This window comes from Camelus dromedarius, chromosome 14, assembly GCF_036321535.1.
Source record: "Camelus dromedarius isolate mCamDro1 chromosome 14, mCamDro1.pat, whole genome shotgun sequence".
NCBI lineage: Eukaryota > Metazoa > Chordata > Mammalia > Artiodactyla > Camelidae > Camelus > Camelus dromedarius.
In genome coordinates this window covers 53,565,433-53,709,031 of record NC_087449.1, presented here as the reverse complement: position 1 = coordinate 53,709,031, position 143,599 = coordinate 53,565,433, and the positions used below count along the sequence as shown (strand labels likewise).

Below are 143,599 nucleotides of genomic sequence, written 5' to 3'. Positions count from 1 at the left end.
CACCTTCAAAGCCAGCAGGAGCAGGTTGAGTATCTCTCATGCTTTGAATTTCTCCTTTCTCTTCTTCTTTCATCTCATCTCTCTCTGACTCAGTCAGTAGTTTCTCCACTTTTAAGGGTTTATATTCCATAGTAATGAAAAAGAAGGAACACTCCCCAACTCACTTCATTATGCATAACCTTTATTCTAAAACCTATTAAGCGCAGCATGAGAAAGAAAAATCACATGCCAATCTCACTCATAAACATAGATGAAAAATCCTAAATAAAATACTAGTAGACCAAACCCAGCAATGGGTAATAAAAAGGGTAATAAATACATTAGAATCAAGTTGTACTTATTTCAGGAATCCAAGATTGGTATAACATTAGAAAATCACTTCATCTGCTTCACTACATTAACAGATTAAAGAAGAAAAATAATATGGTCATTTCAGAAATACAGAGAAATCATTCGATATAATTCAACATCCACTCATTATTTTTTTTTAAGTTAGCAAACTATAAGTAAAAGTGAAATGCCTTAACCTGTTAAAGAGTATCTGGGAGAGAAAGAGAAAGAGGAGAAATAAACCCATCTTACATCAAATATCATACTCAGTGGTGAAACACTGAAAACATTTGCTTTAAGATCATGAGCCAGATGAGGTCTCATTATCGCTCCTCTATTCATCACTGTACTGGAGCTCCTGGCCAATGCAGTTATTCAATAAATAGGACCAAAAGTATCCAAACTAGAAAGGGAAAAAAGAATGTCATTATCATATACAGAAACAAAAAATTATACACAAATTATTAGAATTAATAAAAGAGCATCAAGAACAATTGCTGAATACAGATTCAATCTATAGGATTCAATTGTATTTCTAAACACCTGCAACAGAATTTGAGAATGTAAGTTTAAAACTACAATACAATACAATCAGAATTTGCAATAGCATCAAAACATATAAAGTACCCAGGACTAAATTGAACAAAAATTTGTGTAAGGCCTTTGTATAAATAAGTGGAGAGAGATACTACCATGGAGAGAAAGACACAATTTTAAAATATATGTGTGTGTATATATGTGTATGTATATATATATATACACACATATATTATATATATATATATAAATTTTCCCTCAACTGATCAAACCCTCAGTAAAATTCTTTTTGTGGAACATAGAGCCTGATTCTAAAATATATGTGGAAGTACAAAACACAAAGACACTTCAGAAGAAGAACAAAGTGGGGGCTTGTCTTTTAAGCTATCGAAAATTATTTTAAAGCTATTTATTAAGATGATGAAGTACTGCCATGGGGATAGACAAAATGATCAATGGAAAGAATAGAGAGCCTATAAACAGACACGCACACATATTGACATTTGAGCTATGACCAACTTGGTTTTGTAGATGAGAAAAGGATGGATTCTTTAATAATTATTGCTAGGACACTTGGTTAAGTACATGGAAGGGCAAGAAATAAAATTGAATCCTTACCTCACACTAGTTACTGAAACCTGTCCCAGGTAAATTAAAGACCTGTAAACCTTTTAAATAGACAAAAGAGAATAACTTTTTATGATTTTGGGATATGAGGAGGACTTCTTAAACAAGACATAAAAGAAATTACCATAAATGAAGAGAATGGCAAATTTAATTACATTCAAGTAAAAACTTTTTTCATCAAAGCACATTATAAAGAGAGTGAAAAAACAAGCCACGAATGAGGAAAAGAACCATCCATCATCAGAACAACATAAAGAACTTCTGAAAACCAAGAAGTAAAAGACAAAACAAACTAATAGACAAAACATTTAAAGCAAGCACTTCACAGAAGAAGAAACCAAATGACTAATAAACACATAAAGACATCCAAACTCGTTGTTAATCAGGAAATGCAAATTAAAACTTTAATGCGTTATCATATGTGCAAAATCAAAATGTCTATTCATACGGAAACAACCAGAAAGTCAATCAATTGTAGAATGCATAAATTGTGGAATACTCATATAGCAGAGAAAATGAATGAATTAAGACTACACGCAGCTACACAGCTGTACCTCAGGAACAAAATTTTGAATACTAAAAGCAAGTCGCAGACGAATACAGGTTCCATTGTTATAAAGTTTAAAAATGTGAAAAGCAGACAATATTTATTCTTAAAAACACATTCATCATCTTGTTAAACTACCTCTGAGGAGTGTGTTGAGGGAATAAGATTGAGATGGTGGCACAACAAGGACTTCAAAAATAATGGTAAAGTAATTTTTCTTAAACTGGGTGGTAGGTGATGAAAAGGGAGAGAAGAAGTGGTGTTAGTTCATTGAAGCAGATTTGCAAGTCAGTCCTCACTTAAAGGAGGAAGAAGAGTCACATGTTCCCTTCCCTGAGTTTGTTGGGAGGCAGAGATGAGGAAAACTGGGAGAGATATGCAAAAGAAATAAGAGAGGAGAGTCTGGGGGAAATGGAAAGTATGAGAGGCACGTTGCAGGCTGGGGAATGGAAAGGTCACTATTAACCCCCTCCTTAGAGTCTTTAACATGTGTCAACTCAATCCTTAACAATCCCATGAGAAAGGTATTATACCCATTTTACAGATGTGGCAGCTGACACGCTCAGGCTACTTTGCTGACTCCTCTCCCAACTCTCAAATGCCCCAAGATTCATCTCTTAGACCCCTTCTCTACCTATTCCTGGTAGGTAGCTTTATTCATAATTGCCAAAACCTGCAAGCAATCAAGATGTCCTTCAGTAGGATAAATAAACTGCGGTACATCCAGACAATGAAATATTATTTGGCACTAAAAAGAAATGAATTGTCAAGTCATTAAAAGACAAGGAGGAATCTTGAATGCATATTACTAAGTGAAAAAAGTCAATCTGAGAAGGCTACATACTGTGTGATTCCAACTATATGACATCATGGAAAAGACAAAATAATGGAGACAGTAAAAAGATCAGTGGTTGCTGGGGAGGGGAGGTGATAAGAGGTAGATAAATAGGCAGAGCACAGAGGACTTTAAGGGCAGTGAAAATACTCTGATATTATAATAATGGATATATACCATTATACCTTTGTCCAAACCCATAGAATGTACAACACCAAGAGTGAGCCCTAAGTAAACTATGGACTATGAGTAATTATGATGCCAATTAGTTTTGTCCTTGGTTTTTAAAAAATGTGCCATTCTAGTGAGTGATGTTGATAATAGGGAGAGGCTACGCACATGTCGGGGCAGGATGTATACAGGAAATCTCTGTACCTTCCTCTCAATGTTATTGTAAATGTAAAACTGCTCTAAAAATTGAGTCTTAAAAAAAACCTCCTGGAACTAATAAGCAATTATAGGAAAAATGCAGGACACAAGGTTAATATACAAAAGTCAATCACTTTTGTATATATGAGAAATGAGCAAGAGAAATTTGAACTTAAAAGCAATATAGCATTTACATCAGCACCACCCTCCAAAAAGAAATAGATTAAATCTAACAAAATATATACAATATCCATATGAGGAAAACTCAAAACTTTGATGAAATAAATCAAAGAACTAAATAAGTGGAGAGGAATTGCATGCTCATTGGTATTGTCAAGATATCAGTTCTTACCAACTGATCTATAGATTCAATGTAATCCCAATTTTTATGGATATTGACAAAGTGATTCTAAAGTTTATATGGAGAAGCAAAATACCCAGGATAGCCAGCACAGTACTGAAGGAGAGCAGAGTTGGAGGACTGACACAAGCTGACTTTGAGACTTACTGTAAAGCTACAGTAATCAAGACACAGTGCTGTACTGGCAAATGAATAGACAAGAGAGATCAATGAAACAGAATGTAAAACCCAAATATAAACTCATATAAATGTAGTCAAGTGATCTTTCACAAAGGAGCAAAGGCAATATAATGAAGCAAAAACAGACTTTACAACAAATAGTGCTGGAACAACTGAACATCCACATGCAAAAAAATTAATCTAAGACACAGACCTTACGCCCTTCGCAAAAATTAACTCAAAATGCATCATAGGCTTAAATGCAAAATGCAAAACTATAAAACTTCTAGACAATCACATAGGAGAAAATCCAACTGACCTCGGGCAGGGCATGATCCATGAAAGGAATAATTGACAAGCAGGAGCTCATCACAATTAAAAACTTCTACTCTGGAAGAGACTGTCCAGAGAATGAGAAGACAAGCCACATGCTGGGAGAAAATGTTTGCAAAAGACATATCTGATAAAGAACTGTTCCCCAGAATATACAAAGAACTCCTGAAACCCAGTAATAAGAAAATAAATGATTTAATTAAAAGTGGACAAAAGACCTAAACAGACACCTCACCAAAGATTTATAGATGGCAAATAAGCACATAAAAAGATGCTCAACATCATATGTCATTAGGGAAATGTAAATTAAAACAGCAAGATACCACGATACACCTATTCAAATGGCCAAAATCCAAAACACTTACACCACTAAATATTGTCAAGGATGTGGAGTAACAGGAACTACCATTCATTGCTAGTGGGAATGCAAAATGGTACAGCCACTTTGGAAGACAGTTCGGCAGTTTCTTACGAAACTAAACATACTCTTACCATATGATCCAGCAATCATTCCTTAGTATTTACCCAAATGAATTGAAAACTTACGTTCACAAAAAAACCTGAACATAGATGTTTACAGCAGCTTTATCTATAATTGCTGAAGCTTGGAAGCAACTGAGATGTTCTTCAGTAAGTGAAATGGTCAATAACCTGTGGTATATTCAGACAGTGGACTATTACTCAGCACTTAAAAGAAATGAACTACGAAGCCATAAAAAGACATGGAGGAAACTTGAATGCACATAATTAAGTGAAAGAAGCCAATCTGAGAAGGCTATATATTGTATGATTCCAAATATATGATATTTTGGAAAAGGCAAAACTTTAGAGACAGTAAAATGATCAGTGGTTGCCAAGGCTTAGGAAGGAGGGAGAGATGAACAGGTTTAACACAGGAGATTTTAGGGCAGTGAAACTATTTTGTATTCTGTACGATACTACAATAGTGGATGCATGTCATTGTACATATGTGGAACCTATAAACTGCACAACACCAAGAGTGAACTTCAATGTAAACTATGGGCTTTGGGTGATAATGATGTCAGCGTAGTTTCATCAGTTGTAACAAATGTACCATTGATAGTGGGGGGAGGCTGTGTGTAGGTGGGGGCAAGGGGCATATGGGAATATCTCCCATTCAATTTACTGTGAACTTAAAAATGTTTATTAAAAAACAGTAACAGATTATGACCCATCAAATAAAATAGAAAATCATGATACAAACTAATAAGTGAACAAATTGAAAGTGTGATAAGGATTGGGATATTTATAGTTTCAAAGTACCTCCCCCTCCCCAAATACATATTAATTACAAGGAGAAAAAGAATAGCTTGACGGTGGAGAAGTAGCAGACACCACTTAAATCTAGGGCTCAGTATGAATTTCATTGGTAATGAGACAAATCTAAATCACACCACCGGATAGGATGCACTTAGAAGAGCCACAGCGTCACTTCTGTGACGTCCTTGCCAAAGATGCAAAACCTGAATCTAATCTTGAGGAAACACCAGACAAAGCCAACTGAAGAGACATGCTACAAAATGACTGACCTGCAATCTTCGAAAGTGTCAAGATCGTGAAACTTAAGGAAAGACTGAGGAAATATTCCAGCCTGAAGGAAAAAGACATGGTAACTAAATGAGTCTGAATTGAATCCTTTACTGTAAAAGATATTATTGGGACAACTGGGAAAACTTGAGTGGAGTCTGAAGATTAGACAGTAGTAACAGGTCAGTGTTAATTTCCTGATTTTGAAGGTTGTTATTATGGTTCTATAGAGCTATCTTGTTTGTAGGAAATACACACTATATTATCATGGGGGTAATGGGACACCATATTGGCAACCTACTCTCAAATGATAAGAAGATAAAAGGTTTTTATTACTATTCTTGCAACTTTGAGGTTTTTCAACTTTTTTTTAATTGAAGTTTCTTTTATATGATATCTGCATGCTGTAGAATGAAGTTGGACTCCTACCTCACACTATTCACAAAAATTAATTCAAACTGAATCAATGACTTAAATAAAAGAGCTAAAATCATAAAATCTTAGGAGAAAACAGGGGTAGATTTTCATGACCTTAGATTTGGCAATGGATTCTCAGACATGACACCAAAAGCACAAGCAGCAAAAATAAAAATAGATAAGTTGGACTTCATCAAATTAAAACCCTTTGTGCATCAAAGGACATTACCAAGAGAGTAAAAAGACAATCCACAGAATTGGATAAAATATTTGCAAACTAGATAGCTGGCAAGGGTCTAGATACAGAATATATAAGGAACTCTTATAACTCAGCAATAAAAAGACAGCCCAAATTTTAAATGGGCAAAGTACTTGAATAGAGATTTATTAAAAATATATACAACAGAAATTTTTCCAAAGAAGACATATGAATGGCCAACAGGCACATGAAAAAGTGATCAACATCACTAATCATCAGGGAAAGGCAAATCAAAACTACAGTAAGATATCACTTCACACCTGTTAGAGTGGCTGTCATCCAAAGGACAAGAGATAACAAGTGTTGGCAAGGATGTGGAGAAAAGGGAACCCTTGTACACTGTTGCTGGGAATGTAAATTAGTGCAGCCACCAGGGAAAACAGTACCGAGGTTCCTCAAAAAGTTAAAAATAGAACTACCATATGATCCAGTAATCCCACTTGTGGGTATGTAGCCAAAAGAAATGAAAGGAGGATATCAAAGATAAACACACACACATACAAAATGGAATATTATTCAGCCATGAGAAAAAGGAAATCTTGCCATTTGGGACAACATCGACAGCCCTTGAGGGCATGTATGCTGAGTGAAATAAGCCAGACAGAGAAAGACATACTACATGGTATCACTTATATGTGGAATCTTTTTTAAAATGTCAAACTCACAGAAACAGAGAATAAAAAATTAGCTGCCAGGGGCTGAGGGGGTGGGAGACACAAAGAAAGACTGGTAAAAGGCTACAAACTTTCAGCTATAAGATGAATAGGTTCTGAAGATCTAATGTAAATGCAGTGACTACAGTTGATAACACTGCATGTACAATTGAAATTTGCTAAGAGAGGAGAGCTTAAATGTTCTCACAATAAATAAATAAATAGTGGTAGATGTGTTAATTACCTAGATGGGGGAATCCTTTCGTAATGTATACATATATCTAATCACCATGATGTACACTTTAAATACCTTATAATTATATATGTCAGTCATACCTCCACAAAGCTGAAATAAATAGATGAATGAATAAATTACAGTTTGTTTTAAACTTCTCACATTTGTCTGAAAAAAAAGGATATACAAATGGCCAATAAGCACATGACAAGATGCTTGACATCATAAATTAGAGAAATTCAGATTAAAACCACATGAGATACCACTTCACATTCACTAGAATGGCTATATTTTTTTAAATGAAAAATAACAAGTGATGGCAAGGATGTGGAGAAACTGGAAACCTCGTGCATTGCTGGAGGGAATGTAAAATGGAACAACCATTTTGGAAAACATTCTGACAGTTCCTCAAAATGACCCAGCAATTCCACTCCTAGGTATAGACTCAAAAGAATTGCAAACAAATACATGTATGTGCATGTTGATAGCAGCATTATTCACAAGAGCCAAAGGATCATAGAAAAACAACCTGATGGCTAGCATGGATGAATGGATAAACAAAATGTGGTATATACAAACAATGGCATATTATTCATCCATAAAAGGGACTGAAGCACATTGTAGCCTGAGTGAATCACAAAAACATTAAACTAAGTTAAAAAAAAAAAAAAGAAGAAGACACAGAAGACCACCTATTATATGGTTCCATTTATATGAAATGTCCAGAATAGCAAATCCATAGAGACAGAAAACAGATTGGTGGTTGCCAGGGCCTGGAGGGAAGGGGAACGAACAGAGAGTGACTGTTTAATGGGCATGGGGTTTCCTTGGGGGATGATGAAAATGTTTTGGAACTAGGCAGAAGTGATGCTTGCATGACATTGTAAAGGAACTGAATGCTCCTGAATTGTTCGCCTTTAAATGATTAGTTTTATAGTATATGAATTTCGCCTTAATTTAAAAGAAAAAAAAACTACTAGCTTCCTTCCCTGAACCTCATCTTTCTCTCATTTTATAGGGATAAAAATTCCTATAAACTTTTGGATTATAATCCACAATATAAAATAAATATCCATGTGTCCATGCTGACGCAGATAAGTGATTGAATTAAAAATCACTTTTAATTGCTGAGATGAGTCTCCCAGGCAAAAGAATTCCAGAGGATTTATGTAAACCCTCCCCCACCTCGAAGAGAGAGGGCTCAACTCCCCTCTCCTTAAGTGTGGGCTGGCTGCACATCGAAACTTCATTCCAAAGAAGAGACTATGGAAAGGGGTCAGAGGGAACAACTTACTTACAGTGGAGACGCCTAGAAACATGACCTGAACCAAGTGGTCAAGAGAACAGCATGGTGAGAAGTCATGCTGATAGCGTGTGCCCCACCAACGTGATGTGATGAAAAGGATACTTCACCGCGGTGGTCTTCCTCCCCAAACCCACAAGCCCAGTGTAGGCCTGCAAAAACTGCCAGATAAACCCTGACTGAGGGACATTTACAAAATACCTGACCACTGAACGCTCCTCAAGGCCATCAAAGTCATCAGAAACAAGGAAAGTGTGAGAAACTGTCACAGACCAGAGGAGGCCAAGGAGACATGACAATTAAACGTACTGTGGGGTCCTGGATGGCAGAGTAGAACAGGAAATGGATATTAGGGCAAAACTAGTGAAATTAGAATAAAGCTATATGTGGAATCTAAATAAAAGACAAATGAACTTATTTACAAAACAGAAACAGCCTAACAGATGTAGAAAACAAACTTATGGTTACTGGGCAAGGGGAAAGGGGATGGGAAGGGATAAATTGGGAATTCGAGATTTGCAGATACTAACTAATGTATATAAAATAAACAACAAATTCATATTGTATAGCACAGGGAAGTATATTCAATACCTCGTAGTAACCTATGATGAAAAAGAATATGAAAATGAGTATATATATCTTCATGTATGACGGAAGCATTGTGCTGTACACCAGAAATTGACACAATGTTGTAAACTGACTGTACTTCAATTAAAAAAATATATATATACAAAAAAAGGAATAAACTGTGGATTTATTAATAGGAGTGTACCAGTGTACCAGTGCTGGTTCCTTAGTAAAGAAACATGGACCACACTAATGTAAGATGCTAACATTGGAGGAAACCGGATGGAGGGTATGAAGGAACTCTGTACTATCCTCGCAACTTTTCTGTAAATCTAAAACTATTTGAAAAGAAAAATCTTTGTTTAAAAAAAAAAAAAGCAAGAGACAGAACAGTAAATATTAGTGCTGTCATATACCCTTGTATATGCATCTGTAATACATACATGTTTGCACCTGCACAGAATATCTCAGAAAGCAGACTCTAGAAACCAATTAACACCAGAAGGACAGGGAAAGGAGGACCCTGCATACCTTTTCCTACTTTTTTTTTAATTGATGTATAGTTGATTTACAATACTGTGTTAGTTTCAGGTGTACAGCAAGGTGATTCAGTTTTATATATGTGTGTGTGTGTGTGTGTGTGTGTATCTTTTTTTATTCTTTTCCATTTTAGATGATTACAAGATATTGAACATAGTTCCCTGTGCTATACAGTACATCCTTGCTGTACCTTTTACTACCTTTTGAATTTTGAATACAAATGGTAAGAAAAAAATAACTGTTCCATGCTGGCTTCAGGACAGACTAAAATTAAAATGGTATACAGAAGATTACCTGGCCCAAGCACGGATGACATGCAAATTTGAGAAGTATTCCATATTCTTTAGTGTTTAGTGAGTATAGTGTTTCAATTTTTTAAGATGAAAAAGTTGTAAAGATCTACTGCTCAATAATGTAAATATACTTATATACTCAGTATATGTACTGAACCATATACTTAAAAATGGTTAAGATGGCAAATTTAGTGTTGTGTGTTCTTGATACAGGGAAATGGGGCACGAGAGCATGGCCACGTCCCAGGTCCCAAGTGAGTCCCTGGGATGTTCCCTGCCAAGTGAGGGTGCTTGGCCTCACACAGGAAAGAATTCAAGAGTGAGCCATGGTTGAGTAAAAGTAGATTTATTCAGAGAGATACACACTCCATAGACAGAAGGTAGGCCATCACAGAAGGCCAGAGAGGCCTCAAGGAGTCGGATAGGGTTGCGGGGGAGATGTTTGGTTTAAAGTAAAAGCAGACACACACTCCATAGACAGAGTGTGGCCATCTCAGAAGGCAAGAGAGAGCAAACTTAAGGTTCAGGGTTGTTAGTTTTTATGGGCTTGGTAATTTCATATTCAAACAAGTGGGAGGGTCATTCCAACTACTTTGGGAGAGGGGGCAGGGATTCCCAGGAATTGGGCCACAACCCATTTTTTGACCTTTTATGGTCAGCCTCGGAACTGTCATGGCACCTATGGGCGTGTCATTTACCAAGCTAATAATATTACAATGAGTGTACAATGAAGCTCAAGGGCTACTGGGAGTTGAGTCTTCTGCCAACTTGGGCCTCAAGGTCTACTGGGAGTCTAATCTTAAATTGCTGTGTCATTCTTTTAATGGTTGTGCCCTGCCCCCTTCCCTCCTGTCTCAGTTTTTACTACAATACAAAAGAGTGCTCTGGAACAAAAGTGACCAAAATGTTGATATATATTCAAAGATGGGTACCTGGTTTATCTGCTTGATTATGTTCTGTAATTTTCTGCGTATCTGAAAATTTTAAATCTCAGGCCAGGGTTCTGCATGTGCAAAGGCCCTGGGGCCAGATGACACACAGCCAATGTGGGCTGGAGAGCAGGGAGCAAAGGACAAGGCGACACAGGATGAGAGGAGTAGGTGTGGACTCGATCACACGGCCACAGAAGACAACGCCCTTCCCACACATTCCAGAGGCTCCCACCCCTGCGTCTAGAAGTCATTTCCGTTCTCAAGCACGAACCAGGCTCCTGAGTCTGCTTCCCAAATCACATAGTGCCAGCCCTGGCCCAGGCTCCTGCTTTGTCCTGAACATGACAAGCTCATTGTTCCCCTTCCCCTCCAGGCTGGTTTTTCCCACAAGAGGCAGTTCTGAGCAGACAGGTTTCTGTGGGCTGGTGCTGCAGGGCAGGGTTCACAAAGACACCACTGTCTCAGGCACTATCCTGGCCCCACAGAACAGCATCCCCACCTGATCCTTCAGCCTCCTCATCAAAGAGGAGAGATCAAAACTCCCGCCAGCCACCCATAGCACTCAGCCCAGCCCTCGTCCCCACTTGGAGATGAGGAGGTGGGTGGAGGCAGCAGCACCCAGGAGTGGCAGTCTGACAATGAAGACACAGGGTGAGGCCTCCCAACTGAACCACTTAGTATCCGGGGTCTTGGGCAGACAGACCTCCTGATCTTGACCTCCCTAGGGTGCCAAGTGCAACACCTGACATGTGGCAAATATTCAACAGCAGGTAGCTCTTCTTACCATGATGCCCTACAAACAACCCACTAGACACTTGCTGCTTAACCACCGACTCACCTACTCCAGAGAGTATCGCAGGTGCTGAAATAGGAAGAGGAGTAGGGGCAGCAGGGGGCAGAGCCCCCTCTGGATAGACCCCCTGTCCCACCCCCGGGCTCACCAGCTTCTCTGTGATTAAATGCAATCAGAGCCACAGAAAAGGTAGTGGGAGCTGGAGACCTGGGGGTCCGGTCCCCACACTCATCATTATGTGCTGTGTTACTCTGGACGGGTCACTTCCTCTCTGAGACTTGTGTTTCTTCATCAGTAAAATGAAGGGTCTGGACATCACAAAAGTCCCTTTAAAACTAAGGTCCTATGAATGTATTTTAATCCCAAATTCCTTCTAAAATGGATCTGTATATCTACAGATATATAGACACAGATGGATGGATGTGTGGATGGGGAAGTGAATAAATGATAGATAAAAACTGGTTATTATCTTCTTTTTAAGGCCAACTCAAAAAAGGAAGGAAGAGAGGAAGGTAGGAAAGAAGGAAGAACAAGAGAGAGAAAGAAAGAGAGAGAAAGGAGGGAAGGGAACTAGCTTCTGCTCACTGGGCACTCCCACATGCCATGTGTTGTTCAAAGCACTCACATGGGGGCTCTTCTGTGTATTCAAGGTGGCGGCAAGTGAAGAAGAATTTTCAGAAATGATGAGGAGAAAAGGTCCAAAATTATTGCCAGAAACCAGCTATATTAATCCAGGTTCTCCAGAGAAACAGAACGAATAGAATGGATGGACGGATGGATGGATGATGGATGGATGGATGGAAGGATGGACGGGAGGATGGATGGATGAATTTATCTTAAGGAATTTGCTCACAAAACTGTGAATACCAGCAAGTCCAAAATCTCTGAGCAATAGGCTGGGATCTTCCAGCAGCTGGAAACTCAGGCAGGAGTTGATCCAACAGCCTTGAGGCAGAATTTCTCCTCTTGGAAACCTCAGTTTTTGCTCTGAAGGCCTTCAATTGATTGGATGAGGCCCACCCACACCATCAAGGATAACCTCCTTTACTTAAAGGCAAATGATTGTAGGTGTCAACTATATCTACAAAATCCCTTTGGAGCACCACCTAGGTTAGTGTTTAATTAAATAACTGGGTACAGTAGCCTAGCCATGCTGACATATAGCACTGCCCATCGACCCAGCTGACCCAGTCTCAACTATGTTCCCTCCCCAGCCCAGCCAACCCCAATTCCCTGTCCTTTTCTGAGCTCAGAGTATTAACCTCCAGATAGTGGCATTTCCACGGTCAAGATCACTAGGGGCCTCACCTAGTAGGGTTCTGTATCGGGGTGGGAGCTGAATGGAACCAGACAAACATTTCTATTAGGAACCTGGAACACGAGACCCAGACTTAGCCAAATCAGCCACAAGAAACTGAAAAAGAACAAACCTGCTCCCCAGATCAGCTGGTCATTCTCTGGGTTCTCGTTTTTTTTTCTGCTCCATGGATTCCTTGGTGTTCGCTGTCTCTCATAAACATAGTTCTGTGATATATACTGTAAATCTGCTTCATTTGAAATTCACAGTTAATGACCTATTCCCTCGGATTCAGGAAACAGAGTAAGGTTCCGGCTTTTAAAGGCCAGGAGTTTACTAGCCAGAATATGACAAGTATTACAAAGTATAGGCCTGCTCTAAAAGCACTTAAGAAACAGTCTCCGTCAGAAATTTCAAGAATACCTTCAAATAACATCATTTATCTGCCAAAAGGCCAAAGAGGTGGGGAGTGATGGTGGGCGGGGAGTAAATGAGTATTTGATCAAATCCATACTATCACCTCCCCGGGGAGGGGGGATAAATGTTTACTAACCCTTCTTACTCTGGAAAGGTTTGTGTGCACACGTGTGTGGGCAGGGGGTCTACGAGCAAGCACCCCAGACCCTTCCATCCACCAACCCCCACAGCCGACACAGAACAAACTCCACCATAATCTGAACTCTGTGACAAAGAGCTAATTTAATAAAATGAGTATCCCCGTATTCGGGTTGGCCCACTTAACTGAAACCCAAAGCCAGCTCTGGAGTAAATTGGGCTGCGGCCGCATCGATCAGGCCCATCCGCACTTTCTCGTTTTCAATAGAGTCAGGGCTTAACCAGGTTAATTTTTGTTAAACACATTACCCAGGTACTCTCCTCTTACCAGCCCAATGATTTTGTGTCGGGCCTGAAGGATTGTAATTGCAATCCAGTAAGACGCCAACTGAACTGGGTGATTGACTGAGGGCCACAGAGCCCAGGCCAGCCTCCTACCTGCTGGCCACTGGACAGGAACTTTCTTCCTTGAATCTTGTCACGATTAACGGCCGAGGGTCCGGAACAAGACTCCACGTGAGAGGCGGTCCCTGGGAAGAAGGGGATGCTGCTGCTTTCGGATACAAACTCCGAGCCTAGGGGGTGGGGGAGGGGTGGGTAATGAAGGCCTCTTTGTTCCTTGGAACAGAAACTCACGAGGGGCTGGGCTGCCCGGAACTGGTCATGCCCATTCCCCCGGGGGAGTGTGACCCTCCTGCAGCACAGGGGACGTTCCCAGACTTACTTTCCAGTCTCCTTGGGACGATAGCCCCACACCCACCCGCCCTGGACTGGCCTCCCATCTCCGACCCCTACTTCTCCTCCCAGCTTCCCTCCCCTCTGCTCTCTCTGAGCCTGACTCCCACATACTCAGGTTTCCATCCTGCTTTGTGGTCATATCCCCTGTGACCTGAGCAATTCACCTCACCTGTCCACATCCCAGTCCCCACACTTGGGGTGTGACAAGGACACCTGCTCATAGGGTCACGGAGACAAAGCCTGGGGAGCAGCCCACCCAGTGCCTGGCACACACTGAGCCTTCAATCAATGTCAACTGTAGTCAGTTCCTTTAAGAAGAGAAGTTGGAGAGGACAGATGAGCACCGGCAGGCACTGGCGAGGATGGGGAGAAATCAGAGCCCTCATCTGTTGCTAATGGGAATGTAAAGTGGTGCAGACACTGTGGACACAGTTTGGCAGTTTCTTTAAAGTTAAATGTGCATTTACCATATGACCCAGCAAAGTCCACTCTTACACATTTACCCAAGAGAAATGAAAATGTGTCCACACAAAGACTTGTGCTCAGGTGATCCTAACACTTCACTCATAATATTGCAAAACTGAGGACAACCCAGTTGCTCATCAGCAGATGAATGGATAAATGGAGTGTGGTATATCCCTACGATGGAGTATTAGTCAGCCTTAAAAAAGAACAAAGACCTGGGGGGAGGGTATAGCTTAGTGGTAGAGTGTGTGCTTAGCGTACATGAGGTCCTGGATTCAATCCTCAGTACCTCCATTAAAAAATAAATAGAATAAATAAACGTAATTACCCTCTCCAAAAAAAAAAAAAAGAATGAAGGATTGATACCTGCTACGACATGGATAATCCACAAAATCATTATGCCAAATAAGAAAACATAGACACAGAAAACCACATAGTGTATGATTCCATGCATAGGAAATGTCCAGAAAATGTAAATCTATAGAGACAGTAATTAGATAAGTGGTTGCCTGGAGCTCAGAAGGGGAGCAAAGACTAACTATAAATAGGCACTAGTGATCTTACTGAGGTGGCAAAAGTGTCCAAAATTCATCATGGTGATGGCTGCATGACTCAGTAAATTTACTAGAAAGCATTGTACTATATACTTAAAGTGGGTAATTTTATGGAATGTAAATTATGACTCAATAAAGTTGTTTAAAAAAGAACAAGAGAGGCTGGAATTTGCCACTTGTCATGAAAGCTGCTACCTTAGTTGGGTTTGGGTTTGTTTGTTCTTGTTTATTTTGTCAAGGTAAGGTACCAAGCTTTTGGTGGGACTGAAAAAGCTTCTGTAGGTGTTGTAATGTGAGATGCTGGTACACTGTTCCTAGCGCAGGGCCCAGCGCAACGTCGGGAATGACAGCAGGCATCCTTTACCACCTATTAGTTCTCTGTAATGAAAAGGTCTCTAGAAGAGGAAAGATATAAGGGGGGTACAACTGACCTTTGATAGGCACTGCCTGCCCTTTGGATGTTCAGCACACGAAATGTCCATAAAAGGCCATTGTCAGTGGGGACCAATGAGAAATTCAACCACGCACGCACCACTTAGTGAGCATCTGCCACAAGTTACTGAATCTAGGCCTCGGTTTTTCCATCTGTAAAATGGGGCAATATTATCAGCAACCTCATGAGCTTGATATAAGGATTGTTTGAGTCAGTGCATGGAAAGTGCCTGGAACAGGGGTGGGCACACAGTGAGTGTCAGCTCTGAACGTTACTTTTTAAACCAGGACCTTCTCCCCAGCTTAGCTCCTAGAGCGGCCTGGCTAACAGGTGGGTGACTGTCTGGCTGTGGCTGCTGATGCCAGGCCATGCACCTTGCCCCTCGGATGAGCAGAGAACAAAGTGGGGCCTCTCTCACACGCCCCCCGCCTGTCCTTTGCAGCAGCACTTGCTGCCTCTGTGATGTCGCTGCCCTTGCATTTAGGCAGCAGCGCTTTCTCCCACTGACATGCGAGCTACCCCAGGGCAGGGGCCAGGCCAGTTTCTGCTTACCACTGTGCCCTCATCTGCCTGACACAGGGCCTAACAAGCTCACAATATAATTATTTACGGAAGGAACTTAAAAGGAAGACAAAGAGGGGGAGGGAGGGGAGGAGGAAGGAGCCATTAGCATTGGCCAGAACAGCCCTCCCAAGATAAATGTTATCATTACTAAACAAACTTTCAGTCCTAAGCCCAGAGCTTCCAGTCCAGTGCCTGGAAGCACTGGGGTGGGTGGGGGTACGGATAGGAATTTTAATTATAATGGGGGTATGACCCACAAATTGGTAACATATTGCTCTGTATGTCAGCTTTCTGGAGCTCAGTAGCATCAGTGGTGTTAAAAGCACAGAAAGTAGCGTCCCTGTGTCTGTTGCTCTGAATACCTCCGGGCCCACTCTCAGCACTTTACGTCTATTATTTAATCCTCACGACAACCCTCTGGGGCAGTTTCTACTACTATCCTATTTTATAAATGAGAGGGCTGAGGCTCAGAGGGTTTCAGTAATTTGCCTTAGGCCACCCAGCGAAGTGGCAAAGCCAGCTTTGGACTCAGGAAATTTGACTCTGGCAACTGTGACCTTAACTCCTACACATGCTTTCAGAAGAGGGGAGTTAATAAGCAGCGTTTCTTTTCTGACCCCATGGGCTGGGGACCCACCACAAGAAAAAGGGCCATCCCCAGTGACTGATGCTGGTGTGGTGAGGCTGGCCAACCCCTCGCAGACTCTGTCATTCATTCAGTGTTTGTTGAGCATCTTACCCTCTGTTTCCTCATCTGTAAAGTGGGCATAACAGTAACAGGACTTGCCTTGTAGGATAGGAACTTGGAACCCAGCCTGGCACACAGTAGGGGCTCAGTAAGTGTTCATTGTATGGTTGTCCATTTGAGGCAGGCCCTCACTGGGCTGTGGGAACATAAAGATGCAGAAGTTACAGGCTTCCCCAGGGGAACCCGTTGGCTGGTAGGGGAAACAGACAAATAAACCATCACAACCCAGTCATTCTATAGCAAATGAAAAAGTGCCTCCTTGGCCGATAAGATCTTGACATTATTTACAATATAAAATGTTACCGAAATTAGATGCAGAGACACAAGTGAGTGCATGTTATACCAGTGTCATTAGAATAAGGTCGATGGATAGTATTAATGTTAATTTTCAATGGATTGTGTCGATGTTAACTTCCTGCTTGTGATATTGTTATGCAAGATGTTACCCTTGGGGGAAACTGGGTGAGGGGTATATGGGATTTTTTCCTGTATTATTTCCTATAACTGCATGTGAATCTATAATTATCTCAAAATAAAAACTTATTTTTAAAAAGCTGTTGGCTCTTTCAAGAGACTCTGATCTGTCATGCAGTCCTATACAGGACTTCTAATTCCATTAATATAGGCACATAAATGCTGTGATGAGTATCTACTGTGAGATGATGGATGTTTACTAAATGTATCATGATCACCATTTCATAATATATGTAAGTCAAGTCATTATGTTGTACGCCTTCAACTTAAACAGCGCTGAATGCCAATTGCATCTCCATCAGACTGAAAGGGGAAAAGTGCTGTTATGAACATCTAGTTCGCCTGGAAAAAAACAGTAAGAATTGTACCATTATTAGGTGCCAGGCGTGCTTAGTATGCATCACCTCCAGTACTCACAAGAGAGCTGCAAGATGGTATTTTTCATCTCTAAATTCAGTTGAAAGCTGAAATTTGTTCAGAAGACGGGGGAAATTATGGCCTGGCTTTGCGTCTGCTGAGAAGTTGTTGTCCAGTGAACACTGCAGCTGTGAGCCTGGGGAGCCTGGGATGTGCCTCATCTTCCCATCCAGAGCCCACCCTTCAAAAAGCTTAAAGAAGGAGGGACGGCTGTGGTGGGCAAGGAAGATGAAGGGGCTGGCGGGGCTGGAGATGTCCAGGGAATAGTGATTCTCAGAAGGTCAGAAAAACCAAAAATCTCCAGTAGGGAGAAACAAAAGATTTTCACGAAGGTGATCAAACATCCAAGGAAAGCGGACTTCCATTTGGTTCCATGGTGCAATCTGCCAAAAAGCAGCAGTGTTCTGTGGCCTGAAATGTTGCTTGTCCCTTATGAGAACAAGGTGACTTGCCACTTCCTATATAAAAGTGACTTCCAGGGTAAATCATGGGTGTAATATAAGATCCAGCTGGGGGCATGTAGCCCTCTCTTTGCAAATCAGGATTGAAAACGGCACTTAAACATCAAGAAGAGAATCAGCCCTGTTCATCCTATGACATCCTTACTGAGCTAGAATATTTAGAAACATTAGAAGTAAATTTTAGAAATATTTAAAAACTATATTTTTCCAAATTCTATTTTAGAATAGAATACCAAATAATTTGGGGGCCTCACTTGGCCACAAAAATCATTGGAGAAAAGCCTTCATTATGTCGCTCAGGTCCTTCAGTAATTGTGCAGGAAAAAGGCAAGTGACAGATGTCTGATTCCTGCAGGGGCCAGGCGCTCCGGAATGCAGATCCACACTCGGTAGAGAAGCTAGCTTCATTCCTGGGGGGCGACTCACCTGCAGGGACATGAGTCCTCAATCGTTTGGAACCACATGGGGGCAGCTTCCTCACCGGTCTTGGGAAGTTATAGAACAGATTTGTTTTTCCCGGCCAGCAGCATGAAAGCAGCATCAAGATGAGCCATTTTTACGAACCACGGTGGAATGACTATGGAAGGAACATACCATGCAAGGAAAGGTCTGGATGGGACGTAAATATTTTTAAGCACAGGTGAGATCAACCCACCATCTGTTGCTGTGAAATACGGTTGTCTGCACACCCTTCCCTCTGCAAGCCGAGCTCACCGGCAGAAGGAGGCAGGACGCAGACCCTCACTGGGTTTCCAGAAGGCAATAGAATGTGCCACTTAATGAGAATGTGATGTGAGGAAGATATATGAACAGCTACATAAGCCAAAGAGCTGATTCCGGCTGACTGTCCATCACTCGCCTTCCTGAAAACTGCAAGAAGAGTCGTTTTCATCCTTCACCACTGACCAGGGAGGCTGAGAAGCATGGTCACCAAGCACAGCAGTCAGGAGGGCATGCTCTGGCCTCAGATGACCCTGGCCCGTTCCCTGTGCCTCAGATTCCTCGTGTGTGAAACACAGATGATAGCAATCACATCCCCCTTGCTGGGCTGTTGTGAGGACTTAATGCAATTACCCAGGTTTGGGGTTCTTGGTGGGGGTGCTTGGCACACACAGGGTCCACATGCAGGACTTACTTCTAGTGTATTCACTCGTTCCTGACACTATTTCATTACACTCTCATGACACCAAGTGAGGTAGGTGTTTTACTTTCCCATTTTACAAATGAGGAAACAGAAGCCCAGCAAGCAGAAGTGGCTCTGGCCACAGTCACACAGCCTCACAGCCTGGTAGGCCCCGAAGTGTCACAAAAGCATCACTACTGGCAGCAGCTCCCAGGCCAGGGTGGCCCCGAGGGGACTCTGTGTGCGCAGGGCTGCAGGGAGCGCAGGCCTCCTGCTCCGGCCCAGGCCAGGCTCTGCACCTCTGCCCGTGGATGGAGGCTCTGCTGAACCTCTTGTCTCCCATAGCCCAGCTACTAATTCCCTCCCCAGCAAACATGCGGCCGTCATTTTAGAACGAAGCAGCAAATAAAAAGCTTTTTGCTTTCAATCAGCCTCTTAGGGCCTCTCAGTCATGCTGGCGAGCTGCATTCCCTCACCTGTCAGGTTCACTTACAGATGAGACCCAGGCATAGAACCACTCCCCTCGGCCCACCACGCCATTGGAGATGTGTTTCATGGAGATTGGGAAGGCGGGGGAAAGTGCGTGCGTGTGTGTATGTGGTGAGTGGACATGAGAGTGTGTGACAGTGCATGTGAGGGTATGAGTGTGTGAGAGCATTGTGAGCATGTGTGAGTGTGTATGAATGAGTGTGAGTGAATTGTGTAAGTACACGGGAGTGTGCGTGTTTGTGTTTCCCAGGCTCCTCGTGCTGTGCCCAGAGGAGTTTGAGCTGAGGGATATGGTGGGGACAGGCAGGGGCTCCTGCCACCACTTACTGCTTCTGGAAGGGTCTGGACCCACCTGAGAGACCCCAAACCTGAAAGCCTCTGCTTTCCTGCCTGAGCAGGTAGAGGAGGGGGAGTGGACCATTGTCCTCATTTGGCAAATGGAGAAACAGGAGAGGCGTGTGAGCTGACACCCTGGCCTCTGTCCCCACACCCAGCTTTCCTGAAGACGCCATGTACCCCCAGCCCCCGGGCTGACTGCCCATCACAGCCATGTGGCAGCCTTGCTTTGTGCCCCAGAGCAGCCCCGAAGCCAAGCACTCAGCCTCTCTGTCCTTAGTCTTAGTGACAGCCAACAGCTGACTGGGCGCTGACTGGGCACCAGGCATATTATCCTCATGACAGTCCTCTGAGGGGGTGGGCCTGAGGGATGCACGTCCCCATTGTACAGATGAAGGAACTGAGGCCCGGAGAGATTAAGTAACTGAACTTATACATACATCTGTGATTATCTTCTTAAGATAAAATCATGGACGTGGAAGGGCTGAGCTGAAGGGCAGACAAAATGAAGGCTTCTAACGCATCTTACCAGCGGCCTTCCAGAAACATGGTACCAATGAGTCCTCCTACCAATTTCGCTCTTTGTTTGAAAATCTCATTTCCACCATTCTGTGGCCCTGACCTGCAATTCCAAAGTCAATCCCTTCACCAATTCTGCCAGAGGTCTCAGGGGCTCTGAGACACATCCTGGTGATCAGCCCAGGGGTACCAAGATCCCCAGGAAGCAGGTAGGTTACCCCTTCCCCATCCCCCCCCCACATCAGCCTGTGGACACAAGTAAAAGGATGTGACAAATGAGTTCTGTTGAGTCTGTTCAACAGGTTAGGGGTTCAGGATCCTCATGAAGCACTTCCAACCCAGTTAAGAAAGTTGAACTGAAACACTCAAAAGCAGGTCCTGACACAGACACCAAACATCCTTGGGATGAGGATGGGGCTGGGGAGCCTGCTGAGGGATGGGATGGGCAGGGTTTGGATCCGGCAAGAGGAGGTTCTCCAGGTAGGAGGGGGCTGAGAGTTCCATCCAGTTCTACTTTACAAAATAACTCACCAGACTGGAAAGCTAAGCAAGATGCTGCCTAGTTCCCAGAGAGCCTTGGAGCTGCAGCAGCTCTGCAAAAACATTCCCCAAACTCATTAACCCTGCAAAAGTCCAGCTCTGCTTGCAGAATTTCCCCCAGCCCTACCAACACCCTCTACAGTTGTTCTCCTTTTCATTCCACTCATCCCCCAGGATCTCCCCAACCTCTTCCCACATCACCTGGCAAAAGGAAATCTCAAGCATTTACAGCCTACAGCAAAGAACTTGAACTTGGGTTTGAACTTGGTGTGAGAGGTAACAAGCAGGGAACCACCTTGGGTCAGCAGATGTCCTTGCCCCTCACCCTCTACTGCCCCCAGCCTGATTGTCATTAGTCAGCTTCTATTTTCTCTTAGACCCCATACCTGGGACCATTTTCACGTCTGCAGCCAGGACATGCTCTGCCTGGCTCTGTACCCCACTTACATCCCAGCTCCCAGAGCAAACAAAAACACAGAGCCAACAGCAGCCCAAAGCAGCCGCATTGATTTACGGTCAAGCGTAAGCGCTGCAGATTCCATTTTATTTCCCCAGAAACACATGAAAAACTTGGCTCTTTCATTTGCTGACACAAATCTTTTTCTTTCTTTCTTCCTTTTTTTTTTTTTCCATTATTTCTCCCTCCCTAATGCCCTCCCTCCCTTCCCACCTCTGCCCCGGTCACCAGTGCATAAATGAAAAGCTGCAGTTGTAGCGACAGGGAGATTGGACAGATTGACTCATCCTGAAAATCATCTTCCCTCTGAATCTGCATCTCCTCAAGAACACACATCTGTTATCATGCATCAAGGGCAGGAGGAGGCATTCGCTGGCCCTGGCTTGTTTGCTAGGCACTTGGAGGGACCACACGCTGTAGGGTTCAGCAGAGTTGGAGAATCCGTGGCCCCTGCACCCGTCCCGAGGGGCTGGAGCCACGCAGTGGGATCTCCTTCAACCAGCCTTCCCATGGAATCCTCACCCATCTCCCCACTTCCTCCCTGACCCATTCTCCCAAAACCCCACTGTGTCCGAGTCAAATGCATTTGGTCACATCAAATAGGAAAGTCCCCCTGACTCCCCTCCCCTACACACACAGACTCACTGAGGACAGTCCCATCATCACTCATGGCAGAGAAATGTTGGCGCTACAAGGTCTCAGAGCAAAACCACAGGCCCACAGCATCCTTCCAAGGCCTCTAGCCAAGTTATTTGCATATTGCACTTTGTTGGGCTATTGAGGGGTGGGGAATGCGTTTGGTAATTTAATGTTGCTTTTTGAGTCTGCGGACAAGGGTAGCCACCTGAGCTGAAGAGAGTAGAATCCTGATTAGGACATTTCACACATCACAGGAGGAACCCATCACCTTGACCAGGGTCTTGTCAGCCAGTGGCTCACAGGTCTGAGATCTGCATTGGCATCAGCACTGTCCAGAGGCTGGGAGTAGGGCTGGGCAGAGCCACATCTGGTAGGAACTTAAAGTGCCCCCACCCCAACCCAGCATCCCCTTTAGGGCCACAAGGGCCATGAGCAATCTAGTTAAAGAATTCTGAGAGTTTGATGATGCTGGAAACAGTACTATCACGGCTCTCTCAGGCTCATTTGTCTTCCTGAGAGCCCTAAGCATTTTCACAAAGGTAATCATGTCTGTCCTAAACAGTTCTGTGAAGTTAAAGACTGACAGGAATTGCATCCTTGAATTATATAACAAAGTTGATGCCCAGAGAGGTTAAGTCTTTTGTCCAAGGTCACACAGCATGATAAAGAAACTGAAATTGTTTCTTAAAAGTTGAACAGGGGGGAGGGTATAACCCAGTGGTAGAGTGCATGCTTAGCATGCACAAGGTCCTGGGATCGAGCTCCAGTACCTCCGTTAAATAATAAATTTTAAAAATAAATAAGTAATAAATAAATTTTTTAAGTTGAACAGATATCTAACATGCAACCCAGCCACTCTACTCCTAGATATTCACCGAAGAAAAATGAAAGCGTGTGTTCACAGAAAGACTTGTACCCAAATATTTATAGCAGCTTTATTCATAATAGCCAAAAACTGGAAAGAGCTCAAATGTCCATCAACAGGTAAATGGATCAACAAATTGTGACACATCCCTACAAGGGAATATTACTCAGCAACAAACTACTGGTACATGAACAATGTGGATGAATCTCAAAAACATTATACGAAGTGAAAGAAGCCGGACTCAAAAAAGTAAAAAAGAGTACATACTGTAGATTCCATTTATACAAAATTCTAGAAAATGCAAACTAATCAACAGTAATAGAAAGCAAGTCAGTGGTGGCCTGGGAGTGGAAGGGATGGATTAATTATAAGGGCATGAGGGAACCTTCAGAGGTGATGGGTACATGTTCAGTATCTTGACTGTAGTGATGGTTTAACAGATGCATTCATATATTAAAACTCAAATTGTCCACTTTAAATATGTGTGGTTTACCGTATGTCAATTATACCTCAACAAAGCTGCAAAAAATTTTATTTTTTTTTTTGTAAAAGGAAAAAGGGAGACAAAGCAAAGAGGAAACACAAGTAGGAAAACTGAGGCGCTAGAAATGAAGTCAGTGTGCAGAGTGTACTCTGTACTGCTGCTAGAGATGCAACTCAGGTTTGTTTCTAAGTTTTCTAGCAGTGAAGGAAAGAGGGGGAAAAATGAGTTTAACACAATAAAATAGTGTCCAGGAAGCTAGAAATGAATCTGTTGTTTGGGAAAAGCCCAGCAGGTTTCCAATCCTGAGCACATGAGGCTGTTAGTCTCCTGACTTCTCTGAAGCCTAATCATGCACACCCACTGTCGTATGATTCCCAGTAGTTGGTACAGAAGCAGTGGCGAGTGTTTAACAGTCGGCTCCTGGGGAGGCACAGTCCTGACTGCAGTGTGTGCTGATTTCCGTGGTGTGAATTCTCTCACCACAGCCGACGTCAAACACTAAAGTGAAGTCACTGGGCACAGGCTTAGGAAGAGGAACGGTAGCATCGTACCGTGTTTCCTCCCTGTACATAATCTCAAGACCACAGATAATAGCAAATGTAGGGAAATAATTAGGAAGTGGTGAGTTTTGAATACTTATTGTCCTTGCTTTTTAATATAATTTAATTATAAGCTTATATAATACAATTTATAATGATGGTTGGCTCATATAATGCCTAATTTAAGAGTGGATCTCACAATCTGGTACTAGCCAGCTCCGGCACATCTCTGGGCAGAAGCTGCAGGGTGTCATTGAAGACAAAGTCCCCATGTGACCCAAAGCCCCATGGCTGGATGTGGGACCAGAGCTGGGTGTCAGGAGAGGGTGACTGAAGCCACCTGTCAGACACAGATGGAGGGAGCAAAGCAGGTGGTGCTAAGGCAGGGGTCCCTAACAAGGAGAGAGTCAGCTATGCCCTGGAGGCTTCTGGGAGCAACAAACCAGCACCTCTGAGTGTTAGGTGAGGAGGCTTCTGGCTGTGCACATATCTCAGAAACACCCTCATGCCCTGAATGGCTGGCCACAGACTCGCAAATCCAGGGCCGGAAACCCAGTGGGTCCCTAAATGCATGTACAACGTCTTTGGTAGCTCATTCCTTGGAAACATCCATCGTCGGGTAATGACTACCTCCTATTAGACATTCACTGGAGATTTACTGGGGACCCAGTCTGTGGGGGGGCCCCATGGAAGGTGCTGACCAGACAGCCCCGAATAGGACAGCAATGGCCCCGATAAGGTAAAACTTAAAGTCTGCTCCACCTACTCATTACAAATGACACCAGGGGCTTTGGAGTCAGACCAGTCCCAGCCGTCTCTCAGCTCTGCGTCGTTCTAGCCATGTGACCTTGGGAAATTGATCACCCTCTGAGGCTCAGACTCCTCACTCGTAAATGGGACTGATAGCCTCCTCAAGAGCATGTTTCAAATTGCCTGCTACAGGGCCTGGCTCACAGCACCTGTTCATGTGGGCTTTGCTCTGCCCTCCAGAGCCACACAGAGAACATCGGGATCCTTCTACACATGAGATTCCTCCCAAGAAGTGGAAAGAGGAGGAGGAGGAAGAAAGAAGAAGGAGAAGAAGGAGGAGGAGGAGGAAGGGAAAGAGGTAGAGGGAGAAGGAGAAGAAGAAGGAGAAGAACTAACACAGATTGAATTCCGTGCCTCAGGGACTATTCTGAGGCGCTCTGTGTGTTAATTCATTTAATCCTTTCAACAACCGTGGGAAATGGGTACTTTCATTATGCAAATGAATCAATGGAGGCCCGGAAAGGTTAAATTACTTCTCAAAGTCACACAGCTAGTGAGTCGCGGCACCAGAACTTGAGCAAGGGAAGCAGCCGCAAGCTGGACATCCGCCCCCGTGAGGTGGTTTCAGGTATCACAGCACCCTGGTTCCCCGCCACTTCCCACAGCCTCAGACCAGGACTCAGGGCTGCACACAAGGTCCCGCCACCCCAGGCGGAAGGAGCAGGGCTGATGGTCCCTCTCCATTGCCACACTCAACCCATCAGTGGTTTCCAACCCCTGGGTGCCAGAACACTGCCTCCCCCCACTCTCTGCCCTCTTGGACCCTCACTGGTCCAAGGTAAAAAATGTTCTAGTAAAGCTACTAACTGTTCTTTTTTGGAAAATACTGTTTTTTAGCCTGAGACAATGTCACTTCCCTTTTTTAAAATGTCCTTCCTTTAATGATACGATAGTGGTGGTCTATTTTGGGCCACAGTTTTAATATCCTCAATTGGCAAAATAAGAAGTTTGTCACCCGAAGCAGTCTCAAGGTTGAGACAGGTGGACTTGACCAATCCAGGAGGCCCAGAGGCCAGGGACTTAGCTGTCCCCACCAGTCAGACCCTCCCTGCAAGGCCCCCGTGTCCTGCTGCCCCACCGCTCTCCTGGCACCACCAGTGGGATGACCCCAGGGACCCTGTGTCTCCTTGGGGGTGGCCCCCTAGGAATTCCAGAGATAACCATCCCCACCACCCAGCCACTGCCCATCCCTCTTGCAAAAATGATCTGGTGGCTTTACCCACTCAATGTTGGGCTCTGAGGGCAGAGGTGAATGGCTGGCCTGGAGGAGCCCCTGCTGGTAGGGGCAGATGTACCACTTCACTTCCTAGAAGGGGACAGGAAGGGATGGTCCTGAGAGCTTAGCATGAAAACCTCTGTTCCCAGTGCTCAGCGCAGGGGGCAGGCGGGAGGAGAGGACAAAGGGAACGTGGCTGCCAGACCCCAGGGGCCCAGCAGTGGGGGCAAGGGGGCCGTTAGGGACCTGCAGAAATCACAGTAAAATCCAGAGAGGGCCTCCCATCTCTGGGGACTGAGGGCTCTGCCAAGTTCCTCTCCTCCCCCTCACAGCCTCGCAAGTACACGCTCACATGCTCACACACCTCACACTCAACAACACACACATTCTCACAATGGGAGTCATACCCTTTTACACAAACCAACATGCTCACTAACACACACTCATGGACACATACTCTCACATCCACACACATACACCCTCTCATACACACTCACACGCCCCCACACGCCCTCACACCCCCCCCACACTCACATCCTCTCACACACCCTCAGGCACTCACACACTGACACACACCCTCACACACCCACACTCACACCCCACACATACACTCACATCCTCTCACACATCCTCAGGCACTCATTCACACACACACACACACACTCTCACACTCTCTCACCCCCACAGCCCTCACACACACACTCACAGACCCCCTCGGCAGGTGGTCCCTGGGACCTATCCTTCAGGCCAGGTGCCCGAGCACCCCCAGGCCCTGCGTCCACCCCGCACAGCCACGCTGGGCCCCGCCACACCCCAATCTAATCTGGATTGGGGAACCTGTTCCTCAGACACAAAACCCAAGGAGGATTTGCTATCTGTCATCACTCACCGGTGTCTGGTCTGGCGGGGGAACAAAGGGACATTCATAGGGAGCAGAGCGGCTCCCTAGGGCCCCCCACCCCTCATCCTGCGTGGCCCGCTGGCGAGGGTGGCTCCTTCGGCATGTGACAGATGCGGGACCACAAAGGGCGGACACCAGGGCCTCCGTTTCTTGGAGTCATCATGCCATAGCCACTCAGAACACAGGCCGGCATCCTCTAGAGGGTTCAAACTCGGGACAAGTTAGGCCTTTTAAGAAACACTCCCGACCCAGCCTCCCTTATGCTGAAGGAGAAGCCCGTCTGCTGCCCAGGGCCGGGCGTTGGTCCCCTCACTGCTGCATCCCAGCACCTCACCCAGGAACCGAGTAAGGAGCTAAGTCGCCACAGAATTAGCGCAGTCATCCCTTTAGAGCCTGACTGCAGTGCCAAGAGTGCCCATTTTGCAGATGAGCAAACTGAGTCTGGGAGTTTGGATTACTTGTCCAGTGACTGACCAGCCTCTGAGTGGTAGGAGCTACTCTTGTAGAACCCAGGCAAGCCCCGGAGCCTGAGCTTCTAAACATCACACCTATGAATGAAATAGTAGACACTTGATGTCCAGGGGATGAATTTTTTTTAAAGTTCCCTGGGTGAGACTGATGAACAGCAGGTCTGGAAATATCCCTCCCAGATGCAAATACTCCCATCCAGACTCCCAGTTGACGCTGGACTTTACCACAAACTGTGGCCCCTTCCTGCTTCCTGATAAAGTAGCATCACGTGTGGAGAGCTTACTCTCTGCCAGGCACTGTTATATGAATGGGCTCACTGAATGCTCCCTTCTGGTCCTGTGATGTAGGAATTGTTATGCCCATTAAACAGATGAGGAAACTGAGGCGCAGAGCACTTAGGGAACATAGCCAGGAAGAGCAGGGATTTAGAGCCAGGAGGGGCAGCTCCACCTCCACCCTGGGCGGCGATCCTTAGCGCTGCCCCCTGGCACATGGCTGGGCTGTCAGTAGCTGGGGCAGCCACAGTGTCAAATGCTGTGATTTTTATCTTGACAAGTGGCCCTTTCACAATTGCTGTTTCCCCTCCACAGCCCAAAGCGGAAATGAGAAGGGGAGAAAAAGAAAGAGGGCGACAGCAGGGCCTGATGGATGTGGCTGGCTGGATCACACCTTGAAACCAAAAATCCATTCCCTTTGTCTACACCAACAATGTGTGTGAGAGGCGGCAGGAAGCACGGGTGGCCCACCCCACCCGGCAGGGGAGCTTGGCACACCTCTGGTTCGTGCGGGCACCCCCTGCCCGGGAGCCAGCGGGGGACAGAGGAGGGGCAGGTGCACACAGGGTCCAGATGGTGAAATCACGGAGGCGGGGAGTGGGCAGTGTGACAACCCTGGGGGACCGGCACCAAGGAGGCCTCCAGAGCACTCAGGCCAGGCTGGAGAGAAGCCTTTCAGATCACCAGGCCCTCCCTCGTGAAACAGCCCTGAGACAGTATCAGGACAAACCTTTCCTAGGTGGCCTCAAATTCACTGAAAAGCTGGATCAACATACCTCCCAGGATACAAGCAAGCGGGGACGCGGCCCCGCCTGGTCAGTCTGTGGTGGAATGTCATCTGTGGTTCCTCGGACATGGGGATGCCTGTCTAGGGGTACAGAGGCGGGAGCCGGTCTGCAAGGGGCTTCCAGGAATGAGAAACACACTCGAAGTGACACCAGGCAGGTGGTCTCACCACCGGGCCTGGCAGGTGTGTGTTTGATGCGTTGGTGTTGAGAACATCAAGGAAAGCCTAACACTTATCAGCCATCAACTGCAGGCCAGGCACACACATGGATTAGCTCTAGTAACCCTCCCAACAGCCCTGCGATGAAGGCACTCTGTAAAAACCCCTATTTTACAAATGAGAAACTGAGACCCAGAGTGGTTTTAAGTCATGTGCCCCGGTTCACACAGCTGATAAGGACAGAGCAAGGATTTGAACCCAGCAGCCTGGCTCCAGAAAGTGAATACAAGCAAAGGTGGGGATTCAGAGAACTGGAGATGGGGACCAGGCAGGGGGCTCTGGGGATGTTTGCACAAAGCAGGAGGCATCTGGATAGAGAGAAAGCAAGGCCTCTGGTCCCACCTGTCAGGAACCCCAACCATCCATCTCTCTGTTGATACAACCAGCCCCGGGTGGTTCTAAATGGGCAAAGCCAGCCCAGGGTGGAGTGGAGGCAGCCCAGTCGTGAAGCCGTGGGGATTCACCCGCCCTGCTGAGAAGAGGCAGGCCCGGGAGTCAGGCTGATATTGAGTCCTGGCTCAGTCCCTTGACCGGAAGTGCTGAGGGCAGGAAAACAGTACATAGAAAGTCCAGCACCTTCCTAAATGTCAGCTGCCACCAGGCCGATTCATGAATCATGCTGACAAAGCATCACTCTTTTGGAACCACCGGCATGGGCACCTTTTGCTGCCTTGGGTGAGTGAGTCAGCATCCTCCAATGCCTCCGCTGGTCACCTGTGGCTCCCAGTAACTCAGCCGTAAATCCTCACCCCGCACCAGGGAGATGTCAGCCGGCCCCTGGGAAACCCTGCAGAATTTATGAGCTCGCAAGTCCAGATTCACTGCAAGGGGAAAAAGGACCGTGTTGCCCTTGGGGGACCTGGTGCTCAGAAGCCATAAACCACACTGGTGACAGCGGCCTGACAGGTTGAGGACCCTCCCGGGTCATTTGCGCTTGCCTTAATGGCCACGATGATGAGGCAAGCACTGTTTGAGAACCCCTCGTGGGCCACTACTGAAGCTTTAAATCTGTCACAGGAGGTTAAGGGAGGAGTCACCTCTTTTCATCTTCTTTTTGGGGTGCCTGATCTCAGCCTTTTTCATTTTTCTCTCCTGTTCCTTCTTGTTTGCCCTACCTCGACCCACGAGATGGCCATGGCGTTCTGAACACACACGTCGAATTCTAACGAGGGGGCACCTGGGAGTGACAGCCACTGCATTTCCCAATCTTTTTTTATTGTCTTTGGAACAATAGTCTGCTGTGTTCCAAAGCACACAGGCTCATCTTGCATGGGACAGCATAAGGAATGAGGGCACGGGGGGCTGGCAGGGAGCCGGGTGGGGGGTCCAAGGCTGCAGCAGAGAGCAGGCTGTGGGGCCAGGCAAATCCAGAGACAACCACCAGGAAGCCGGGTCCACCATGTCTCCACCGGCCCAGCCAACCACAGTGTGGTCTGAGCCACCTCCCCTTGACGCCTGTCTCCCTGGACCCAAACTCAAGCCCATTAAATGGCTATTGAAAGGAGGAGCTGGTACTAGTAGTCTTGCCTTGTGCCGGAGCAAAAAGTATCCAGGTCTTAACCAAGGAGCAATCTCAAGTTACCAAAAGCCAGTGCTTTGATTTGATCTAAGACTCCGTGTGTGTGTGTGTGTGTGTGTGTGTGTGTGCACGCGTGCATGTGTAACAGAGACAGAGAGACAGAGGAAATTAAGGGCAAAAGAGGGTATTGTATGAACCATCCTTTGGCACAAGGAAAGATCTAGCATCTCTTGGCTGTCTGTGAACGCCCTTTAATTAAGTAATAAATTTAGAACCAGTGAAATGAGCATCACTTTAATTACCCATTCATCTGTTTGGCTCTGCCAGGGCACTTCTGTGCTGCTGTTGCCAAGACACGCCAGCACATGGGCACTCAGGACAGAGGCCCAAGCACACATTCCAATTTGGTTCCAGCTCATGCCGTGTTGAGAGAGCGAGAGAAAGGGGCCCAGGGCCTGAGAGAGACAGAGGCAGGGAGACGGCAATGGCACAGAGTAACAGCTGTAATTCCATCAAAGGGCTCTGGTGACACTGTAAACCACCAGACACAGCCAGAGTGGTTTGTCACCAGAGCCCCAGTGGAATTGAGTCAGAAGGCATTGTTGCTGATTTTTCCAACAGTAGGCAAAAAGAAAGAGGCTGTGCGTGTGCAAAATGCTGCTCTCCCTTGTCTCCAGCCCCACAAACCCGATGGTTTTGATCCTAAATTCAACTCCGAGCCATTGCTCATGGCCAAATGACACCCTGTTTACTCTGTCAGCATGGATTCTGAGCCTGGTGGGGAGCGAGGCAGGATCCTGGGGGCGGCTGGACACCCGGAATCAAAGCCTTCGGGCTTTTACTTCTATGTCCCTGGGGGATCTGGGGCTCTGGGTCTGATTCCAGAGCTCAGGCTCCTGGATCAGGTCCACGGAAGCCACCCACAGGACACTCCAAAGGCCAGGGGCCAAGAAGCCGGGAAGAGCTGGCTGGGAGGAAAGAGGCTGACCAGTGCGAAACCAGGACCAGCTGCTCACTGCCTGGTAGGCCTCTGGGAATCCGTGGTTTGGGTTCTGGAGCATTTTATGTCACCAGGGTGCCCCAGGGGTGACTGAAGAGGTACCTCCCACCCCATCAGGGATCCTAACCCATCACCTGTTTGCAGAACTTTCTGTCTATGCAGAGGAATATATAGGAATACGTATTTCTGGAGGAATATGGATTTCTCTCTGTGCAGGGGGATACGCTATGGGGTAGAGTAAATCTTTCCTGCTTTGGCCTCTTGATTCCTAAAATCTGCTCCCATAAACAGCTCTCGCTCACCAGAGAGCCTCGTGATGTGTCAAGATAAAACGAAGCTGAAACAGCAAGAGGAGATGGCCTTCAAAAGACTCTTGACTTTAAAAATTAAGGCAAAGAAAGCATTTGGCAAAGGACATTTCAGGTTTGGCCAAGTCCAGGGCTTTGAAAAAATACCTTGAGACGTTTCACCAAACCCAGAGCAAAGCCGGCAGGGCCCGGCTCTGGTCATTATGGGTTATTTGCAACTTGTTTCTTTCCAAAGCAATTTTCTTCTATCTGTGAGCTAAGCTCTTCTGACCCAGCCTGATTTCTACAGCTGTTATGCACAACTCCTGCCTTCACCAGCTGACAGGACTTTGGAGACGGCTCTGGCAGGCGGCAGGAATGTGAGGGCTCCAGCTATAGTCCGAGCCCCTGAAAGACCGTGGCCGGCTCTCTGCACACTCAGGAGGCGTCCAGACCAGTGCCAAGGGACACAGGCAGGTGGGACACAGCAAGTCAGAGCTCTCCCAGCCGGGGCCCAGCCAAGCAAGGTCATTTCCGTTAGAAGGTCAGTACCATGTTGGGCCCAAGGTCTGACAGGGAGGGACTCAGGGAGATGGCAAGAGTACAGGGAGAGGGAAAGGTGGAGCCTGGGCCTCTAAGGGGAGCCTCGCTTGACACACAGGCCATGTTGAGGAGACATGTGGCTTGGTGGTTGAGCCCTTAACCACACCACCCACTAGTGGGGCTTTGTCTGTGTGAAGTGAGCTCCTGTGTGGCGAGTTTCCTCTACCTGGAATAAATCTTTAGGCCCCTTCTTACATCCTCTCCATCTTTTTTAAGTTTTGTGATCTTCTACCCCAGGTTAGTCCATCTGTTAAAACTGTATCCATGTTTGCGGCTCTCCCACATCTCAGTCCATCCCCACAGGCCTGCCTATCCAGCTGACAACCACTGCAGCTCCCCAGTCCCTCAAGGTCATCAGCTTCCATTTCACCCTTCACCCACACAGGCTGGAAGTCACCTGTTGGGAACAAGTTCTCCAAAGCCTTCCAAGAGGTTGGTTCAATGGGTAAATAAATCCCCAGGGAACGTGCCCTTGAATCTGCCTCCCCTCCAGGTAATGTGACCCTGAAACCATGTCACCCACCTCTGTTCCCCAACAGTGGGGCCGGATTGGGAAGGAAGGGGGAGGATTTTAGGCCATGAAAGCATCCAATTACCAATACTTTATGCCATATAAGCAATTTCCCTACTCCACCTTCAGCATCTCCTGCAAAAAATGAGGGTGGAGGATATGGAGACCTTTGGGGGAAGCGTTTCTCTGAGGGCACCCACACGGATCATTTCTGATTTGTACACCTGCCAACACTTCCCGAGACAACAAACAAAACAGCAAGGAGTAAAAGAGCAACGTGGCGAGTCTATTTCCAGATGCCCTTGTACGATTCTCTGCTCGCCGAAGGGACCTTTGCCAGCCGCCTGAGTCAGCCTGAGGATGGGGATCAGGAGCCGATCCCAGGAGGGGGTAATCCGTTCTTCCACAGGCCAGGACCGAGTCAAGACCTAGAACAGGGTCTAACAAATTATCCTGCCCCCGGAGCTTGTTTTCGTCTGATCTCCTTCTCATTGCCCAACCGTGGCCGGTTGCAGGTGCATCTGCTCTGAACATCGGCCTCTTGCCTTTGCTGCCTCTGGCTCTGTTTATTCAGAGCCTCAGCTGAGACCACCACGCCTCAGACAAGGCTCCTCACGCTAAAGACCTCAATATAACTTAATGGACCAAACAGGGAACCATTTCTATATGATTAATTAATTAGGCTCTTACTAGGAAAGATAATAATATAATAACTTAAATAAGGCTGCAGGGCCTAGCTGCCAGGTTATAAAAGGAATACGCAGAACAGCACAATCAGAAAGACGTTTGAGATGGAGAGAAGACGGCAGAGCGGACCCAGCCCCAACGAACGCCAAGCTCAAGGTTTCAAGGTTGAGGTTTCAAATCCAGGGTCCGACTATTCGACCTAAGATTTACCTGCCTTCTCTGAGTGGTGTCCTCCCTCAATAGATGGAAGGATTGAGGTATATTTGTCAGCGCTGTTACGGAAACCCAATAGATGCCCTGTCTAAAACTCACCCAGGAAAAGGCCTAAAATACATGGAGATATTGCCAAAGAAATTCCAGCACAGTAGCTGATACTAAGGCTAGAAATATACGGAAAGAGGTCTGACGAACCTGGTCCACTCTGTTCTATCAGCAGACGGCTTATTGTTCGCTGCACTTTTAATCTAAGCACTCACCCCAAGTCCTTTGAAAGTAGGTAGATGAGAAGTCTCCACAAGACTCATCTTAGTTGATTATAGATGGATAAATAGTTGCTATTTACAGATGAGTAAAGGTGATTAGAGTTAGCAGATTTGCTGGTTAGTATTTGGATTTGGGGGCATTAGCATATTAGTGTCTCAGTGTCCCTCCAGGCCTCACTCAGGCCGCTCATTTCCCCCTGAATTGCTCCTTCTCCCTCCTCCCCACCCCACACTCTTGCCTGCATCACTACTCAAGGTCTCCCACTTTGGGCCCCTCGACTGTCCTGCGGCTGGTGACCCAATCCCTCAAGGCCCTGCTAAATAACTCTTTATCTAAACCTCAGCCTTTCTCTGGAAAGGACCAGATAATAAGTAGTTTGGGCTTTGCAGGCCACAGAATCTCCTCAACTCTGTCTTTGTAGCATGAAAGTGACCATAGATAAGATGCGAATGAGTGTGGCCTTGTTCCAATAAAACTTTATTTGCAAAAACAGGTGATGAGCCAGATTTGGCTCAAGAATCTAAATAGCTCTTCAGTGTTAGGGGTTTACCATGGTTAACTATATTTGATCTAGAGGCTCACTTCCTACTGGGGCTTTTTATACTTTAATCCTTAATCAGGATCAATGGGAGACATTTTAGACACTGGAAAACATGGGTGACTTTTAGTGTCTCTCAGTCACAACACTTGTGCCTAAAGCCCACCACACTTTGTCACCTGTAATGCTGACATTTTCAGATCACGGAAAGACTTCCAGCTTGGCTAGATCAGTGGCTCTCAAGTTTAAGAGTGCAACAGAATCACCCAGAGGGCTTGTTAAAACACAGATTGCTAGGTTCCACTCCCAGATTTTCTGATTCAGTAGGTCTGGGTTGGAACCAAAGGATTCCCATTTCTAACAAATTCCCAGGCTATGCCAAAGCTGCTGGCCGGGGCAACCACACTTTGAGAACCGCTGGGCTACACGTTAAAAACCTAAAGGTATACTGCCACCTAGTGGATAGTTCTTAGTAGTACCCTATGCCAACTATTACTTGATTTCAAAGTGTACTAAAAATTACACATCTTTTGTTATGGTAAAGAATCAAATTCGTAAAGCCAATTTGTCATTTGTATACTTGGTTACTCCAAGTATACATATTCCAAGTTTTAAAGAAATGAGGTGTCACATTATTTACAATAACATGGCAGCAATTTTAAATCATCTTAAACCAGAAACAGATTATTTTCCACCAGGGGAAAAACACTTTAAGTATCTAAATAGAATGAAACCACTGTTGGCTCTGTTCTCTGGCCACTCTCCCGTCGCCAGATGCACATACCTCTCCCAAAAGGCAAAATCCATACTCCAGCCCTCCAACCCACTAGTGATGAACCACTTGATCTGATGTAACTGATGAAATTTAGCAAGAGACTGGCCAGAACGAGCTGGTTTCAGGCCCTGGACTTTGTGATCTTTGCACACGCAGAACAGTAGCCATGGTAAATTAAAAAAAAATTTAAAAAAATACCTGTTAATGGGCAACTGTGTAAATGTTTGCATTTCAACATACTGAAAACGCATTTATCCACTCCCACCTATTCATCCCAGCAAAAGACCGGGGTCTCTGGCTCCACCTGGCACAACATGAAGGGGTGCTGCAGTTGCCAATAGTAGATGACTTGGGATTCCATGCTTGGTGAGCTGCTGGATCATTCTCAGCATGGAGAAACATATTAGGGCCGCGCAACAAAGGATGGCGTGGTACCAGGAGAACGGAAACGACAGGGACCGGAACGGTTTTTGATGCCAACAGTTTATATTTGATCTCCAGATGCAATGCAGCTGACAGCAAATTAGTTTGACTTAGATCCACACAGATTACCCCCCCACCCTTTTCTCCACACATGCTGTGGGCATGCTAGTGTGAAAATGTGTCTGCCTGGGGTTCTGCTTTGAGAATTCACTGGAATGAACACACTCAGAACCCCCGAGAAGTTTGGAGCCCCGGCACGTGGAACATCTGGGGAGACAGTCTTTTTCTCTCCTGCTTGGCCCCAGAGCAGATAATGCAGTGGCAGTCTTTATCCAAGTGGCTGAGTCCAGTCTAACAGAACTGCAGTGAAACAATCATGCAGCTTCATGTTTCTGTGTACGAGGCCACCATGAACTGCAAACCTCGGTGGTTGAGAGCTACTGGATGTGAATTCTGTGGCTACTAATGAAAAAGCAATTGTGGTGTATTAGCTGGTGAGCTGTTTGCGGGGGTTGAGAAAGACACGCCGAGCTACAGTTCCAGGGCCTGTGGCAGGAACGTCAAGACCCCTCCTCTTCACTGGCCCTGGGGGATCAGAGCTAACACTTATGCAGCCCTACTGTGCGCTGAGCATTTTTAGAAGCACTTGTAGTCATCACAACAGATGCTGTTATTAACTTTATTTTACAGATGAAGAATCTGAGACATGAAATCGATTGCCCCAGACCAAACAGCTAGTAGGTGGAGAAGCTGGGATTTGATCCCCGAAGTCCTTCTTCAAAGACCATGTTCTTAACCACTACACCATAAGGCTCCATGCACCGGGCTTGGTCTAAGCCATCCACTGCAATCCAAACCCCGTTGAGTGGTCTAGGGAAAGGCATATGTGGCCTTCACTCCCAGAAGTAGAATTACACCTCAACCCCTACCACGACCTCATAGTGGACTGAGTGGGTCTCCCTGCCCCTTGACTTTGGGCTTAGACATGTGACTTGCTTCAGCCAGTGGGTTGTTTCATCATGGGATTCAAGCAGGAGCTTGTGCCATCACTGTACTCCCTTGTCCTAATGGACCCCAGAAGAAGATTCATGAAGCCAACCCAGACTGGACTGGTCTATTCTAGTGAATGATACCCCAGAAAAGCTTTCCAGAATAAACAGAGCCCGCAGAGGAGAAACATTTTCTGAGCTTGCCCCCTCCTCCTCGGGCACTGGTAAGGGGACATTATGCCCTAGTGCTGGGCACCGTCTGCCGACCACAGGCAACAAGCACAGAGAAGAAGGTCAATATGCTGAGGATGCCCAAGCAGAAAGAAGGACTGATCCTGGGTCCCTGGTGATCTTATCAAGCCACCAAACAATCGCCCACCTCTACTTTCTGTGAGAAAAACAATTTCCTCTTTGTTTAAACCAGCATTCATTGGGAATTCTATTATTTGCAGCCAAAGCCATTCTTAACTGCTATTGACTTTCTTAAGAATGACCCAAAAAATGTTTTTACAAATGCTATATCTTCACGTCTCCCTCTTTTTTCTTTAAGTTGGCCAGGTCTCTCCAGAATAGCTGGAGGGAAGTCACAAATCCTTGCTAATACCAAGCAATCAACAAGTCCTGCTTCTCTTCCTGGAGTGATCAGTTCAGAGTTGCCCATTTGATAAGCAGCTTAACTGAAATCAGTTCATTTTGTTTGTTGATGCAGTCAAGCTTCTAGAATGCTTCCTAGCCTATAACAGGTACTCAGTATAGCCTGTTAAGTGAACATTTTAGTTGAGTTGTTGACATTTCTCTGGGTGGGCCATCACATGCATCTCTTGGGCATCTGTTTTGTCTGCTTTGTCTTCTCAAGGAGACCCCTGGAAATTACATCAGAGTGAATTTTGTGAAGCCTGCACATTAAACAGGCTTCCAAACTCAGTGAAAGTCTTCTCATGATATGATTATAAACAGAAACCATAATAGTTTTATTGACATGTTATTCTCATACCATTAAATTCACTTACTAAAGTGCACAGTTCAGGGGGTTTTAGACTATTCACAGGGTTGTGCAACCATCACCATAATATAATTTTAGAACACTTTCATCATCCTAAAAGGAAACCTCATAACCATCAACAGTCATTCCCCATCAGTCCCTCCCGCAGCCCACCCAGCCCCTGGCAAACCACTAACCTACTTTCTAGTTTTACAGATTTGCCTATTCTGGACATTACATATAAATGGAATCATACAATGTGTATGGTCTTTTGTGTCTGACTTGTGTCATTTAGCAAAATGTTTTCAACATTCATCCATGTTGTAACAGGTATCAGGACTTCATTCCTTTCTATTGCTGAATAATATTCCATTATATGGATGTACCACATTTTATTTATTCCTTCATCATTTGATTGCTTTTACTTTTTAGCTACTATGAAGAATACTTCTATGAACATTTGCTTACAAGTTTTTATGTGGCAATATGTCTTCCTTTCTCTTGGGCACATTCCCCAGCATGGAATTATTGTGTCAATATGGTATCTCTATGTTTAACCTTTTGAGGAACTACCAGACCATTTCCCAAAGCAGCTGTCCCATTTCATATTCCTGCCAGTGTGTGGAGGATCCAATTACTCCACATCCTCACCAGCACTTGTTATGTTATTTGACCCTTTGATTATGGCTAGTAGGTGTGAAATAGCGTCTCACTGTAGTTTTACTTTGCATTTCCCTGAGGGCTCCTGGTTTTGAGCATCTTTTTGTGTGTTTATTGTATAACTTCTTTAGAAAAATGTACAGATGTAGGTTTGACCTTATTTCTATTGGCTAATTTTGCTGAAAACTTTTGTGAGGCTGCATTATGAAACCAAAATTCTTTTTTCCCTAATAACAAACAAGGTATTATTGAAACCCTGATTAACTCACATGCCACTGATTTAGAATGCCTGTATCCACAAAGAAGGAAAAGATGATTGTATTTTCTATGCCACCAAAGTCCCATCACATTCTATGTCTGGCAGGAAAAAAAAAATCAGTCTAGTTGAGCAAAAGTGTAATCAGAGTTAGTGTAAGTTTAAACTCTAAATGGCTTTTAGAATTCCCTTTTCTTCTTTTGTTTGGTTTTTTTGTTGTTATTTCTGTTTTGGGGGGAGCGGTAATTATATTTATTTATTTATGTGGAGGTGCTGGGGATTGAACTCAGGACCTCGTGCATGCTAGGCACACACTCTACCACTGAGTTATACCCTCCCTGTTGCTTCTCTTCTTTTAACTACATGTAGTAACTGAGGCTAGTTTATTGTATACTTTAAAATTACAACTTTTCCCACTTTTTAATTTCTCTACTAGTAAGTTTGTTCTCTTAAGTTGCTATATGCCAAGTCTTATACTAGGTTTATTCCAACTGTTGGTTCATTTAAACTTTGCAAGAACCCTATGAAGTGTATAGCTTATGATAGCTATGCTGTGTAACAAATCATCCCAAAACTTAGTGGCTTAAAACAACAACCACAATTATCTCTCATAGTTTCTGTGGATAAGACACAGATGGGATGTCTTAACTCTGCTACACCACATCTGGTGCTTCAGCAGGAAGACTTGAAGGCTGGGGGCTGAATTATCAAATATCTCTCAAATGACTGGCAGTGGATGCTGGCTGTTGATTGAGACCTTCACATGGCCTAGGCATGTTCTTCTCAACATAGTGGCCAGATTCCAAGACCAAGCATCCTGAGAGAGAACCAGGTGGAAGCTGTATAACCTTTATGGTTGAGTCCCAAAAGTCACTCAGCATTTCCATCACATTCACAAAAGTCCACCCAAGTTCAAGGAGAGGAAATGCAGACCCTCCCGGTTATGGACTGCAGTGTGCACTGTGATGGTTAATTTTATGTGTCAACGTGACTGGGCCACCGGGTGCCCAGACTGAACATCATTTCTGGGTGTGTCTGGAGGGTATTTCTAGATGAGATTAGCATTTGAATCAGTGGGCTCAGTAAAGCAGAAGGCCCTCCCCAATGTGGGCAGGTATCGTGCAGTCTACTGAGGACATGAATAGAACAAAAAGTAGAGGAAGGGAGGAGTCATCCTCTTCCTACCTGCCTGTTAAGCTGGGACATCAGTCTTCTCCTGCCCTTGCACTAGGACTTATACCCCTGGTTCCCAGGCCTTCAGACTCAGACTGAAGTACACCACTGGCTCTCTTGGGTCTCCAGTTTGCAGACAGCAGATCATGGGACTTCTCAGCCTCCAAAATCATGTGAACCAGTTTCTCATAATAAATCTATTTATATAAAGAGATAGATTTATATAGAGATTGCACATATATACATATACTAAAACTTGTGCATGTCTGTGCATTGGTTCTGTATCTCTAGTACATGTATCCCAACACCATTCATATGCTGAACTCCTAGTCCTCATACCTCAGACTGTGACCTTATTTGGAAATACTCTTTACAGAGTTAATCAAGTTAAAATGAGGTCATTAAGTCAGGCCCTAATTTAATATAAGTGGTATCTTTATAAAATTGGGGAAATCTGAAGACAGCCCAAACCAAGAGAACACCATGTGAAGATGAAGGCAGAAATCAGAGTGATGCTTCTACATGCCAGGAAATGCCAAAGATTGCCAGAAAATCCACTCAAAGCTAGAGACAAGGCATGGAACAGATTCTCCTTCACAGACCTCAGAAGGAACCAACCCTGCCAACCCCTTGATCTCAGACATCCATCCTCCAGAACCGTGAGACAATAAAGGTCTGTTGTTAAAACCACCCAGTTTGTGGTACCCTCAGCCCTCTGTATCCTGGGATGTGGAACCCACCGATATGGAGGGCTTACCAAAGCATCTGAAGATTTCAATACCATGGAGGGCCCTAGAACCAGTCCCCTATGGATGCTAAGGGACGACTATAGTTTATCACAGCAACCCTAGGAAACTAATCCACCACCTCTTGATGAAGGGCCATCACACTGTAAGAAGAGCATGTGGAATGGGGTAGGTATGGTTGTGGCCATCTTTGGAAACTACAACCTGTCACAGTGCATCCTCTGGCCAACAAAAATCCACCTCCCTCCCACATGCAAAATATGCTCGTCCCTCACTGCAAAACCACCAAGTCTCATCCCATTACAGCACCAGCTTAAAAGTCCAGGACTTTGTCATCTAAATCAGATCCAGATGGAGTTGAGGCTTCTGGAGTGCAGTTAAGGAGCACAACTCCTCTGGAGCTGAAGAGTTGTCAATTAAAGAGTCCAGTTATCTATCTCCCCACTACGGGCTACATGCAATGGGAAGACAGGTCACTGATGTCTTCTCCTTTCCAAGTTCTCCTCGTTCTCCTAAAGAGAAACCATCAACTCTAAAACTACATCAAAGATCTCTCTCATATTGTATTCTTCCCTTATTTCCTCCCTCCTTATAGAATTAGATGATCTCAAAGTTGGAAAGGGATTTAAAGTTCAAACCAACCTTACACATAACCTGGAAAAATCTCACTCCAGACACGATGTTGGGCAAAGAAAGTCAGGCCCTGCAGACTCAACACTGCATCATTCCATGTGTGGGAAGCTCAAAAGCTGGCAAACTAAGCTGAGGTGATAGACGTCAGAATAATGGTTACCTTTGGGGGATGGTTTGACAGCAAGAGGTCACAAGGGATCCCTCTCACTTGACCTGGTTGGTGGTTGCACAGGTTTATAAATAATGTAAAAATTCATCTTAAGATTGTGCACTTTACGTAAGTTATACCTCAGTTTTTTTTAAAGGGGGTTTAAGTTAGTTCTATGGTTCCCATACTTAAGGACTTCATAAACCAATCAAATTCCATACTTCCCTCCCCATCTCCCAATGGGAAGAAGTCATTTTCTAGAAGGACTATGGATTAATGTTATAACTGGGAAAAAGCCCACCACCTCTCTTGCCTTCTGAGACAGCCCACACTCTGTCTATTGAGTGTATATCTCCCTGAATAAATCTACTTTCACTCTAAAAATTAAAATTATTAGGAAAAAGCAGAATGCTTGCTTCCTGGGTTTTAAAAGAAGACTGATATTGAAGCTATGCTCCAAAAATCCCACAAGGGAGCGCAAAAGAGTTGCTGTGATTCAAACTGCTGTTTCATGGTCCCTGCTTTCCTTCCTCACACCCTTTCTGCTTTCAGGCTCTGTCCTTGTGCACACCAACAGGCAAGGGCTAGACTTGTCCTTATTTGAAAGCTTCTATTATATTAGTAAGAATGAGAAATGCCAAAGCAGGATTTTGTAAAATTTGTGGTATATTTTAGATGTTTTTCTTTCACATCTGTGGTGAACAATAACCTATGTTAGACTCCATACACGGTAGAATATATTTCTGGGACTGTTTTGGTATTTTCTGCATCTTTCCCCAAGGGGCCATTTCCCGCCAAAGAAACACACACCTGCTTCTCTCAACACATACCGCACACACACACACACACACACCCCACACACACCCCACACATGCACGTACACATAAAGGTTTCAGCCAAGTGTGATGTTGTCAGTATCTCCCAGTTTCTTGTGGTCCCTCAAGCCTGCCAAGCTCCCAACAGCCTGCAGGTTTCCAAACAAAAATCCAGCAAACTCATCCACATGGAAAAGACTGGATCCAAAGCTAAACTATTCATCCAAAACGTGAACATTTTTATAGATAAGAGATGTTGGTATTTTTTTTTTTTAATGATAGGACCATAAGTACTGGTTCTACTGTAGCAAAAAGCCAGATGGGCCCTCTGGTCCTCAGATCCCTGGGTTCTGCAAGTAGCTGTCATTTGTCAGAAACTGGGCTTCGAGTCTAACTGCTCTGCACTGGAGAAGCAGCCCAGGAAAAGTGCCAAGTCAGCCCTGCATAAGCGGTGAGCTTCTGGGAAGAGCTTACTGGGTGAGCGAGGCCAGTGCTGCAGAGCACCGCTCAGTGCTGAAGGGGAAGGGGTCTGGGGAAAGCGGGCTTCAAAACTCCTGGGCTTTCTGTCTCTTCAAAACTTCAGATTGGCAGAAAGAGGAAGTCTCTACTGATCCCCCCACCCCAAAACAGCCAAGACTTCCCGAGACAGGGAGCAAGTCACATGGAAATCCTACCTCCCTTGGAGATTTCTGAACATTCATTTAGCATGTTCTTGATTTGGAGGTGGGGAAAGCATAGGAAATGTCCATGAGGATGATACTTATTTATCCTGTTATTACTAAAGTCATAAAGTGCCTGCTAGAAATCAGACTCTGGGCTAAGCGCATTACCCTCATTCAATCCTCCAAACAACCCTCAGAGGTAGGTATGATGAACACTTTTTAGAGCTGGGGAAACTGAAGTATAAAGTAGGTGACTTATGTTATGGACTGAACTGTGCCCATGCCAAATTCATATGCTGAAGCCCTAACCCCAAAATTGACTAGATTTGGAGATGGGGCCCCTCAGGATGACCCCAGGCTAAATGAGGCCATAAGGGTGGGACCCTAATCCAACAGGATTGGTGTCCTTGTAAAAAGAGGAGGAGATACCAGGAATACACATGCACAGAGAAAGGGCCATGTTAGGACAGGGAGAAGGTGGCCATCTGCAAGCCAATGACAGAGCCCTCACCAGAAACCAACCCCACGGGCACCTTGAGCTTGGACTTCCAGCCTCCAGAACGGTGAACAAATAAACTTCAGTTGTTTGAGTCATTCAGTCTGGAGTATTCTGTTGTGGCAGCCCTAGTGAGCCATACAGGTGACTCATCTGAGATCTGGTAAATAGAAGAACTGAGATTTGAACCCAGACCATTTGGCACTGAGTCAATGCTTTTAACAGCTGTTGTACAGGACCTCTTGCCCTGAGAAGAGAGAGAGTTCAAGAGTCCTGTTGGAGAACATGATGGCGATCCCAGGAACTGCCAATATGCACGGGCATTTACTCCACACCAGCCCCACTGCATTAAGTGCTTTGCATGGATTATCCACTTAATACCAACAACAATCCTGGGGGATTATTGCTATTATCTCCCCCTTTTCACAAAGGCTTGAAGAGGAATCCAATGCTCACACCAGTCAGAATAGCCAATATGGAGATTCCTTAAAAAACTAAAAATAGACTTACCATATGATCCAGCAATTCCACTCCTGGGCATGTATCTACAGGGAACTCTAATTCAAAAAGATACATGTACCCCAATGTTCACAGCAGCACTATTTACAATAGCCAGGTAGCCAGGCATGGAAACAACCTAAATGTCCATCAAAAGATGACTGAATAAAGAAGCTGTGGGGTGTGTACACACACACACACACACACACACACACACACACACACACAAATGGAATACTACTCAGCCATAAAAAAGAATAAAATAATGCCATTGGCAGCAACAGGGATGGACCTGGAGATTGTCACTCTAAGTGAAGTAACCCAGAAAGAACAAGAAAAATACCGTATGTTATCACTCATATGTGGAATCTAAGAAAAAAAAAGATACAAATGAACATGTTTACAAAATAGAAACAGTCTCAGAGACATAGAAAACAAACTTATGGTTACCAGAGGGGAAAGGAGGTGGGAAGGGATAAATTGGAAGTTCAAGATTTGCAGATACTAACTACTATATATAAAATACATAAACAACAAGTTTCTACTGTATAGCACAGGGAACTATATTCAATATCTTTTAGTAACCTATAATGAAAAAAATATGAAAAGGAATATATGGATGTACATGTATGACTAAAACATTATGCTGTACACCAGAAATTGATGCAACATTATAAAGTGACTATACTTCAATTTTTAAAAAAAAGGAATCCAAAGGGGGCAAACTCATTCCAGAGCCATTCTGGAACATCATGCTGTACTACAATTATTTATAACTATTAGAGATCATTTTGTTATGGTCAGCTCCACCACCTGGCCAAAATCTGTTCACCTGGGCCTCCCAAGTACAAGAACACAGTTGAGTCAAGTAAGAATTAAGTCCCGAATTCTCTGAGAAGGACTTTGAAATAAATGAGCCAATGAGGAAGGTGACCTCACTGGGGAAAAGGGCCCATGGGGAGGCAGCCTGGCCCTGATGGGCAAGGACAGAGGTGGAGCAGGGAAAAGCACTGTGAGAGGAGCATGCCCGGCCAGAACTGCTGCAGAGCAGGGGTAAACGGGACCCCTGCCCCTTTTCTCTTTTAATAAGCAGTGGCTAATGGGGACTCAGCAGCAGTCAGGTTGGGGTCAAACGAGAGTTGATAACATTGCCTCTGACTCCAGCCACATTCTTTTCATCCCCTCAAATAGGCCTCATTTCCTTTTTTAGACACTCAATTTCATCAGTCATGGGTGGATTAGGAAGGACATGTAAGTCACCTCCATTCTGCTGATACAGCATTTCCCAAAGGGCTCTGTGTTCCACAGATCGGCACACCTGAGACAGGAAGGCCCTTTCCAATTCTTTCTCAACCTCGTGACTACGTCAGCAAAAAAGACTCAGCTTGGTGTTAATATGCTTTCACAACGCCTCTCATATTTGAACAAAGAGAAAGAAGACTTCAGATCCAGAGCCTGCCACGGGCAGCAGTGTCTGCCCTCCCATCTCTTGGAAATGCCAAATTACACATACAGAGTCCCACAGCTCACTGATGCCCTGTTCACTTTTTAATTCTTTTTACTTTCTATGTTGCATTTTGGAGGGTTTCTGTTGCTATGACTTCAAGTTCACTACTTTCTTCCATGATGTCTAATCTTCGGTGAAGCTCATCCGGTGTATTTTTTCTCTCAGACATTTAGTTCTCATGTTGAGAAGTTCGATATAGGTCTTTTAAATATCTTCATGTCTCTCCTTAACTTCTTGATCACGTGGAGTACAATTATAGTAACTGTTTTGATTTCTTTTCTACTGTCTTGTCTCTTGATTCAAATGTGTCGGTTCTTGGTGAGTTTCGATTGATTTTTCTTCTCATTATGAGTCCTAGTCTCCCGCTCCTCTGAGCAGCTGCTGGGCATTGTGAATTTGATGTTGTTGGATATTGAATATTTGTGTTTTCTATAAAAATGATTCTTGATCTTTGTTCTAGAATGTATTTAAATTATTTGCAAGCCATTTGATTCTTTCAGGTCTTAACATTCAAGATTATTAGGCAAGATCCAAGCAGTGTTTGTCTAGGGCTAATTATTCTCCACGACTGAGGCAAAAACCTCAGTATCCTACCCCAGGAATTATGAAGTTTCCCATTTCAGCTGGTAGAAAACCACTCTTCCTGGCCGCACATGAGTGCCAGGTGCTATTCCCTCTAAACCTTCCAGGTGGGTCTCCCCTCAGCCTCACACATGTACTCTGCCTTATACTTGCAGAGACCCTCTGCAGGCTTCCAGAGTTGTGTATGCTCCCTCCTCTCCAGCAGTCTGTACCGTGAGCTCTTGCCACTGTGGTCTCCCCAGACTTTCAACTCTCTCCCCTCAACTAAGGGCGCCACTGGGCTCCACCCAGGTCCTCGTGCCATGTGCCACAGCCTGGAAGTTCTCTAAAGGCAGAAAGCTGGGGTGATCATAGGGCTAGCTTTGTTTCCTCTTTCACAGACCACTAGCCTTTCTTGCTTGATTCCTAGTATCTTGAAAATTGTTGCTCCCCTTCTTCTTTTTTGGTTGTTTCGGCAGCAAGGTAAATCCATTCCCTGTCACTCCATCTTGGCTGAAAGTAGAAGTCTCCCGTTTACTCTTTCAATTAGATTTTAGTTTTCTTCACATAGGTCCTATACCTTCTCATTAAATTTGTGTCTAAATATATTCCAGTTTTTGTATAACATTTGTCCTGAAATTGAACCATGCATTGGTCATAAATGTATTCATAGGTGAGTAACAGAAAGATGAGAGTTAGGCATCTAGGGTTGATGCACCTGCTCAGCAATGCCAACAGGGACCAAAGCACTGTTCCATCCTCAACACATTGATTGTTGTCCTCATGCTTCTTACTTCACGGCACAAGATGGCTGCTACAACACCAGGCTTCACGTATGTGATCCAAGCAGGAAGAAGGAAGGGGAAAGCAAGGAGCAGTAACTCCCTTATCAGGAAAGCGAAAGATTTCTCAGAATAAATTGTCTTATTAGCCAGAACTGTAACATTTGACTACTTGTAACAATAAGTCAGTCTGGAGAAGTAAATGTTTAGCCAGAAGTTTTACCACAAATTCACCCCAAAAGATGAGAGTTCTGGTTGGTTATGATGAAAATTGACACTAGACAAGCAACTATCAGCTCTCCAAGCTACTCCTGCATTCTTAAAATAAATCTTGCTGGCTCATAGTGAATTATTCTTTTAAATACATTGCCAGAATCTATTAGACAATGTTTTGACTTTTTTAAGGCTATCGTAATACTCAGGATTAAAGACTTGAACTGTGGGTAATGGAAATGGGAAAAGAAATATGTTCAATGTATTTTCAGAGGTAGCATCAAGACCCTGTGACCAGAGCTGATTAACTGCACATAAAAATGCTGGAAGAAACAAAATAAGCAGAAATATAAAGTACTACTTAAATTTAAAATGGGAATAATCACCAGTGGTATTAAATATTCATTAAACACTAAAGCTGAAATATTTGTGAAATTTTCTCTAGAGTTTCAGATTTTTCTTAATTTGGAATGTCCTAATTGGGTACTTAGCATTTTTATCAGCACACAGAAAAAATATACCATTCACTCTTGACTTTTATTAAAATAAAGCTATTGTTGTGACAGCAGTGTTGTGGTCTTTTTTTTTTTTAACAAATTTTTATCTTTCAGATATATACTGAAGTATTTATAGATGAAATTATACATTTAGTACTTGCTTCAAAATAACATGAGTTAGAGGGGAAAATGGGTAGAAATAAAGATGAAACAATTGGCGTAAGTTGAGATAACTGAAGATGGGTATTCGGTATATGGGACTTGAATTACTCTGTCCTCTTCTGAATATGTTTGGAATTTCTTATAATAGAAAAACTTTTAATGTTTGTGGAATGGAAGCAGATATGTGTATGTCTGTGTATATATGAATGTATAAATACAAATATTTGTTTTAAATGATACACTGTTCAGTGGGGATTCCATTCCACAGGACATTTACTTTTTAAAAAGGGAACTGTTACACAGTATTCATGGGAGGACAGTTGTACTATTTCCTGAACTTGGCCCTAAACAGCCATGGGGAGGGTCTGCACCAACCCTCTAGTAGCCACTACCACCTTTCTCCTCACTGTCCTTAGCTTTGGAGTCTAAACTCCAAATGGTTCCTGAGTCCAGCTCTAGATTTTATCAAATTCATAACAGCATTCAAAGTAACAATGACTGCATTTACATATGCTGCAAGCATTCTTAAACCCAAAATGCTTCAAAGATTAAAGTCATACACATTTAAAAATACATAGAAAAATAATATAATTAGAATTTATACAAAGTAGATTTTTACAAAACAAGTACAAGAGATACATCTTATATCCAAGCACAAAAATGTGGAAATATACATGGAAGTATATGCTTAAGAAAAAACATTTATTTTTAAATGCTGAATGGGAAGGCAGAGACCGAGTTCTGGTTTACTGGTATAACTCTGAAGAGAACTTATATTGGCTAGCAGAAATTTTCATTCCATTCTCAAGCTTCTAAAAGCAGTTCCTGAAAGGATTAGACAGCTGTTCCTCTTTCCAAATTCTGTTTAATTTCAGCTGTGTATTTCCCATAGAATCTTTCAGCCTTCTTGTTGAATTTGGCATTCCTTTCATTGATGTAGTCAATATCTGCATCATCATTATAGGGACGTCTCCGGCTATATTTGTCTCGTTTTTCAATTCTGAGAGAGGGAAATAATTTACAAAATACAAAATTGCCTTCTTTTTGAATCTTAATAAAACACAGCCAAATGGTTAGGAATAGAATTAACACTTAAACCAGCACTTTGTGGCGGGGTTAGAGGTGTAGGAGAGAAGCCCAGTTTTCATCAAGATCAAGCTGAAACTGTCAATTAACAGCACAACCCTGGGTATGAACCATGAAATTCAGTAAATACAAATTCATCTTAAAATGCTTCTAAAAGCAGCACTGTTAGGAACTGGACATATGAAGTATCACTTAAAATGATTACAATAGTAATTATATTAATAATAACCACAGCTCATATGAACAGAGTATACAGTATGTACTAAATACTATTCTTAATACTTAAGTATATTCACTCCTGTAATATAAATTCATTTTGCTCTGCCTAATCAGTATCAAGAAACACCCTTACCAGGGGGAGGGTATATAGCTCAGTGGTAGAGCACATGCTTAGCATGCATGAGGTCCTGGGTTCAATTCCCAGTACCTCCATTAAATAAATAAATTAATAAATCTAGTTACCAACCCCTCCAACCCCCAAAAAAGAAAGAAACACCCCTACCAGTATTAAGAAACACAAATATAACAAAGGTAAATTTACTACAACATTTGTGTTTCTTCAAATCAAAGAGTGGAATGGTAGTTAAAGTAAAAATAAGAATAATTTCTTAAAGAATAACTTTTTAATTAATTTTCAATTATTTGACAACTCAATTCCATCAATATCTTGCATCTTCATCCAAATCATATGTTCTCAACCCATCCTAGTTGTCTGTTCCCAAAACCACCCTAGATGCTAGGTCAGAAATGAGCAAATATGGTATCTGTCTTCTCAATTCATTCTAAGCACATTATGTCCATTTTGTCATTAAACATCTAAAATTTCAGGCTGCTGCAGAGTACTCACTGTTTTTCCAGATCTACGACCATCCTATCGATTTCCTCTGTGGAAGGCACATGTGTTCCATGAAGAAGACTGTTGGACGTTGGGAAAAACTCTTCTCCACTGAAAAGACAGCAATGTGGACTTAGAGGAACACTGCAAGTGCTCCACATTTTCAAATTTCAAACTAAACTACCATTCATGATGAGAAATACAATACCTACATATCTTTACTGCAGGACCCTACCTTACTTTAAAGACAGAAAATATAGAATTTGAAGGGACAGAAGAAATCACCTACTCCAACACCTCCGTTTTACAGATGTAAGAGCCAAGGAGCAGAGCTTTGCTAAAGGACTTGCTTCTAGGCTCAGCTTATTTCTCCTTCCACTAAAGCAGGCCAGCAAACTCCAGCATCTATTTTTGTGAACAGTTTAACCAGGACACAGCCCACCCATCTATGTCTCCTCTACGGCTGCCTTCACATCACAAGGGCAGAATGGAGTAGTTGTGACAAACCATACAGCCCACAAAGCCTAAAACGTTCACTATCTGGTCCTTTTCAGCAGAAGTTCTCCCATCCTAGCACTAAAGCGTTTTGTCTCCTAAAATATCTGAGTGACTGTGATAATCTGGGCATTAAATCCTCAACACCCCGTCTTAGAATGCCCCTAGAGAGATAACCAGGAGTCAGCTTAACAGCTGTGGATGAGCAATAAATAGTATCGTCAAGACCAAAAAACCATCCCTAGACAACTGTTGATAACCCAAGTTTGGATTTATGTACATATGTGTATATACACACACAAGTACCTCAATATCACTTCAGGATGGGAAAAGGACTTGCATTAATCCTGTCAACTTACTGTTTTTCTCTCAGTCTCTCGTACGTTTCCATGTCAGGTTTGATCTGCCTGGTCAGCCGATGATACTGGCGAAGCTGGGCGGCAGCATAATCTAAAAATAAAATGAGAATCAGAAATGACATATTTCCTTATTTGGTCACACTACTCGGAGAAAAATCAAATTTGTAGTAGTAATACATGCACAAGACACTAATCTAAGGATAGCCTCTATCCTGAGGATGCTCATTATACAGGCTTTAATTTTACCACACAGAAAGGATCCAGCGGACTCAAGTACAGCCATTTTCACTTCTGCTCTGTGAGACATCTTTGTATTTTTCTTGGGAGTAAGCTTCTTAAGAGAATATTCCATTATGGGGCATGTCTTTTCTTAAAACCAGAAACATTCAAGGCGATGTTTATCTAACAGGACCATTCAATAAAGTAAAGGTGAGTTTTACCTGAAAATCCCAGATCCGGGTTTTTCTTCCTCTTTTTCCTCTCCCATCTTTCTGCATCTTCTGCACTGATCTCCAGCAACTTTACTTTCTCATAGTCTTCCCCCCTTGCTGCACATTCCTAAAAAGAAAGGAAAAAAAGCTAGGGCCTGCCTTTAAGACAAGCAATTATTTGATCTATTTTAAATGAAGACTGAATAAAGATATCAAGCAATAGGGGGAAAGGTATAGCTCAGTGGTAGAGTGTATGCTCAGTATGCACGAGGTCCTGGGTTCAATCTCTGGTACCTCCACTAAAAATAATACATAAATAGACCTAATTACCTCTACCCTCTCCAAAATGAAGATAAATAAAATAAAAATAAATTTTTAAAAAAGATATCAAGCAATATTTTAGAATTATTAATAGTTGAAGGAAACTTGGTAATCTGCTATGGTTCATAACAAGAGAGTGCATCGATCTAAAAAAATAATACTCAATATTTATCAGGTGTCAGACCTTTTTTAAAATGTTTTATATGCACTGACTTATTTCACAATTAACTCAAATGATTATATTATAGTCCCCATTTTACAGATGAGAAAATATAGGCATAGAGAGGTTAAATTACTTGCCCAAAGTGTTGCAGCTGGTAAAAAGCATTTTCTACTCTCTCAACACAACAGAATGATTGAATAAAACAGGAAGATAGCAGACTAGTTTCTAACCTTTTTCTTTTCTTCTTCCTGTAGTTCCCATTCCAAACGAGCTTTTTTGGCTTCCCAATTAGCAGGTAACTTAAGTCTTTTATCTTCTTCAACAACTTCCTGGTGATTTAATTTACGAGCTTCATTCTAAAACCATAAACACAATAAGGTTGTCTGCTGAAACATGAAAACAAATCCAAACAAATCTTTCCTTCTTTGAGGAAAGTCAGGTAAGACACACTAACAGAGGGACTTCATTTAACTCTAAAAGTAAGAGAACCATCAAAGGATTTTAAGAACGGGAACAGCCTAATTAGGTCTGTATTTGTAAACAGTCAAGAAATGTGTTGGGCTGCACTGGTTTGCTGTTCCAGACACCTAGGGGTTAAGGTCAGTTCTGTCTCTGTTTAGCTCTATGGTCTCTGTGAGCAAGTCCCTTAAGGTTGGATGGAACAAGATCTCACAAAGTGGAAAAGGCATACTACAGCGGCACTTAGGTAGACTTTAGATAGAATGAAATAATATTACATTAGATTATGAGAAAGATATTCTACTTCCAATCCTCTTTTAATCCTAATTCAAGGAAGAAGCCTCAATTTGGGGCTGGGGGGCTTTCATACCTATCTTAATGTCCCTAACCTTTCCCAAGTACCCCCTCCTCTTCAGATTTTAATACTTTACATTGTGGCAAATGAAAGGGATTTTCCATTATAATTACTGTATGAAGAGTCTGTTTTAAAATAAATTTAACTGCATAAAACAAAATGAGTATGTCATCTTAAGAACAATGTAAATTAGATGTTTCCTTGGTCACAGGTTGGTGGCAGTTAGTCCAGGAAGACATGTCTCCAACATATTCAACCCCATGTTCTTTACACAGTCCTTCCAAGTAAATATTTAACTGTGCTTAATTGTTTATTAAATTTTTCTGGGTAAAGAGAGAGACTCCTTTCAACAACTCTTGGCTCTGGCAACACCCTCCAACTGAAGACACCAAAAACATATGCAAACAAACTTGTGTATGTTGCACTGAAGGAAACAGTAAACCATGGGGAACTGTAGGCATTTCAGTGAGAAGGTATTAGGAAGGGCTAATATCTGATACAAATATGATTTGAGCTTGTTGCAGGTGACTGCAGGGAAAGATTCAAGGAAGTGCGGTTGTGCTCCAGATCAGGCACTATCAGAAAGCCAGGGCATTCTATGATTGGGTATCTTCAGTTTTTATGCAGGAGGCAGGATTAATGGAGTGAAGACTAGTGCTTGTACTTGTCACTGGTGTTAACAGAAGAGGGTTCTGTGTGGTCATTTCTGTGGTTTGAATAGTCCTGTTTTTGTCACACTCTGATAGTCAGAATGATGTTGGTGATTTTGTGAAACCATGGCCAAGCTGTCAGGCCATTCTGAGTTGAAACAGTCAAGAGCTGCCTTTTCATTTCACAGCTCCAACTGTAGCCAGTTGCTTGCTGGACTTTTATCTCTGATATGAATTCTCTTTCTTTGCATTTGTCCCTTCTGCTTAGATATTTCCTCCTCCAACTTCTTTATTTGCCTGATAACATCTTATTCATCTTTCAAACAGTTCAAGTGTCACCACTTTTATGAGGCACTCCCTGGAGCCCCCCAAACTGTACCAATCTCTCCTCCTCTGCACTCCCAAGGCACTTTGTTCCTAATTCAAGCATGGCATTAACCACAATATAATTTCTGGCTAAAAGCTGTCTCCTTTACTTAAGAAGAGGCCTTATCTTAATCATCTGGTTCCCCACCAACTAGCTGAACCACTGACCCTATAGACCTTCCCAGATTTGCTGACTATGTTTGAATGAAAAGGCAACCAGCTTTTTTTTTTTTTTAACATGGGACAGGTTTCTTCCAGTCTCGAGCTCTATATATTTCCCTAGGTAAAATAAAGAATTTAGGAGAATCACACAGCAGGGAGACCGTTAGCAGTAACAGAGAACCCCAAACTTAGCCCAGCTAAGTTAAAACAGATGCGTGTGGGAGGAGGGCTGGAAAGAGCACGTCTACTTCCAAAAGTGACTACAATGTGCTGCCAGGTTGAGAACCCAGGGACAGAACTTTCATCTTGCTCGGCGGCTCTGTCACACGCGCTGGTGCAGCTTCCTCGTCCCTCTACAAATGCGTACGGGCCTGGCCAGCTGACAGGTCTCAGCCGGCCTCTGGGGCTACTCACCCGCTTCAGGTGCAGCTCCCGGAATTTGCGCAGCCTCTGTTCGCGCTTCTGGGCGGCCAGCTCCTCGGCCTCCACAGCAGGCTGCAGTTCCTCCGCGCCGTCCACCGGCACCTAATGCGAGGAAGACAGGCTGGAGGCGGGGCCGGTTTGGCTGCTCCCCGGAAGGCCCAGGCGGATTCCCCGCGGCTCTCGACAGTCTGGGCTGGGCCCTCACTGCCCACACCGACCCCACACCGTCTGCGCCTTTCTGGCCCGGCACCCAAGCATCTCCTTCACCTCTCACCCTTAATCACTCCAGAGCCCTCCCCTACACAAACCTCTGGGTAGAAACGGAGGCACTTACCTCCTCAGCTAGAGCCGCAGCCGCCATCACAACCTTTCCTTTCCTGCTTCCGGCAACAACACAGGGCACTTCCGCCGACCTTTGTACCGCCCCGTAGATATAAGCCGATGACCTATTCTAAGCCCCGCCCCTTCCTGGCAGTCTTAGGAACTTGGGACCAATCCCTGCCCCGTTTAGCAGTGAATCGATTTCGATTGGGCAGAGCCTTGCGCAGCCGCAGAGGCAAGGGCGGGGCGGAGAGAGAAGAGCCTGGAACCTCTCGGGAGCCGGTAGGCTGGTAGGAATCGTAGAACCAGGACCCTAATGGCGAGTCATCTTCACTGTGCGCTGCACCTTTGAGCGGAAAGTGCTTTCCTTTCAGTCCTTAGCCTTAGTGTCACCTTTTTCGAGACAGGTCTCCCCGACTACGTTGTCTCGCGTAGGCTCTTAGTAATGTCATACGGCACCATTTTCATTCTCTTGAATAGTGCAAGGTTTTTCTCCTCTTAATATGCTCTTTCCTCCAACAACGTTGTAAACTGCAGGGGAGCAGGGCCCGTCCCATCTTGTTCATTCTTCCGTATCCAGCAGGGAAACTGAGCCAGAATTAGTAACCGTGCTGAAGTTGTTAATAGTTCAGCTGAATTATTAATGCAGTAAGGTACTGGATAAAAGAAGAATATATGAAAATAACTTTTTTCATCACTAAAACCATTAGTTAGATGTGGAAATGAAAGTGTAATCCCCAAAATGAAAAGATACCTAGGTGTAAGATTTCAATGGTAACATTAAGAAAAGTACGAAATAATTTTAAGCACAAAAAATTAAATTTGAATAAATGATGAAGGATTTTCTGGTTGGAAGACAATATAAAAATGGCATGTCACAAATAGTGTCTCAAAGGAGTATAAATGTAATGTTAGTCCCATCAGAATCTCTGTGGGTTATTGTTTTTGTTTTTTGGACCTGGAGAATACTTTGAAAAAAATCTGAAAGTTTGACAACACACTATGGTGAACCTGTGAAGAAATACGAATTCATACATTGATGGTAGGACTGAAAACTGATACAACCTTTAGGGAGGGCAATTTGGCAATATCTGTAAAAATTCCAAACACATTTACTCTTTGACCCAGCAATCTGGGAATATATCCTACAGGTACAGTTGCACAGGTATAAAATAACTTCTGTACAAGGTGGTTCATTTCAGTTGTGGGTTTTGTTTTGTTTTGTTTTGTTTTTGTCTTTTTGTAAAAGCCAAAAATTGGAAACAACTCAAATGTCTGTCAATAGAGGATTGGTTAAATATATTATGGTATTCAGTGAACACTCTGAAGCTATAAAAATGGGGGATCTCTGTGTATACTAATTTGGGAAGATCTGCAAAATATACTAAGTGAAAAATGCAAGGAGCAGAACTGTGTATGTAGTTATAGTATGCTACCTTTAGGGAACAATGGGTAGGGTTAGGGTTACTAAGAGTATTTTTTTGTTCTGCAAGAAGCTTAAGTAAGCAATAATCTGGGGGTGGGTTATTGTAGAGACATATAATATTTTGAACCATATTAATATATTTCCAATTCCAAAATTAAAAGTTAATATTAAAAGTTCCTATAAAAAGAGTCAAGAGTATTTTGGGGGAAAAAAAATGAGAAGGGACTTGTCTTACTTGGAATTAAAACTTAATAAAACACTTGCACAGAAAATGACACATAAATGGAAGAGAAGAGAAAGTTCACAAGTGGATTGAGTGGGAAAGTGACGCTTCTTAGAATAAAATAGAATAAATGGTGTTTGCATAACTGGCTGCAATCTGGACAAAACAATATTAGATTCCTATCTCAGAGAAGAGGGGGAAATAATAATCATTGACTGTCAGGACATGAAAATTAAAATAACTCTATGTGGCTTTATCCCTCTCAAATTGGCAAAAAATAAAAAGACCAATAAAATCAAATAATAGAGGAGATTTCAGAAACCTGCACTTCTAAGCATTGCTGATAGGAATGGGAATTGCTACCTTTAAGAAAAGTCAATCAACAATATCTATCAAAATTATAATTACATGAACCCTTTAAGTAGACCAACTTTTAGAATCTATCAGAAATAAAAGTACTGGTACGAACGCACTGGTATACAAGGGCATTTGTTACAGCAAAAATCTCAAAACTGAGCTGCGTGTAATATGAACTGTGAGGAAGCCAGGACCCAACCTGGGTCGCCACTTCTGCATGTGTGCCAGGCCCCAGGATCCTCCCTCTGACCCCTCCTCCTGGTGCAACTTCTCCCTCTGGAGCAGGCCCTGCTGAACTAACCCAGGCTGAGGGATACCTGGCATGATGAACCTGGTACATGATCTGAGGCCGGCTTCCTCCTAAGTTGCCTCCTCCTTCTTCTCCTCCTTGACCATCCTCAAGGACACTTCTCTTTCCTCTTCTTCTTCTTCCTCCAAACCTCCTTTCCCCTCTCTTCTTCCTGCCTAGCTCCTCCTCATTGGTGAGCTTCTTGTGCCTTAATGCTGTGACACAGTCCCCAACCCCACTTCCCGCCTTCCTATCAGAAGTACACAGGAACCAGTTGCCCCAGAAAGCTGTGATTTTAAACCCCTTCCTTCCTTGCTGGAAGTATGTGTCTGTGCCTAAATAAAGCCCAGGTCTTTGTTTTAGTGCACCCACCCCCCAAAAATCTCAAAACTGTAACAGACTTCAGAATCCATTAAATTCCCTTATATTGAGGAAGATTTTAAAGTATGTCTTGAGGAAGTGATCTCATATCTTTGGTGTAATTGAGTCCCCAGTGTAAAGCTACGAGGGAAGAAATGGAAGGAAAAGGGGAGTTAAGTAGATTCATGGGGCTCTGTTTGCTGAGCTCACAGATATTCTGAGGTAGCACCGATAATTTTTTTCCATTCAGCTTTTTAATATTTATTGAACAGCAAGCTACTAGGTACCAGATTCTGTGATGGGGCCAAGTGGCATACAGAAGTGGTCAGGGGGGAGTTGCCTCACAGATCTTAGACTTGTCTAGGAAAGCAAATGGACATTGGGGAAGGGAAATGCTTGTAAGCTGCTTCTTTTATGGTTTTACAAGTCCTGTCATTCTTTTCTCCATTCCTATAAGTAAAATTGAACTGTATATTGCCAATTTGCTTATAATGCAAATTAAGAAAATTCCCAATACCTGGCCTTAAAAAGTGCAAATCCTCATGACTAACTAAAGGAATCTCTAAAAGAGATAAAGAGAAAGTAGCATAGAAGGGAGAGATAATATTCTGTGTGGTAAAAAAAAAAAACTGCTCAACAAATCTGATTTTGTAAGATAATGTATTAAGAACATTCCCAGGGATGTCTATCTTGTTTTCCTGTGCAACATGGAGATTTGTGTGACTCTTCAAAACTCTGTGGAACTGTATAATTTATCTATGACAGCAGGACAAGTCACCTCAAAGCTTGATACATTGATACAACAACTACTATTTTATTATCTCTCACAGTTCTAGACTGGGCTCAGCTAGGTGGTTCTCACTTGGGGGTCTCCTATGTGGTTGTAGTCAGATTAGGGGCTGGGGCTGGAAGCATTTCGGAGGCTTCCTCACTCAAATGTCTGGTGGCTGATGTTAGTTGTCTGCCAGAACATCTGCATGTGGCTTCTCCATTTGGCCTGGGCTTCCTCAAAGAATGGTAGTTGGAGTCTAAGAACAAAAATTCTTTAAGAACCAGGTAGAATCTGTTCACCCTTTATGATCTAGCCTCAGAAGTTACATAATGTCACTTCCTTCAAGTCACAGATTCAAGGATTATGGACATAGACCCTACCTCTCCATGGGAGGAGTGTCAATATCACACTGTAAGCATAGCACATAATTTAGAAGATCTTCTACCATCTTGGAAGGTTCAGTTGGCCACACAGCTTGTTCTGTTCTTCATTAATATAAATGTATGTAAATATAACTTGAACAAAGTGCACTTATAAGACTTCAAAAAAATTAAATTCTTGCCATGTTCCATGAAAACAATTGTGTTAGATATTTTGTTTGCCCTCTTTAGAACTACTCTCCACCAGTCTCTGCTCTGCTCTTTTCCCATGAGAGCTGGCCTGTATGACTGTATCAATAAGCTTTCTTTCTTATTACTTTCTACTCATTGGGTCCTGCCAGTGAGTTGCACCTACAGAAGATCAGAAGTCCAGAAGAAATGAGGTCAGGATAATTTATTCCCTGGCTGGATTATGGGTTGGCTGCATTTCTTAGTCACAGCTCTGACTGAAGACCTATCCTATTCTTCCTTTGCTTCTTTAGGATTAGGGGTACCAATGGCTTTCCCTTGTTGCTAGCCCTGGAATGCTTTATTCTCTTGTTGGTTTCTCTTAATCCAATCTAAAACTTTGTAAACAATCCCTTTATTAAAATCTCAATTACTTGGTTTGAGTATGTAGAACTCTGACTGATAGTATTTTCAAACCCTGTAATTCTGATAAGTGATCTTTCTGAAAATAATTGACATTTCTATATTTCTAAAGAATATAAATGTAAGACTGCTTTGTCAGATCATCCATAATACTGACAAAATAAAAGCCTATGACTGCTAGATTTGCTGCTTTCATAGTTAAGAAACTTGTCTCATTTAAATTAACTGCACTAGATAAGCAATTCTGCATTGATTTAATTACATTTGTGTAAGCACCGCAAAGAAGGAAGTATGAAGAGCTATAAGAGGGGAAACTGACCCTTTGTGTGGTGAAGGTTAGGTCTTTCCTGAAGAAAGACATTTAAGAAAACTCAGGCAGGAAGACACATCTAACCCCAACTGGAAAATTGGTCATTTGCCATGGGCCAGGCACTGGTCACAGATGCTTCACATATATTATCTAGTTTGTCCTCAAACTACTCTGTGACATGGGTATTGCCTTATTATCTATTTTTCATAGATAATGAACTCGATAATAGGAGAGTTAAATAACTGAGAGTGGTTATACAGTTCATTATTGAATGAATGGACAAATATGTGAAGAGTGGGATTCTATGCAGAATTTTGAGGAGAAAGTCAAAGCCTCAAGTTAATCCAAGAAGCCTCTCTGCATCATGGAGATGCATGAGGAAGAGATCCCAAATACTGCAAGTCAACTTGTTCTTTGCTTCCTCCATTCAACAGTATGAAATTAATGCATCTTTGTACCAGGCACGTTTGGAGGCGCAGGGAATGAGTTGTGAACAAGATAGAAATAGATCCTGTTCTCTTAAAGCTTACGTTGTACTTAGTGGGGAGGCAATAAACTGCTGTGCAAAGATTAAAATAGGTTGATGTGATGGTGACCGTGGCCCTACTTTGGATTGTATAATCAGAGATCTGAATTAAAAGGTTTTGGTCACTTGATGGGCACAACCTGTGCTTTGGGTTACTTTCTCACACATTTGATGGTGGTTCCTCCCTTTTATCCCTCCTCTTCTCACTCTGCATTCCGGTCCCAACACCGAATTCGGACACACAGACCCCAGCCTCTCCGGTTTCGCCACTACCGCCCAGGTGTTTCCACTCAAAGCGCCTGCCGTACAAGCCTGACCAATTAAATACAGCCCAGGGCTTCGAGGGGCGGGGAGTGGTTCCTCAGCTCCTGGGGAAGCAGAAAGGGGCGAGGTTTTGTCCTGAAACCTGTGGCTCCTGGCGGCCGGAAGTGAGCCAGAAAGTCGGAAAAATTAAGTCACTTCTTGTCGCCAGAAGTCTGGGGGGAAAGCTAAAGCAGAGAAGGTGGGTGGCTGGCCTTGCCCAGCGGTTGGGGAGATAGAGGCGTTTGCGGTCAGACTTAGAGGCGATGCGAGGGAGGAAGGGAGAGGGACGCAGACACTGTGGGGTCGGGGTCGGCTGTGAGGGTCTAGCCTGGCCTGTCGGGACTCACATGGAATCCGCCTGGGCTTCCAGGGAACAGCCAAGTAGGCCCTGCTTCCAGCCTGCCCTCCTCGCCGCAGGGGCCAGTGGGCGGGGCCGCGGAGCTGGCCGCCCAGAAGCGCGAACAGAGGCTGCGCAAATTCCGGGAGCTTCACCTGAAGCCGGTGAGTAGCCCTGGGGGTCACCTGAGACCTGTCAGCTGGCCAGGCCTGTGCGCGTTTGTGAAGGAAGGGACGAGGAAACTGCTCCAGCGCGTGTGACAGACCCTCAGAGCAAGATGAAAGTTCTGCCCCAGGGTTCTCAACCTGGGAGCACATTGGAGTCACTATGAGAACTTTTAAAGACTACACATGCTTAGGCCTTACGTCCAGAGCATATGATTTGATCAGTTTCTGGACCCAGACATTGGTATTTTTTTTAAGCAACCTCTCACCGCACCCTCCTCTCAGTTCACGTGATTCTGTCAAATCTTTCTTTTTATGAATGAGGACACTGCGGACCAGAAATGTAAAGTAACTTGTCTGTTGTCACACAGCAAGTTGGCTTCACTCATTCCGCCAGAAACGTCCCCTCCCCCTCAGTGGCCTCTAGTCTATCACAGCCAACCAGATGGTGTGGATACAGCGGTAAATACGGTAAGGCTTCTGCCTGGTGGTGGAGGTAGATCCATAACCAGTCATTACTCCACAGCTTGATAAATGCCATGTTAGAGGGAGGAACAAAGTGCCTCCGAGTGCAGTGAAGAAAAACACTACTAAAGTACAACTAAGCTGAGTAGGATACTATCAAACAAGTAAAGGAGTTGGGACCAGAGGTATCCAAATAGTAGGAACAAGGGCAAAGGAATAGTCCCCATTAGGGTACGAGGCCAGCAGGCAGCTGAGTGCAACTGGAGACAAGGGTATGTGTGAGGAGGGTAGTTATCTTTATTTGCGCAGAAAAACTCAGTCTAAAAACTAGTGGAACGTACATACTTAATTCACTTGAACTATTGTAAGAGAATAGGAGGCCAGATGATACGTGAAGAAGCAATGATACAATTCAAACATCCCTCCTTTGCCGTCTTTAATGAATCACTGGATCACAGGCAATGGCTGTGAACATCACAGAAAAGGAGAAAATCTGGAGATTATGTATCTCCTGTTAGATGTAACACTAGCTTCGTATAATCAGACTTCCCCAAAATCTAACCTGAATTGGATGAAGCCACTAGATCTAATGACCAATTTATAGGAAATACAGGAGATCAAAGGAATATGTTATAAGACATTATACAGAGGCAACTAGCAAAAGCCGCTTTGGGAAACAATAGGACATTCAACCCACTCATTTTCACACTCCCCAAAAAAGCAATGGATAAAGATGATGGAGAAGGAAACTATAGATTAAATAAACCTTAAGAGATATACATACATACTGATTAATCACAATGTATGGGACTTGTCTCAATTCCAATTCAAACAAACTGTAAAAATAACACTTATGAGACCATCAGGAAAATGTGAACACTGACGATATTTGATATTAAGGAATTATTTGGGGAGCATGCTGATGGTATTGTGGTTAAAGAGATATTAAAATACTTAATATGTAGAGGAAACAACAGCTAGAAATCAGGAAATTTGGGTTCTTGGCCTGACTCTGCCATCAATTCTGTGACCTAAAACTTTCTGAACTTTATAGACAATAGGGGAATTAGTTTGGAGTCCTTTTCATACCACCTTCATGGTTTGTAAGTGTGACCACCTGTCCACTTGTTCAGTGTTCTTTAAATTACTATTTAAATTTATTTAATATTACTATTTCAAATGGGAATTTTTAATTTTAATCTCTTTTTAATCTGTAGGTTCTCTTTCCATTTTTGGGGGGGTTTGTTTTTGCTTTTTGAGGTTTTTTTGTTTTGTTTTGTGGGCTTGTTTTGGGTTAGCAGGAGTGGGGTGGGGGTGGGAGGCTGGGAGTTTGTTTTGTTGGGTTAAAAAAAACAGGTTATTTTGTCTGTAGTTTCACAGTCAGGATTTGCATTCTGATGCATTCTGGTGGTGCCTCCTACCCTCTGTTTTTAAAGGGAGATTAAACAAGGTGTTAAGATAGGTATTTTTAGAGGTGTTAAACTGTTAGTTGCTGAAACTTTGTCTTCAACCCAATCTGAATTAGAGGAATGAAAATGGAATCACTTTTTCAGTACGTGACTCAGAGTATTCAGTAGTATCTAAAATCCCCTCAAGTACCTCTGTACAGTAGAACTCATACTTCAGGAAACCCTGTTTCAGTCCAATCCTAAGAGACTTGCTTACATCACACAGCCAAGGAATAGTCAAATCAATATATTTCTCAGGCCTCCTTACTCCCAAATTATTGCTCTTTCCATCTTTACCACGTGGTTCCTCAAAGGCAGTGAAAGAATACTTTGAGGTATAGGTATGAATATTTACCTCATCTCGTCCCCCTACGTGAAATATCTCCAGCACACACACACACAGTGTAGCTCCCTTCCTTCCAGGATAAGACCCATAAGTCTATTTTGGATGGTCTACAATAGAAGAAGACAGATAACATGTTTGGATTTGTTTCCATACTTCTGCTGATAAACTTTATGTGTCCTGGTGGTAGAATGAAGCTCAAAAATTAAATCACTAGGAAGTTGTGAAGGAAGATAAAAGACTTAAACTACCTGCAAACTGGGAAGCTAAAAAAGCTCGTTTGGAATGGAAGGAAAGAAAAAAGTAAGTACACTTCTGCCTTCTTCACAAGCTGTGGATCAGATATTATATTGTGTTCTGTGAGGCAGTATATGGCATGGTAGTTCAGCATTAAGCATTCTGGCTCTGGTTTCCTTGATCTGTACCTTAGAGAGTTGTGAGAAAAAAGTATATAAAACATTTACAACAGTGCACATTATTAGAGCCACATAAACAATGGATTTTAGGGTAAAAAGCTACAGTAACAAAAGCTTCAACAGTACTAAACAGTAAAACTCATGAGTCTGTCATGTATCAGTTCCCTGTTGAGCAGCCCAAGTTACCTGTCCTGATCCATCTGTGAGGGAGGTTGAGAAATGGGCAGCCATGAGCCCAGAAAGGAGGGGAGAAAGGATTTTGATGGACACCTAATGTGTCCCACACAGGTATTTTTGGTGTCATTGTTACAGATGTATTATTTCTTACAGATAATAGCAAATGCCACAATTTTCTTTGAAAATTGGTCAACTTACTGTCTTGATGGCAGTCTTTAGGACTTTGAGTTGAAAGGAATCAAGAAATTATATAAGGCAGTAAAGCTAATGTTCTTTTCCCTCTTTTTAGGAATGTGCAGCAAGGTGGGAAGACTGAGAAAGTGAAATTGCTGGAGATCAGTGCAGAAGATGCAGAAAGATGGGAGAAGAAAAAGGAAGAAAAACCAGATCTGGGTTTTTCAGGTAAAACTAACCTTTACTTTATTGGATGGACCTGTTAATGGCCCACTTAACAAGTCTAATAATGCCCCAACACTGAAAACAATCTGGGTTCTCAGTTTTTTAGATTACGCTGCTGCCCAGTTAACGCCGGTATCATAGGTTAACCAAGCAGATCAAACCTGACATGGAAACATATGAAAGACTGAGAAAAACAGTAAGTTGATGTGATTGAAAAGTATACATTTTGTATGTTAGTGGAAGGCCTTGAATTTAAGAGAGCTTATCTGGAGCTTTTCTTCCTGGCCTTGGGTCCTGGCTCCACCACTTACTAGCTGTGTCACACAATTTTTCTGTTTCCTCATGTGTATACAGGGAATAATAGTGCTTACCTTATAGGGTTATGATAAAGAGTAAATGAATTCATACAGTAAACTTCGTCAGTGCTTAGCACATAGTAAGCACTGTGTTATGTTTTACCTGTTTATTATCATGATTACTGTTGTTCTAACTCCTTCCACAGGTAAAAGACACTGTAATACTTTCTAACTTTATCACGTACAGTAAAACATGTAAACTGCACTCCTTACCTAATTATGTAAGACAGGTCATTTGCTAAAGATCAAGACTATTTTAAAAGTGGTCATGTAGTATAGTGGAGAGAGCTGTAAATTGTGCTGAGCACAGCATGTTATTCAAGCCCTCCTTCTGTATGAACTTGGTTAGGTTAAGTCCACTCACCTGTGGTCCTCAGCTGACTCATTCGGGCTCTGGAGTAGATATTTCTTAAATATCTTTTTTCAAATCTGAATTGTTTCTTTGAAATCAAATATGATCCCAAAGTTTCCATTTCTGACCACTAAACAGTGTCCAGTTCTGAAGATATAGGATCTTTTTTTCTTTTTTGTTTTACTCACCACTTGCCTCTTTTTCAGTGGAGAGTAGTTCTACCCAACATCTAACAGTCTTCTTCATAGACCACATGTGCGTTCCACGGAGGAAATTGATAGGATGGTCACAGATTTGGAAAAGCAGTATTACAAGTCCAACCTAAAGTTTCAATACTAATTTCACGTTTAATAACAAAATTAATGTTATGGTCTTAAAGTGTAGCAAGTGGATAGAAATTAAGGAACATCTTGAGTTATTGCTTTGAGGAATGGTCCCATTCCAACATCTATTTGTGTTTGAAGGGGTAATTATTAGGCAGAACCTACAGAGTATGTATAAAAATGCTCTCAACATAGTATAATGTATCACTGCCCTTATATTTCAGTATGAACTTGGGTAATTTCCCAAACTGCAGACCAGACCATCTGATGGTACTGTTAACTTATAAAATTAAATTCAGGAATGCTCATTGAACATATTTCATTGCAGGATGCTTTTCTAAAGGTATTGTTATCAATCTTAACTATTAAGAACAAAAAAGCAGCTTTGAATTTTGTGTATTTGTTTACATTACAGAATTGAAAAACGAGACAAATATAGCCGGAGACATCCTTATAATGATGATGCAGATATTGACTACATTAATGAAAGGAATGCCAAATTCAACAAGAAGGCAGAAAGATTCTATGGGAAATACACAGCTGAAATTAAACAGAATTTGGAAAGAGGAACAGCTGTCTAATCTCCTTTAGGAACTGTTTTGACTGCCAAATTGTACCAGTAAACTAGGACTCATTCCTTTTATAACTTGTAGTAAAGTGTTCTACAAATGTCTGTGTATTTTCATACTTATATATTTATTACTCAGTTTTTGAAGAAAAATTTGTCTTGTATTTCTTTGTTTAAAGTGTGTGCTTAACATGTGCACTCTGCTAGGCTTAAAATTCTTAGATACAAAGACAAGTCATCGTCATGCTGAAGTTTGTCATTTATTTGACTTGACCTAGAGTTGAACTTGGGAGCTTCAGAGATGGGATGCTAAATTGGTAGTAATTATTCTTGTAAGCTGTGGTAGGTAGTGAAAGGAAAGCAATGACAGTGGCTACCGGAAGTTCACTCTAGCCCCTCTCCCCAGGATATGGTCACAACTAACAGGTGCTCACTTGTCCCATGTTCTACCCCATGGCCCAGGTGCATTTATGGGGCAAACATAGGGAGGGTAGGAGACTGATTTTCCAAAGGCATTTTATAAATACGCCAGCCTTCAAAAAGCAAATATCCCTTGGAAGAAAGTAAGTTAAAACATTTGGTAAAAATATTATTAGGACATGTGGTCTTAGTAGTAGTTATGGGAAATAGAGGATAGAAAACTGGTAGTCAGGAGTATTACATGAAAGTGAATATTAGTTGTGCCATGTTATGTGAATAAAAATGACTAGGATTGAGGTCAGTAAGTAGGTTGGGCACGAGTAGGAAGCTCTGATTTAGCTAATGATGGGCTTATAAAGATGGTAATATTAGTGCTATTAATAAAGGTATGTTCAATGTATTGTGAATAGGTAAATTTTAACACTATGGTACATTCATACAATTATACAAGACAGATCTATACTAACATGAAAAGATGCGCTCAACTATATATAGGGAGGTTTGTACAGGCATAGAAAAAATCCAGGAGGTATATCATACTATTTATAGTGAGTGATTACCCCTGGGGAATGGGAACAGAGGCGATATAATTTTACTTATTTTTTAAAATAATATGATACAAATAACCATACTGCCTTATCTTATCCTAGGAATAATCTGCCATAGTTTTTTGTTCCCCAGTATTTTCGAAGAAACATTTAATACCTTTGTACTAAGGGAAAAGGAGAGGAGGGAAAAATTACTAAGGGTAGGTTTCATAGACATCACTGCCTGGGTTTAAAGGACAAATAGGATTTCTCCAGAGGAGAAAAGCACTCCCAACAGACAACCAAATAAGCAGATGTCAGTATAATTTGAAGACTACTCTGATGGTGACTGGGTGGATGGTAAAAGCCACAAATTCAAACAGGCAATACTGTAATAAGCTCAGTATAGGAAAGGTTCATTTTGTAGAGCTGAGGCAAGTATTGGAAACTGGAGCTTAGAAAATTGATAATTTTCAGTTAGCAGATGGTAGTTAAAAGGCAGAGTGAAGGAAATTGTCAAAATAGCTTGTAAAGAAAGGCCAAGGACAGAATCCCAACAGTGGGCAAAGGACAAAGAGCCCCTGTAGACAATGGGAGAGATCAAAGAAAGGCATGTAAATCTCTGCGTGAATGACAGAAAAAATTGAGAAAGGACTCCACAAAAGAAATAGTGAAAAGGGAGCACTCATAGAAACGTTTCATTTTACTAAGTAAGCTTAGTAAGTGCTTCAGCAAAGACAACTAAAGGACAGCATGCTGTGGTGCATTAGTCCAGTAAGCATGGCTTCTCTACAAGAAAAGCGAAGTATTACAGACCTGAACCTACTGTCTAGGGCTGTGATTTCCAAAATGGTAGCCACTCACCTCATATGCCTAGTGATCACTTGAAATGTTGCTAAGGCAAACTGAGTTGTGCTTTTAAGTGTAAAATACACTGAATCACACCACCTACCAAAAAAACCCCCACAAAAAAACCCACTTTCTTAAATGTTGAAATGATATTTTTAAATATACTGGGGTAACTTAAATTCACCTCTTTTTACCTTTTTCAATGTGGCTCTTCTATTGGACAACAATGAATTTAGTCTCTTGGTGTAATTTCCCACTGCCACTACCAGCTTGCTGTAATTGTCCACAGATTATATGACATGGTATCACACCTGGGCAACTACATGCCACTTACATGACAGCCCATCTGGGAACATCCACAGTTAACCTGTGTTACAAAGCCTAGGAGAGACTGAACACAATAGTCCAGGCCAGGCACAAACAACAAGGTCAAGTTAAACAAGGACTGATAGGACTCCATAGGGTAATTATGAAAAAAAGCATTCTTTTCAGGAGACTAGGTAGTAAAGAGAAAATGAGCCAAAAAAGAAATGAAAGGAATATAGGGAAGTCTCCAACCAAAGGAAAAGATCACTGTAGCAGTGAATTTCAGAAATGGCACACAGCCACAGCAACTAGCTAAACCTCTTAAAGGAAAAGGTTTGAAGAGGTTACATGACTTGTCCACTTAGCTGTTAAGGGCTGCATTTGAACACAGGTCACAATCAAAGCAAGTGCTTTTCTGTTACCAGCTAAGTGAGCGTGAAAATGATCCTAGCATTGTCAGTTCACTCCAAGTCCCCCTTATAAGGAAATCCTTGAGTTCTGCAACTTTGCTAAGGATACCAACAAATGATACTAACAAGGGTGTTCATGTTTTTTTTAAGTTTTAAAAATACTGAGGGTGTCCGCTTTTTTAAAAGTTACAAATGCTGATGTCCTCTTGGACTCTGCTGTAACTGTATCAGTCTACCAATAGTCTCAGGTCTCCTTAGAATAAAATGCATCTGCTATGTAAACTTTGTTACCTTTCAAAGCATGTTACCCACCCCCAAGAATTTTGAGAAAGACATTTTACCCAGAATAGCAACTCTTTCTCCTAGGAAATTCCCCTTGTACAAATCATGTGCCACTGGCTTGAGGGATGAAAATGTGACCAAGGCTATGTAAGTGATAGAGATAGGAATTACACATCCAGGAGTGTATAATATATATCCAAGTCTTCGTACATTTTTCCACGGGGTCAAATTTTAGAAAATTGTATTGGATAGAGCTCTCTATGACAAAAATCTATTATCTGCACTTCCCAGTAAGTGGTTACTTAAAGCTCAGTTCATCAGTCCTACCACTTCTCAAGTGGTCAACAGCCACATGTAGCTAATGGCTGTCTTAAAGGAAAATGCAGGTGAAATACTGGACAGTACACATCTTTTATACTATAGTACATCCCACTTGAGGACCTTTACCATCTTTTTTAAAGTCTACTTCTACTCAAGAATTAGGATTTAAGCCTGCCCATCTATTCATCTAATTTCTGGGTGTCTGTCTTATTTGTTGTTTTGCCTCTAATATGCTCATCCTATCCTCTAATTTGTTATCCTTGCCTATTAGAAGCCTACTTTATTGTTTTCTAAATTTCTGTTCTGAATCTGCTCAAGATTGTGGCAAGAGTCAAGAGAGAAGGAAAGAAAAACAATCAATAGTAAGCGCCCTCCCCCAACTTTAAAATAAAACCTCATGCATGTTTTTGGTCTACCAGAAATTTTTTTCCTTCTAGCAAGACATGTTTTACTGCTAAAGCCTAGCACATATGCACAATAAATTCATTAAGCTGGCTCCTTCGTTTAACTCAAAACATTGATCTTTTAAGTCAAGTAACACTTGCAGAAACAATCTAAGTGGCTTAAATCTAATATTGGTATCCACTAGTATATATTAATAGGCAAATACTACTACAAAAGTCTCTAATTAGCTATTATTTAGACCAACTGTCCAGATCTTTCAGTTAAAGATAACATCCATTTTTAAATTTTCATGTGCTTTAGCTAAGGTTCTTCCCAGCTACAGCAGCATTAAAGAATTTCAAATTAATGAATTTCGTATTTAGAATACTTATTAAAGCATTATGAAAAAATGCAACTAAAACCTCAGATTTTATAGCTCATTGAGGTATTCTGTTTCAGCCTAACTTTCCTGCCCTTAAGCTCAATTCTTCCAGCACAACAGTATGGCAGGATTCCCAAATTTTAATAAGAATCTACATCAATGGAGAATATTGTTATGATTTAGTTTCTAATTGAGGTCGGGGGGAGAGACTTGAGATTCAGCATTTCTCACAAACTCCCGGGTTAAGGTCAGTGAGAGTGTAAGGTCCCCCATGCTCAGTCTGTGAATGTGGAACTAACTGATTTAGCAAGGCTTTTAGAGATACAGCCTTATTCTTCCCATTAAAGACCCATTATGTAAAATATACACAATTAACTGAGACTAAAATAATAAAAACACAATTTATTAAAATATATACAAGATAAAGAGTTCAATTACTGTGTTTATCTTAAAAATTTCATTTCTATATAACCAATCCATATTATATAAAATATTTACAAGTATATTTACAAGGATCCCACCTGTGCGTAACCTCTGGTCCATTTGTCCTATCTCCTGTCTGCAAGAGAAATCTAGAATGTTAATATTTAAATATTAAGTATTTACATCGTCGTGTCATCATTTGTCATTGCGACAATTACCACTAAATGGTGCACAGGAATGGAATAATGCTAGAAACACAAATTTGCAATAAAGTGCATTTCAGGTAACCTTAGCCATTGGTTTTCTTTTTTTCAGACGGGTATCCACAGTCCATATGGACTTTTCTTCTTATCTATCTTTGGGGACCCTGAAGAGGTCTCTTCAGCAGTAGCTTTAGCTGACTTCTGAAGCATTGGCTTTGCTACAGAATTCTGTAAAGAGAACAAATTCTTAAGTCAGCTTCCCAAACACATATATTATACATAAAAAACGTGCTTTTACAAGATACATTAAATAATTCCATTTAAGATTATAACTTAAATATTTCAGCAATTGAAAAGTTTTAAGAGCAATATTTAAAAGACAAAATATTCAAACTGATAATGTGGGTATTAGATGGAATTATATCAGTCACTTCTAAGAGCCACACAAAAAGATACTAAAAAATTTAAGTAGCTTAGTAGGCCTCAAATTATCATCATAAAGACAAAAACTGTAAGTCAACAAAAATAAAAGCTCACATGACAGAAATATGTTCTATGTCCAATTTTTGAGTGGTTAATACTTAGATATACTTACATTAGAGCTAAAAGCTATGCTTTTTTGCTGGGAAGACTTTCCACTGGGATTTTTAGTTTCATCTTCTGTTAACTTTTCCGACAGCTAGACAGGTAAGAAAAAATATGTATTTTAAAAAGCTATACCCTTGGTTTACAGTACTGTATAAAAAGCAGCCCAAAAATGTATTATAAATTTAGTTGGAGAGATCTAACCAAATAATTAACAGCCTAAAATAAACATGGTACTCTGTTGAGTTTTCCCCATAACAAAGGTGCTTGAATGATAGGCTTAAAACACTCTTCCCCATAAAGCAGTATTGTATCTCCTGATGCAAATTCAATAACTTTGAAAGTAGTCGTACCAGAAAATACCTAGTTTCAAAGAACTAAGGCATTTGTCAGTCTAGTTGGGAACCTGATCATCCGAAAAAGCAACTCAACTAAGATCTTATTTGTCTATCACTAATACTTAGGCTCGGTTAAGATAGGAAAGATGGATTATCTCCTCTCATTCAGACTCAGATGTGGGTTTGCCTATCAATTCCTAACTACCTTAAACGTTTAAAGCTATCAATTTTATACTGCAGAATTTCTGGAGAATTGTAATAAACTTATCTGCAAGTGAAGCAGGCCTCTTCTTCTGTAATCTCTCAAAACATCTGGAATATATTGCATATATTATGAAAGGGACACCTATATCAGATGCCCCACCACTAGAAGTACACTTTTGTTTAAAAATTGTCTTCAGTACCTTATTCAAATAGTACCTGTCCCAAATTCTAGCATGCACATGGATCTATCAACAAAAAACTAAGCTTTCAGTGTGTCAACATAAAGTTCAAATTAGTTAAACCTCTGATGCTTTTGCCCATGTATCAATTACCAACAGATTTTCTTCATCAATGTCTGGAGACCACATTCATGATTTCTATAAGACAGAAATAAAGCAGATAAACTATACTGTATGTTGAATACAGAATTTGTGGGAACATAATGCTGCAAATGAAAGCTACATATAAATACTCTGTAAGAACTAGCTAAAACAACTTGGTAACTGCACAGAAATCACCAAAATACTAGCTACAATTATGAAAGTAAATTAGTACTGTGCCAACTGAAAATAAAGTTCATCTGTCTCCCATTTTCATGGGGGAAGATTCTGTCCAGTATTGTCAGATCTGTTATTTTCATTTTAACAAATTATATTTAGCTAGCCTTTCCAGGCAGCAGTCTAGGGCAAATCAAATAAAAATGGCTAATCAGATCTTTCTGGCAGTAGTTTTCTGAAGATTTTGTTTGGATAAACCTAGAATACTTACCTCAGACTTTGCCCGGTTATTCAGTACAGCCGTACCACGGTTTGTTTCTTTAGATACAGAAACAGTTCTAAGACTAGCTGGCAAGTCAAAGTTGGCAGTTCCTAATGTTTTTGCTGCATTGGCTTTTGCTATTTCTAACAGCTCCATTCGATCTACAAAACATAAGAATGTTCATTAATTCTGTAGTATTTCCCCAAAAGACTTAATCACAAAACAAGTTTCTGCTTTTTTAACCCAGCAATATACGGAAGTTTAAATAACATTTCCTGTGACACTTTCAGCAATTGTGGAACATCTGGCTGAATTTATAGGTGTCCACTGCACTAGTTTTACTTTTGCGAAGATTTTTTTCATAATAAAGTTTTTAAAAACTGAAAATAAACGATTTCATATATAAGATGTAACTATTCATGGAAACAGAACTCTCTTTTGCTGAAGAAAATAAGCATCCATAAATAATCTACAATTAAAAGCTTACAATGGGTAAATAAATCACTAACATTTTGAAGACTCCACCAAGAACTTCCCTCCACCCTGAGCCATTTACATGTAACACAGAAACGTGACTCAGTCCCAAGAGGAAAGAATGGCGCCCATCTTAAAACTGGGTGCCAACTGTAGCGTAGTTTTAACCATTAATCTACAGACGTCCTTCCTCTTTCCTCCAAAAGCCTCTCTCTGCGACGGACTGACCTTTTTCACTTAGGCGAAAGGGGGATGGGCTCCGCGACCTGGTCCGGGATCGCCCCCTCCAGCTTCTGCGCTCCTCGGAGTAGAAGGTGCGGCCGAAGCCGTAGTACCGGCGGCTGCGCGCGATAGCGTAGGCCCTCCGGTAATAGGAGCGGCCCCGGGAGCGGGAGCGGCTGCGGGAGCGGCTGCGGGACCGGCAGGACCTCCTGGGGGAGCCGTAGCGCCTCTCCGGGTACCGGCGGCTGCGGGACCGCGAGCGGCTCCGCGAGTAGGATCGGGAATAGCGCCGGTACCTCCTCTGGTAGCGCCTCCGGGAGTGGGACCTCGACCTGCTCCTCCGCCGGGGCGGGCTGCGGCTCCTGGACCACGAGCGGCTCGAGATGCTGGACCGGGACGGAGATCGAGAGCTCTGGGGAGAGCGGCTCCCCGACGCTGAGGACAGGCGGCTGGACGGGCCCGACCGCGACGACGAGGGGGACGCCTTGCGCGGCGAGCCCGGCCACAGGTCGTTGACGTAACTGGACATCTCGGCCGACAGCTTCCGAGCTTCCTTTTCTCCGAGGATCTCTTCCAGGAAACTTGTTTCTAAAAACAAACGAAAGGGGAGGGGAAAAAATGAAGCCCCGGAAGTGAGTCGCGCGGGCTGGCCGTGGGCCCAGAAGGAAACGAGCCTCCCGGCCTCCGGGCAATGGCGCCGCCACCTGCCAGCCCTGAAGCGCCGCCATCGTCCCCGTCCCGTAGGGCCCGCACTGCCCCGGCCACGCACGGGATGAGGTGCCTGCGGGACCCACCCCGTCACCAGAAAACCCACCGCAGGCCGTCGACGCCTCTCTCAACACGGAAAGAAAGGCCCGACAGACGCCTTCCTTTCGAAGCTTAAGACGAAGAAAGGCCTTTCGCTGCCGCTCCCAAAAAGCAAAACCTACACCTCCACCTCCGACGTCCGGACGCGATCTGAGCCGAGCGTCCGAAAACGCGTCGAAAGTACCAGAAGCTGACGCCCTGCGCATGCGCAGGGACGTTAACGCATGGGCGTGGCTCCCCTCTCGTCCAACCGCCGCTCTTCTCTCGCCACCAGGCGACCCACCCTTCGCTTCGCCCAATGGCCTCCAGGATGCGCATACGCGCCTCAGACCGGGTTTGGGGAAGGAAGGGGGAGGATGATGCCGCTCCATCCGGGTATCTGCCTGTGTTTGTTTGGTTTTCTCCGCTGGAACTAAGTGAGGGTGAGGCGGCCCAGCGCGGGTGATAGCGGACTGTAGTACTGCCCGGCCGATGGTGACTGGGTCATTGTGTCCACCCTTTGGGAAGCTGCAGGCTCAGGCTGTGCCTTGCTGGACCCTTCCTGGCCACCTCCTGCTGACCCGTATCTCCTACTGCGGGAGAGGGCGACCGCGGCCGAGCTCGGCCAGGCCGCCGCACAGCGCCCCTCCCCGGACGTCACAGGATGTCTGTCAGTGCAGTATCTTAGAAGGGATTTTTTCACTCCCGTGTTTTGGCTAGGAAAAGTAAGAAAAGCGGAGACAGAATACAAAGACACCCATAACTGACCTTTAATCTAGGGGTTCAGAATGATGTCTGAGATGTCTATTCCAGTGTGCTTAGTGTTAGGGAATAAATACTGGTGACTGTTATTTCCAGAGATTTATAAGTAGGATACATTTCAAACATACTTACTGTTGTTAATAAAGCATGAAAATTGCCTTGAAATAACTTTTGGTTGGATGAACTAAACACTTCTTAAGGAGAGTCTGCCTTCCTATAGGGCTTCTTTGCAAGTCAAGAAGATTTACAAAAGCCACTTTCTTTGGAGGGAGATACAAAATCAGTTATCCTGTATTATATAGGGTGGGCCCAATCTAATCACAGGAGGATTCACCATCCTGTTGCTGCTTCTGAAGTGTTGTGGGGTATCTTATCTACAAGGACTCCAGAGAGGCCTCGAGGAACTAAGGTTGGCTCCCAGCTGACAGCACCAAGAAAACAGCCCTACAACCCCACAGAACTGAGTTCCACCGACACCTGAATGAGCAAGGTGTTGGGGATTCTCCCTTAGCTTAGTCGTCCAAAAAGAACCAGCCCTGCTGACACCTTGACTTTAGCCCAGTGAGACATCTCACCTACAGAACTGGAAAATAAATCGGGGTTGATTTAAGCCACTAAGTTTGTGGTTATCTGTTACTGAAGCAGTAGAAAACTAATACATTCACTAGAATTTTATAGCTTTTTTTCCAGACACATCTTGCACTTGTCTTGCTAGGTGTATTCTGAAATATTTTGATCTTATTTGTGGATTGTGAATAGGATCCTTTTTGTTAAATGTTCACTTTGTGTGTCTTAAAAGGTACACAACATCTAGCTGAGTCTTTACACCCAATGTGAAAGATTTTTTTTTATTTGATAGGTAAATTCAACCCATTTACATTTATTGGAGTAACTGCAATGTTGATCTTATCTCTTCCATTGGTGTCTATTACTTGTTTTACCTTGCTTTCACTTTTCCCATTTTTCTTTGCCAGCTTCATTAAGTATCTCTCCTCCTCCCTCCCATTGTTCATTTAGAGGTTCTGCAATGCTTCATCACACCATTAATGGTTTAATGGTGATCTTTTCATCTCTACAAAATATATTTAAATGTGTTTCTACTCCCTCCTTCCACAAATATTTACAGAATGTTTATTGGATTAGATGCTGTTGGTTAGATTAAGAAAAATTTAGTAGTCCTTTCCCCTACCAAAATTACAGTTTTTCATTAATTTTAATAACAGCTAATTTTGTCTTTTTATCTTCTTTCTTTTTAAAGAATTTTCTTTCTTTTTTTTTGAATCTAATTTTTTTAACAGAGGTACTGGGGATTGAACCCAGGACCTCGTGCATGCTAAGCATGTGCTATACCCCTGACCTATACTCCCACCCAATAACAGCTAATTTGGTAAGTAGTGAGGAATCTGAAGATATATAAAATAAAAGCTAATTATCCATTCCCTAGAGGTACAGAATCCTCTAAAAGAGGTCCCCATTCTTCTTCCCCATAATTTAGAAATAACTGATGTTAACATTTTCAAACTCTTTCAAATATATAAGCCTATGGTATTTTTTAGGAATATGGGCTCATTTTAAACATACTGATTTGAAACTTGCTTTTATAATCAATATCCTTGAAGATAAACCATATAGATATAATTTATCAGCTGTATAATATTCCATAGTCTAGAAGTACCAGAAATTAATCTTTTATCCTTTATTGTTTATTCATGGACATTCATGTGGTATCCCATTTTTCCACCACTAAAAACTATGCCTTGGAACCAAAGTCAGATTCTAAAAATGTCCGAGGAGTTGCAGAGCTCCTCTGCTGGCTCCTAATACGTGGCTTCAAGGTCAACAGAGCCATGTCCAGGATATAACCTGGAGCAGCTGATTGCAATGAAGACCACAGCACCATGCAGGGAGTTACCTCCGAAGTACCTTAGGTGGGAGCTCAGAGGGTAAGCTTAGCTCTCAGAAAGACAAGGTAAGAGGAGCTTGTGACCATGGAGCTCATCTAGAGGGTGAGAGCTGAAAAGAGGAAAGAGAAGCTCTGAGTAATTCTAACACAGAGGAAGGCATATTCACTGATCTTAGGTCAGAGATGAGATGAGACAGCTCTGTTGTTAGAGCTACTGTAGAATCATTAGCTGCAATCAACCATTGCAGCATTCAAGGCAATTAACACAAAGATCAATAAACTCCAATCTGATGTGACATTCCTGTCTCCCAGGATGTCCTAAGGAACTCCTGCCATTGGTTCAAACACCACCCCATGTGGGCTTGCCCCTCCACTGCCTGCAATTACTGAGCCTCACTGTAACTAGGCTATTATTCCTACTGCTCCTCCTGATGACTGCTTCTTGGGTTGGTAGCTCCTGCATGGAAACACCAGGCTTGCAGTGCTATTCAGGAGGCACCCCTCGATGTATCAACACATCTGTTTCCTGCCATAAAGACTTATCACATGAGGATGTTATCTGCAACATTACCTTGGAAGCTGACAACCATTTCCACATTGCAGCCACCATTGAGAAGTGTTAGGAAGTCTCCTGTACCATGTTATTTGGCTTTTGGGTGTCTATTCAGAAGCCAGGAAAAGCAAGCAAACAGAACACAGATCCAGATGTGCACCTGCAATATCATTCCCAATAACCCACAAAGGTGCAATTACTGGTGATGTTATTACAATGAGGACCGATCAGCACCTCTCCTTAACTAAGAATGTGACATTTGTGTCCATGCCTAATGGTCACCTGTATTTCTCATCTGAGGATTGCTCTACTCTGCACAGCAGTGTAACTCTTCAGTGCACACCTTTGCTCACTGGAGTGCTGCTCCTCAATCAGACGAGGTGTCTTGGCCATAGTCACCTGAACATCAGAGTAACCATAAGTGACTGTACATCTGTGGATTATGTTACATAACCAGCACAAGGAATTTGACGTCAGTATAGGCACAGTCACAGGCAATGTAATGACGAGAATGTCAACAGGTTCAGAATAGAAGAAATAATGCACAAGGCTACACTATTGGTACTGTAAGAGACTTCCTTTTCAAAGGTTATATGTCATGTAATCTGCTCTGTGTTCTGCTCCAAATCCTTTCACAGCCTTTACTTGACCATACTCAATTTTTGCAGCTTTGGCTCAACAACCAATCACAGATACTAACTCAGGAGACTCAGAGCTTGTCCTGCCCTATGTAAAGGTGAACTATTCTATCCTTAACCTAACAGGTGACCTTTACTTCGAGGTACAATGTAGTGCAACTGTGATGTTTTACCAATGAAACAGGATCTTATACAGCAATTTGCCTTCCATAGGCAAAGGACAGTCGTATCAGCCCGTCCAGCCAATAAGACAAATGTGCTTGGAATAGGACTGGCCTTTGCCCCCATGTTCAACTACCATTTCATTAAACCCCATTAATGGGTAAGTTTTTACTGGGAGATTTCCATTGGGATTTTATAGCAAGCTTTCATGTGCTGGATGCTTTGTATTATGCAAATGGACGTAAATCTGCTTTCTCTGGAATGTTCTATGCACTTCATGAGTCCACCCACTTGAAAAGTACTTTATGACAGACTGGATTACCTTCATTTGCTTTTCTCAATCCACCTTGTGGATTGGTGGTTTGACTGGGCAGCTTGGCTTGGTGGGACACTGTATCTTACAATGCTTGCTTGCAGCTTTGCTAGGAGCCAAAGTCACATGCCATTTAAGTCCTGGTACTTTTATTGTTATATGATAAACTCTCAAAAGTAGACTTTCTGAGTTAAAGGTTCTGTGTGATTTAATACATTGCCGTATTGCTTTACAAAAAGGTTGTAGCAACAATGTCTGAGAGAAAGTCTTTCTGATCCTCTAGACCAGTTTATTTCCCCTACCATAGGTTATCCTGTTTTCTGGTGCCTCATAGTTTTTGCATTTATCACAATTGTAATAAAGTTTTAATTAATTGTGTAATGTGTCATTTTCCTGCTAGAATATAAGCTACATAAGGACAGGCTTGTTTTCACTGTACCCCAGTATTCCAGACTGTGCATTGCATATAGTAGCCATTCAGGTGACATTTACTAAATAAGCAAATGAAATAGAATCTCAAATAAATCTTGAAGACCAGGCAGAGGGAAAAGAAGGGAATATTTGAGACAGGAACAAAGTTCTTAGCAAAATCTTGGAAATAGGATTGCCCATTTCATAATTTGGGGACAGAAAATAAACCAGCTTCAGTAGAGCAGAGTTTGTGGTGGGGAATTTTGGAAGATAAAGCTGGAGATGTAGAGTTGGGGCAAATTATGGGAAACCATAAGTGTGAACATCAGCTTGTCAAGCAGCAGGGTCCTCGTTTGTCAGAAATACTGAATATACCTTTCAAAAGGTGACCGTATACACTGAGATGGTAAATAGCTTTACTTAATTGTATTGGAAGGAAGAAAACACTTGTAGGATTTGGAGAATAGGGTTCAAAAGGTTTTTAGCCTTAAAATATGCTCTCCTTAAGCAGACACCTAAGGTGGGAGGGTATAGTTCAGTGGTAGATCACATGCCTAGCATGCATGAGGTCCTGGGTTCAATCTCCAGTACCTCTATTAATAATAAGTAAATAAATATATTGATTATATTACATTAATAATAATAAGTATATCAACCAATAAGTAAATAAATAAATAAAACCAAATTACCTCCATTCCCACCCAAAAGCTATAATGGCAAAAATAAAGAAAAATGAGGGAGGAGGGTATAGCTTAGTGGTAGAGTGTATGCTTAGTATACATGAAGTCCTGGGCTCAATCCCCAGGACCTCCATTAAAATTAAGTAAATAAATAAACCTAATTACCTCCCCCTAAAACAAAACAAAACAAAACCCAGACACCTAAAATAGCTAGACTACAAAAATGCATAATCTCACACCTTCGTATGCACTGTTACAACAATGAAATACTGCCCATAATGAACACCTTTAGCTTCCTTTCTACAACTTCCAGAATCCTTGTCATGAGGACAAATTCATTTACTAAAGGAATTTTAAACTTTTTTTCCCTCACATTCTGCTGAAAGGATTTTGCTTAAAAGTTTAGGAAACAACAGAGCATAGTTGACATTGCCAATAGCAGTTTCCATGGGTTACTGGGCACGAAAACCAGACTGGAGTAAGCTCAAGAAAAAAATGAGAAAAGAGTGCCAAGATAGTAAGTTTAGGCAAATTAGAGGAGTTTTGAAGTTGAGATATAAGGTACATACCAAGACAGTTATCCTTTTAAAGTGTACCATCCAGTGTTTTTTAGCGTACTCACAAGGTTGTGCAACCATCACCACTAATTCCAGAACTTTTTCATCCCCTCAGAAAGAAACCCCCTATTGGCAATCATGCCTTGTTCCCTTCATTCCCCAGTCCCTTGCAACCACTGATCTACTTTCTGTCTCTATGGATTTGCCTATAATGGACATCTCATCTAAAAGGAATCATACAACATGTGGTCTTTTGTGTCTGGCTTCTTTCACTTAGCATGTTTTCAAAGTTCAAACTTGTAGCATGCATCCATAATTCATTCATTCCTTTTTATGGTTAAAGAATATTCCATTGTATGTATACCCCATTGTATGTATGTATATGTGGTGTATAGTTGATGGACATTTGGGGGTTTCTATTTTTTGGCTATTATGAATAATGCTGCTATGAACATCCACGTACAAGTTTTTGTGTGAACAAATGTCTTCAATTCCCTTGGGTACACTGCTGGAGTGGAATTGCTGGGTCATTTGATAGCACTATATTTAACTTTTTGTGGGCTTGTAAAACTGTTTTCCACAGTGGCTTCACCATTTTACATTCTCACCAGCCATGTATGAAGGTTCTAATTTCTCAACATCACTTTATTTTCCTTTAAATATTATAGTTATGAATTTAGAATTCTGCTGTAAAAAGATGCACAGAATTGGACTGGTGGCTAGGAGAGGGTGGTTGTATCAAACTTTTGTTTTTGTTTTTTGTTCTAAGATGGGATATATTACAGCATGTCTGTATACAGATGGAAATAATCTAGTAGAAAAGGGAAAATGGATTATGTAGCAGAGACTGGGCAGTTGTGGGTGCCGTGTTCTCGAGCAGGTGAGAGGGTCAGTCCAGAGGACAAGTGGAGGAGTTGGCCTTACCTGGGAGCACAGGCAGTTTACCCAATATGGTGGTGCTTTGGGCTGAATGTTTGTGTCACTCCGAAATTCATATATTGAAATTTAATCCCCAAGGTGATTGGATTAGGAGTAGGGCCATCAGGAGGTGATTAGGTCGTGAGGGTGAAGCTTCTTGATTGGGATTAGTGCTCTTATAAAAGGGATCCTGGAGAGATTCCTCACCTTTTCTCCATGTGAGGACACAGCAAGTAGTAGCAGTTTGCAACCCACAAAAAGGCCTTTACCAGAACTTGACCATACTGGCACCCTGATCTTGGACTTCCAGCCTTTGGAAACGTGAGAAATAAATTTTTGTTGTTATAAGCCACCCAGGCTGTGGTACTTTTGTTTTAGCAGCCTGAATGGACAAAGACAGGACAGAAGGCAGAGCATGAGGACAGATGAAGGCAGGATGATAGCTTGGCGGCGAGCACCTATGTGGATCTTTTTGTGGTTTTTTTTTCCCCAGTGAAATGAGCAGCTGAGATTGAGGATGGGTAGAAGATACTGAAGATCTGAAAAGAAAGAAGAAAGCGCAATGTAGACTTTTAGGATGAAACTGACTAGATAGAGCAGGACAGCGAGGCATCTGTCAGAGCCACTTGAAATTAGTGATCACAAGTTTAAAACGAGACCAATCAGTATTTTTTTTCCCTCCAGCATCTGACCTTCTCTCACCATAGAGATTTTTGTTATTTGAATGAATGAAAAATAAAGTGAGTTAATACTGAGTTTATGTTACATGCACAAAGAGAAATGCTTTATGCTAGATTTTATTTAAATTAAGGACTTCACGTAAGAGCAAAGAATAGCACATTCTAGTTCAATTTTTCTGATCAAGGTAATTAGAATAAACAAGGATTTCATTTTAGTGCTTTTATTTCTCTTGAGGATGATGTTGCTGAACAAAGAAGGATATAAAGTTGACAACTGGTTTTGAATCTGTCCATCTACATACTATTTTCAGAAAAGGAGGAAACTAAAAGTAAATGGTAGCTTAAGGATCTGGTATTCTCTAGAAATTTCCTTCTAAAATTCTGAACTGTGCTTGATTGTCCATTCATTCATTCAACTTCAACAAGCATTTTCTCTGTATCTCCTTTTTTTTTTTTTTTTTTTTTACCAGTTACAGGAAAAACAAAACTAAATTAAACATGATTCCTACCTCAAAGTACATCGCAGGCATTTGGATGCTACAGTTTTTAGAAGAGGTAGATATACTTTTATTTGAATCAGTTCTTTTAAAGAACCTAGTCCTATATAGCATCACATAAAATTAGCACTGATAATGTTACGAAATTTGTAAAATAAGAAGTTCAAACATTAATAAATTTAATGAATCATATATAAAGGCTTTCTGGCAGGGCTTCTACTTTTTTAACAGTAAACATGTGCTCATAAAGACTGCTTTGTCACAACTACAATCATGTGCTTCATGGAATTTTAGTTAGGATAAACTACTAGAGTCTTAAGATTTTTATCCTTCCTTTTTGAAGTCTATTTGGTGCTTCTGAAGAATTAACAATCTTGTGACTGTTAGTGCCTGTGACTCAGACTTCCATTGAGATCAAGGCAGAACCGTGTAGTCACTCCACTGCAGGACATACAGATGGACGGTGCGTGGCAGTGTTTAAATGCTCTTCGGAAAGCTAAGGCCACAGCTCTGTGCATTGGCTGCAAATGCATCCCAGGGTTACATTTTTCTTTTTTATTGCTTTGTTTATCACATTTTGTTTAGATAAATAGTCAAAATGAACTCCATTGTTTGAGAAAATCATAAATGCAATTTAGTCACTGAATATGGCTGTATGTAGGTTATTACTGTGGGGAGTCGTCTTGGTTTGGCCAAAGTATCATTTTCATTGAAAATTCTGCAGACTAAGTCCTTTACAGTTCCATAACACTTAAAAAAAATCTACCAAAATTACCACGGTTTCACATGTAAAATTTGATTGTGATTTGATTGTGAATTTATTTTTTCCAGGACTTTTAAATTATGAGCATTATTTGAATAAAAGAGAACCAATCTATTATTTAAAACTGAAATACAATTTTATTTCATAGATTTTTTTCCGTATAATACACAAAACAATGAATCTGAAGCCATGTTCAAAACACAGGAGTGTGTGTTTTTCTTCCTCATTGTCTTTCACATTCTAAGATGATACTGCTCATGGTGACTGAAATCAGACTGGGTGGCTTAAACCACAGAAATTTATTTGTTCACAGTTCTGGAGGCTGGGAGTCCAAGATCAACCTGCTGGTGGGGTTGGTTTCCAGAGAGACCTCTCTTTCTGGCTTGCCTTCTCACTGTGTACTTACGTGGCATTTCTCTGTGCACATAGTCTCTTTCTCTTCTTGGAAGGACACCAACCCTATTAGATTAGAGCCCTACTATTATGACCTCATTTAAGCTTAATGACTTCCTTAGAGGCCATATCTCCAAATATAGTCACAATGGGTTTTGGGGCTACATGGGGGGTGGGGGCAGGAAGTGGAAGGGTGGAGACACAATTCGGTCCCTAACACTAGTTATTAACAGACATTATATGATATTCATTTGTGATTATCATCGTTATACATAAACTTTCTCAGTATTCCTCTGCCTTTCAGATAAGCTGCCACTACACTTTGCCACATTGCCAATTCCATTCTAGTTAATTATAATGCAGATATCTCTACTGAGTGCTCCATGTATTCAAGGAATTATCCCAGATTCTGGAGATATATCCATTTATGAATCACACTACCCATTTTTAAGAACCTGTAGCCTGGCCAGATCTTTAAAAATTCAGGAAATTGCTACCTTCAAAGACATCTAGGAGTTCAGGAGTCACAGACTGTGAACCGCCTTACCTAACATCCAACTTGCTTGTTAAAAATAAAAGTCTTTTATTCACTAATTAATTTAACCAATGTTATTGAGTATTAACACATTAAATAAAGTGTTTGGCCTCATGAAACGTGTCTTCTAATGGAAGAAACAGACAATAAACATATTAAGATATAGGATGTAATGTCAGGTAGTGATAAATATTCTGGGTTAAAACAAAGCTAAGGAGAAAGAGGACAACTTTCTTTAGGGGGACAACTCTCTTTAGGGGGGAGGCTGCTATGCAAGACAGGTGCCTCTCTTTAGGAAGTGACAGCTGAGCAGAGACTTGAAAGGAGTGAAGGAGTGGGCCAACATGGCTACATGGAGAATGAACTTTCCAGGCAGAAGACAGGTGCAAAGGCTCTAGGGCAGGGGCGTGGTGTGTTTCAGGGTCTGTAAGGAAGCCAGTGTGACAGAGCAGACTGAGCCAGGAGGAGAGGAATAAGTCATGATACTGACGAGGTGGCCAGGAGCTAGAGCATGAAGGATCTTGTAGTGTTTTAGTTAACACCGTAAGAAGCCACTGAAGCAGCTAGAGAACAGAATAGAAGCTGATTTATATTTTACAGCCTCTCTGGCTGCAGTGTGGAGAAAAGATGGGGGAGCAGAGGCCCAGTATGAGGCAGAGAGACACCCACAGTGACTAGAGTCAGAAATGATGCTGGTTTCCACGAAAGTGATAGGATGGAGGCGTGTGTGTGTGTGTGTGTGTGTTTCAAGGTAGGCCCAACAGGTATTGTTATCACAATTGATTAGTATTTTTTAATCATGAAATGTTACATTCAAAAAACCCCCACAATACTCCTGGACCAGTATGCCTCAAATCTGTGCATCAGAAAGAAGGAAACTGTCACAGTCAAGAGAAGCCTAAGGAGACATGATGACTAAATGCAATGTGGTATTTTGGATGGGATTCTGGAACAAAGACATTAGGTAAAAACTAAGAAAATCTGTATAAACTATGGCTTCAGTAATAATAATGTATCAATATCAGTTTATTAATTATACCAAATGTACCACACTAGTGTAAAATGTTAATAGTGAAACTGTGTGTGTGTGTGGGGGGGGGAGTAATATGAAACTTTCTATACTATCTGTTCATTTTTTCCAAATTCAAATTAAAAAGGAAAAAAACCCCAACAATGTAGCTCACATACACGTATCCAGGAGATGGTAGTAGTGATGGTGGTACAATATGAACATACTTAATGCCACAGACCTAGACATTTAAAAATGATTAAAATGATAAATTTTATGTCATGCATATTTTATTTCAATAAAAAAAAGTTTTTCATTTTTGCTTCAATTTGTCCTGTTTACAACGTTTTGAATTAGGTGACTTGCTCAAGTGGTAGGACTGATATTTGAATCCAGGTCTGACTGCCTCCAAAGCCCATGTCTTAACCACCCTGCTTTATTTTCCCTCCATTAGTGTCCCTCCTCCTCGTGCTTTACATATATTCTTACCTCCTACAGAGAGTTCTTCCCCTGTGACTCTATCCTGCTTTAGGTCTTAAGATTACTAGCTTATATTCATTCAGTCAACAAATATCTACCGAGCTTTTTCTAGGTACCAGGAACTAGGCTAATACCTTTTCCACACTTGTGTAATTCTCACCACAGCCCTGTGTAAGAGGTGCTGCTACAGCCCTTAGAAAACTGCAGCTTGGAGATGTTAAATCACTTGTTGAGTATTGTAGACCTAGCTGGTACCCAAGCCAGGCATTAAACTCAGGTGTGTCTAGCTCAAAAGCCAAAGCTTTTAATAGCTTCCTCTGTTCATTGGAGACAAGAGTATTATTTTTTATTATTTCTTGTACTGTGTTTACTATGAGGGAAGGTTCACACCCCACATTGTCAGTAGCTTAAGTCGCCCTCATTCTCTGATTATACCTGTATTTTACGATAAATTCCTCTGGTTATTTTTTTACAGAGGTACTGGGGACTGAACCCAGGACCTCATGCATGTTAAGCATGTGCTCTACCACTGAGCTATACCCTCTCCCCTATTTTTTTTTTTAATGGAGGTACTGGGGACTGAACCCAGGACCTCATGCATGTTAAGCATGTGCTCTACCACTGAGCTATACCCTCTCCCCTATTTTTTTTTTTAATGGAGGTACTGGGGATTGAACCTTGTACATGCTAAGCACGTGCTCTACCACTGAGCCACATCTACCCACCTGAAGCTTTTTTTTCCTAAAGTTTTTAGAGTTATATAAAAAAGGATTTTCTACTTTACAGGTGCCAGTATGAAGAATTAATGTCCTGACAAACAAAGGAATCCAGTATTGTGTGTATTGAGAGGACTGGTGCTTCCTGGATTTCTCTTATGAACTGTTATCTTATGAACAAAAGAAACAAGACTGGTGGTTTCATCTGCAGATAGATTTTTGTTTATACTTCAGCTTCTTCATCAGTCTAGGTACATATCCAACTTCCTATTTGATTAGTCACTGATTTTTTTTTTTGGTACAGTGTCTACTTTCAGGTATTTGCATTAAACATTAGTAAAGTCTTAATAGAACTATTAGTAACAAAATCATGTTAATTTTGGCACCAGTGGTCTTGTTCCATTGACCTGGGAAAGTTGTCTACATCCTATGATTGTTTGCTTCTGGGGAAAAAATTTTACCGGTATCCTTAATTTTAAGTCAGTTGTGGGTCCAAGAGTCTAAGGGACCTGTTTAGTTGAAAGATAAGGACTCAAGGTTCAACACTCTGTAATCTGACTGCTGTCTGAGAGGTTAAAGGAACCTGATGGGGCTCTTTCCATCAAGGTTCAAGTGCAGTTTTTTGTTGCTGTCTTTTCCTGAATACCATCACTGGTATACCATCCAGTGTATTGGGCTGAAGTCCTCATCAGGTGGAGGGTCTCTGAAGGCCTCTTTGGCCTGTTGGAAATAGGCTTCTAATACAGCACTAGGTCCTTACAGTATTGGGTCATATGAGAGTTTACAAGAGCATGAGTTTCTATCATTAAGGGCATCAGTCAACCAGTAATGATTTCATAAGGTGTCAACTTATGTTTCCCAAAAGGTGTTGATCTTATTATCACATAAACTATAAAGGTAGCACTCAAGGCCAAGGTAATCTGTGGTTTCAGTTAATTTTGTCAATTTTAATTTTAGAATGCCACTGGTGCATGCAACCATTCCTGAAGATTGAGGACGGTAGGAACATGGTAGTGCCATTACGTTTGAATAACTTTGTCTGGTTGTTTTATACGTTGTTCAGTAAAGTGAATCCCTCTGTAGCTTGAAATTAAGTTTGGGATTCCCTGTCCAATTGTACCAATTGTTCCATTCACAGAGGAACAGTATGAAGGGTCTAGTATAGCTGGGGAGCTCTAATGCAGGAGGGTTTTATAAAGCCCATTTGAGTTCAGTAAAGGTACCCTCATGTTTTATTTCCCAAGGGAGAGATTCCTAAGTGCTGTTTTGAGGTCACAGAGTGGGGAAGCCAATAAAGAAACATATGAGACACAGGACTTAACAATATCCCACAAATCTAAGGAATCCTTACAGGTCTAGGATAGTTTAAATGGCATTTATTCTTCCTGAAGAGAGATTCTTTTTGAAGAGAAGTCATGACCTAGATAATGAACCATCTCTTGTGAGAACTGAATCTTATCTTGAGGCTTTACAGCCTTTATAAGCCCCACTTTAACAGATATGTTGAATCCATTCCTGAATTCTCCATTGAGAAGGAACAAGGAAGCAAATCATCTACATATTGAATCAAGGCAGAATTTCTGAGGAATTGCAGCACAGAATTTAAATTCTAATGTTAAATTTGTGAAAAGTACAAGGGAGCCTCAGTAAATTCCTGATGCACTATTGTCCAACAAGACTGTTGATTTCTCCAAGTAAAAGCAAATAAATATTGACTTACTTTGTCCACTGGGATGCTGAAGAAAGCAGAGCATACATCCACAACTGTAAACCATCTGGTTTGGTTGGTGTATTTGCCAACAAAGTAATTAGGCTTGGTACCATTGGAAACTTCAGTATCACAATTTTACTTACGGCTCTGAGGTCTTGTACAAATCTCCATCCCCATCCATGGGGTTTCCTTAAAGGTAAGACAGGAGTACTGCAAGAATTGATACAGGGGTAAAAAGCCTCTGATTTATTAAATCTTCTGTTATAGGAGTAAGCCCTTGTATGGCTTCAGACTTTAAGGGGTACTGAGGCAAGTTAGGAAGTGGTTTAGATGAATCAATCTGAATCTTAATGAGTTTGGTACTTTTTATTTTTTCCACATCTGTGGAAGAAGAGGCCCATAGAGTATCAGATTTCAGAGAGATTTATAGCATCTATACTTTTATAGAATTTAATAGTCTCCTTAGGACACATAATGCCTAAGTGTCTGATGAGTCTGGAAATTCTAAGGTTATTTCTCCTGAGGAAAATTTTATCTAGCCTCATAATTTAGACAGCAGTTCTTTACATACAAAATTCAGAGAGGTAGTATCACATAATAGAAAAGTATGACTTTCAGAGAAATAGCCAAGGATAACAGTCATGGGCTCCAATAAAAGAACTCTTTGAACTTGACTGGAAACTCCCAGCACTAAGGTATTTTTATTACTCTGAGGAAGTTCTTCATGTATCATGGTGGGGGTTAAAGTAAACAGAATTGCTTTGGTATCTATCAGTATGGTAGAAATTTCTCCATGTAAGTTTAGTTTAACTTTCATTCTTGATTTAAAGGATTATTGAAAGTAGCTTACTGAGAAATTTCTCAGAGCCCTGTCATTGCTGAGTATCACAAGAATTTGGGAGTTGGGGCTCTCTCTTATAGGGCAATTGGATTGTTTAACAGGCCTTCTATCTAAAAGTGGGCTGTTCCTCTTCTAATGTTCCTTTTGATGATAGTATTCACAGCCATCTCTGTCAATAAGGGCAAAACGTGGAGTAGGATTGGACCTCCTGAAGTGGGATCAAGGTCCTCGTAACTGTTACAGTTGTCGGGCCATGAATTTATTTGTTTGATAGTCTTTTTTCTGTTCTATTGTTCTTTCAAAATGTTCAGGAAGATGAAGCTCTGGGAGAGGCGTGACTTCCTATTCTAAGCTATGCTTCTGTAACAAACCACTGAGTTCTGGGTGAAGCTCATTAACAAATGGGCACACAAGGCAAAAATAGTCACCAGCTGTTTGAGACCAGAGTATTGTCTAAATACTACTTCTAAACGAATTCAGAAATCTGCCACTGGTTCATCCTCTTTCTGTTTACAGGACTGTATTATGGCCCCATCAACTCTCATAGGAAAACCTTTGGGAACTGCTTCAAGAAGCCATTGACTTATTTTCTTGCTCTTTTTATTCTATCTCTGGTGGCATATTTGTTGGGACCCTTAAGATCTTAGGAAGGGTCTTTCCAATACATTTCTTGAAGCCATTTTTCAGCATTTCTTCGATTCAGTATCATGTTAATAAACTGGTAAAAATCAGGTAGTTCAGGGTCACAGGCACCAAAAAGAATTTTAAATTCTTCTATAAATTTACCTTAGTCCTTTTTAGGGTCTGGAAAATAATTTACAATGGTTCAAAGATTGGCTCAAGACCAGGGTTTAAATTTGTCTTTAGGTTCTCTACAATGACTGTATCTATAAGGGAGCCTGGGAATTTCACTGCTGTCTAGGAATCCAGGGAATCATGGGCTTTTTCTCCTCTTACAGACAGAAAGGTGATCAAGAAGCTTGAACAAGACACATGTATGCACAATAAAGCCAGAGAGCTCAAGACACAAAAAGCAGAGCTTAGATCCAAAACAGACTTACCCTAGAACTCTGTGGTTGGTGAGAAAGCAGTGAGCACAATGAGCTTGGCAGGCAGCAGCACCAGGTTATTCACCAGCCTTGGGGCTCGTCAAAGGGTAGTCTTCAAATCCCAATAACGACACAAGAAATTGTCATAAAATCATCAAATTAAAATTAAGAATTTATTGTGCATACAAAAGAACAGTTTGCAAACTGGGAGACTTCAGATAGAAAGTGGCAAGAAGCTCAAAGGCATGTCTTTATAGGATGGCTTCTAACAGGGGATTGAAGAAATTGTTTAATTTTCACAAGGACTGGTTGTTACAAGAGTTTCCAAACAGCAGGGGATTAGTTAAAAGTGATTGTCTTATACCTAAAATGGAAAACATTTTAAGTTTTGTTTATGATTATCAGAGACATTTGCAGGAAATAACCTAAATTAAGTTTTGTCAATGTTCATTAAGTTTTGCTTACATGGCTTAAATGGTTTTTGTCTGCTTGGGGGATTTTTAGGCCTAGTCCCCATTTTATTTTAAGAAACCCAAATCAGTCTACAAGGCCTTTCCTTATCCCCTCAGCCTAAAGTAATTATTTGGTGGTTCTCTTTAGTGGAGGATAATTGGTAAGGGGGTTGGGCATGGGGGTGGGGGAGGGGAGGGGTATCTCAAAGAGAATCCACTTAAAACAGGGAACAAAATTTCATAATTAAGAAAGATAAAAGGACTGATTATAGTAGGGAAAGCCAATCTGGAACAAAGCTACAACAAGCCAAACACATACACATACACACCAAAATATAGTAGATAATAATTATACATGTGTTATTACTTTCACATAAAAATATGAAAGATGCAGTGTTTACTTGAAAATGTCTATGTTGTATTATTTAGCCTTCATTTACATAAATGCTATTATTTTTAAAAAATAGGACTAGTTAACAGTGACCATTAGTAATAGGACTAATTAAATAATGTATGAGAAATATATAATATTTTATATATTTTCCTCCTCTGATACAGCAATTAACTTTTTTAAACAATTGAATATTTAAATTTTGTAGGCTATACTATTCTTAAGATACCAAAATATAATTTTAAAAGGAGAATATAAATTCAATAGGATTAACTAAACATTGCTACATTTATTTAAAAATAGCAATGACATGTTCCAGTCTCATGATACAGGATATTTTCACTCTTTTGGTTTCCTTTTGCAATAATACTTCTCTGAACTGCCTGCTGCCTTTAGAACATCCTTCTTTCCTTTCATGTAGTGATAAAACTGAATACAGTCAAATGTAAAATTCTCTTCGACTTGCAGTTGTGCTCTTATCAAACCCACATTACACTGATTCCTGGGGTCAGTCCAATGTGATGACACCAATCTAAATATCCTCTCAACAAAAACATTTGAGCATGGAATATTTAGGATTTTACTTACTAGCAAGAGCAAGCTTTGAGACTTGTAGGAATTCACTTCCAGCTCTCCAAAAATGTCCATCCATTTTTTAATCTACAGGCTTATTTTGGTAGACCAGCTGTTTGTCAATCAGGTCCTTTGCATCTAGAAATTCATCACAGAGGTTGTCCATCATTTTTAAACATTCTGAAGCACACTGGATGTCCTTATAAGTTAAACCTCTCTTTCTCAGAGAAAATGGTTTTAAAGTACAGAGGTAATCTGACCTTGTGAAATTGAAACTGGATTCCAAAAAACTTACCATTCTAGTAAAGAAATTGAGAAAGTCCTGTATAATTTGGTTGCCCTTTTCTGGTGACACTTTTTTCCAGTTCTAAAGCAGTTTTCTTTCCAAAAAAAATGAGTCATTTTCCTGCTTACATGAGTTTTTGTCACAACTTACACATGATATCAAATTACTCAGGTGCAGACAGTTTATCCTTTTCTAGGCTCCTTATGGCCTCTTCAAAGGTCATCAAGCAGTTCTGGAGAAACAACATATAAATTTCTGTTGTATTGTAATCCTTTTCTCCATTCTCATCTTCAGTGTATTTCCAAGTTAGAGAAGGGCATTCTTCTTTTCCTACACTTTGAAAATAGTATTTTATGGTAGGCCAACATTTTTACATCTTTTCTATGGCTGGCAACAATGACAGCCATCTTGTTGGCATCTGTCTAAAGAGTCTCTCTCCTTCCATTTCTACAAAGTCAAAAATCTCATTAAGTGCTTCTGCACGTTTTGAGGAAACTGAAAAGTAACCAAAAACTTTCATTATGAAAGCCTCAATGTCACAGGAAAGCAAATCACACCCCTTTTTAGCAGTCTTGTGTACAAGGTGCACAGGACATTGAGCAGGTAAGATCTCTTCATTGTCTTTGGTAAGAAGTTTATAGACTGAGTGGAATTTGCTGAAATTTACATCTGCACTATGCTGAACATGCAGATAGGTGAGCAAAGTCTAGGTTGTATTTGGACAGGATATCAACAATCTTTTGTTTTATGTTTTCTGAGGTTTCGTTAAAATCTTCACAGAAATCAAGAAGACAGTTTGAAACTCTACTTTTCAAATCAAAGTACCTAAGAACTAGGGGGAACACTATTTTATTGCCATGATCAACACAACACTTGATATACCATAGAAAGCATGATTGTTGGTAAGATCTGACAGAATCAGCTCTACACTTAAGGGGCCAACAGATCTGTGATCAAAATCTCCCCTTTTGTTCACCCACAGGACATTTTAGTTGCAACCTCTGAATCAGGAAGCATAACCTTACTCAGTTGCACAGAACAGTCAATGGAGCAGTAGGACAGCGCATGCTTATTTGTGTGGTATGCCCAAGCTAATTCAGTGGCTGCTATTTTCGTTTGAGCATTGGTGTCTTTTTGGGAGATGAAAACACTTTATATTGATTCAAAAGTACTTGCTTGTCTCATCCCAGTCTAGTGAGATTCAGTATCCATAAATGTTTTCACATCCCCTTTTCCACTGTGGCCAACCTCGAATTCTTTTCTGCATATTGTGCAATAGGCCCTGTTTGGGTTATTTACCTCCCTAATCCAGTGGTAAGTGTCCTTCCATCTGCCATTAAAATAACATAGCTGTTTATAGTCTTCTTTCTCAGTATTGTCTGGGTCACGTTGGCATTGGTATTGAACTCACTCTCATTTTCATTATCTGAACACTTAGAAAACATAGTCACAATATTCACAAAGTTAAAAATTAGACTAGCACTATCTCCATACAAAGCACAACAGTTAATTGGACTGTTAACACTCATAACAAGAACTTAAGTTGCTCTGAGAAAATGCTACAATGGATTTTTTTTGATATGCAATACAATGGATGTATTATGTGAACCACACAAATCATGGTTGCCATTATCAGTGGTCAATGGAAGGCTGACAATCACCACATTCATTCCTGATTAACAGAAGGCAGACAATCATCATATTCATAAAAATGGTGTCAACATCAGCCCCTTTTTGAGGGACCATAATATGGGTTTTATATCCTTCCTCTCCCCTCTAATCTTTGACTCACTACTGAAAACCAGGACATTTTTTACCCAAGAGGAGTTTCTTGGAACATGGGACTTTCAGGAACAGTCCCAATCTGGTATGGTTGGTCACCAAAAATAAAGTTCATTATTCTCCCATTTTCATGAGTGAGTCTGGCTTGTATTTTCAGATCTGCTATTTTGACTTTAGCAAATTATATTTAGATAGACTTTCTGAGAAGTGTAGTCTAAGGTAAATCAAATAAAATTGGTTAATCAGATCTTTCTGACAGTAGTTTTTCTGAAAGTTTTGTTTGGATAAGTCTGGCTTACTTTAAACCTTGCAGTATTTGGTATAGCCGTTCCATAGTTTCTTTAGCTACAGGAACAGTTCTGAGACTAGCTGGCAAGTCAAGGTTGGATATTCCTAATGATTTAGCTGTACTGGCTTTTGCTATTTCTAATAGCTCCATTTTATCTACAAAGAAAAAACCAAACACTCAATAATTCTATGGTATACTCTCCAAAGGCTAAGAACGACCAATTAATGATGCGTTTTATTATAGAAGCAAAACAAAGATGCTCACTTATGCTTATAAAATACTCATCGTATGCAATAAATGTAAAAAAAAAAAAGGTTGACACAGAAAAGGCAAAGAGAAAGTTAATACTGTTCCTCCCACAGTCATTAGTTAACATTAAAAGCTGAAGGCAAGATTTGTTAAAGCTGTTCAGAGCTGGTAAGCTAATGTTAAGTCACTAATAGACATTTAAAAGGTTCCATTAAGAACTGCCTGCACTAGATTCCTTTACCCTGAGCCATTTAAAGTCACAATTAATCTTTAATCCCATATGATGTCCATTTAAAAATAGGCTATGGATTGTTACTGTATAGTTTTGTCTACTAATCAGCTAATGCCCCCTCCACCAAAGCTACAAAGATTTCATACATCAAAAGAAATCAAAAAAATTAAACGACACAACAACCTCGGTTCCCTAGCCTACTCATACACTGGCCCTAAATGAAAAATAAAGGTGAAGCTGTGCGCCTCTCTTGACAAAATAACCCACCCACCTTTTCTACTCAGGCGAAACGGGGTTCTGCTCCATTACCCCTTCCTTGATCTCTTGCCTCCAAGTGCTGTGTCCTTTCGGGTACGCCACAGGGTCAAAGCCCTACTACTGTCGCCCCCACCTGATAGAGAAGGCCCTTCTGCAATATGACCTTCCCTGAGAGCGGGACCTCCTACGAGATCGCTCGGCAAGAAAGAATGCCAGTGGCGCCTGTACGTTCTCTGGTGGCGTTTTCTGGGACTAGACCATGACCTTCGCCGGAGCGGGCTCTGACTCCTGGACCACGACCGACACCAGCGAGACGCTGGAACCGGACCTAGAGCTTCTGGAAGACGGCGCGAGCCCAGCCACAAGTCTTTCAGGTAGCTAGAACATCGTTGCTTCCAGCTTTGAGAAGTGTCACTTCCCCAAAACCCAGATCATCTCCTAAGGAGTGGTTCTCAAACCAGATTATTTTTCCCCGGTAAGGGATGTTTCGCAGTCTGGAGACATTTTTGGTTGCTACAACTGGGTAAAAGTCAGGGATGCAGATAAACATCCTACAGTGCATAGGACGGCCCCTCCCCCTAAACAGAATTATCTGGCCCCATATGTCAGGAGTGCCTAGGCTGAGAAACCCTACCGTAAGCAAACGAGAAAAAAAGATCAAGTCCCAGAAGAAGTGGGTCACCGCGCCGGTATCCAGTTGGGTCACCCAAGTAGCCCTCTTGCAAAACCGGGACGTCCCCGCCTCCCGGTAATGACCCCGCCTCTCAAATAGGTGAAGCTACGGCGAGGGCGGGACCAGGCTCTGGGAAAATAAGATTTTATTTATTTATTTTTGGTGTGTGGTGAGGTAATTAGGTTTTTATTTATTTACTCAATGGCAGTACTGGGAATTGAACCCAGGACCTCCTGCATGCTAGGCATGCACTCTCCCCCCATAAACAAGACTTTAAAACCCGGATTAGTGCTATGGGGCGGCGAACCCGGACCCACCTTTTGCACCATGCGGGACCCATGCTTGAGATAACTGTGGGACCGACCCCAGCACTAGGATACTTACCACCTCACTGAAGACGGATACAGAGCGCCAACAAACGCCTTCTTTCGAAAGCTTAACACAAAGAGCAACTTCTCACACTTAGCCTTGAAAGCTGTACCCTACTACCATTTCCGACGTCCAGGCGTGAACTGAGTGAGGCAATAATCATCTGCAGCTGTCTCCCGAGCATGAGCAGAGACTTTGGCGCGGTGGGCGTGGCTTCTGGCCCTCCCTCAGCCCGTCCTCCTCTCTCCCCGCGCCCTCCCTCTGCCGCGTCTCCGCATGCGCGACGGAGCCCCGGGGCGGTGCTGCTCCATCCGGGTATCCGGTGGCCTGTGGCTGTTTTGTTTTCTTCGCTGGAACTGGGAAAGTGAAGGGATCCCGCGCGGCGCGACACCAGGCTCCGGACCGACTGCACCGGTCGGGCTGGACGTAAGTGCCAGGTGGGAGTGGGGAAAGGGGAGGAACCGCCGTAGGCCAGATGAGGCTCGGACCCGGGACTGTCTGCCCGGAGGATGCTGACTGGGTCTTTATGTCCACCCTCTGGGAAGCTGCGGGCTCAGGCTGTGCCTTGCTGGAGCCTTTCTGGCCACTTCCTGCTGACCCCGCGTCCCGCTGGCTACGGGATGGGGACACCGCGTCCACACTCCGCCAGGCCGCGGGACAGCGTCCCTCCCCTGGCGGACACAGGATCCCCGAAAATCACCATGCCCCTTCACTTAAGAGCTGGAGAAACTGTCACCCCCGAAAGGGCGTGTAAGCCGGCTGGTTCCTTCGGCGAGGGAGGTGGCTGAGCTACAACTAGTTCCCACATCTTCCCAATCCCGTCCACTCTCTGCACCTAAAATCCCTGGAGTCTGGAGGAGGCTGTTTGGGCATGAGTGTGCAAGTAATAAATCCAGGAAAAATAGATTCGGGGCGGGGTCATTGGGGTAAACCGAAAGTAACACACTGAATTGCTGTTCCTCCCAGGGAAGAATAAAACGAGTGAATTTTCAAAATTAGACTTGTCCTAAAGACTTAGCAATGATTATAACAACAGTTTTTAATATTTAACTTTTAAAAGGTAGGTTACAACTGGATTCATTGCTCTGTTTTAGCCACCCATGATTACTGGCTTCATGGACTTGTTAAGATTCGCTGTAGGAGTTTGAGTGTTTGCTTGATTATTAACAAGTTACACTTAATGCAGGCTTTTTGATGTTTTGAAATAGAGATTAAATGATTGGGTCTGCAGAGCCCCCAGCCCAAAGGAGTGTTTTATGTGATTGTCGTCAGTGGTAATTTACCTATGGTAATTTAGCAGTGGATTTTTATTTTGGTGTGAATTAATATTGACTTCAATTTTATGCTTTCTTTTGGCCTGAAAACGTGTTATAATCAGAGATAGAGATTATTAAAATGGAGTAGGTGTTCTTTATATAGCAATGACACCGAAAAGCAGGCTTGGAGGAGGAAAAATAATGAAGTGAAAAGACATGGGTAGAAGACCTGCAGTGCAGTGTTTAATTTCTTAATCTGAGTGTGAAGAAACATGTTCTATGATAAAATGTGTAAATTGCTAAGAGAAATATTTTTCATCTGAGTGCATGCTTTAACTCGGAGCCAAAGTTTATCATTTGTCCACTATGTTAGTGCTCCTGGACTATAAATATCTAAATCATATTATAATTTAGTTTGGAATGAAAATAATAATCATTACAAATTTTTTTCAATATTTGGATGCCCAGTTTTGCTTATTGTACTTAAAATATACCAAAACCATCTTTTAAATTAAAAAAAAGAAACCTAAATGAATCCAAGTCTTATTTTCCAAAGTTATGTGGAATTTCATAAAAAACTCAGTCAAATATTCTGAAGTAAATGTAGCCCAATAAAGTATTTGTAACTTCACTTTTATTGAATTATTCCTGAACTGTTAATTGCTTTTCTAGAAACATAAGTCAGGTTTGAAGCAAGTAGATAGAAGTACTTTATTTAGTTGCTTTTGTGTGTTTGTTGTTTTTTTTTAAGTGACCTGAAAAAAATGTCTGGATTTCTAGAAGGCTTGAGATGCTCTGAGTGCGTTGATTGGGGGGAAAAGCGCAATACTATTGCTTCCATTGCTGCTGGTGTTCTGGTAAGTGTCATTGATAATCTGGACCTTCATTTTTTCGGTGTTTGTTTTATGTATTTTGAATTCTGTATGATGTCTTTAAGATGTACTGTTTTATCTTTGACCACTGAATTTTTAATAATAAATGCTGATATTTTACTTATGAGGGTGTTGAGTTATTCCACTTAAAGTGTTGACATTATGGCTTGAAATTTGATTAGTAGATTGTTTTTCTTTAACTGCATGAAAAAAATAGTATAATATACAAGACAGTATATTTTATACATTTATTCATTATAAGGATTATGCCTCCTCTTAATGAGTACATTAAGTTACCAAGAAGTGTTCAAGAAAAATCAGGTCAAAACCATTCAAGAGATATGATTGCATTTCTACATAATCCAGGGTTAACTTCTCAATCTCATTAAAAAAAAGAAAGAATGAATTCATTAATGAACATACTGTTTAGAAGTAGAAAATTCTTATTTACATTATAAATCCTTCAAGGCATCTGATGTTTGTTGTTTTGTGCTCTAATGTCATATACTCTAAAGAGTGAATTTTAAGTAAGCAAACAAAAATCCAAGTTTAGGTATATCCTCTTTGCCTAGTCTCTGATAGTTATAATCTGTGAAAAATAATTATCCTACATTTTTCCAAAGTAATGTCAGAATATAAAACTGCTGTAGAAATTCTGTTCTTACAAAGAGCCAAAAAAAAAAAAGCTTTAAATTTTAATCTGTGAAGAAAATACCTTGAATATTTTGAACTAAGGGTAAAAAAAGAAAAAGTAAAAGAGTACTTGTGCTAGCCAGTAAAATGTCATTAGTATAGATCTGTCCATAACCTGATAAAAATAATTTGATTAGCCTAAAATAGTTATTTTTAAATAACTTCCTGAAGATGGTAGTTTGCAGAGATAACTAGGTCAGAGTTGGAAGTGGGTGAAGGGAAGGGGGTTACTTTCCAAACCTTCTAAGCTACTTACCAGAATTTGAATAATATCATCTTATTTTAAGTTTCGGCTCAGGTTATGAAAAATATTTGTGTAGTTTTAATGTCTTTCATTGTATATTTGCCCGTGATAATATCCAGAACCAAATTCAATTGAGATGAATTATAATTTGGTATTGAAATTGAATTGAATTGAAATTCAGGTTGTCACAACTGAAACCATCTGTAGGCTGCACTATGGTTCCTCAAGGAAAAGCAGTGCTGCAGAGCTGTTACTTATTTCACACTGAGAGGATCGCTGAAATTCTGTCAACAATAAGTATTCTCCCATAGTATTTTGAATATTTTTTTTTTCATTTGCAGTAGTAATATTTTTCTGGAGGCTTACAATATATCAGCAACAGGCCATTCCTCCTGTCAATTGGAGTCTGAATAACTTTTTTCCTTTCTCCTGCCATGAGATATTGTAAATTATTTCTAGTTCGGGAAATTAGATTATAATATTAGATTACATTGTAATTAGATTACAAAATTAGATTACAGTATTGAATAGGACAGTATAAAATAATGACTGCAGGAGACTTAGAAAAGAAGTTCCTACTAACAAATAACAATTGCTGTGGCACTTTAGGGTATCTAATATTTCATCAGCTATTAAGCCATGTGCCAGTTATAGGCAGGAAACTGCTGCAACATTTAAGAAAATTTTGGACTTTATTAGAAGGGGTCTCTTTACTTAGATACTGTGCTTTCTTTTTAGCCAGTAAGATATGAAACTACTGTAATTTCTCCTTTCTCGTTTGTTTTAGTTTTTTACAGGCTGGTGGATTATCATAGATGCAGCTGTCATTTATCCCAGCATGGAAGACTTCAACCACTCCTACCACGCCTGTGGTGTTATAGCAACCATAGCCTTCCTAATGTAAGTGTCATTGTTAGTGACAGGACTTGCATACATTGTCACAAAATAAAAGCTTTTTACATATAGTTGAGTAGAGTTAAATTTTTCAAGTGTTACCAAATTAACGTATCAGACAGGGTTGAAAAGTCAAATCATAGAAAGAACTTATTAAGAGAAGCAACAATCCTCTTTTCTGTTCTTCCTTCCATATCTGATTCCACCTCTATCTCCCAGCCTCTCTCAGCTGTCCTTTTATTTCTGTGCTGTTTATAACTTTACTTTTAGTTCAGAAACCATGCGTTAGTCAAGGCACGCCTTACTAAGTCATGGAGTCAAGGAAGGAGGTGATTTTTAAGTAAAGACTTGAGGAAATGAGGGAGCTGATCATGGAGATATATAAGAAAGGATCATTGCAGACAGACAAAGAGCAAGTAACTAAGGCTCAGTGGCAAGGAGACCAGTATGGCTAGAGTAAGGGATCAAGGTCATAAAAGCCAGAGAGGAGTGAGGAGCTGTTCCAGACTGAGGACACTAAAGAGACAGGAGAGCAAAATGTGTCTTATGGTCTGGAGAGGATGCTTTTGCTATTTAGAGCATTATTGGGACAACCTGGGAACTTGAATGAGGTCTGATGACTAGATAATGGTAATGGATCATCGTTAATTTCCTGATCTTGATCTGTAGAACTGTTGTGTTTGTAGGAAATACACAGAAGTTTCTGGAGTTACGGGGCATCATGTTGGCAACTTTCAGATGTTTCAGGAAAACAAATTTATTTGAACTATATTTGTGACTTTTCTATAAGTTTGAGATTACGTATAAAACTAGTAATGCCAGAGAACAAAAAGAGATTGTGCATTCGGAAATGTGCCTATTAGTGAAGACTGAGGGGGCAGGGTCACGGCTGCCCAACAGAGGGCTGTGAAGTGTGTTCAGGTGGCTCAGCAAGAAAAACAAAAGCCATGAGCCATTGACCCAATGATGTCTGCATTGTTTCAAAATGTGAAGCTTGTTTTAAAAAGTATTTATTTTATGCACCAAGTAATTTAATATAGAGATCACTGAAAATTATTATGAAAGTAATTATTCTAAAGCTTAGATTTGAATGAATAAATTAAGTCTTCATATTCTTGTGAAAAAATTGAGGTTCATGTATTCAGCACATTTTTGAGCACCTACTACAGCCAAGCCCTGTGCTACACACTGAGAGTAAAAATGGGAAATGAGATAGACACAGCCCTTGCTTTCATAAAGCTTACATTCTAATGGTAGACATGCATACTATATATGTATGTATATATATATATCACACACTCATTTAATATATATAATTATATCCATATATATACGTACACACACAGATAGTTTTCAAACTTCTTAACATGTTAAATTGTGAACATCTTCCCATGACATTTAAAATTTTTCAGAGGATACTTCTATTTATTTATTTGTTTGTTTTTTAAGTGGAGGTCCTGGGGATTGAACCCAGGATCTCATGAATGCTAAACACACACTGTACTACTGATCAATACCCTCCCCTTCCCAGAGGATACCTCTAAAGAAAGCAAGACTATCTCAACTTAGTGTGGTATTATGTGAAAGTCAGCAAAAGACTTATGTTTGGAATGAGTATTGGGGATTGAAAGAAACAAGATTTTACCACTTGAATCTCTTCATGCTGAATATGTCTAATGTGTACAAATGGAAAACTAGATAAGACCAAGCTAAAGATTGTTCCAATTTTAGCAATATATAGTTTGGGGAATTTCACTCTCAAATTTTAAGAAGCATCAGAATCACCTGAAGGATTGATTTGTTAAAGTTCAGATTGCTGAGCACCATACCCAGAGTTTATGCTTCAGTAAACTTGGGGTGGAGCTGGGGAATTTTCTTCCTAAAGAGTCCCCAGGTGACGCTGACTTTGCTGGTCTGGGTACTATAACCATTGTTTTACAAGGTATCCTGTTGAAGGGACTTGCTTTAGGCCTTATGAATCCATTACTCAAGACTCATGAAGACTTTGCTTATATTTGCAGACTCTAGCTTACTGTTCCTGGTAATTTGATGTCATGGATAGTTTCCTCTTAGAGTCAGAGACCCTGATCTCTTGGTTTTACTGTATTCCTACAGGATTAATGCAGTATCGAATGGACAAGTCCGAGGTGATAGTTACAGTGAAGGCTGCCTGGGTCAAACAGGTAAATAGGTGCAAATGACATCTCACTACACACCCTTAAAATGAGAATTATACATGGAAGGGCTACTTGTCTAACTCTTTCAGATCAGGGATAGGATGGAGGTGTATCTGAGTAGAGGTTATAGGTTCCAAGGCCTAAGGTAAAAGTCACATTTGGTCACAGTTTGCTGAATAGTGCAGACTACACGGTTTTGAGTATAAAACTGTGTGCAATAATATGTAGCTAGAAAAGTATATAGTGTACAGTAAAGAACAGCATGTAATAAAAAATGCATGTGCAAAATAAGAGTCTATGGTACATGACGCTATACCATGTAAATTATTTTCTTCCCTTTTTTGCCAACCTTATTTGATTGAATTAGCATTTTGAAATAGCTTGGAATCATAGTTTTCTGGTGTGTTTTAAAATACACAATGTAAAATTCACCATCTTAACTTACTTTTAAGTGTACAGTTCAGTAGTAGGTACATTCACTTTGTTGTGCAAACAACCTCCAGAACTCTTTTAATATTGCAAAACTAAGTAGAATAATAGAATTTTAGTGCTTCGTGTCAATCAGGCCTGTCCTTTTCAACTAAGGAACTCATGTCCCCTGGACCCCGTGGCCTTGTACCCATGGTAGGCAGAATACGGGGTGCGTGTAACACAGCTTCCTGTAGAGTCCAATTTAATCAGACATTTGAGGGGACAGATATTAAGCAGTTTAAGTGGTAAACTTAAAATATTACGTCCATACAAAAATAAACCTGGATATAGGCATATTTCAGGTGACTTTTTTTTCCCTAATGAAACAGGAGAAACTTCAGTATTCAGCTCTGGTCTGTGCTTTCAGACTTCTCTGGTTCACTCTCTTCGTAGATGGACTTAAGTAGAGGAGATACAGAAATACTGATAGACCACAACCTTATAAACTCTGGATGAAGAGATGACTGTTAGCAGTTAGTGTTGGCAGTAATCAGCCAATAACAACTAAAGCTAAGAGCAAATAGAATATGGCCATCACATCCGTAAATAAAATCTGTTAGCTCGCACAGCTCTGGGGGTCCAGAGCTAGTTGTTTTTGTTTTAATATCACATCTCTGAGTAACAGCTTATTATTTCAGAACTATTTTTTGTTTTAGGTGTGGAATTAGGAATTTATGTGTATTTGCTGTGCTTTATTGAGCAAGGAAGTGTTTTTATTGAAATGTATTTGTGCTAAATTAAACACACTTATCTTAGAATTCATTTTAGGCAATCTAATAACGCCATTTATTTTATAGCAAATCTTTACAAATCTTATGTAAATGGGATCTATGAGTAAGTTGATTGTCTTCTCTGTTAACATAATATTAATGCAACTTAGTCCTAAGTACCAGCCACAATAAATTTGAGTTTACTTTACTACCTGACTTGCCAGGAAGTGAAATATGGTAGTGTTTAGATTCACCTAGTGCTGAGTGTGTGTTTTTTGTTAAGTCTACCTGTTATTGTTTGAAAGTTCTCGTGGAGGAGTTTAAACTTGGGAGCACAATTTCTAAAAATATTTGGAGAATGAGTTTCTGAATATGGTGAAACATATTTTGTGAGATTTCTACAGGCAGGGTGAGTAAAGTTTTTCTCAGTGTGCACAGCTGAGGAGCATGAACAGAGGCACTTACACTGTACAGACCAGCCAACAGGAAGAAAGCCCACGTCTGCCCTGATGGTAATCAGCACACCTTTTCCACTGTTCCTCTGTAGACTTTAATGGAGACTGCACATTTTTAATGTTTGGATTCTGCCTTCTTTTTTGAAAAGTTAATTGAACTGACTGTTGCCACAGGAGGAACAGTTCTGGTATAATGTTATTTCTCCTCAGGTGCTCGAATTTGGCTGTTCATCGGTTTCATGTTGGCCTTTGGCTCTCTGATTGCATCTATGTGGATTCTCTTTGGAGGGTATGTTGCTAGAGGTAAGAGAAAGCACAGTTTACATTTTATATCAATGTGATACTGAACTTTTGCATTAAAGTTGGGTTTTTTTGTTGTTTGTTTTTTAAAATAAAGCTGCTTTTCTGTAGTTTGGCCAATTACAAGTACTGCATTTGTGCCTGGGAACTCCCTTCCCCCATCTGTATTTGTTTTGTTTGTTTGGTATGGTTTTAGTATTCCTTTCTTCTGTATTTTTCCTCCTAATCTAGAGCTGGGGAAACAATGGGACATAGCTTCATACTTTGTTTCTCTTTGACTTCCAGAAACCTCAAAAGCGGAATACATATGTTGTGGAGTTATTTGGCAAGTTTTTACTTGCTGAATAATATTCAGACAGAGCTCAAACATCCTAGAATTGAAGTTTATTGAACTAAATAAGCTTCCCTGATAATATATCATCTTCTTTTAGATGGAAAAGTAAATTAACACTTAATCTGTGTCTGCTATATAAGACCAGTTTAAGGCAAGCTAGGAAAAGACCTGTTCTTGGGTCCTTGGCTGAAATTTTGCCTTGAGGGACCCCAGAAAAATATGAAATCCATTTAATGTTCTGGGTAAAATTGACTGCTTATCACAACAAAAATACTATACTCTGTCGTATGTATTATGTCATTTAATACTCAAACCAACCATAGTTACCAGAAAAATCAATTATGTTGGGCAGGAAAACTGATGTTCACCAGTTTATCAGAAATTGAATGTTTTGAGACCATAAACCTCTAAATATTACAATTACTTTTATAGAAAAAGCCATAGTATACCCTGGAATTGCTGTATTTTTCCAAAATGCCTTCATCTTTTTTGGGTAAGTTTGTATTGCATTTTTAATCCTATCTTTTTTCTTTTTTTAAATAATAGTTTATGTCATTTACTATATTTAGTTGCTTAATTTGCCCCTCTCTAATGCCCCTCCCCCATGTCTTGTCATAAAATATGAAAAATGAGACCAAGAAATGTATTTTTAATATATGAGTTAGTTCGCTGCCAACCTTGGGAACATACATTAATTCTTTTTAATTGCTATCACCTTCCCTTTAATGAAGAACTGTGATTCGTGTAGAGTTAGTTACATAACAGTGACAATGTTCATTTTAAATCTGAATCCTTAACAGTTGCTTTTAATGAAAGCCTCCTTAAAACCATTTCTTTTAAAAATTTTGTTTCTGGATGCATTTTATGGTTGTTTCTACCCTTGGTGTCACTAGAACTTGTGTATGATATTTGAGCTGTGGAGGAAAAGCCCTGACATTTTTTTATCCTTCAGATGCAATGACAAATTAAAAGGTTACTGAGACCCCTAAAAACCTTAACACTTTTATCACTAATCTTTTCTAATGTTCATTCGTAGAGCCTGCCCTTTCCCCTATCATTAGCTTCCCACTTCACCTCCCCCTGCCACAAAAAAAAACAAGAACAAAAAAGACTTCTCTTTATCCTGTGCATCAGGAGTTCTTAACTTCCATTCCATGGGTAGGCTTCTGAAGGCTGGCAACCACCAGACATTTCTGTATGAGAGACGTTAGTTTTTCTGCTCATTTCTGGGAAGAGAGTCTTGGCTTTCATCAAATTTTCAAAGATGTCCTTAATCCAAAAAAAGATTTTTTTAAAAAAAACCTGTTGTATATTCTAGGACAGTCTATTCTAGGGCTTTCCCTTCCCTGCCCCTTCCCGCCAACCTCCTAAACCTCCTAAAAGGAAATAGACACCTCTTATCTACTTAAACCACTGGTGAAACACAATAGTTGCCCTCTAATGATAGTCAGCAGTTGTTAATCCATTCCACCACAAAGCATTTTTGCAAGTTTTATAAAATCAGTTTGGAAATAAGAAAAATATGAACTTAGATGTGGCAAGATACACAGCCTTTTGGGGGCATACCTTGTGTCCTGAAACTAGTGGGGAAAATCCAGAGTTTTTTTTTTTAACATTAAACCATTGATTTCTATGCAGAAATAAAAATGACCAAAGTTTATTGAGCACTTTCTATGTACAAGGAATCGTTCTTAGTGCGTTTCATGGACTCTCTCAGTTAATCCCCAAAACAACTCTGAAGGTAGCTCCACTATTATCCCCACTTTATATGTGAGAAACAGACAGAGATCATGTTTGAGATCATGTGGCTGAAATTCAGGCTCTCTGACTTCAAAGATGAGTCTCCAGCTATTATGACGATGAAATTTGGAATTTGGGATAAATTCAGTGAACAATTTTCTCCTTTTGCTGAGTCTTCAACCAGTTGCTTAGTATTAGTTCTGTTTCCCTCCTTCTCCCTTTTTTTTTTTTAAGAATACAACACTGTACTTGAAAAATACAAAGTGAACAAACCTCGCTCCCCAGTTTATGTAAGTTTAGTAAGTTGTTTTGTAGGGTGATGTAGCATGTGTTTATGAGAGGGACAGTGTTGATATTTAGGATTTCTTTTCCTTTCAAGCTGCAGTGCTGAGGCTTAAACATCTTTAAAGAAGGACCAGGCATCCTGAGCTCATTACTCCAGAATCTCCACAGGGTTAGAGGTGCTTGGGGGAATTCAGTGCCCCACAACTTCAGCCAAAGGAAAGTAGTATAACAGGGTCAGAGGCAGGGGTAAGAAAAGCATCAGGATGGAGTGGTGGGGAGAGAATTTACTGAGAATCGGCCAGGGAAGGACAGACAGCAGCCTTCTGTATGTAGTACATAATGATTGAAATAATTTAATCATTATTTACTCTGTCAGGGATAGAGGATAAAGTAAGTTCCACCTTGAGATCCTGTTTTTGGCAGAGAAGTTACTCTGTCACAGAAGGGATTAACAGGATTGAGAAGAGCAGATTTATGGAAAAATGTTACCTTTTTCAGTGAGGGAAGAAACACATAAGTTCATACAGCAGTTACCACATTTCACAAAACCTTGGAAAACCAATCATTGACTTGTCATTGTCTCAAATTAGTTATAAATTACTTTTATATGCAACAAGCTAGGCTAATTTCTCATTTATTACTATTGTACCTATTAAGTCCAAAAATTAATTTGGTTTTGTGAAAATACTATAAGCAAATTGAAATCAAATTCAACTAATAGACACCATTATCAGAATACTTGTAGCAGATTGCCTACCTTTTTGATTTATAAAAGAACAATTCTCACCAACAGCTTAGAAATGACTGTTTCAGAAATCAAAAACATATGTCAGTGCAAAGGTAGGAGGGACTGGCTCTTGCCCAAGAAACTCTTGAGATGACAGTTTACACATCTGGTGACTAGTGTGCTGAAGTTACCATATCTCTTTTAAGCTATCTGAAGAATAGGGGCCCCTAATAACCCACTTTGGTTTTTCTTTCTGCAGCAGTAGATTTGATATTACCTGGAAAAGCAGAGGTCAAATCACGTTTTGGAGGCCTATGAAGTCCTTTGTAAAGATAAAGTAATAACACTTCCAAGATAGGGTATAGACAACTTCCTGGTTGCATTTTTGTTTTCATCAAAAAAACACTCAAGTGTTTACCTTAGGCCTGTGAAACCTGTTTTAAATAGACCATTATAATTGCAGGCTTAACCTTGAGTATACACTGGAAATTGGAAAACAGATGAGAAAACAAAATGAAAACCAGCTATGCCATTGAAGGTGTCTACTTCTCTCTTCAATTTCTCCCTTGCAGTCACCCCCCTACGTTGCAGCCCTGATAAATCTGCTTTTCAGTTGTCTTAAACCTGTTCTCTTCTTGTTCACTTCCATTGTTTATGTTCCGTCATCCTTGTCCCTTCCTGAGCAGTTCACTGCCTTGACTGATACTCTCTCAGATCCGGTTTTTCTGTGTCAGTTTTCTTTCTAAAACATAGCTCCCATCCTGTCATTTCCCATCTTAAAATAGCTCAAAACTCCAAGCTGTCTGCAGAAGAAATCATCACTAGTGGCCATCCAGCCAGATTCTGCCCACAGTTCTGTTTTATTTAGACTACACAGTATTTTTTGTTTTATTGAGCTGACATTAAAAAGTCAAGAGATTTTACCCAAAAAATTGAATTTTTAGCTTTTCTTGAGAGACTGGAGGATCTGACAACCCTGGGCCCTGCTCAGCAACAATCAGTTGAAGCTAAATTGTTTATTTAAAAGGAGGATGCATGTCCACATAGTTCCATTCCACACATTGCCTGGGACTGAGTACCAGTTGCCCCCTTTAGTAGATCACAGGCTGGCATCTGCCCCCTTAACTTGTCTAAGGCACCTAAGGCCCCTGTGGGCAATTTGCCACCCTGGTCAGTTGGCTTACCAAGTCCTGGCCACCTCCATTCCTTATCCTCCTTGTCTCTTAAACTGCAATCTAGCCGTATCAGACTCTTCCCTGCTCTGCTACATCTCAGATACCTACATCGAGGTGTGTATGTGTGTGTGTGTGTGTGTGTGTGTGTGTGTGTGTGTCTCCGTCTCCGTCTCCTAGTGCATGTAATTGCCGTGTGTGTGTGTGTGTGTGTGTGTGTGTGTGTGTGTCTCCTAGTGCATGTAATTGCCCTCTGTGCTCTTAAACTAGAGTGTAAGCTCTGTGGAGACATTTCCTGACATCAGTCTCCCGGGCTTTTCCTGTGGCCCTGTGGTCTTTTATTCCTCTTTGCCTTTTACTTTCCTGTTTCCTCTCCCTGAAATATCTTCCTTCATTATCCCATTAGCTCCTGTTCCTACCGGCCTCCCTTTCAAATTCCTGCTTACCTTTCAAAGTTGGTGTAATACTACCACTTCTGCAAACCCTTTCCTATTTTGTTCAGGCAAAATAAATTCCATTTGTTCTCTGCCCCCAAACATTTGGTATATATGCCCCTCTCCTGATACTGACCACATAGTGCCATCCAGAACGTGAGCAGGGACTGTATCCTCTTTATCTTTATAGCCCTAGCATCACCACCTAGCACCTTGACACTCTAAAAAGGTTTGTTGAATGAATTTGATAAAATCAGGCATATAATGGTTACATGCTAAACATTAGTCAACTTTTAAAGAGTGGTATATGTCTCCAAACTCAGAAGTTAAGGATGCAGGGACGCTGGTGGTAAACAGCACATTTGAGCACAGTGGAAGAATTTTACTACTTTAGAGTAGTCAGTTTCTGTTCTAATACATCTCATGGTTTTTTTCATACAACTCATCAATTATTCTCTGTTGCTAGTTTCCCACGATCCTAAATCTCACATAGTCTTTCTTTTCCCAAACTCAGCTAGTCATGTGTTGTTTTTTATTTTATTCACAGAGGACTCGTTTTTAAGTTTGGCCGCACTGAAGACTTATGGCAGTGAAAACATCTGATTTATTACTACATAGCAGCCCTGCATAGGGTTTTTTTTACTACTCACTCCCAGTCTTTTGTAATGCCATTTTCTAAACTTATTTCTGAGTGTAGTTGAGACTTAAATTTGTATAATACTAAAATCATGAGAACGCCCTGTTTAAACAACCACCACCAAAAAAATCTTACTGCGGTCTGCATTTGATTAACTTGTGAAATGTTAAAGAAAAATATTTCATGTGAGCAATTTTTATTAAGTTTTATCATGGTATAATTTGTGAAAATAAAAATGAATCACAAAAGAAATGATGTAAGTATTTGTCATATCTAAGGTCCAAAGCTGCAATTAAAGCGCTCTGAAGACTTAATGTGTTTATTTAAATGTGGCCTCTTCTGTGTCAGATAATTAAGTGAAATATAAACATACTGTTTTTAAAAACTATTCAGTGGTCAGAATTCTTTCTCTATATACTTCGTGTTTGGTTTATGTGGTTTTGCCAGAAATTCTGTAAACACGTCAGTATAAGTAGCTATTGAGTGTCTCCCAAGTGAACACGTGGAAAGAGAGAAGCCCCACGATCCAGCCACCAGTCTCCTCAAAAGTGTCCCTTCAGTGCCACCGAGGAGGGGAGGAGGGGAGGAAGTAGTAATTCAGCTGTGACACCTGGTCCTGGTGGGACGCTGACCATCACTCCACAGCCACCATTGAAGGAAAGAGGAAAAGGACAGGGACATGACACTGGTCTTCACCCAAGTGACTAATTCTTTTGTTGTTGGCTTGAAGACAAGTTGGATTCTATGTTTCATTATATAACCACTAAGCTCAAAATAGACCAACAAGGTCAGTTACAATTACAAGCATTAACTACTGGGAATTCTTACAGTCTGTTCCTCTCTGGAACTCTGTTATCCCTCAGGCTCCCCACTTTGGCAAAAGGGGATTTCTTTTTTTTTTTTAATGAACCAGCTAACTATGGGATCCATGTTCTTTAGAACTACAGCTTGAAATGTTTTCTCTCATAAAACTTGCTATAATTAGCTGTTCATTAAACACAAAATACCTCTCAGATGACTTAAATTGTGGTACATCTTTCTGTGTCGGCCGTAGTTTTCTCCCAGCGTATATTTCTCCCTGGCTCTGAATATTGTCTGGTCATCAGCTGCTCAAGAGAACGACCGTGTGGCTGTCATCTCACAGCAGATCAGTCACGGTGAGTTTTTAGATACATAGGATGTGAGACTTGGAGGCGATCTTAGGGGTTGAAGTCCACCTTCTCCGTCCACCTTCTCTTTTTACAGATAAGGGAATCCAGATCATGGAAATTTGAATGATTTCTTCAAAGTCATAGACTATTTTTTTTTAAGAGACTTTATTTAATGGAGGTGCTGGGGATTGAACACAGGACCTCATGCATGCTAAGCACACACTCTACCACTGAGCTGTACCCTCCCCCCACCAAACTAGTTTTTAAATCTTGAGGCAGTATGTCTCCACCGTTGACCCCGAATGTCTTCCCCACAGTTAAATTCAAGATGTGCTCAGGGAATAAGAACTACTTCATAAAACCACTGGAATGAAAGCATAATGTCTGCAAGGACTAAATATAAGTGAGTTCTTAATTTTTCCCAATTTTATGTCACCTGCTCTGCTGATGTAAACAAGTTAACCAGGTAACATACTGTATTAAGTACAAGAAAGAATCTAAGAATTGTCAATACAGGTGAACCAAAACCTTAATTATGTGTCTGCACCCAAGAAAATGTTCATAGCATCGTCTTTAAGGAAATCAAACAATTATTTAAAATTATTATAAAATTGTCACTTAAGTTTTTAGTCTTTTATTTTTAATATCAAATCTATCTCTGTCCATGTTTCACTGTACATAAGGAGACTTTGCTTAACAAGTATTTGTCACACACACAAAAAATGGGCAACAGTGAGAAAAGTTGTCTTGTTCTCAAACAGGCCTTGTTTTTTCTTGGATGCTTTGCTTAATATCCAGCAGCCAAATACGGAGACTGTAAAAGTAAAGCAAACATTTTTATTACAGATGAACCGTTATACTCTTAAAATTGTACACACATTGATTCTGGCTTGATCACTTGAAACTTATGTTGCCTAAAATGTTGTTTCATCACAAAGACCTTAAAAGTTCTTTTATAAACTCTGAATTGGAAGATCTCTTAGATGGATGGATCATTGATAATCACCTGGCTTTGGTTTGAACACCTCCAGTGACAAGAAACTCACAACTATATGAAGTAGTTCATTCCATTTTGCAGACAGTTCAGATTGTTAGCAGTTCATACACATCACCCACTGGACCTAGTTAAGTTCTTTGGAGAAGCCTAGAAAGAAATATTTTCCTTCCTTTACATGACAGTCTTTTAAGTGTTTGAAGATTGTTCTTAGGTCTCCTTTGGGTCTTCTCTTCTGCAAACTAAATGAATAGCTCCCCATTTCTGTGGTTGTACCATCTCACACCCTGCCACACAGCATCACAGCATGCGGAGTAGCTCTGGATCACAGAATTCTAGCACTGGAAATCAGAGCAGCCAGCATTTATGGGGTGTTCCCTGTGGATCAGTGTGCTAACATTTCACACATGTTATCTCCTTTAAATCCTTACAACAACCTAGTGAGATATTATTATCTCCATTTCGGAGATGAGGAGACTGAAGCTCTGGGAGATCATAGAACTAGAGGTGGTAGAGCCCAGATCAGTCTGACTCCAGGATGGCAAATGTGGTCTCATTTTACCAATGAAGAAACTGAACCCTCCTCTGCCCCCCAGAAGTGACTTGCCTGAGGGCACCAGCCCGTGGTGGGTGAACTAGGACTCAATTTAGAGCTGCCTCCCAGACAAGCCTCTTTTCACTGGGCCTCTCCAAGAGAGAAGGACTCAACAGGCCCCTGATCTGTTTTCCTGCTTTGGTTTAAAAACCATCTCTCCTCATTTTGGTTGAATGAGCATTTGTTGGACACTTTCTGTGTGTCTAGAACATTTACTTTAAATCAGAAGCAGGGGTGACAAGACTATGCTGTTTTGCATAAAACAGCAAGAGGAACTCAACATATTTTGTCATGTTTTTGTGTCAAAACAGTAGTATTTATATTTCTTGGCAATACAGTAATTTAAAAAAAAATAATAACCTGCGAATACTTGTTCAGAAAGCAATAGAGGACCTTGAGTATACTGGCATCATTTCAGAATCCATCCCACATGCGTAATCCCATCATGCTCCTCGCCCCTAAAACATTCATTTTATGGCACCATTTCCCCCCTTAAACCTTGGGAACCAGTTGCCTGAAGGATGATGCAAGAGGCTCTGCCCACCGTTCATCCTCTTCACCTCGCCCTGAGCCAGCTGCTTCATGCTTCTCCTGTTCTTGCTCATAGTCCTCCCCTTTCTTGGCATGTCTTTCACTTCCTGTCACTTAACCAAATCCAGTACAACTCCAAGTTCCATTCTCCCTGACCTCCCCAAATCATGACTTCTCCCTCTTCCAATTCTTCTAGCAGCTACTGGCAGGATTACCTTTCTAGTACTTAATAGCTAACGCTGTGCACAGATGAAGATCCAGTGCAGGTGACTAGAGCCCTAGTTTCTTTGTTCATACCCCCACACAATACTCAGAACAGGGGCTTGTGCACAGGAGACTGGCAAAAAAAGTTCCTTTCTTCAGAAAGGTGAGCTGTGGAATTAATTTTAGTGTGTGGATGTTAGTGGGTCCTTGTGCCTTGGAAAGCATGAAGTAAAATCCATGGTTTATTAAATTGAAATTAAAAGTTGAAAGACTTTATTCCCTTAGTGAAGGCAGAAGATATATGAAAATTTGGTTATAAATCAGATTTTTGTAAATCAGCATCTGGATTAGGATCATTTACCAGAAGATAAAGGATTAGTATATGCAGCACCTTAACACCTAGAACTATATTTTATTTAGGTTCGTCTTTCCAGCTCTTCATACGATGCCTGTCACATATTAGATATTATATTATGGAATTAATTAGTGAATATATAAGTATATCTTAATAGACTCATCCAAGGATGAGATGGGTGCCCTTGGGGAGTGCTGAGTGCCCCCATCCCAGGAAGTGCTCAGCATGGTCTGGCACTAAAAGAATGTCCCTTCCAACCTCCAGCAGTCTGGTTCTATAGCATACAAAAAGGGCATTCAATAATGTTTAAGATGTCTTTCGGGATAGTTTACAAAAAAAAAAAAATCACCCCCGGATTTATCAGCTTTGGAAGTTTGTATTCTTGCCTCTTTAATGGATATTTGGCTTTTCAAATGCAAGCTCTAAGTGTTTTACTGCTGAATAAATGGTTCTACTCAACTGTAAAAAAATAAATTGAAGATTAGGGGAGAAATAAACAATCTCCAGTAGCTTCCCACAACACATACACACAGGCCATCTTTGGAGCCAAAGAGACGCCAATTCAAATTCCTCCTGTTCCATTTACTAGCTCTGTCATTTTGGACAAGTTACTCTTCATCTTCTGATCAGGATACTTACTCTTATGCAGGGTTTTGGGGAGGATACAGTCAGGTAACATTGAAAAGCATCCAGCACAAAACCGGGAACAGTAGGCTTGGAATACCCAATAGCTGTTAGACTGGCAAATTCCTCCATGGTTGTCTCAACCCTTAGTAATAAACTTTCACATTCATGTGCTTTTTACAGAATGTAGTAACAGACATCATTACTTCATTTGATCTTCAAAATAACCCAGTGAGGTAGATTAAAGTTTACTATTCTTTACTAGCAAGAAAGGTCAAGGGACCCTACATCACACCTTGCAGAATAGGGACTAGAATCAAGGTCTTCTTGTTCCAGGCACACACTCAGTCCATGTCACCTGCTGCTGCAGGGGCTAGTGTTAGGTGGGGTTCCTCAGAGTTCCTTCATTTATTCAGCAAGTATTTACTGCAACTCAAATAATTGAGCTGGATATTTGTCCTATTTGTAGTCTCTCTGGTTAATTAGCAGAGTGCTTGGTGTATGATAGTTGCTCAGTAAATACTTGTGAAATGAATGGATGGATTAAACCAGTTTTCTGAGTCCTTTCACTAGATTACCCTGCTTCTGCTAACGGGGCAGGGACACTTGCAGGGGACTGGGAGAGACTGGCTGTGGGGAGAAGCGGGTGCAATGTGAGGCAGATTACGTGAGGCGGCATGGATGACTCCCAGGATAATTACGCTGAGTGAAAAAAGCCAGACGAAGAGTGCATGCCATGCGGTTCCAATTATATAAAACTACAGAAAATGTAAGCTAATCCATAGGAAAGAAAGCAGGTCAGTGGTTGCCTGGGGATGGAACTGGGTGGAGTCAGGAGGGAGCAGTTTCAAAGAGGCAGGAGGAACTGTTTGGTGGTGATTGATATAATCTTACCTTGATTGGGGTCATGTTTTCCATAGGTGTATAAGTGTGTTTAAATATATCAAATTGTATACTTTAAATACGTGCAGTTCACTGTCAAGTATACCTCCAGAAAGCTGTTTCAAGACGAAGACAAGGAAGAGGAGGAGAGAGAGCACAGAGATGAAGGAAAAGGGGCAGAGGCAGGTTTCCTCTATAGAGTCCCTCTGTTTCACCCCTACAGACACAAAAACCAAGGCCCCTAGTAAGGCTGGTTCTCTGGCCCTTTAGTGGTCAGTGTCTTGGTCTGCTGGATGGAGAAGGATTGGCCTGGGATTCAGAAGGCCTGCTTCCTGGTCTTGTCTCTGCCACTCATGAAGGTATAATGGTGGTATCAGCCTGCCCTCTGTCGACCCCCAATTCCCATTTATAGCTTGGCAGTACCAGTCCCTGCTTGCTCAGCCAACCTCAGCATCAGTTGGAAGATTACCTAAGGTGACAGCCATCTGAGTGCTTTGTGAACCATGATGTAGGTCAAAGGGAGGAAGACAGTGGGGTCTCAGGGCATGAGCTTTGACCTTCCTTCTAGCCCAGGCATGACAACAAACACTGCAATGTCACAGACTCTCAGCAGCCACTGAGTAGTTTGAGCTTTATGTCCCTTGACTAAATGTCCCCAGACCCCGATTCTGCAAGTTTTCTCATGTCCACCAGCTATAATTTATTCAGCTCTGCCACTCACTCCCTGTCAGAACTTGGACAGTCATGGCTCCACTCAGGTCCATCAAGTGAGGAGACTGGATTCGCTGACCCTGCGGTCCTTCTACCCCCTGCACTGCAGGCTTCTATCAATTTCACGTCAAATTATTTGCCTGTTTTGATGACTCCAGATGAGGAGGAGGCATGTGGCCAGTGACCGTTCCCGCATCCCTGACCATCAGTGATTTTGAGGCATCAGGGAAATGGGAACCTTTACTAACCCCCCACCTGCCACAAACACATACACGCACACACATGCACACACACACATACACCATGGATTTGCTTCTCTTCCAATACTTCATTTTCATTTGTTTTTACTTTACTCTCATAAACACCAAGTTAACATATATACTCAGGTATCTTTTTAAGTTCATTCACTCAAAACCTATGACATTAATAGGTGAAAAATCTTACCGTCCAGAAAGGTCGGCCATTAAAATAGTTAGCCACATAAGGTGGTTTCCATATTTTGAAGCTTAAGATAAAACCTGTTAAAATTCATAATTAAATGTTAAACAGTTACCTCAAAATTAATCCAAATGTCATACATCAACTATGCTATCTCAACAGAAATCCTTTTATCTTCCACAAGCAGGAGATAGACAAACTGAAGCACTGTCCTTCCTGGACCAGCTTAATTAACTCTATAGACATCTTTTAAAAGGAACTGGCAAGAGCAATTTCATCCAAAGGGTTTAGATTACACGGAGAGTCATGGATCTGACGCTTGCAGAGACAGAATAGAACCGCCCCACTTAAAAACCGGTCCATTTAAAACGCAAGAGCTACCATGGAGAGCAAGCGACTCAAATTAGGTGCCCCTTGTAGGTCCAACTTCACTGGCTCCAATAAAGTCCCAGTGACCTCAGCTCACAGTTCCGCTTGTTGGGAAAGTAGTTGAAACTTAACAACTTGCTTTTCTGCCTATTCCTTCCACCCATCCCGCCTCTGCTCCGAGAGCTGGGCCCCTACGCCTTCCCCCAGCTGCTCAAAATCTGCCGAATTTCCAGTACATAAACTAGGGCTTACCTTTCACGTGAAGCAGGGAAATGCCACTGATAGATTGATCTGTGTACTTTTAATGATGATCAGTCCCAATGAGTTAAACAGTAAGACTAACAAGAGTAGGCATGTGCTTTTTCATATTTTCCTCTTAGAATGCAGGACTTTTACTGATGTTGGCATGTAGAGTGCCGTCAGCACACCTCATTTAGCTACAATTACTCAGCAGTGATCTCCATCGCCTACAGACATTTTCCAGAGAGCTGAGGTTTACTCATCACTGATGAAAATCCATCTAAAATATATTATATTTTTTTGTCTTATGAGACCACGCTGAACACATTTGGACTTTTTCTTTTTTTTAATTAGAACTATTGCTAGGAACACGCATATATGAAATGCGCTGTATCCCACGGAGAAGGGCCACAGCTGCTGCGGGTTATTGGCCTCCTCTCCAGCGGCCCAGGCTTCTCATGTTCTTGTGTCTGGTTTTAAGAATTTCTTTTCTCCTGTTAGGCTCTCTGCTTTCATGTCTGACTTCTACCAGCCTGCCTTACCTCCAGAAACTTATCCATCTCTAATCTGCTGTTTCTAATCTGCCGTTTCTAATCATCCTGAACTGGGAAACCCCATAACCATGCTTGATAAGAGTGTTTCTTAAATTAAGTGCATATAGTCAAGCTCCACAGAAGAGGGTCTTTCGACAAGTAAAAGCTTGGCTTTAGGGGGTCAGTTGGGTGCCATCTTAGCTGCTTGGAGGCCTCTTTCCCCTTCTATTGTCCAAGTTCTTTTTAGTCACCGGTTCGCTCAGGTAGAAAGCAACATGTAAAAAGGAAAGCTCACTGGTCTCAACTCCTGAAGGAATGAGAGGAGTGTCTTTCCTCTATTCTCCTTCTTGACCTCAGTGACACGTAAGTAGCCCTCCCAGGTGCTTTACAAGACAGTGCAGATCAGTGTCACTTTGTCCACACCGGTGACAGTGATGAATGGTGGGAGAATCCAGGTATAGAATTTCCAGATAAAATAAAGGATGCTCAGTTAATATTGAATTCAAAAAATGAGTGCCCTGTACTTTCACTTGCTAAATCTAGCAACCCTACTCAGGGCTTCACTGCCGTCATGAGCAGAATGTAAGCTAATGGCAGGAGGTGTTTTTCTCATCTGCACTTAATTAGTCACCCCAGACTCTGTCAAAAGCTGAGGCCAATTGGTACATTAAACCAATTCTAGCCAATCTCACTCTCTAAAATTAGCCAGGTAACTCCAGAAAGTACCTTCATACATATTTTAGAGCTGAAAGGACGCCAAATGATTAGTTACCACAGTCCTTTCATTTTACGGAGAAGCCAGCCAATTCCCAGGGAGAGGGAAATGACATGCCCAAGGTTACACAACTCCCAAGTGTCTATTTACGCTATTTTGTCTCTTATTTGGAATTCACTTCCTGCTTAGGGACACAATATATGAGTCTAACCAGTGAAAGCTGTTTTCTTTTAGAGTAACAGTGAACAGATCTGGACAGAATGCCTATTTTCAGCTAGCGTATGAGTAAGACTGGCAAACTGGTATCTCCCCAAGATTCTTTGCTGCTCTGCCACATTACAGAAGCAAAAACATACTGCAGTCCTGTTTACACATCTCTAATGGCTTCCCATCTCTCAGAATGATCTGGCTCCTTGTTCACTGTCCTCAACCCCAGCCACTCTCCCCATCATTCCATCTACATCAGCTGCACTGACATCCTTGCTGTTCCCCAAACATGCAAAGCATGTTCCTACTTCAGTACCTTTGCACTTGCTGTCCCCCCTTCATGGAATGTTCTTCTCCCAAATAAATACATGGTATATCTCCCTCCTTCTTTGCATTCGAGTCCTTCTGTACAGGTCAACTTTCTCGATAGGTCTTCCCTTACCACCCTTCTAAAAGAGTGCCCCCCCACCCTCACAATGACTCTGTGTTCCCCTACCCTGATATATTTCTCTTCATAGCACTTATCACCATCTGACATAGTGTATATTTGTCTGTTTATTGTAAAAGCTCCCTTCCCAGCTAGAATGTCAACTCCATGAGGTCAGGGAATTTGGTTTGTTCACTGCTCTGTCCCTAGTGCCTAAGAACAGTGCCTAGCTCATAGCAGATATTGAAAAAATATTTGCTGAACAAAATAGTATTATAGGTGTCCTTAGGGAGTAAGAGGTAGGCTTTGTGGCATAAGGGTTTCCTTGGTCTTCTGTACAAAATTTGGTGAAATCTTCAGCCTTGGGCTCAAGAAGCTGCAATGTCACCACAGGTGACCTCTGAGTGCCTTTTCAATTATGAAGTTTTGTGTGTTTGTGCTCAGTTATTCTTTAATCAAGGTCTGAGCCCTTTGCTTCATTTGGCTGGAACTGAGGGAGTGGGTTCATGGGGAAGGGAATGGGCACATCCTCATCCAGCCATGGGGAAGGTGCCCTGTGGACCCGTGCCCTGCACCCTGGACAGCAGCAGAGGAAGGTTCGTCTCACACTGACCTGTCAGGAGACCAAATACCATGCCCATGATCACGGAGAAGCTGAGTGCCCCAAGGTTGGTGAGTACCTGGTAGCGGACCCTAGAAATGACAAAGCAGAGGTGGTCACTTTCGAGCATCAGGCTGCAGAGGTCACTGGGGACAAAAAGGACCATTTGCATCCATAGAGATGCTCTCAGGAAAGGCCATCAGGACAACAATTGTCCCCTCCACAGGTGGTACTTTTCCCTGTCATTTTCCCACAAAGCCATGCAGGCATGTAGGTGGGGAAGGAGGGATTTAAAGAAGTTCAAGGGGGAAGTTCAATAGCCAAATGGTAGAGTGTATGCTTGGCATGTACGAGGTTCTGGGTTCAATCCCTGGTATCTCCATTTTAACTAATTAATTAATTAATTAATTAATTAATTAAACAAACCCAATTAAAAAAAAAAACAGAAGTTCAAGTCTCAGTTCTTCACTGATATTGTGACCCTGGGCACTTAACCTCTCAGAGTCCTGAGTTTCTTCACTAAGCAATTAAAGACAAAGGTTTTATTTCTATCAGGGCAAAATAGAGTACAGCTTGGCTATCAGATCCATCTCCTCTGCCCACCCACTCCCTTGAACATATGTCCCTGTCCTCTCCTTTAAGGCAACCCCAGGGCTTCACTTTAAACTATTATGCAGCCCTTGGAAGACATCTGTTTCACCTTGCAGTAGGCAAGGATTTCTTTTTTTATGATTTTAAAAAGATTATTTGGGGGGGGGGGTAATCAGGTTTAGTTTTAGAGGAGGTACTGGGAACTGAACCCAGGACCTCATGCATGCTAAGCATGCACTCTACCACTTGAGCTATACCCTGCCTCCCAACAAAGATTTCTTAAACAGGACACAGAAGAGCTAAACATAGAGGGAGCAATGATAAATTGGACTAAATAAAAATTAAGAACTTCTGTTCATCAAAAGACATCATTAAGAAAGTGAAAAACAACCCACAAAATGGGAGAAGACATTTACAATACATTTATCTGACAAAGGGTCTATATCCAGCACATATAAAGTATTCCTACAAATCAGTAAGAAAAATAACACACAACAGAAAAATGGGCAAAAGAACTCGAACAGACATTTCACAAGAGAAGGTATTCAAATGCTAAAAAGCATATGAAAAATGCTCCACTTAATTAGTCATCAGGATAATTAAAATTAAAACAATAAGTTTGATATCTAAGTAGCTAAATTTTTTTTAAAGGAAATGATGGAGTGTTGGAGAACTCTCAGGTTCTACTGCACAAACCACAATGGAAAACGTAGTATCCACTAAAGTGGGTTGTATGAATACTGTACGATCCCACAGTTCCACTTCTAGGCATGTACTCAACAGAAGCACATTTATATGTTCAAAAAAAGAGTCCAAGAATGTGCTAGAATGTAATAGCTCCAAACCAGAAACAACCCAAACACTCAGTGATAATGGATAAATAAGTTGTGCTGTATTCACCCAATGGAAGCCTGTTCTGTGTTTTCTCAGATTTTGTATTTGTCCACTTGGCACTCATTTATTACAGGGCCAAACTAGTGGCCAAAGCTGTCTACCTCTCTCTCTCATAACTCAGCTTTCATGGGCATGCAAAACTCATATTACGAAGCCCCCAACCACATACTGTAACGTATGTGTTTTCACTCCCACTCAATAGGGGACATCCCTACTTTACTCTCCTGCCACCATAGTCCTAAAGGCATAGTGTTAGTTCCACTCTCTCTGCTGCCTGGTCCCTGCATGTGATAAACTTTCATGCCGTGCCTCTCACTTCCAGGGCAACTGTGAGGAACATTAAAGTTTCCTTTCAATGACATTGACCTCTCCATGTTGTCACTGAGTTGCCTTTATAAATTAAACCTAAGCACAATTAATTCAGTGCTGTCCCCCCATGAAAATGAACACTCTACAGAGATACTCAACAATATGGATGAACCTCACAGTTACAATGTTGAGTAAAACAAGCCAAGCACACAAGAGCAGACCTCTGGTAGGATTCCACGTATATAAAGGACAGAAGGAGGCAAAACTGATTGATGCTGTTAGAAGTCAGGTTAGTGGTCACCCTGGGACAGGACACAAAGGAGTTCCTGGTGCTGGTTACTGGGGCGTGTCAGAAGTCTTTGAGGGATACCCTTATGATATTTGCACTTTTCTGGATGTAGATTACACTACAGTAAAAAAGTTTTTCAAAAAGCCTGGCATAAAGGCTAAACCCAAATCGCTGACTGCCAACCTACAATTCACTCTACCCTCATGCCATAGTAATGCAGGGTGGGCTCTTCTGTGCCAGGCCCTTGGCTCCTTACATTACCATTGATTTTCCATGATCCTCACAACAGCTCTGTAAGTGAGTCCTTATTTCACAAATGGGAGGCTCAGGTTAGGGACATGAACCAAGGGTTCCAATGCCATGTGGCCTGGAATGCATAGCTCTTGGGATTTAAACTAGGTAGGACTGTCTACCCACAAAAGTGGCCAAATTTCAGCATTCGAGAATTACCTTCACAAATTTGGCCATATCAGCATTCCAGGGATACTATTTAAACATTTTTCTTTAAATAGACTTTTTTAAAAAATTGAAGTATAGTCAATTTACAATGTTGTGTTAGTTTCTGGTGTACAGCAAAGTGATTCAGATATATATATGTGTGTGTATTATTTTCCAGATTCTTTTCCATTATAGGTTAAGATATTGAATATGGTTGCCTATGCTATACAGTAGGACCTTCTTGTTTGTTTATTTTTTATACAGTAGTTTGTATCTGCTAATTCCAAACTCCTAATTTATCCCTCCCCAACCTTTTCCCTTTTGGTAACCATAATTCATTTCTATGTCTGTGAATCTATTTCTGGTTTATAAATAAGTTCATTTGTATCATTTTTTAAGGTTCCACAAATAAGTTACATCATACTGTATTTGTCTTTCTTTGATTTACTTGGTATGATAACCTTTAGATCCATCCATGTTGCTGAAGATGGCAGTATTTCATTATTTTTTATAGCTGAGTAGTGTTCCATTATATATATGTCCACATCTTCTTTATCCAATCATCTGTTGATAGACATTTAGGTTGCTTTCACATCTTGGCTATTGTAAACAGTGCTGCTATGAACATTGGGGTACATATATCTTTTCAAATTAGAGTTTTCTCCAGATATATGCCAAGGAGTGAGATTGCTAGATCATATAGTAACTCTATTTTTAGTTTTTAAGGAACTGTCATACTGTTATTCAAAGTGGCTGCACCAATTTTCATTCCCACCAACAGTGCAGAAGCATTCCCTTTTTCCACACCCTCCCCAGCATTTATTGTTTGTGGACTTTTTAATGATGGCCATTCTGACTGGTGTGAGGTGATATCTCATTGTAGTTTTGATTTGTATTTCTCTAACCATTAGCAATGTTGAGCATCTTTTCATATACCTTTTGCAATATGTATGTCTTCTTTGGAGAAATGCCTATTTAGATATTCTACTCACTTTTTGATTGGATTGTTTGGTTTTTTGCTACTGAGCTATATGAGCTGTTTATATATTTTGAAAATTAATCCCCTGTCAGTTGCATCACTTACAAATTTTTCTCCCATTCTGTAGGTTGTCTTTTCATTTTATTTATGGTTTCCTTTTCTATGCAAAAGCTTGTAAGTTTGATTGGGTCTTATTTGTTTATTTTTGCTTTTATTTCATTTGCCTTGGGAGACTGACCTAAGAAAACATTGCTACGATTTATGTGAGAGAATGTTTTGTCTATGTTCTCTTCTAGGGGTTTTATGGTGTCATGTCTTATGTTTAAGTCTTTAAGCCATTTTGAGTTTATTTTTGTGTATGGAGTGAGGGAGTGTTCTAACTTCACTGATTTACATGTGGCTGTCCAGCTTTCCCAACACCACTTATTGAAGAGACTCTCTCTTTTCCATTGTATATTCTTGTCTCTTTTGTTGAAGATTTGACCATAGGTGTGCAAACAGACTTTTTAAAAAACATTTAAATAAGTGTATTTAAAAGGAAACTTTGCATCACTAGCATAAATGGAAGAGAAATGAGAGGTCACTATAAAAAAGAGAGACAATGAAAACATTGCTAGAATCTCCCCCCAGATGCCGCAGCCTGGGCAAATCTCAGTCTGAGGTTTCCTCTGCTGTTGTTCAAACGGGAGGTCAGCAGCTATTGGAAGAGTGTGGAGACTCAGTACCAAATTGAGACTTTCTCCCTGAAGTAATCAAAGGATTGCTTGAGAATTGAAACAGCATCTGCACTGTGTGATTCAATGTTCTTGAAGTGTGTCTTCACACCACTTAAAATCCCACAATTTGTGAAAAACGCTCTGCCCAGGCTCCGAGCACAGCATCCAACCCATTCACTTCCTCTCACCTGAATAGGAAATCGGCAAGTATTGTTTGTGGAATGAATGAAAAGCCAGCTCACGTGCCCAAGACACAGAGCTAAGGAAAGCAGCTGATCCACACTTCCCAGGAAGCATTCTGCCCACCAGCTCGGTCCTTCCTCCATCTTTCCACTACATCCAGATGTCCCTCTTACAGAAGCAGCAGCGTTAGTGACCATCATAAAGAAAGGGGCCGTGTGTTGGGTGTTACTCCGTGCCAAGCACTGTCCTGAGCCCCTTAATTATTCTACGTTGCTGAATCTTCCCAGTGGCCCTGGAACATGGATCTTATTATCCTATTTTACAGATAGAAAACTGGCACTTAAATTTGAGGTTGAATACCATGCCTAAAGGCACACAACTGGTAAACGTGACCTTGGTCTGTTTGTCCCTGAAGCCTGTGCCCTTTACTTCAAGCCAACCAGAGGCTTCCCCAAGAGAGGTCATCACTGTCACTGTGCCCTTCCTCCTGCCTGGTTCCTGCAGAGGAGAGAGGACTACTTCTTGGTCCTCGGCTGTCTCCTGATGAGACTTGACTTGCAGAGGGGTGCTGGAGCCAGCTCACATAGACACACCAGCCGAGCGGTCTCATCTCTTCTCAACTCCATGTTCAGTGATGTCACCTTGATGGCTTGAAATTAGCCACAGTGAGAGTATCTGCACCGGTGAAATTAACAAATGCCGCAAGTCAGGATTTGTTTCCCTGGAGAGCCTTTAGGAGCACACTGTTGGTTGACTGTTTTGCTTTGTTTTGATTTTGGGGTTTTGTTTTTTGTGTTTGTTGTTGTTGTTGTTTGGATTTTTTGCTATAGGCCAATAGTTCTCAAACTTGAGTTGGCATGAGAATCACAAAGAAGACTGCTGGGCCCTGCCCCTCAATGTCTAATTGAGTGGGTCTGGGGTGAGGTAGGATTTGTATTTCTTACAAGTTCCCAGGTGATGCTGTTCCTGCTGAGAACTTCTGTTCTAGGAGATCCACAGAGTCACAGAATTTGAGGAATAGAAGGGTAGGTGGTCCAGAAGTTTCAGATTGGCAGCCCACAAGCAGAATTTGGCCCGCACAATGTTTCTAATGCTTTTGAATCTTTTGCCAGTGCTTGGGACAGTGCATGCATAATTTGAAAAGTCATCAGATCTGGCGACACTGATCCTGGGTCCCTGCATGGCATTCGTTGCCTGGCATCAAAGAGCAACCACCCATGGTTTCCTCCCCTCGCTGGTCTCATTTTTCACCTTACCTGCCTGGCCCCTATAGGCACCAGGGCATAAGACTCTGCTAGATCCACCCCTCATTCTACAAAGGGGGACCCAGGGACCCAGAGAGAGAGGAAAAGATTTGCCGAGAGTTGCACAGCTATTAAAACACTGGTAGACACATCCCTGGAGTCCGCTACTGAGATGCCTTACTTCACACAGACCATCCCCTCCCCACCCTCAAATGGGATTCCCCCTCACCCCATGCAACCTAGGGAGGTATGTCTCACCGCCCACAGATGATTCGTATAATTTGGAGCTATGGTTGTCTCTGTCGTTGGAGCTACAAGCGACCCAGCCCTCCGTGATTTCTGAGATGTCCCCAAACACTGTGAGCTCTCACCACCCACCGCAGGTGCTCACCACCTTCACAGCCAGGTTCCCGCCACGTGACCTCAGACAGGTAACTCCTCCCAAGTATTGTTTTTTTGAGGAAGTTAATAACACCTCAGAGGGTGGTTGTGAGGATTAGATGATATGATGCATGTAACGATTTTGGAATAATGCCTAGCACTTTGAAAGCAGTCAATCAGCAGTTCTGATTGTCATCAGTAATATTATTATTATCATCACTATATTGGTTTATCTGGAAAAATCTATCCCTGTCTTGTGCCTAAGTCACTTTTTTCATTTTATGTGAGACACGTTCATAAGATAAACAACTTCGAGAAGGTGATGGCCAGGGTTCTGAGCACTGCTGTCCATTGCCTGGGGGGCACAGGACCTGACTCTGGCCCAGAGGCCCACGTTCCCACCTCATCGTGAGACCTCAGCCAAGCCCCTTCCCTCTCTAGGCCTTCGGGCTGAGCTGTGCTCAGCATTTGCCTACATTAACATGTCAAACCCTCTTAACCACACAGCGCCTGGCCTCAAGTAGCTTCCAACAACCCTCTGAGAAGAGGTACTATCATTATTTTCATTTGTATCAGGCGATGGAGGCTCAGAGGTGTTAGGTAGCGTGACCCAGCTAGTAAGAGGTCAAAACCAGTCTGACCCACAGCATACTTCACCACAACCTAAATTACCATGGGTTGAAAAATGGACTCAGTCAACTTGGGCCTGATTGCTCTGCTCTGTCTGCATTTGGGGATGCCTCAGGACTGTCTGCCTTTGCCCTGCACCTAAGCTGCCAGCTTTGGAAAGAAGTGGCCTGGAGAGGTGATAAGTCCATACCAGGTAGGGGCTGGGCAGAATTTCAAAATAAATTGGCCAAGAAATATTCACTGAGGCCTTCTGAGTGCCTGGCCCTTAATGCATGCCCCCCACCCAGCCAAGGGCTCTGAGCACACTTCTTCCCAAGCTGGATGGGATAATAAGGGGCTGAGCAAAATGACCCACATGGAAATATCTGTCCACATGACCTGATGCGCCATCAGCACAACGTAGATGATCCCTCCAAGCAGACCTGGCAAGCCGAAGGTGTAGTGCACACCGTAGGTGTCGTGGATGTTCAGCATTTGAAAGCACACCTGGGGACAAACACTATTATCAGCAGATCTACATGTGGGAATAACATTCCTTGCCCACCCTTTCACAGACTCTTGGCGTCCAGGGCATCTGAGGTGATGGGCATTAGGGCGCAACTAAGTAAGTACTTCTCAGAGTCAAATGTGCACTCACATCACCTGGGGAGATTGTTAAAATGCAAAGTCAGATTTAGTGGGTCTGGAGCCTGAGATTCTGCATTTCCAACAAAGTCCCAGGTGATGCCAATGCTGCTGGTCCCTGGTCCACACATTGATTAACAATGGTCTAGCCCAGGCACTACTCACATTTTGGGCTGATAATTCTGTCCCATGTGTTGTAGGAGGCTTAGGATCCCTGGCCTGTACCCTCAAGATGCCAGTACCATCCCTCACCCAGTTACGTCAATCAAAAGTGTCTCCAGAGATTGTCAAATGTCCCTAGGGGCTGATCAAGACCCACTGGTCTAGCCCAGACTTAACTGCCATCCAAGAGACTACATGGCTGATGAAAAGAAAAGCATCCGACCACACCTCCAGACTCCCATGCCGTACTCTTTCCATTTCATCACTTAGCCTCCCAGATGGCCTTGGGCAACAGATGTGGATATCAATGCAGATTTGATCAAGCTAGTTCCCTTCTTAGAATCCCCACCATTTCCAGAATAAGACTTCAGACTCTTCAACTCGCCCAGGAGATGTTCCCCAGCACCTGCCATCGCTCAAGGCTCTGGTCCCACCACAATCCCTGCTGAACTTGATGCTTCAGCCATAAGAACATCCGTCTGTTTCCTAGTTGGGCCGCATGCTCTTCTCATCATTGAGCCTTTGAACACCCTGTTCCTTCTGTCTGGAGGACATTTCCCACTTCTCTGTCTGGCTATCTGTCAACACTCAGCTGAGACATCTGCTCTGGGAAGCATTTCCTGACCCATCTCAGGCCAGATGTGCTCCAGTAGCAGTTATCACACTGTGCTGTGTTTATTTGTCCATTTCTCTCCCTACACTATAGCTTGGGAGGCAGGATGACTACTAGAACATGTGCACTGAATGAATTAATTAATTTTAAAAAATCAGTGAATCATCTTTGAATCTTTCCCCCAGTGATAGAATCAAGGAACCTGAGGCACAGAGTAAGTGACAGACACTGAGCCTGATGATAACTTGTTTTTTTGTTTTGTTTTGTTTTCTGATGATAACTTGTGATACTTGTTTTGCTGTACATTTCCTTTCATCATAGGGCCTCAGAGCCAGAGGAGATAAAAGACATGTGTTTCCATTCCAAAGATGAAAATCAGATCGCCCCATCTTTGATAAGATCAAACTGTTGGTAATACTTCCTTATTTGGGGGTGGAAACTGCCTTCCTGAATATCCACAGTTCATCCGAAAGTCTATTCCTTTTTCCTCTATCAAGCCTTCAAATTGATGAAGATTTGTTCTTAAATATTTCTCTTGGGAGTATAACAAATTGGCTACAATGGAGTACTCTGATATTATCAATATCTGTTGAATATTGAAGGAAGGAAAATGCATCCACTTAGAAGAACTAAATAATCAAATGTGGACATGACCTGGACTATCGCCCAGCATCTTTCTTTTGGGTGCTGCCCTTCCCGCCCTCATTCACGTGGTTCATGGACAGCAGCCTGTATGTATGCTGTGCCCTACCTCCCATTCCCAGCCAAAGACTGGCACGTTATCCACGTTAGACCAATGATCGCCTTCTCCAGAGAACTCAGAATTGGGGTCAAGGGAATTCACCTGGCTGCTTTCTTGAAGAGTGAGACTACATTCCACCGTGTGGAGTAGGAGTAGGACAAGGGGAGGGAAGTCTGCAGAGTAAGAATAAAGCAGATATTCAGGAAAAGCAAAAAAAGAAAAAGAGCAGGGACTTTGCAAGATCCCCACAAGACTCCCATCCCTGGTACTGGCCATTCCTGGGCTCCCAGCAGCATTCCTGCCTTGGGTAGTAGCCTTACAATGAATTCCTTCTTATTCCTGAGTGAGCTTGAATGGGTTCTGTTACTTCCTCCCCACCTAACAAATGTGCCATCCAACATGGGTGGGTCCCTCACCCAAGCTTTGAAGCCAAGTTGACAATTGCCAACAGCTGCCTAATGCAGCCCATGGCACTACATGATGACACACTGTATTCCCAGGGGCCTGGGACCTTGGTGTGAGCCAAAGCAGCAGGTGTTAGTTTCCCAGCTCCTTACCGACAGGTACTTGGCTTCCAAGATGGAGATCAGCCCAGCCATAAGGCCCAGCAGCATGGCAAGCCAAGGAGAAGGGATCAGGTAACAAGCGGGGCCCACAGCCACACCTCCTGCCAGCACCGCATTGTGGATATGAATCTGCAAAGAAATGGCTTGTGGGTAAATGGAGTGAGGTAAAGAGGACACTATCTCTCCAAGATACTTGGTAAGCTGGTAGCAAGACAACCCTGTAGCGTCCTCCCTGCTTCTCTGATCCTGAAACCACCTCCTCCCCTCTGTTGAGACTTCATCAGTGGTCTTATCTCACCCACTTCTCAGGCTCTGGGAACAGTCACCCTGACTGGGAGTCATTTAGCTTGAAAGTGCAGTTACTCAGCATCCTAGCCATGCTCACACCCAGCAGTGATGTGTTCTTGGGTGCTTAACCATTCAGTGCTTCAACTTTGCCACCAGAAGCATGGGGTTTTGACTGTACCTACTTGATATGGTTATTGTGAGAATTGAGACAGCTACCACATGTAAAACTCCAAGCCCAATGCCTGGCATAGAACATGAGTAAACGTCCAATAAATATAAGCCATTATAATTTTTACTATTTTTATTATTATTACTGGCTACTTGGTACCTAGGCCTCCCTGTAATTATTGGACCCAATTCCCAATAAACTGGCCCTTGTCCCTGGGTCATGTCTCCACTCTGTCCTTTGTTCCTCTAGAACCCGGGCCTTGCCAGTTCTTGCTCTTACACTGCTTCCTTCTGCCCTTCTCTGTTCCACCCAGATTCCAAGCTCTGGGCCCTGGGACTGGCTTCTGGGATGCCCTGACCTGATGCCTACACCTACCTCCCTGGATGTCCCCATTTTGTCTGAGTCACCACTCCCTGTCACCATGGAGCTCACCTGTGGGGACCCTCACCTCCCCTTAGTGCTGTTAACCTGTCATCCATGGCCACATTCTCTCCACTCCAGCCCCCGCTGTCTGTCCAGACTTTTTCCCACCACCTCTGGCTGGTTGACCTCATGTCCCACTCAACATGGGGACTTGTGTTTTGCCTTCAGCTCTACTCTCTCACCCATCTCTCCTCCCAAAACTCGCACAGGCAGTCTCCCGGCCACGTTGATAATAGCAGCTGATATCCGCCCAGGTCTCGCCCTGTGTGAGGCACTTTCGTGCATTGTCTAGCAAGCGCCACTTTTCAGCGGGAGGCAGCTGAGACTCCAAAAGTTTAAGTGGCTTGGCCGCTGTCACATGGCTAGGGAAACAAAGTTCTTTACTTCTGACTCTGTTCATTCTATTCTTGAAATTTCTTGGGGGAAGGGGAGAGACTAATTCCACCCCCATTTTTCTCTACTGACTGCTGTTCACGTGGCTGGCTTTAGTAACTAGCAGAAACGGGGTTCCAACTTGGGTTTGTTTGATGTCAAGGCTGATAGGTTTAATCACAGTCTCTAGAGAGCCTTGGATCACTTGCCGGTCTCCTACGTGCCAGGGCCCATTCTGACATGCCAGCGCTGTCTGGGCTGATGCCCCACGGTGCTGCAGACAAGGCTCCATCACCTGACATGCTCTTTCCCAACCCATGGGGCTGCGCTGGGGGAGGGGACATGAATACGTGTGTCAGGTCTACATGATCCAAGTGCGGCCCGAGGGACAGTCCCCCTCCCCCTCTCCTCACCATGTTGATCTTCCCTCGAGAGTGAACCAAGGCTGACACCAAGATGGCTGTCACTGCACTGACCGCAAGGGCATAGTAAGTGTTGAACACAGCCTTCTTCCTTTCGCTCAGTAAGTCCAGCAGAGAGGAGTTGAAACTCGGCCAGAATATCCACAAGAAGAGGGTGCCTGGAGGCCACAGAGTGTCAAAGGCGGGAACCAGTACTCCTGCTCCAAAGCCTGAGCCTCCGGGGGCTTCAGACAGGAGACTCCTGGAGCTAGCAAGTCTCCACTCGGTCACCCCTGTCCTTTTCCTCCACCCCCAGGCCCGGCTTTCTTCACTTGTCCAATTCCCTTCTTTAAGTTGAGGACAAAAGGATTGAGATGTAACAAGTCTCTCCTCTCCTTTGGATACTAATGAAGAGAAGTTCCCTGGAGGGGAATGCTTCATTCAAAGGTCTGAATTCATCAAATGCTATTTGAGGAAACCAGTCACTATAGAGGGGCTTCAGACACCCAGGGCACGTTGGTGAAGGAGAAAGACTTTTCTGCAGAGCCTCTGCCCACCCCAGATCTGAGACCAATCCCTAACCCGTCCTTACCGAGCATGGCAAACAAACTGGGACTCGTTGCCATCTGAGTTTCCTGCTTCATTTCTTTGGGAGGCTTTGGGAGGCAGTAGGATGCAGTCAGCCCAAAATAGGCTGCAAACACATGGATGTACATCATACTTATGTGGTTGTCCATCTGCAAAAAAAACCAGTAGGAGCAGTGAATGTCAGCGTCCTCTACCCACGGGGAATCCCCCAGGTTCCTCAGAGAAAGTTCTGCACTTCATGTAGGAGGTGTGATTTGAAGTCAGGAGACTGACCCAGCCCAGTTCCCCTTTCAGAGGGGCCCCGTGAGCTTTCTCGTTTGTGATCAGCTCTCATCTTACTTAATCATACCTGACCTTGGCAGGGCTATGGCAGAGGAGCTGGGAGAGCCATTTGGACAGGCTTCACCCGCACAGCTGGCTTCAGCTGTAGACTTTTGACAGTCTCCCTCGATGAGATCCCATGTACAGACACATGTTGACTGGTTTGAAAGAAGACGTTGGCCATGTAGCTCATAGGACCACTGCCCATGGTGTCCCAGGAATTAATTCTCTTTTTGTACATCCCATAATCATATTGTGAATAGCACAAGCAACAGTACCATATTTTAGAAGTTAAAGGCATTTGTTTGCTCTGTGTAAACATTTAGCATAGACCACACTCTTGTAATCCTATTTTGGCCAGTCCTTTTTTTTTTTTTTTTTTAATCCCTGAAGCCTTACCAAAGGCTTCTACCTGCTCGGCTCTCATCCCAGAGGTCCCTCCTCACAGCACCATGACTCACATTGAGGAGTTTCTTGCCAACTATCCTCGTGGTGCTAAAGGCTGTCAGCTCTATCAGCATCATCAACACCAGCTGCACTAGGTTGACCTTCCCCAGGACGGTGCCCGCTGAGATCAGCACAGATGTAGCGCTCATGGTGGCCATCTGAACACTGGGGAGAGTGGGCAAGACCGGGATGACTAAGAAGGAAGGATGCCTCTCATTCATTCATTCATTCACACATTCAGCAAACACTTGTTGAGGACTTAGTCCCTGTCTTCAAGAAACTGAAGACACAGCCCGAGAAGTAGACACAATTTCTGCTCATGTGGGGATGGATGCTGCTAGGGGCAGCTACACTGAAAGACTGGTCTGCACACATGCATCTGTACTGAGGATGCTCCCAGGATCTCAGAAAAATGTCAAGGTGAGTTACAGAGGCCTATTGTTCCCACAGGCGCCCCGTCTGGGATCTGACAACTGGGATTCAGCCCTTGGCTTCTCTTTGGCCGCCATCTCTCACAGATGCTCAATAGAGGGCGCTCTTCACCGGCTAGCCCGCCTGCCCTTTGGCCAGCCATGACACTCATCTCTTCCTTTCCACCTTAGTGAAAAGAGACTGGGTTTGGAAGCAGGACAAGCCTGGCTTCCAGTTCCAGCTTTTCTACTTGAGCAGTTATTTAATCTCACTGAGCCTGTTTCTCCATCTGTAAAATAAGAATGATGATAATACTTATCTCATGGTAGTGCTGTTGGGGAGCAGAAGGAATAGTCGTACATATGTGTCTAGAACACCATGACTGGCACAAAGAACTAACTCAGCCCTATTACTGATTCGTTCCTCCCCTTGACAAATGAGCAAGCTTAGTGTTGGGATTCAGAAGGAGAAAAAATTTTTGATTTCCAGGCACTTAGGATTCAGCTGGGGAGATAACCCTGTCGATTAAGACGATGTGCGATATCATGAACCAAGAGGGGCTCACTGGAGAGAGAGAGCAATGTGAACTGGATTCATCAGGGAGGGCTTCCTGGGGGAGGTGGCACTGTGCAGGACAATCCATGGTGGTTAAACCAACCCATCCTCCTCTGGGCACATTGCTGAGACCACGCCCCTCCCCCTAGGAGTTGATGATAATGCAATAATAATAATAATAACAACAACAACAACAATCTGTTGAGCATTATGTATAACTGGCTTGAAACTACATCAACTCATTTAAATTTTAATGCTCCAAGTAACCCTCTGTAAATGGTGCTAGGGTACCACTAATGACCTCCATTTTACAGAGAGGACATTGAGACTAGAAGAGGTGGCTTTTTTTGGTAATGGCCTCACAGCTAGTTAATGACAAACTTAAGGGTCAATCCCACCCAGTTGCCGTGGATCCAAAGCCTGTGCTCTGAAGTTTGGAAACAGTCTTCCCAGCAATTGCTGCCAATGTAGTGTCCTGCTTAAGTTTCAAGGACTTCAGAGGGAAGGTCAGAGCAGGTCCAAGGGTATGGGGAAGGAATCTCACAGGGACCAGGAATTACTTAGAATAAAGTCACTCAGTGTTTCACCGTGGCTGGTCATGTTAGATCTTCTGGGTGAGAGCTCTTTTTTTTTTTTTTTAAAGGAGGGGATTTAAAGGACCTCGTGCATGCTAAGCACAAGCTCTACCGCTGAGCTCTACTGCCGTGCCATGTGTGAGTGCTCATTTAATTGGCAAAGGCCTAATTCAAGAGCATGTGTGCTGGTGGTGGGCTTTCAGACCTCCCGGGCCAGCTGGGACTGCAGAAGTGTTGAGACAGTGAGGTGCAGTACCCAGGACAGTCTCTGTCTAGGCTGCCTAGGTTGGAATCCTAACTCAGCCACTTCCTGGCTGTGTGGCCTTGGGCAAATTACTTAACCACTCTGTGTTTCAATGCTCTCACCTATAAGGTAAAGGCAAGGTCTTTGGAGGAATGTGAAAGCAAAGTGAGTTAAGATATGTCAAGCTCAATAAGGGGGTTGTTTATTGCTATTATAGGCCCTCCTGGACCTTTCAACATACAGCATTAAAAATATCACAACTTTTAGAGTTCTTTTTCTTTTCATTTTTGCTCCAGTAACCATTTACTAAGTCCTTACTATGTGAAGGAAACAAAGGAGGACAAAACTGAATTAGACCGGCCCCTGCCCTGAAGGGACTGGTCATCGGTGACTCAAGCAGAACCAATTCAGTGCCAAGTCAGGCTGCGCGATGCGGGTGAGGCCGAGCAGGAGGGAGAGGGCCTGTCTGGGAGGCAGGCCTGGCCACCGCCCACTAGCCCAGCCAGAGCCGGAAAGGTCAGGAAGGAGCCCATTGTTCAAATCCGTGAAGCCAGTCCCTTTGAGGGTCACAGCTGGGAGGATCCAAGGGGGCAGGGCAGGGCAGGGGCGTTCACTCAGGCAATAAATGGCCTCTTCTTGTCTTTCTAGATTGAGGCAAGAGCAAACAGATCTCTGCAGGCAGGACGTCAGAAGAAGGGGGCAGCCTGGAGACGCCTGGAGACCAAGGTGCAGGAGGCTGAAGTCTTGTGTGACCTTAAGCCATGGCAGCAGAAATATCGGACCAGGACCATCCTGTCAGAATTACCCCCCAAGTGCCCTTTGTCACTTCCCAAGTGGTTACTGGGGTTATTGAATCCCCATGGGGGTTGGTTTACAAGCCAAAAGGTGGAGAGTTTTTCCAGGGCCAGTGGGGAGCTGACTAGACTGTGTTTCTTGTCATCGTCACTCTGGAGTGTGTGGGAAAGGTTACAGAGAGTAAAAACTGAAGCCATTTCCACCATTTAGCTGTGTGACCCTAGGTAAGTGTCTTATGCTCTCTGAGTGTCTAGTTCCTTGCCTGTATACCAGGTCAGACCCCTGCTTGGAAGGGTGAAACAATGTTTGTGAAGCTCAGCACAGAGCCTGGCTCATGGGGACATGTTCAACAGCAGAGCCCAGAGGTTTAGAAGGGTCTCAGAGGGGAGGGTAGAGTGGCCTTGAAAGGTGAGGGGGTCCTCAAGATGCCCAAGGAGGGATTTATCATCACCTGGGCAAGACAGAAATTCAGAACTGGATAAAACAAAAAACAATTCTTAAAGAAAAAATTTACCTAGCTCCTCCTATTAAGTGTGAATACCTTTATTTACATATCTATCTATCTATCTATCTATCTATCTATCTATCATCTATCTATCTATCTATCTATCTATCTATCTATCTATCTATCTATCTATCTCCATTGCAGCTCAATGCATACACACACACACACACACACACACACACACACACACATATATATATATACATACATACTTCTGTGTAACCATCACCCAGGATAACAGAGAATGTTTACTGCATCCCATAAGCTTCTTTTGTGCTCCTTCCTAATCAATGAACACCATTCCCTAGGTAACCATTATTCTGACTTCTAGCAACACAGGTTACTTTTGCTAGTTTTTCGAATTTCTTATAAAGGCATCTAAATAGATCAAAGTTAATTGAAAGAAACTAAAGGCATAGTGATTTCTTCTCCATAAGCATTTGAGGACGGAGAGTACATCTTTCTTTTCAAGAGACTATCACTCTGATTGTAGATTTCTGTTTTGTTTTGTCTAATCTCTATTCATTTTCTTCGAACTTATATTTATGGTGTAAGTTTACAAAATCAACATTAATAAAAAAAAGAAAGGACACAGGGAGTGCCATAGATCTGGGCCCTTTGCAGTGCCACAGAGTAGCGTTGTGAGATAAAATAGGAGACACCAGTTAAATTTGAATTTTAGACAGTGTGAACTGGACTTACCAAGGAGGGCTTCCTGGGGAAGGTGGCACTGAACAGGACAATCCATAATGGTTAAACTAATAATTTTAGACCAACAATGAGTAATTTGTTAGTATAAATAAGTCCTGAATACTGCATGGTGTTGATGCTGGAAAGAGAAGGGGACATCCCAGCTCTTCTAGAACCTACCCTCTTGGGCCCCACACCCCCAAGGACCCAAAAGCAAGCCTGCAGCCATCCAGTTACCTGGACAGATTGATGACAATTTTCGTAAGGGAGAGTTGCTTCAGGAAGCCATCCAGTAGGACTGTGAACTGCACCCCGAGGGCCAGCAAGAAGAGATTGAAGGCTACACTGCTCCAGCAGTGTCTCCGCAAAGATGTGTTGAGGAAGCCCAAGCCAAGGGCCGCCATGAGGATCACATCCTGGATGACTGCTCAGGGAAGAGACGTTGAGGAGGAGGGAGAGGCAGATAAGGTGGAAGGTTGTGTGAAATTAGTGTTTTACAGAACGGCAGCTGGTAGGGACATTAAGGATTATTTAACAGTGCTTGGCCAAGTTACTTCTCCTCTTTGAGCCTCAGTTTTCTCATCTGAATAATGAGGATAACATATACACCATGCAGGGAAGGGTTAACTGAGCTCATGCTGATTAATACTAATGCTAATACCGCATTCAGTAAATGTAGCAATTATTGTTATTAAACATAATGACATGAACACGTGCTGAGCATCAGGACCATTCCCCGGCACATAGTTAACACTCAGGAAAGGTAATTACTCCGGCTATTGAGAATCAGGTTCAACCTCCCGATCATGCACATGAGAAAATAAGGCCACAGAAGCTGGTGACTTGGCTCAGGTCACACAGAAAAGAGGGGGCAGAAGCAGGCCCAGAGTGCATAGGCAAGAACCAAATTATCTTGGCAGAAAACAGCTCTCCCACTTTGGCCACTACTGAGAGGGACGTAGGGGGCCGGCTGAGAGCACCAGGGCATCTGGGTGACCTTCACCTCTCCCAGCCTCAGACCCTGTGCAGAGGCTGCTGGGGCAGGTGAGCACGAGGGACTTACCTATTGTTCGGGAGGGGACCAGCAAAAGGAACAGGGTGGATGCTTTGAACTAATTCCAGGTTTGAAAAACGGGTAACGGTTTAGGCTCTGGAACCAGATAAGCTTGGGGTCATATCTGGGCTCTGGCACTTTCCGGCTGTGTGGCTTCATCTCTCTAGTCATTTAATGTCTCTGAACTTTTATAACAGCCTACATTTATTAAGTGTTTACCAAGTGCCAACACTGTTTTAACCATTTTGCATAAACTCTCTCATTTAGTTCTCACAACCACCCTTCAATTTGGGTGCTGTTATTATGACCATTTTACAGATAGGAAAACCAAGGCACAAAAGGATGAAGTAACTTGCTCTTGCTGGCAGAGCTGAGATCTAAACCTAAACCGCCTGCTCTGAAGCCTGTGCCTTGACCTATCTGCTCTCTTGGTGTTCTCATCCATTCAGTGGGGAATATAATCATACCTCCCTCGTCAGGTTGCAAGAATCAAATAGTATAATGCACATAATTTCTCAAAATAGTAAAGACTATTTTATTAACAAACATCAACTATTTTCACATGTGTATAGATGCCTGGAGAGAGAGCTTGAAAGAATTTTTCCCCCTAGGGAGATTATGTCTGGGTTGAGGAGAGTTTTACTTTTTTTTTTTCCATTTCAGTGTTAAAATTTTCTACAACCAGCATGTAGACAGTAAATTATTTTCTTTTAAAGGAAAAAGGCATGGGCTTTGAGGTCAGACAGTTCAGTTTGACCGCAGCTCTATTGTTCCCTATTCGGTTAACAATATAAATTGCCAACATTTGACTGTTTTGACCTATAAAAATGGCAATTTATGTGTTTCACCCTCTTAGTTGTGCAGATTTACAGGTTGCTTACTTTCCCCATCAGCTAAATAGGGACAATTATCCTCCTGCCTCAGAGGGTGCTGGGAGATCCAAAGGAAGTCATGTCTTTTGTTCAAGAGCCGGGTACAGTGCCTGGCACGTACGTGATCATCACCATCATCACCCTCACAGTGATAATGACTCACCTGGTCTCCACTGGTCTCCAGCCTTGGCTCTGATAACAAGGAGGAAGCTTTCACTTCCAGAATTCTCCAAAGCCTCTTCAATTTATATTTAAATTCACTTTCATTGAAAAGTACGCATCCCTAGGGTCTTGCACATAGTATGTGGGTGAGTGTTGATGATCCCATATCAGCCTGACAACACCGGGATGTAGGAGACCTGGGCACCTCCATGTGATCTGGGGACTTGGGCAGTGGGTAAGAAGTGGGGGTTCGGGAAGATTCAAATTCTTGCACTTTCTTCTCTGACATGAGGGAAGGAGAGGTATCGGCAATGATTCTGTCTTGCATCCTCTTAGGAATTGGGGTGGAATGTGGGTGGGCAGGGCACATTTTGTATAGGGCAATCCTCTTGGGATTGCTCAGATTCCTTCAAAAGCCAAGCAGGAAACTATGTGTATGAAGGGTACAATGCTAGGGTCCGGACTTCAAATTGAAGTTTCCATGAGTAGAACACACTTCCATTTTCCTCTCATTTTATAGAAGGGGACCAGAGAGAGTCTGTAACTTCCTCAAGGCCACACAGCATGTCAGCAGCAGAACCAAGCTCTGAATTCCCGGTACAGTGCCCTTCCACCAGGCTGGGCTGTTTCTTTCTCTAGTTTGCCCTCACCTCACTAAGGGACCTTGGGCAAGTCCCTTGCCCTCTTTGGGCCTCAGTTTCCCTATCTGTAACACGCAGGAGTCGGACTTGATACTCTCTAAGGACCTCACCGCTCTGGCGTATTCCTAGGCAGGGGTCAGTGAGTGGGGACAGGTGGAGCTCTAAAGATTAGAAAGTCAGAAGCTCTTGGTTGGGGGGCTTTATCAGGCACAGCTGCAATGCCTGCTGCCAGGTCTAGGAGCTCAGGACCTTCCTCCCAAGGCCCCACCCTGTCCCTGAGGGAGGGGTTGCGCTTCAGCCAGGGGGATGAAATTACGGTGTTAGTTTCTGGGAGCTGTTGACAGAGCCCATTCACCCTTCACCCCAGACTGGTCAGTAAATCTCGTATGATTTCAAGGCCTCTCTTCCCTCACCCCCTGCATCCTCCTACATCCCACAACGTGGACCCCAACTTCTATCCCAATTGAGGGCCTCCCCACTGATGTCAGCCTCCACCTCTCAGAGCCTGTGCCACGCCCCACATGAGCTGCTGGTCTGATACACTAATGGACTCAAGGTGTCCAGGGGTGACAAGGAATGGATCGCTGCGGGGGGGCCCCAATGACTGGGCCCCAGTGGGGAGTTTTACAGTCTGAAACAGGCCTTCGAAGTTTATTAAAGTCCCATGACTTAGAGAAAATCTAACTTGGGAGTCCTGCAGGGCAATAATTACTATCATTGTAACAGCGGGCACATATACGATGCCCTCCACATACCAGGCACTGTTCCAAGTGCCTGACAGCCTTAACCTACAACAACCTCAGGCAGGAGGTACCGTTTATTATTCCCACTTTACAGATGGGGAAACAATGGCACAGAGAGGTGCTGTAACTAGCTCAGGTCACACAGCTAGCAAACTGTGGTGGAAGATCTGAATCCTGACTCTGTGTTTAACCACTATGCCATCCCGCCTCATCATACAGCATATCCAGTGTCATGTGAAGAGTGTGGGCCCGAGTCAGGTTGTCAGAGTCAGAGCCTGTCTCTACCTCTGTGTCCCTACTTCCTCATCTGTAAAATGGTCTGAAACAGAGGCACCTGCTCAGCGGACTGGTGAGCAGGTGCTGGTTCGCTGGCTCCTACAAATCGCTTAGCCTGGTGCTGGGTGCTAGTAACTAAGTGTTAGTAACTATTATCCCATGCCTGCCACTTAGCTGTGTGACTTTGGGCAGGACTGTTCCCTCTCCTTCGACCTGGCTGTCCCTGGGAGTCTAGTTCTCTCTTCCCACCCACACTTGCCCCTGCCCTATGGCCTGCAGACACTTCAGCATCATCAGCTCTGAGGCCAGGCCCTGGTTTGGTCCCTCAGGCCCTGGGCCCGACCTCCACACTGTGCTCTCCACCACTGGATAGGAGGACCTCTGCAGCCCTGGTCTGGGACCATCCATGGAATCCCATGCTGCCTTCCCTTCCCCCACTGCCTTAACTCCCACCCTACCCTCACCCCTGCAGCAGTCTGGGAAGAGAAAAAGAGATTGCCCAATCAAAGGGCAGCCAAGGCTAAAATGTGGAAGGTGCCAGGATTTGGGCATATTTACATGTCACTGGCAAAGCCTCTGTGGTCTCTTAGTAGCTGTCCTTCCTGCTTCTAAGGAGTGCAGAGGGGAACTGGGTGGTAGCCACAGTGCAGGGCCTAGGATCATCCCCCAATTTGGCAGCTTTCAAGCAGGCTCTGTGTGATAGACTGGCATAGTAATGGCCCCCAGTGAATCATGCCTTCCAGTATAGACCCCGCCCACCCGAGTTTGATCTTGTGATTGGCTGATTGGCTGTGGCTAATGGAGCATTAGCAAACACGATACAAGCAGAGGCTTGAAAAGCACCTGGGCACTGGGGCTTGCCCTATCTTACTGTGGTAACTCCTCAGCTGCCCTGTGAAAAGCCTGGGCTAGTCTGCTGGAGCCATGTGGGCTAGCTGCCAGCCAGCACCAACTGCCAAACATGTGAAGGCAGTCATCTGAAGCCATACAGCCCCAGTCAAACCTCCAGGCTGGAGATGCATGGTAAGCCTAGGTGAAACCAACAGAAGAACTGCATCGCAGAGTATGGCTGAAATTGCTGAACCACAGAATCATGGTCGGGAGCAAATTAGATGATTGCTATTTTAAGCCAGTAAGGTTGGGGGCAGTTTGTTATGCAACAGTAGATAATAGACACACTGACTTCCCCTAAGTACCTCACAGGCACCTCAACCCCAAGCCCAGGATGAATATATCACTGTATCTGCTCCTCCCCTAGCACTTCTCATCTCAGGAATGGGCACCTCCATCTGCCAAATCATATGTCTGAAGCCATCCTTGACTCCTCCCTCGTTTTCACCAAGTACAGCTGATTTTACCTCCGAAATATCTCTTGAATCTGACTCTTTGCTTCTTCCCTCAGAAGGTGCTCCAGACAATCTACGGGGGCTGCCAGAAGCAGAGACTGCACTTTAAGTTCTATTCATTTTTACTTAAAAAATAAGAAATTAAAGTTTATTAACAATAAAAGCTAGTGTCCTTTATCAGTCTTCATATGTGTTCATTCTTTCAATCCTTTCAACAATTTAGTGAAATAAGTACTATCATCATGTGACAGAGGTTGAAATGGAGGCAGAGAGAGGTTGAGGGATTTGCCCAAGGTCTCACAGATAAGAGGCAGAGGCAAGATTTGAATCAGTCTAGCTCCAGTAGTCCCCAAACTTCTGTGTGCACTACAGTCTCTTAGACGACTTGGTAAAACACAGACTGCTGGGCCCCACCCCTTGAGTTTCAGAGCAGTAGGCATGGATGGGGCCTGGGAACTTGCATTTCTAACAAGCTCCCAGGGGATGCTGAGGTGGCTGATCTGGGGACCACATTTTAAGAACCTCTGATATAGGTTCTTCTACCTCTAAAGGCACTTGGTGAAGTTTGCAACTCTGCAAGAGTTTAATGTTCAGATGAACCCAGAAGCCTCTTCTCATTTGCTCAGGATGTCAGACAGCTTAGTCTCCTAGCTTTAGAAGATGTCCTTAGGGAACATTTGGCCACCAAGAAGGGAGTGACACGTGTTTCTCCATATTCATCATGTTGCAACTAATGACAGGGTTTTGTTTAGTTTTGTTTTAAAATTCATCTCTTTATTATGGAAAGTTTTAAGCATACACAAAAACAGAGTGAGTAGCACAGTGAGCCTCTTGTCCCCCTTCCCAGCTTTGATGACTGTCACACGGGGTCAACCTTGCTTTTATTATCCTCCTCTACTTGTTTTCTTCCTTCCTTTCCTTCTTTTTTTCTGGCATGAAGCAGACCCCAGACACCATGTCATTTCTGTATGCTTCTCTAACAGGGCCTTTAAAAACACCCACCAGGCTCCTATCACACCTAACAAAACCAACATCAATTCGTGTATATGCTAGAATATTCACATTTTATTCAGATTTCCAGATTATCTCAAAAATGCCTTTTTTTTAGAATTGACTGGTTTAAACAACTTATTAGCGTTTACATGGACTGGATTAGATTAAGTGGATTGACAGAACATGACTTAGTTTTAACTCAACTGACCTTCACAAAACAGACTGATGGCTTAAATGAGTCCTGCCAAAAAACACAGACTGAAGGCAAAAGAATACTGGCAGTCAAGCACACAGAAACAAAAGGGCAGAGTGATACTTCTCTTGGGCAGACTCTTCGACAGTCACATTCAAAGTTTTAAAAAAGTCAGTCTAATCATATCTGACAAGAAATCAAGCAAGATAATTTGAAATTATCCAGAAGACTCTAAAGAAAAGGATTATACATCCATTATCATTACTGGTAACAGTGGACTTTGCCTTAAGAGTGACTGACACCATTATGATCAGTAATTTCAAAATATTATATGTTTTATTTTGATCACTTTCACATTTTCTAATTTGTGTATATGTATTATAATGTACAAAATATATTAATGTAGCAGTACTTAAGTCTAACATTGCCTGTTTGATAAAATGGTGTTCACAATCAGAAAAGTATGAAGCCCTCTGGTCCATTCTACACCACAGCCTCTGCACTGGCCTCCCATTTCGAGTCATCCCCCATGCCAGCCCTGGGATGGCTTTCTCCATAACCCAAATGTGAACTGATCACCCCCTTTTCCCTAGTAGATCAAAAGAATGAAGGGCAAACTTCTTGCTCAACACAATGGGTCCACCATGCCCTGCCTCCCTCTTTCTGCTCCAAAAACACTGCAGTGTTGAACCCTAGCCTGGTCCAGTCCAGTGAGTGCACACACAGTGGTTCCTGCTGTGCGCTCCACTCTCCACTTTCACCTACCGAGGCTCCAAGTTATTCCTACCGAGGCTCCAAGACCTGGCTGGGCAGTCACTCTCTCTGCCTGGGTTGTGGGCCCTCCTCTGTGCTTGCAAATGAAGCGAGCATCTCAGGACACTTTACATCTATGTGTAAGTAGCACAGCCTAGGAGTAAAGAACATGGACCCTGGATCCATACTACAAAGTTGGAATATTGGCTCCTATGCCTACTGGTCATATGACAAGTGATTCAACCTCACTGTAAAGCAGGGCCATGAAACATCGTTGTTACATGGCGTGCAGATTGAAACCAGGCTGCCCAAGTTTAACCCTGCTGTGCTATTGCCAGCTGAGAGACCTTGGGCAAATCACTCAGTGCTTTCTAGCTTCCTCATATGAAAAATGGAGATCATAACAGAACCTATCTCGCAGGGTTGCTGTGAGGGTTCCACGTAAAGCATTTAGAATAGTGCTTGGTGCATAGTAAGTGCTCAAGAAGTATCAGCTCTAATTGGCGTGTGTCTGGATTCCTCACGGTTTATAATACAGGGTTAAATGAATGAATGAATGAATGAATGCATTGAATTACATTGTGCTAGATTAAAAAGAATTAAATTGAAAGGAATTAAAATTGTGCCCAGGCCTTGCTTGTTTGGCACTGGGGGCACTCTCTGGGCTCGCCCACTAAGTAGTGCAGGGACTTCCCTCCCGAAGCCATCTCTTTACCCTATTTCCACTGCTGAGGGCCCAGGGTGCCTTCCCTTTGCTTCTGGTTAACTATTCAGTTAACATCACTTAGAAACAAGCAAGCACTCACAGGCTCAATCTTCAGCTTTGTCTCAAGGATGTCACTCAAGGAGGCCCTTCTATTATCATAAACAACATATGGGCCCACTGATATACTAGAAAACTCACCTCAACTTTTTTTAAAAAGCAAAAACCACACCATTGTGGACACCTGTCTTGTTTACAGTTGTTCTCATCACAGTCTATGAATATTTTTAGCTGCATATAAAATAACAAGCATTCTACATTCCCCTTCAGCTATAGCTTATGGCTCTGGATTTGCAGACAAAATGCAGACTTCCCAGCCCCTAAGTGAGAATAAAGCTTCCAAAAGGAGGGTGGTACCAAAATGAGAAAAAGGGACCCCATAAAGGGAAACAAAAAATCTCAAACCCAATAACAGGCAATTCCTTGCTGTGAAGGGAGGGGGAGGGGGAGGAAGAAGAAGAGAAGCAAAGAATTGTGAAGACCATTTGAGGGAATTCTGGGAACACAGAAGAGGAGTTCCCTCACTCTGCTTGACAAATCAAGGAGGGCTTCACGGAAGAGGTGATCTCCACCCTGGTCCTAAAGCAGAGACTACACTGATGACTGGGTCTTTGCACAACCAATGCAAGATGAGGGAACCCCTTTCCTTGGAGACTTCATGGAAAGGAACACCTAGGCCCCTGGAGGACTACAGACCTTCTCTTCCCTACCGCAGCTATTTGCCTCTGCAACCACCTCCCCTCTGGACACTCACCTCGAAAGGTCCCCAGGAGATCCTTTTGATCCTTTGAAGAAGTGTCATAGGAGGTGAAAAGTAAGAAGATGAGAATGAGAGCCACCTCTAGCAATAAAGCCCACAGGGGCAGGCAGCCCCACAGAGACTGTTGGTACTTGGAGCCCATCCTGTGTCCGTCTCTGTGCAGTGGTTCCACCAGCATCAGGCCTTACTCCTCTGCCCCCACATCCACTTGCGGGAGTGATAGGGGAGACACCCACCAAAGGTCTTATCTTGGGCTGCAAGGCTGGCTCTGCTGGCTCGTTGTGGAGTTAACGCGGGAGCAGAGGAGCTATGACAGGGAGTGGGGAGACATGCATTTATTCTAACACTAATTGATTCATTTAGTCATTAATATATTTATTCATTTAAGCAGCTGCTGCATTCCTCCTCTGGGTCAGGCACTGTGCTCAGTTGAAAAGAGAGCATTCATTCACTTGACACCCAAACATAAGAATCCTCTTTTACCCATTACTTCCGTTTACCCTCACCATATCCTTGGAAGAGAGGCAGAGAATAGATCAACTCTCCTATTTTACAAATGGGGAAATTGAGGCTCAGATGGGGCTTTGGATTGGCAAAATTTCTCTTTAAAACCTTACCACATGTCAGAGAAGGCACCCAGTGGGCTCTTTAAAAGGATGTGTTGACTGTTGGTGGGAATGTAAATTGATGCAGCCATTGTGGAGGACAGTATGGAGGGTCCTTGAAAAACTAAAAATAGTCTTACTATATGATCCAGCAATCTCACTCCTGGGCATATATCCGGAGGAAAATATAATTCAAAAAGACACATGTACTCCAATGTTCACAACAGCACTACTTACTATAGCCAAGACATGGAAACAACATAAATGTCCATCAACAAATGACTGGATAAAGAAGATGTGTATATATATATAATGGAATACTATTCAGTCATAAAAAAGAATAAAATAATACGATTTGCAGCAACATGGATGGACCTGGAGATTGTCATTCTAAGTGAAGTAAGTCAGAAAGAGAAAGAAAAATACCATATGATATCACTTATGTGTGGAATCTAAAAAAAGGACACAAATAAACTTATCCACAAAACAGAAACAAACCCATAGACTTAGAGAACAAACTTATGGTTACCGGAGGGGAAGTGGGTGGGAAGGGATAAATTGGGAATTTGAAATTTATACCTCTTGGAGAGTGATGGAAATGTTAGTTATCTTGGTTGTGGTGGTGGTTTCATTGGTGTACACATCTACCAAAATTCATCAAATTGTACATCTGAAATATGTGTAGTTTACTATACAGGAATCATACCATAACAAAGATGTTAAGGAAAAAAAGAATGTGTTTAATGAATGAAAGCAAAGAAAAATACTAAGCCCTGGGGAGGACATAGACAGGACCCACAGATAACTAACTCCTCAGAGCTACACAGTTGAAATTATTTCTATCAGAATCTGTATTTAAATCTACCTGTTTCTAAATCTCTTAAGGGCAGATGAGGGAAAAGACAGGAGGCTTGGGTTCAGCTCTAGTAAAACTCTGGCAGGAGTCCTGATCCAGCCCAAGGCTGAAGTGGGCCCTCCCTTTACTCCTTCTGGTCACTTCCTCACAGAGCAACCCAGGACTCTCCCTGGGACATGAGCACTCCAATGCATTTAAGGAAGGCCACTGGCCTCAGCACCCCCATCCCACAATGGAGGACAGTCCGTTTGAATGGGACTTAGGGCACCTGGCCTCAAGTTCTGACCCTGCAGCTAACTTCTTTGACCACATCCATGTGCCTAGCAGAAGGTGTGATATATAATAAGCATCAGGAAAGGGTGGGAGGAGGGGGAAGGAAGAAATGGAGGAATCAAAGTTTTTTTACTTTCTACACTGGCCCCAGCCACTGGCCACCGAGTATAGACTGAATTTATGGGGGCCCAGAAAGTCAAACTAGGATAGGAGTTGCGGGGAGGCAGATTTTGGCCCAGCAAGAGTGGATACTTT

At 42.4% G+C, this 143,599-nt stretch overlaps 4 protein-coding genes, 2 long non-coding RNA genes and 1 other non-coding gene across 16 annotated transcripts; 2 read left to right on the top strand and 5 right to left on the bottom strand.

Moving 5' to 3' along the window:
* Positions 1–48,002: 48,002 nt before the first annotated feature.
* Positions 48,003–54,153, bottom strand: SYF2 (SYF2 pre-mRNA splicing factor). The gene is made up of 7 exons (XM_010993698.3): positions 54,060–54,153; positions 53,717–53,827; positions 51,541–51,666; positions 50,836–50,953; positions 50,396–50,486; positions 49,554–49,652; positions 48,003–48,620 (listed from the first exon to the last, which is right to left on the bottom strand). Exons 1-7 carry the CDS (start codon positions 54,084–54,086, stop codon positions 48,455–48,457), a joined length of 738 nt encoding a protein of 245 aa, XP_010992000.1. The 5' UTR covers positions 54,087–54,153; the 3' UTR covers positions 48,003–48,454.
* Positions 54,154–54,289: 136 nt separating this feature from the next.
* Positions 54,290–65,139, top strand: LOC105100661 (uncharacterized). 4 transcript variants are annotated; one of them, XR_010383923.1, is made up of 6 exons: positions 54,290–54,328; positions 59,954–60,084; positions 62,531–62,643; positions 63,223–63,335; positions 63,431–63,528; positions 64,779–65,139. It is a non-coding gene; the product is annotated as an uncharacterized LOC105100661 (long non-coding RNA). The 4 variants fall into 4 exon arrangements; XR_010383924.1 differs by having other exon boundaries at positions 54,295–54,336; XR_010383925.1 differs by lacking the exon at positions 54,290–54,328 and adding an exon at positions 59,614–59,782 and having other exon boundaries at positions 60,001–60,084; positions 64,779–65,137.
* A 4,060-nt stretch (positions 65,140–69,199) lies between these two features.
* RSRP1 (arginine and serine rich protein 1) lies at positions 69,200–73,027 on the bottom strand. Of its 5 annotated transcripts, none has more exons than XR_004140648.2 (6): positions 72,835–73,027; positions 72,027–72,608; positions 71,334–71,485; positions 70,898–70,942; positions 70,034–70,673; positions 69,601–69,666 (listed from the first exon to the last, which is right to left on the bottom strand). XR_004140648.2 is itself a non-coding variant. In XM_010993771.3 (5 exons), exons 2-5 carry the CDS (start codon positions 72,547–72,549, stop codon positions 69,547–69,549), a joined length of 879 nt encoding a protein of 292 aa, XP_010992073.3. In that variant the 5' UTR covers positions 72,550–72,608; positions 72,835–73,007; the 3' UTR covers positions 69,200–69,546. The 5 variants fall into 5 exon arrangements, 1 of the variants encoding a protein (XP_010992073.3); XR_010383920.1 differs by having other exon boundaries at positions 69,648–69,666; positions 70,034–70,117; XM_010993771.3 differs by lacking the exon at positions 70,898–70,942 and having other exon boundaries at positions 69,200–69,666; positions 70,034–70,117; positions 72,835–73,007.
* An 8,728-nt stretch (positions 73,028–81,755) lies between these two features.
* On the bottom strand, positions 81,756–94,177 carry LOC105100662 (uncharacterized). Of its 2 annotated transcripts, XR_004140651.2 has the most exons (4): positions 93,947–94,177; positions 89,809–89,931; positions 88,390–88,489; positions 81,756–86,697 (listed from the first exon to the last, which is right to left on the bottom strand). It is a non-coding gene; the product is annotated as an uncharacterized LOC105100662 (long non-coding RNA). The 2 variants fall into 2 exon arrangements; XR_010383926.1 differs by having other exon boundaries at positions 81,756–88,489; positions 93,947–94,163.
* Positions 84,625–84,699, bottom strand: TRNAV-AAC (transfer RNA valine (anticodon AAC)). Its single transcript has one exon. It is a non-coding gene; the product is annotated as a tRNA-Val (tRNA).
* A 33-nt stretch (positions 94,178–94,210) lies between the features above and the next one.
* TMEM50A (transmembrane protein 50A) lies at positions 94,211–107,720 on the top strand. 2 transcript variants are annotated; one of them, XM_010993701.3, is made up of 7 exons: positions 94,211–94,368; positions 95,939–96,044; positions 97,784–97,896; positions 100,006–100,073; positions 101,914–102,006; positions 102,770–102,830; positions 107,243–107,720. In XM_010993701.3, the coding sequence occupies exons 2-7, from the start codon at positions 95,952–95,954 to the stop codon at positions 107,286–107,288; spliced, it is 474 nt and encodes a 157-aa protein (XP_010992003.1). In that variant the 5' UTR covers positions 94,211–94,368; positions 95,939–95,951; the 3' UTR covers positions 107,289–107,720. The 2 variants fall into 2 exon arrangements, with proteins under 2 accessions (XP_010992003.1, XP_010992002.1); XM_010993700.3 differs by having other exon boundaries at positions 94,224–94,357.
* A 1,427-nt stretch (positions 107,721–109,147) lies between these two features.
* On the bottom strand, positions 109,148–141,762 carry LOC105100720 (RH-like protein). The gene is made up of 10 exons (XM_064493912.1): positions 141,605–141,762; positions 133,292–133,478; positions 129,294–129,444; positions 128,516–128,660; positions 127,936–128,102; positions 126,262–126,399; positions 123,919–124,049; positions 116,922–117,001; positions 113,824–113,897; positions 109,148–109,297 (listed from the first exon to the last, which is right to left on the bottom strand). The coding sequence occupies exons 1-10, from the start codon at positions 141,750–141,752 to the stop codon at positions 109,271–109,273; spliced, it is 1,248 nt and encodes a 415-aa protein (XP_064349982.1). The 5' UTR covers positions 141,753–141,762; the 3' UTR covers positions 109,148–109,270.
* Between the last annotated feature and the right edge of the window lie 1,837 nt (positions 141,763–143,599).

What these genes read in the sequence shown, in the direction of transcription:
- SYF2 (XM_010993698.3), bottom strand. Translation starts at nt 54,086, where the DNA reads ATGGCGGCTGCGGCTCTAGCTGAGGAG. An exon ending in GAGAGACTGAGAGAAAAACA is followed by an intron (nt 49,653 to 50,395) that starts GTAAGTTGACAG and finishes CTGTCTTTTCAG; the next exon opens with TGGAGAAGAGTTTTTCCCAA. An exon ending in GTCGTAGATCTGGAAAAACA is followed by an intron (nt 48,621 to 49,553) that starts GTGAGTACTCTG and finishes TCCCTCTCTCAG; the next exon opens with AATTGAAAAACGAGACAAAT.
- RSRP1 (XM_010993771.3), bottom strand. Translation starts at nt 72,549, where the DNA reads ATGTCCAGTTACGTCAACGACCTGTGGCCGGGCTCGCCGCGCAAGGCG. An exon ending in ATAACCGGGCAAAGTCTGAG is followed by an intron (nt 70,118 to 71,333) that starts GTAAGTATTCTA and finishes TTACCTGTCTAG; the next exon opens with CTGTCGGAAAAGTTAACAGA. An exon ending in GCATAGCTTTTAGCTCTAAT is followed by an intron (nt 69,667 to 70,033) that starts GTAAGTATATCT and finishes TTCTCTTTACAG; the next exon opens with AATTCTGTAGCAAAGCCAAT.
- TMEM50A (XM_010993701.3), top strand. Translation starts at nt 95,952, where the DNA reads ATGTCTGGATTTCTAGAAGGCTTGAGATGCTCTGAGTGCGTTGATTGG. An exon ending in GCAACCATAGCCTTCCTAAT is followed by an intron (nt 97,897 to 100,005) that starts GTAAGTGTCATT and finishes GTATTCCTACAG; the next exon opens with GATTAATGCAGTATCGAATG. An exon ending in AGGCTGCCTGGGTCAAACAG is followed by an intron (nt 100,074 to 101,913) that starts GTAAATAGGTGC and finishes ATTTCTCCTCAG; the next exon opens with GTGCTCGAATTTGGCTGTTC.
- LOC105100720 (XM_064493912.1), bottom strand. Translation starts at nt 141,752, where the DNA reads ATGGGCTCCAAGTACCAACAGTCTCTGTGGGGCTGCCTGCCCCTGTGG. An exon ending in ATGTGGACAGATATTTCCAT is followed by an intron (nt 117,002 to 123,918) that starts GTGGGTCATTTT and finishes TGTCATTTCTAG; the next exon opens with GGTCCGCTACCAGGTACTCA. An exon ending in ATGGCCGACCTTTCTGGACG is followed by an intron (nt 109,298 to 113,823) that starts GTAAGATTTTTC and finishes TTACTTTTACAG; the next exon opens with TCTCCGTATTTGGCTGCTGG.